At 46.3% G+C, this 137907-nt stretch overlaps 1 protein-coding gene and 1 pseudogene across 1 annotated transcript; both read right to left on the reverse strand.

The window, feature by feature from the left end:
• Positions 1–40698: 40698 nt before the first annotated feature.
• Positions 40699–115847, reverse strand: FAM163A (family with sequence similarity 163 member A). Its single transcript, XM_004762012.3, has 5 exons — positions 115623–115847; positions 48615–48705; positions 45476–45497; positions 44400–44514; positions 40699–43850 (listed from the first exon to the last, which is right to left on the reverse strand). Exons 4-5 carry the CDS (start codon positions 44490–44492, stop codon positions 43443–43445), a joined length of 501 nt encoding a protein of 166 aa, XP_004762069.2. The 5' UTR covers positions 44493–44514; positions 45476–45497; positions 48615–48705; positions 115623–115847; the 3' UTR covers positions 40699–43442.
• Positions 115848–128481: 12634 nt separating this feature from the next.
• On the reverse strand, positions 128482–129072 carry LOC123392330 (annotated as a pseudogene).
• Between the last annotated feature and the right edge of the window lie 8835 nt (positions 129073–137907).

A 137907-nucleotide genomic window follows, 5' to 3' on the forward strand; every position in this document is an offset into this window, starting at 1 on the left:
CTTGAAGAAGTTTCATGGATCACAGAACTTCCAATGGTCACTGGTATACAACTCTTCATGTTTTTAGCACAGTCACTTCCAACACATTCCAGATTTCCATGGTCACAAAACTGCTGTGAGACCTTTCAAAAAACACTTCCTTTACTACGTTTGAAGCCTTTGAGACAGAGGTAGACAGGTTGCATTGACCATAGGACACGCTCTGCCATTCCATGTTATGGAAGTCTAAGGTCCTTTGCCTGCACTTTACTTAAAGTAGCCAACCTGCGCCGAGTCGGTCCTTGTTCTATCTTCTTTCCTCTACTGGGAATGCTCTGCCACATATGGGTGTCCCTCTGAAGTCATGTCACTGAACGCAGAACTTCTAAGCTCCCTGGTATGAATGCTCAAGATTAAGTCCCTGGAAGCGACTCACAATGGTTTTAAACGAGGCACCTCCAGCAGATTCAATGTTTCCACCGACTAAAACAGTTGCGAGTCTTTCCTAAACCTCACTTCCCATGCCACTTTGAAGCCTTTCGACAGAGGTAGAAGAGTTTGGATGACCTGTGTTCATGCTCTGCCTTTCCAAGTTTGGAAATCCAAGGGCCTTGGCCTGCAATTACCCCAAAGTATCCAACTTTTCGTGAGTCCGTCCCTATTCTAACGTCTTGCTTGAACTGGGAACACTGCCATGAATGGTGTCCACCTGAAGAAGTTTCATGGGACACAGCAATTCCAATGGTCACCGGTATGCCACTCTTCATGTTTTCAGCACAGGAACTTCCAACACCTCCCAGATTTCCACGGTCGCAATACTGCTGTCAGACTTTTCAAAACAGACTTCTCTTACCACCTTTGAATCCTTTGTGACAGTGGTAGGGAGGTTGCATTGACAACAGGTCACGTACTGCCATTCCATATTATGGAAGTCTAAGTCCCATGGCCTGCACTTTACTCAAAGTATCTTACCTACGCAAAATCCGTCCTTGTTCTATCTTCTTTCCTCTTTGGGGAACATACTGCCTCGAATGGGTGTCCCTCTGAAGTCGTTTCATGAACTTAGAACTTCTAATATCCCTGGAATGGATGTTCTAGATAGGGCCCTGGAAGCGACTCAACATGGTTTCCACCCAGGCACCTCCAGCAGATTCGATGTTTTCACCGAGTAAAATAGTCGCGAGTCTTTCCTAAACCACACTTCCCATACCACTTTGAAGCTTTTTCAACAGAGGCAGAACAAATGGGATGACCTGTTGTGTTCTGCCATTCCATGTTCTGTAGGCCTGAGGGCCTTGACCTGCACTTACCCCAGAGTAACCAACTTGTCCTCAGTCTGTCCCTGTTCTAAATTCTTTCCTGAACTGGGAACTCTGCCATGAATGGGTGTCCACCTAAAGAAGTTTCCTGGAACACAGAACTTCCAATGGTCACTGGTATGCCACTCTTCATGTTTTCAGCACGGTAAGTTCCAACACCTTCCAGATTTCCTCAGTCGCAATACTGCTGTGAGTCTTTTCAAAACAGACTTCCCTTATCACGTTTGAAGCCTTTGTGACAGAGGTAGACAGGTTGCATTGACCACAGGTGTGCTCTGCCATTCCACGTTATGGAAGTCTAAGGCCCATGGCCTGCACTAAACCAAAGTATCCAACCTGCCCATAATCCGTCCTTGTTCTATCTCCTTTCCTCTTCTGGGAACGCACTGCCACGAATGGGTGTCCCTCTGAAGTCCTTTCACTGAACGCAGAACTTCTAAGCTCCCTGTTATGGATGTTCGAGATTAGGGCCCTGGAGGTGACTCACCATGGTTTCAATCCAGGAACCTCCAGAAGATTCCATGTTTCCACCAACTAAAACAGTTGCAATCTTTCCTAAGCCACACTTCCCATACCACTCTGAAGCCTTTCGACAGAGGTAGAAGAGTTTGGATGACCTGTGGTCTTGCTCTGCCTTTCCATGTCTTGGAGGCCCAAGGGCCTTGGCCTCCACTTACCCTAAAGCATCCAACTTGTCCTGAGTCCATCCCTGTTCAAACTTCTTTACTGAACTGGGAACAGTGCCATGAAAGGTTGTCCACCTAAAGAAGTTTCATGAAACACAGCACTTCCAATAGTCACCTATACGTGACTCTTCATGTTTTCAGCACAGTAATTTCCAACACCTTCCAGATTTTCACAGTCGCAATACTGCTGAGACCTTTCTAAATAAACTGCTCTTCTAAAAAAATAAAAATAAAAAAATAAATAAACTGCTCTTCTACCTTTGAATCCTTTGTGACAATGGTAGAGAGGTTGCATTGACCACAGGTCGCGCTCTGCCATTCCATATTATGAAAGTGTAAGGCCCATGGCCTGCACTTTACTCAAAGTATCCAACCTGTTCAGAGTCCGTCCTTGTTCTATCTTCGTTCCTCTTCTGGGAATGCACTGCCTCGAATGGGTGTCCCTCTGGATTCGTTTCACTGAATGCAGAACTTCTAAGCTCCCTGGTATGGATGTTCAAGATTGGAGCCCAGGAAGCGACTCACCATGGTTTCAACCCAGGCCCCTCCTGCAAATTTGAGGTTTCCGATGACTGAAACAGTCGCGAGTCTTTCCTAAACAACACTTCCAGTACCTATTTCAAGCTTTTTCTACAGAGGTAGAACAATTGGGATTACCTGTTGTGCTCTGCCATTCCATGATTTGGAGGTCCAAAGGTCTTAGCCTGCACTTAGCCCAGAGTATCCAACTTGTCCTGAATCCATCCCTGTTCTAACTTTTTTCCTGAACTGGGAACACTGCCATGAATGGGTGTCCTCCTGAAGAGGTTTCCATGAACACAGAACTTCCAATGGTCACTGGTATGCCACTCTTCATGTTTTCAGCACAATAACATCCAACACCTTCCAGATTTCGACGATCGCAATACTGCTGAAGTCAAAACCAGACTTCTCTTACCACCTTTGAAGACTTTGTGACAGAGGTAGGCAGTTGCATTGACCACAGGTCGTGCTCTACCATTCCATGTTATGAAAGTCTAAGGCCCATTGCCTGCACTTTACTCAAATTATCCCAACTGCTCACAGTCCGTCCTTGTTTTATCTTATTTCCTCTAATGGGAACACACAGTCACGAATGGGTGTCCCTCTGAAGTCGTTTCACTGAACACAGAACTTCTAAGCTCCCCGGTATGGATGATCGAGATTATGGCCCTGGAAGCGACTCACTCACTCATCATTCAACCCAGGCACCTACAGCAGATTCCATGTTTCCACCGACTAAATCAGTTGCAAGTCTTTCCTAAACCACACTTCCCATACCACTTTGAAGCTTTTTCGACAGAGGGAGAACAATTGGGATGACCTATTGTGCTCTGCCATTTCATGTTTAGGAGGCCCAATGGTCTTGGCCTGCGCTTATTCCAACGTATCCAACTTGTCCTGAGTCTGTCCCTGTTTTAACATCTTTCCTGGTTGGCAACACTGCCATGAATGGGTGTCCACCTAAAGAAGTTTCCTGGAACACAGAACTTCCAATGGTCACCGGCATGCCACTCTGTATGTTTTCTGCATAGTAACTTCCAACACCTTCCAGATTTCCTCAGTCACAATACTGCTGTGAGACGTTTCAAAACAGACTTTCCTTACCACGTTTGAAGCCTTTGTGACAGAGGTACACAGGTTGCATTGACCACAGGTCGTGCTATGTCATTCCATGTTATGGAAGTCTAAGGCCTATGGCCTGCACTTTACTCCAAGTATCCAACCTGCTCAGAGTCTGTACTTGTTCTATCTTCTTTCCTCTACTGGAACGCACTGCCACGAATGGGTGTCCCTCTGAAATTGTTTCACTGAACGCAGAACTTCTAAGCTCCCTGTTATGGATGTTCGAGATTAGGGCCCTGGCAGTGACTCACCATGGTTTCAACCCAGGCACCTCCAGAAGATTCGATGTTTCCACCAACTAAAACAGTTGCAATCTTTCCTAAACCACACTTCCCATACCACTCTGAAGCCTTTCGACAGAGGTAGAAGAGTTTGGATGACATGTGGTCATGCTCTGCCATTCCATGTCTTGGAGGCCCAAGGGCCTTGGCCTGCACTTACCCAAAGTATCCAACTTATCCTGAGTCCATCCATGTTCTAAGTTCTTTACTGAACTGGGAACAGCACCATAAAAGGTTGTCCACCTGAAGAAGTTTCATGGAACACAGCACTTCCAATGGTCACTGGTATGCAACTCTTCATGTTTTCAGCACAGTAACTTCCAACATCTTCCAGATTTCCAGGGTAGCAATACTGCTGTGAGACCTTTCAAAACAGACTTCTCTTACCACCTTTGAATCCTTTGTGACAGTGGTAGAGAGGTTGCATTGACCACAGGTCGTGCTCTGCCATTCCATGTTATAGAACTCTAAAGCCCATGGCCTGCACTTTACTCAAAGTATCCAACCTGTGCCAAGTCACTCCTTGTTCTATCTTCTTTCCTGTACTGGAATGCACTGCCACGAATGGGTGTCCCTCTGAAGTCGTTTCACTGAACACAGAACTTCTAAGCTCCCTGGTATGGATGTTTGAGATTAGGGCCCTGGAAGCGACTCACCATGGTTTCAACCCAGGCTCCTACAGCAGATTCCATGTTTCCACTAACTAAAACAGTTGTGAGTGTTTCCTAAACCACACTTCCCATACCACTTTGAAGCCTTTTCGACAGAGGTAGAAGAGTTTGGATGACCTGTGGTAATGCTCTGCAATTCCATGTTTTGGAGGCCCAAAGGCCTTGGCCTGCACTTACCCCAGAGTATCTAACTTGTCCTGAGTCCGTCCCTGTTCTAACTTCTTTACTGAACTGGAAACAGTGCCTTGAAATGGTGTCCACCTGAAGAAGTTTCATGGACACAGAACTTCCAATGGTCACCGGTATGCAACTATTCATGTTTTCAGCACAGTAACTTCCAACACCTTCCATATTTCCACGGTCGCAATACTGCTATGAGACGATTCAAAACAGACTTCTCTTACCACGTTTGAAGCCTTTGTGACAGAGGTAGACAGATTACATTGACCACAAGTCGTGCTCTGCCATTTCATGTTACGTAAGTCTAAGGCCCATTGCCTGCACTTTACTCAAAGTATCCAACCTGCCCTCTGTACATCCTTGTTCTATCTACTTTCCTCTACTGGGAACGCACTGCCACGAATGGGTGTCCCTCTGAAGTCGTTTCAGTGAACACAGAACTTCTAAGCTCCCTGGTATGGATGTTCGAGATTAGGGCCCATTGTTTCAAAACCCAGGCACCTCCAGCAGATTTGATGTTTCCACCAACTGAAACAGTTGCGAGTCTTTCATAAACAACAATTCCCATACCACTTTGAAGAGCTTTCAGACAGAGTTAGAACAATTGGGATGACCTGTTGTGCTCTGCCATTCCATGTTTTGGAGGCCCAAACTTGGCCTGATCATTTCAGTAAGTGCATCATGCGGAGCGACTGATCCTATAGGCCTCTTAAAAGCACTTTGTGCCCCATGTCCACCGGTTTTGGGCCTCAGGGTCTCCCCAGGTCTTGGAGCTCTGCCCCAACCTACTAAATGGTGTCAGCAGAGCCCACCCTCTGAAAATCTTTCTGAGAAGCTGCCTTACATGGGCAACATTTATCACCTTTGATACTGGTTGCCTGATGAACTCTGAATGCCCACCTGGCCGCCAGTCCAGAATCCTTCAGCTTGCCCTTCAGGAAAATATGTGTATTTGTGTAGGTTAGGACTTGGAATTAAGCAGCTCCCATGAACACCCCAAGAGCACATTCCTGTGACACACTCTCTCCCATCACTTGCCCTTTTTGAGGCATCATATTTAGCCTGACCTGAATTACCTGCACGTGCCCATAGGTGCCTGGTTTGCTGGCCTCTGGCAGCTCCACATGGGGGCACTGCTGCTCCGCCACCACCTCAGCCTCAGCCCCAGCCCCTCCACTTTCCCTAGGGTCAAAATTAGGAATGGTCTCTGTCTGTCACAAGCAGTGAACTCCAAAACGAGGAACGCACTGCCACGAACTCCAAAAACGAGGAAGTCATCCTATCTCAAGCAGGGTAATTTGCTTTAAGGTAAGTCCTTATAGAGGTGTGGACAACCAGCTTTGATTTGGCTCTAAGCTCCCTTTTCATCCTTGGATTTGTTTAACTGGGAAAAGATGCCAGTTTACTGAGATGACCCTATAGAATGGAGAAGTTTTTAAAGATTTTAATAATTTATTTGAGAGAGAGAGAAGGAACAGGGAGGGAGGGGCAGAGAGAGAGGGAGAAGCAGAGCTGAGCGGGGAGCCTAACGTGGGGCTCCATCCCAGGACCCCAGGATCATGACCTGAGCTGGAAGCAGATGCTTAACCAACTGAGCCACCCAGGCGCCCCTAGAATGGAGAAATTGTTTGCCTCTCTTTTTGGCTACCCATAATAAAACTTGGGCATGTTTTCAAACCCTCCCACCCTCTTCACATCAGAGGAAGGTAGGATGATCTTCCAAGATGCTCTTGCTGAAGGTGGTAAGACTCTTGAAGAAGCCCCTAATAATCCACTGAGAGCCCCTGCAACCTTAGCCATGCCAACAGCCGACTCTAGATGGAGCCCTTAAGACACCATAGAAACAAGCTTAAGCATTACAGACTCTATATTTAAAGGGCTAAAGGGGGGAATCCCAAATAAAAGAAGCAAAATAAAGTTCAGGAGATAAAACAAAAGCCTAATGAAGAGCTTTCAAAATGTTTGGAAATTGCTTTTAAGGTCTATATAAAATACATAGACATGGACCCAGGGGCCCCCAGGATTTAAAAATGATTAAAAAATGACCTTTATTTGTCAAAGTGCTCAAGATAGTCAAAAGAAATTGCAAAAAGTAGAGGAAGCTCTAGACATGTCTGTGTCTCATTTGGTTGAAAGAGCCTTTAAATTTTTCAAGGCAAAAACCAAGTTCAAGAAAGAAAAGGACAGAAGGTGAAACAGGTTGTTTTGGCCAAGGGCTACTCTGGACCCAGGACCACCTCGCTCTCTGCCACAGGGAAGAGTTCCATCTAAGGTCAGCTGTATGGACTCCAAGCCCCAAACCTTAGGGGACATGCCACAGTGGCACGCCACCAAATTGCCTACTGCAAGCAGGAAGGACATTGGAGAAAAGAATACCCCAGCCTAAACAAAGCCCCAGAAAAAGGCAAGCAGCTCGCCATTCACTAGATGCCAGCGATCACTGGAAGTAATCAGTTGTAAGGAGACCCATGAGCTCCCTTAGACCTTATAGACCCAGCCAAGATTTCCCCTATGGACTCCACATGACCAGTGGGAATCAAACTCCTGGACTTTTTTTTTTTTTTTTTTTTTTGCGGGGCGGGGGCGTTGGTGGAAGCAGAGGGAGAGAGAGAATCTTACACAGTCTCCACACCCAGCACAGAGCCCCATGCAGGGCTTGATCTCATAACCCTGAGATCACAGTCTAAGCCAAAATCACAAGTCAGATGCTTAACTGACTGAGCCACCCAGGTGCCCCAAACTCCTGGACTTTTTGTTTGATTCTGGGGCTAGCTATTTGGTACTCAACACTTCATTTTCCAAATTGTCTAGAGAGTGTTAGTGACTGGACTTTGGGGAAAAACCTTGAAAAAGTCATTTCTCCAATGCTTAGACTGTCAAATGGGAAAAATACATCTGAAACACAGGGTTTTTGTATTTGCCTCAAAGTCTTGTTCCACTGCTGGGGCAAGGTTTACTGACCGTATTAAATGTTAGAGTCACCCTTGCACCCAGACAAATGGTCATCAAAGCTTTTACCTGATCAGGCTTACTCCCTCCAAGCAGTACTGTTGCAACAGACTAGAGACTGGCCAAGATCCCAGTAGAGATTCTGTGAGATGTGTGGGCAGATGGGAGGATGCGATGGGCAAAAATGGTAGTCCTTACACATATTAAAGTCTGTTCCGAGTCAAAGGTTTTAGACTTAAAATAGTACCCTCTGAAGAAGCTTGCTAAGACAAGATATTGTCTTATTCACTGTGTTCCTTGAATGTGACCTCATATGCCCTTGCTTTGCTCCATTAAACACCCCAGCTTCGCCAGTGCAAAAGCCAGGCATATAAGAATACTGTTTTATCCAAGATTTAAGGGCAATTAATCAGATTGTAGAAGACATCCATCTGGGGGTGCCCAATCCTTACACCCTGCTCACAACTCTGTCCAGAGATTTTGGTTTGTTCACAGTTTTGGACCTTAAAAATGCCTTTTTTTTTTTTTTTTTGCAATTCTATAAGCCCTGATCCCCAAGATTTGTTCACTTTTGAATGGGAATACCCCAGTACCAGAGTCAAGGAACAATATTGCTGGACTGTTCTTCCTCCAGGGCTTCAAGAATTCTCCCACTATCTTTGGCAAAAGCCTGGCCAAGAATTTGAGAGACCTTCATTTTGAAGAAGGAGCTTTTCTCCAAGATGTAGACAACATTCTGATAGCCACTAAGACTAAAGAAACTTCAGATCAAAACACAATCTTAACTCTAAACTTCTTAGCCAAGCAAGGCTAGAGGGTCTCAAAAAAAAAAAAAAAAAAAGGAAGGAAGAAAGAGAAAAGGAAAGGAAAAAAGAAGAAAGAAAGAAAGAAAGAGAAAAGAAAAAAAAATTCCCAACCATTCATCAAATAGTTGGGTTTTCAACTGTCACTGGGGCAAAGGAGTCTACTCTCTGTTAGGAGGAAGTATGAGTGTGGATAGCAGGCCCACCACTAGAAGACAGTTACATGGATTCTTGGACATCTGCCATATCTGGATCTCCAGCTAATAACCAAACCCTTTGATGAGGCTCTCAAAGGAGGAGATAGTGAGTCCCTCAACTGGACTGGTGAATGCCATAACACTTCCCAAGTGATCAAAGAAAAGTTAATCACAGCTCTTGCTCTGGGTCTTCTAAATATTAAAAAACCATTTGGTTTGTTTCTTCATGAGAGACAAGGAATTCATCTTGGAGGTTTTAACCCAGAATCTGGGCCACAACAGGCGACCAGTTGTCTCCTTTTCAAAACAACAGAAATACAGTGACTAAGGGATGGCCCATCTACTTGAGAGCTATGCTTGTCACCCATGATCTACTGCCAGAAAAAAGAGAAGTTCACACTGGGGCAGTCTCCCACAGTGTGCACACCCCACTATGTGCTTCCCCTCTGGGAACAGAAAAGGGGTTATTGGCTCACATCAAGAAGACTGGGCAAATATCAGGCCATCCTCCTAGACAACTCAAATGTTACATTAAAGGCAGTTTCAACTCCAAGTCATGGCACACTTCTTCCAACCAGTACAGAAGAACCCATACATGACCATATACAAATAACTGAACAAGGTTATTTCAGCTGCCCTCACCTGATGGGTTGCTATTAGAACAGCCAGACCTCAAGGTGGTCATTGATGAAAGCAGTTTCATATATCAAGGTCACCGTAGAGCTGGATATGCTGTAATGACTCACCAAGAGGTCCTAGAAGCAGATGACCTTCCACCATATACTGTTAGGGTCCGTGATCAAAGCAACAAGACTGATAGAAAGTGAAGGTCAAGCAAAGCTTTATTTTGTGCCAAGCATAAAGAATCAAACTGACCGGTCAGGGCTGTCTCTTACGAAAAGGGGACGACGATGATCCCGACAAGGTCACTCCCAAGAAGGCCACTCCAGACGAGGCTGCTCTGCAGATGAGGCCGCTCCCCAGTCGGAGCCGCTCCCAAGAAGAGGCCACTCTGGACAAGGCCACTCCCAGGATGAGGCCGCTGCTCGATGAGGTTGCTCCCCAGACAGGGCCGCTCCCAAGAAGAGGCCACTCTGGACGAGGTCGCTTCCCGGGTGAGGCCGCTCCCAACAATGAAGAGGCAACAATGACAGCAATGATGACAAGGAGGACAACCCCGATGACACAGACTCTGCTCCCCATGACGCCACTCTGACAAGGCTGCTACCCAGAAGAGACCACCGCTGCAGACAAGGCCGCTCGTGGTTCGGGGTGGCGAGGCGTTTTGCAGCGAGGCTGCTGGTGGCTAGGGGCTGTTGGCATCTCAGGGCCACTGGCGTCTTGGGACCACTGGCATCTTGGGGCTGCAGGCGTCAGGACTGCTGACAGCTGGACCACTGGTGTCTCAGGACCGCCGCAGGTGGGACCTCTGAAGGCGGTACCACAGGTGGCTGGAGGCTGCAGGCTGTGGCTCGGGGCCACCAGAGGCAGGACCGCCGGTGGCGGGACCACTGGCGGCGGTTATAACTCTTAAAAGAGCTGTTACAGCTCCTCCACTCCACCGACTCTTCTGCTCCTGCGACTCTTCCGCTCCTGCCAACTCTTTCACTCCCGCCAACTCTTCCACTCCTGTGGACTCTTCCTTCTGCTCCCGCCGCAGCTCTCCTGCTCCCCTGACAGCCTCGCACACCAACCTTTATGGGGTTGGTTGAGCCCCGCCCCTCCACAGGTGGCCAATCGGATCTCAATTCACCCTAGTGGATATATGCCTGCCTCACCGATTGGACATCTCCACCTGGCCTGCCCCGCCCCTACATCCGGGGTCCACAAGCAAGTTCCTCTGGGAGGGGCAGGCCCTTACAATATTTAAGCACAGAAAGCAAAATGTAACAAGGACTTTTCATCAAGATAAGATGAAAAGAGTGACTCTTTTTACTGACTCCAACCAAATACACTTTTTCACTGGCACATGCTCCTAGGACCATCTGGAAAGAAAGAGGACTATTAACTACAGTGGTAAAGGAGATTACACATGCCAAAGAAATCCTAGACTTGTCAGAAGCTGTTATGGAACCAAAAGAAGTGGTCATTGTCCACTGTCCCAGTCATCATTTTGTTTGGCTGCCCAAGGAAACAATCGAATGGATCAAGCCACACAAAGTTGCCTAAATCATCAATGATGGTTTTAATTCTGCATACAAACTTGACAAAATGTTGCCCCAAATACTTCTCTGATGATTTAGAAAGAGCTAATGAATGGGAATTTTGTTGGGAGTCCTGATTGTTCTCAAGATGTTAATTACAAATATATCCCCAAAGAGGTGGATTATAATAATCAGGGAAAATTCCTCATCCCTTAGCATCTTACAGAAGATGTCAAAAGTCACATTTAGGGGCACCTGGGTGGCCCTGTCGGTTAAGTGTTGGTTAAGTGTCAGCTCAGGCCATAATCCCAGGGTCCTGGGATCAAGTCCTACATTGGGCTCCCTGCTTCAGCAGGGAGTCTCCTTCTCCCTCTCCCTTTCCACCTCCCCCCGACTCATGCTCTCTCATTCTCAAATAAATCAAGTCTTAAAAAAAAAAAAAAGCTACATTTTCCAGAACACCCATTACAGGAGAGATGCTACTCTCCAGTGAATTCAAAAATTCATCATAAGACCAAACACACACAGGACTATTCAAAAGGTAATTTAAAAATAGATGATATGTGCTAAAAACAACCCAAAGGTGGGACCACCCATAAAAGAGGTCTGATCTAAAGGCACTGGACCAGGAGAAGATTGGCAGATTGACTTCACTATGATGCCAAGAGCAACTGGAAACTTCAGGTATGTATTAGTGTTTCTAGACCGCTCTACTGGCTGGGGAGAAACCTTTCCTTGCTTATCTCAAAAAGCTTCTGAGGTTGTTAAAGCCCCCTGAGAGGAAATAGTTCCCAACTTTGAGCTACCCGTGTCTATTCAAAGTGACAACAAGAGGAGTTTTGACAGCAAAATAATCCAAAAATATCAGGTGCCTTGAATATTCATTGGAAACTACAGGCATCTTGGCGACCACAGCCTATGAAAGACAGGAAAAAGTGAATCATACCCTTAAAAATACATTGGCTAAAATTTGCGAGGAAATGAATTTAACTTGAACTAAGATTTTGCTAATTGTCTTGCTCTAACTAAGGATGGCCCCTAGAAGCAGGCTCCAATTGAGCCCCTACCAAATGCTGTATGAGAAGTCCTTCCTATACTGTGAGCATGGTATGAGCTTACCAGAGGGAACTCATATTAAGTGACTGAACACCATATGTAGTCTTTGAAAGCTACTCAAACTACTATACATGACTTTGCTTCTAACAGGTTATTATATCCTACGATGTTCCTCTCTACCACTTGTTTCCTGGAAATTGGGTCCCATTAAAATCCTAAACAAATGAGCACCTAGATTAACTCCATCCCCACGAGGTGGGACCATATGAGGTCTTATTGGTAATTAACTCTTCTGTTAAGTTAAAAGGTGTCAAGCCATGGATCCATCACTCTTAAGTTGAGATGGTTCCCTGGGAATCATCAGACCCACCATGCCCCACCTGTCAGAATGCCACCAGGAATGGAAACCATGACATAGAAGAACATAACAGCCCAGATCATCCCAATCTTGGCTTGTTTCATACCCAGACACTGATTTCTCCAAATGGACCACTGAGGCTTTGCTAGACCTCCAAGTGCTGTTTAGAAGACAGACCCCAATGGACCAAAAATATAAGTATATGAATAATATTCATGCTATCATTCTCATTGCTTTGATTTAATTACATTGGGTGCTCATATTTAAGTACAAACATATAGCTCTTTTTCTTCATCATATTTCCCTGATGATTCTGACTCCCTAAGCCTGGGAAGATAATTCCGTGATTAAGATTTCCCAGATCTGAGCTAATTCGGGAAATCTCTCTAGATGTTGATTGTCACTCAAAACCTTATTTGGAACATCATCATAGTGAACTCTTGCTAATCCCAGTGACCACATTTTCAATTGTTCCCAACTTTACCATGATGTATGACCAAAAAAGCCTATGCTAGATGCTGAGGAATAATGTAAAAGCAAAAAGAGTTAGAATCATAAAAATTAATTTCCTGATGGGCAAAAGAAACTCACTTGTTTTCTAAGATTTGGGTTACCTATACTGTGCATTTCATTACTTGGGTATGTAATAATCAAACATGCTTTCTGATGTTGCTCCAAAACAAAGAAAGAAAGAATAATTTGGTCATGCAGAATGCACATGTTAAGGTAAGTACCAGAAAGTATTTCCAACAAAGTACAAAGGTGTTTCATTCCTCAAGCCCATTTCCAGCAGGAAGTAGTCCGGGCAATTGTCATTCCGATCCCTCAAACCTTACGCGTGATCAAATGATGGGGGGCCTGAAACTGACATGCCTAGTTAATAAATGCTTAATTCTTTTATCTAGGAAAACTCAGGTCAATCAATTAGATTTATGAGGTTGTTTTGTAGAAGTTGACTGACCACCAATAAGCAAAGACTAGAGGAAACCAGGAAGAATTCTTGCAGTTGCACAGAAGGAATCAAGAATGCACAAACCTTACTTATTTGACCTTCCCTTGCTTTACAGCCTTGTCATCTTTTTGGCTGACATGACTTGATACTAGAAAAGTGGGATCCAAAGTGTCTGACCTCTGTCACTGGAACCACAGCATATTCAAGGGCTTACAAGAATGTACTGCACTCTATTATCCCCTCAGTGGCTTTGGGTCATGGTGGTGGTTCCTCTTGGTTCCAAATCTGCGTTAGTTGAACTTTAAGCCTTTCTTTGGGGGTCCTCTGCTGCTGGCTTCTGTTCTCACTCATTTCTGAGAGGGGAATTCTACCTGTATTCACTTTGAGTGGAAAATTCGAGTTTCAGATGGTTGGTGAGTGCTCAGTAATTCTACTAAGGGGGCTTGTGATAATCATCCCCCTTATGGAACTCCTACAGGATTTATGCTTAAGGAATATGGCTCTTCTTGCTGTAAAATTTGCCCCATCACTCCTGTTATTTAAATCACTCACATTACCTGGGATGATTTAAAACTTCACTGGCCAAAATGAACCACTTCTGATATCCCTAAAGTAATTTACTTATATGCACCACTGGAAAGGATTACACACCAAACAAAATGAGTAGGAAGCTTACTTTAATTGGCATCTGGAGGCCTCAAGAAGAAACACTGAGATTTTGTTTCTCTTCAGGCAGTTAACTCTAAACTTTTTGACCTAATTCATAGCTCTGAGAGGTTCTCAAAATTAGAAAAGTCAGCCAATGCCTCCCCTATCTCCTTCTTCAGAGTATACAGTTTGGCTCCCCATCTGTTTATCTGTTCCTCTTCAGCTCCTATGCATTTCTTGGGTCAAGATTTTCTTGAAGCCCCTCAGTCACACAGCTCCTTTTCCCCAAAGTTGGAAATATTTTAAAATATGGGACCCCCAAATACCAAATTTCAAGACAATCTAGACACCCTAATATCTGTCCCTGTTCTTTCTCTGAAAGACCCTAAACCAGAACCCCTCTTGCATTCTATTCCCAAGACTATTTGGTCAAAAAATTCCACCCAATTTAGTCATATTTATTATGTACTGCTCATTAAAATCCAGATTGTTTAAAGAAAGCTTCTGCCCAATATCAAAAGATACCCCTTAAGTTCTGAGGCAATCCAAGGAATTGAACCTAAAATTAAAGATTATTCACACACAAAAAATTAATTGTCCTTTGCATATGTGCTTTTGGTTCTGTAATACAAAGCTGGTTATTTCAGAAAGAGAAAGAAAAAGGGACCAACAAAAGTGGATGCAGGACGTTGTAGAAATTTTGAAGAAAAGGAATTTTATGTTGCGTGGCCAAAGCTTGTTGAGATTGAATGTGTTTGTAGGTTTTTTAAAGTGAGCTCAATTGTGTACTAATATCAAACTAGAATTTGGTTTTCTCTCTGTTAAGACAACAAAATTATCCTATATATTGGTCTGTTCTTAATAAGAAGATGTAAACAGGGGTGCCTGGATGGCTCAGTCAGTTCAGTGTCCAACTCTTGATAGCCACTCAGGTCATGGTCTCAGGCTCATGAGATCGATCCCAGCATTGTGCTCCACATTCAGCAGAGGAGTCTGCTTGAGATTCTCTCCCTCTCCCTCTGCCCCTCCTTGCTCTCTTCTCAAATAAATAAATATATTTTTTTAAAAAAAACCCTTGCCAACAAAGTTTCTTTACCATTAATGTAATCTGCCTTGGAAACAATGACTCTGGGTTTTTGTCTTTATCATGTCTTTTATTACTTCAAAACTGAGTCTTCTCTATTCAATCTATGTAATCTTCTATATTTATATTTGAATTCTTTTTTGTCACTTTGGTTAAGTAGATAATTAGGTACTATCATAATTTTCTGCAATCCTATTTAGCCAAACATCTAAACCTTTTGATATTTCTAACAAACTTCCCCAAATCAAATTCTAAATAAAGTTTTTTAACCTGGAAAAATTAGGATTTTTTTTTCTAGAGAGTCTCTGGAACATTCCAAAGGATCTATTAAACTAATTAGGCTTATTTGATATGATAAATTACATGATATGATAAATCTGACAAGCATTGTCAAATAAGTAATACTAGGGCGCCTGGGTGGCTCAGTGGGTTAAGCCGCTGCCTTCGGCTCAGGTCATGATCTCAGGGTCCTGGGATCGGTCCCGCATCAGGCTCTCTGCAAGCAGGGAGCCTGCTTCCCTCTATCTCTCTCTCTCTCTCTGCCTGCCTCTCCGTCTACTTGTGATCTCTCTCTGTCAAATAAATAAATAAAATTTTTAAAAAATAATAAGTAATACTAAATTTTCTTTTTGTTATATTTACATGTGCATATGTTAATATAAGTGTTCCAAAAAATGTATGACATTCCTAAAATTCTGACACAAGTTCAATAGAAATCTGTTTTCTGTGTAACAGGATGCCCAATGCACTTACCCCCTGCTTCCTTTGGCCTATAGCTGATAAACAGGGATATACTTCAAATTTTCAAGAGCTTAATCAAATCTATAGAGGATAATCAAACTTTGGGAGAACGTCCTTTCCACAGCATGTTCCTGAGACAAAGACATTGACCATTATAGTGTTCAACCTAGAGACCTGGTTTATTGAAAAGACATCTCCCAAAAGACTCCCTTCAGCATCGCTGGAAGCGACCATACCAGGTATTGCTAACTAATCTGCACTGCTAAATCAGAAGGCATTGACTCATGGATTCATTTCTCATTTTAAGAGGGCTCCAACATCCAACTGATCTATTAAACCAACCAAAGAACTCAAACTGACTATATCCCAGGGAAAAGAAGCAGACAAATCTGCTTTCCCAAGAGTCAGAACCTGGTCAGTACAATAATTTTTACACAATTACCAAAACCTTAGTGGAAACTACAAAACTCCCTGAGAACTTTGGACTCTTGTTCTTCTGTGTAGGAATTCTCATGGATTTTTGCTGTTTTATACTCTGTAGGATTTCTTCACTGGCGGTAACCAAATCTCCAAGGTTTCTGTTTACCTACTCTTGTTCCCTCCCTGCCTTTACATATATCAACACTACTAATTTTTTTGATCCTAATAGTTGTCCTCTCTCATCTGCTTCCACACATGGAAGGAAAATGTGATTGTTCAAGTGTCTCAATCCCTAGCTTTATCGGGGATCTGTATAACTGTTGAATCTGCAATCATTACCCAGTTATTGCACACACACACACACACACACACACACACACACACACAAAAGTTTTGCAAAGAATAATGACCTAATAGTTCTGCCAGTCTCTAACTTCTCAAATGTTCTCAAACTTTACGGTAACTTTGGATAAAAAGCTTTGTGCTCTAGCCTACTGAGCCCAAGTTTTCAGCCCCAAACTCCCATTCCTTGCTTTCTCCCAAAAAAAGCACTACCCTACACACTATCCACTTTTTTTCCCTCTAAAAAGACCAGTAAGCTCTTGGAAGGTGGGTTTTCAGGCTTACTTGTACCTGAAATACAAACGCATGGACTCATCTTTCCTGATAAGAATTTGCCATTTGTGAAACTTTCTTATCCAACCCTCTTCCCTTGGCCAGCCCTCCCCAAGCCTGTCAACTTAATGAAATTTGTGGAGAACTCCTAAGACTGATCCCGACCTTGAACTCACCTCCTCTTCATTGCCTGTCATGGAATCTATAAATATTGTCAACATGTCTGGCTTGCTCTGTGCATAGAGCATATATTTTTGTGGACATGGTCACCAGTTTTGGGTCTATGAATGTCCTGCCATTTGGAGAGGCCTTGGTGGTGCGTGTTTTGGGGGGCACTTCACATCTCCTTTTACTGTTCTCAAAATGGCCTCCTGAATGTCACTCAAAAAGAAAAAGAGCCTCATCCATGGTGAATGATTACCTTTCTGAATATGAAGACAATAACTGTGACCACAGCCAAGGCTGTGATCTTCTTGCCAGATATTTCAGAGATCAAATATCTTTGAGTCCCAGGTTTGTGGCTTGGGGTAGGCACATCAGACTTGGAAATTATGATGAGAAGTCTTACCAGAACTGTTAACAGAGTAGCTGCACCACTCCCAGAGCCATGGGAACCCAGAAAAGACCTTTAGGTTCCCTAGTATGGGTAGCCCTTTACAATGAGATGGCTTTAGATCACTTACTTGCAGCCCTCAGAGGAGTCTGTGCCACACGTAATACCTTTTGCTGTACTTGGGTAAAAACCTCACAGCAAGTAGTATTAGAAACCACTCTGTTGCTCAAACTAGCCACATCCTTAAAAGGGCATTTGAGCTTCACCCCAGGAGGCTTAATTTTTTGTTTGTTTGTTTTTTGCACCACCCCCAGTGCTCCATGCAATCCGTGCACTCTCTAATACCCACCACTGGTTCCCCCAAGCTCCCACCCACCACCCATTCAAACCCCTCAGATTGTTTTTCAGAGTCCACAGTCTCTCATGGTTCACCTCCCCTTCCAATTTCCCTCAACTCCCTTCTCCTCTCTAACACCCCTTGTCCTCTATGCTACTTGTTATGTTCCACAAATAAGTGAAACCATATGATAATTGACTCTCTCTGCTTGACTGATTTCACTCAGCATAATCTCTTCCAGTCCAGTCCATGTTACTACAAAAGTTGGATATTCATCCTTTCTGATGGAGGCATAATACTCCATAGTGTATATGGACCACATCTTCCTTATCCATTCATCCGTTGAAGGGCATCTTGGTTCTTTCCACAGTTTGGTGACTGTGGCCATTGCTGCTATAAACATTGGGGTACAGATGGCCATTCTTTTCACTACATCTGTATCTTTGGGGTAAATACCCAGTAGTTGCAATGGCAGGGTCATAGGGAAGCTCTATTTTTAATTTCTTGAGTAATCGCCACACTGTTTTCCAAAGTGACTGCACCAACTTGCATTCCCACCAACAGTGTAAGAGGGTTCCCCATACTCCACATCCTCTCCAACACATGTTGTTTCCTGTATTGCTAATTTTGGCCATTCTAACTGGTGTAAGGTGTTATCTCAATGTGGTTTGAATTTTAATCTCCCTGTTGGCTAGTGATGATGAACGTTTTTTCATGTGTCTGATAGCAGGAGGCTTAATTTTAAGTTTGTTTTTTATATTTTTAGCTGGATTACTTTAATTTGTGCCATATATGCTATTTTCAAATTGCTTATACAGCACATTGCCTATTGCTATACTACTACTCAAAATGTCAATGGTAATTGCTCAAAGACTCAAAACCATTAATCAAATCTACCATTTGACTAACAGAAATAAGAACCTGATTGACGGCTAGACCTTATTTCCTCAAACTTCCTTGTTACTCAAATGTGGCCATAAGACTCTCACCTAGGACCTACTTGGATATAATAAATATCAACCAGCTACAAAATGTACCCCCTCCTGAGAGATAAGATGGACAAGGAGCAGGCTGCCAACCACTCCAGCAATGAAATGGAACTCCACCACCATGGACTTGATCACAGATGCTTTTCTGCCCAAAAGATCTTGATCAAAAGGGGAAAATGTGAGAAAAAATTCCAGCGTGAAGTAAGCATTGTTAAGAGACTCATTCAAAAGAGTCTAGGGGTGCCTGAGTGACTCAGTGGGTTAAAGCCTCTGCTTTCAGCTCAGGTCATGATCCCAGGGTCCTGGGATTGAGTCCCACATAGGGCTCTCTGCTTGGCAGGGAGCCTGCTTCCCTTCCCCTCTCTCTGCCTCTGCCTACTTGTGATCTCTCTCTGTCAAATAAATAATAAAAAAATCTTTTATATATATATATATTTTTTAATTTTTTATTTTTTATAAATATGTATTTTTATCCCCGGGGTACAGGTCTATGAATCAGCACTCACCAAAGCAATGTGTCTGTTGGCCATCTGGATGTCTTCTTTGCAAAAATGTCTGTTCATGTCCTCTGCCCATTTCTTGATTGGATTATTTGTTTTTTGGGTGTTGAGTTTGCTAAGTTCTTTATAGATTCTGGACACTAGTCCTTTATCTGATATGTCGTTTGCAAATATCTTCTCCCATTCTGTCAGTTGTCTTTTGATTTTGTTAACTGTTTCCTTTGATGTGCAAAAGCTTTTGATCTTGATGAAATCCCAATAGTTCATTTTTGCCCTTGCTTCGCTTGCCTTTGGCGTTGTTCCTAGGAAGATGTTGCTGCAGCTGAGGTCGAAGAGGTTGCTGCCTGTGTTCTCCTCAAGGATTTTGAAGGATTCCTTTCTCACATTGAGGTCCTTCATCCATTTTGAGTCTATTTTTGTGTGTGGTGTAAGGAAATGGTCCAATTTCATTTTTCTGCATGTGGCTGTCCAATTTTCCCAGCACCATTTATTGAAGAGGCTGTCTTTTTTCCATTGGACATTCTTTCCTGCTTTGTTGAAGATTAGTTGACTGTAGAGTTGAGGGTCTATTTCTGGGCTCTCTATTCTGTTCCATTGATCTATGTGTCTGTTTTTGTGCCAGTACCATGCTGTCTTGATGATGACAGCTTTGTAATAGAGCTTGAAGTCTGGAATTGTGATGCCACCAACGTTGGCTTTCTTTTTCAATATCCCTTTGGCTATTTGAGGTCTTTTCTGGTTCCATATAAATTTTAGAATTATTTGTTCCATTTCTTTGAAAAAGATAGATGGTACTTTGATAGGAATTGCATTAAATGTGTAGATTGCTTTAGGTAGCAGAGACATTTTCACAATATTTATTCTTCCAATCCAGGAGCATGGAACATTTTTCCATTTCTTTGTGTCTTCCTCAATTTCTTTCATGAGTACTTTGTAGTTTTCTGAGTATAGATTCTGTGCCTCTTTGGTTAGGTTTATTCCTAGGTATCTTGTGGTTTTGGGTGCAATTGTAAATGGAATTGACTCCTTAATTTCTCTTTCTTCTGTCTTGCTGTTGGTGTAGAGAAATGCAACTGATTTCTGTGCATTGATTTTATATCCTGACACTTTACTGAATTCCTGTATAAGTTCTAGCAGTTTTGGAGTGGAGTCTTTTGGGTTTTCCACATGAAGTATCATATCATCTGCGAAGAGTGATAATTTGACTTCTTCTTTGCCAATTTGGATGCCTTTAATTTCCTTTTGTTGTCTGATTGCTGAGGCTAGGACTTCTAGTACTATGTTGAATAGCAGTGGTGATAATGGACATCCCTTCCGTGTTCCTGACCTTAGCGGAAAAGCTTTCAGTTTTTCTCCATTGAGAATGATATTTGCAGTGGGTTTTTCATAGATGGCTTTGATAATATTGAGGTATGTGCCCTCTATCCCTACACTTTGAGGAGTTTTGATCAGGAAGGGATGCTGTACTTTGTCAAATGCTTTTTCAGCATCTATTGAGAGTATCATATGGTTCTTGTTCTTTCTTTTATTGATGTGTTGTATCACATTGACTGATTTGCGGATGTTGAACCAACCTTGCAGCCCTGGAATAAATCCCACTTGGTCGTGGTGAATAATCCTTTTAATGTACTGTTGAATCCTATTGGCTAGTATTTTGGTGAGTATTTTCACATCTGTGTTCATCAAGGATATTGGTCTATAGCTCTCTTTTTTGATGGGATCCTTGTCTGGTTTTGGGACCAAGGTGATGCTGGCCTCATAAAATGAGTTTGGAAGTTTTCCTTCCATTTCTATTTTTTGGAACAGTTTCAGGAGAATAGGAATTAGTTCTTCTTTAAATGTTTGGTAGAATTCCCCCGGGAAGCCGTCTGGCCCTGGGCTTTTGTTTGTTTGGAGATTTTTAATGACTGTTTCAATCTCCTTACTGGTTATGGGTCTGTTCAGGCTTTCTACTTCTTCCTGGTTCAGTTGTGGTAGTTTATATGTTTCTAGGAATGCATCCATTTCTTCCAGATTGTCAAATTTGTTGGCATAGAGTTGCTCATAGTATGTTCTTATAATAGTTTGTATTTCTTTGGTGTTAGTTGTGATCTCTCCTCTTTCATTCATGATTTTATTTATTTGGGTCCTTTCTCTTTTCTTTTTGATAAGTCTGGCCAGGGGTTTATCAATTTTATTAATTCTTTCAAAGAACCAGCTCCTACTTTCGTTGATTTGCTCTATTGTCTTTTTGGTTTCTATTTCATTGATTTCTGCTCTGATATTTATGATTTCTCTTCTCCTGCTTGGCTTAGGGTTTCTTTCTTGTTCTTTCTCCAGCTCCTTTAGGTGTAGGGTTAGGTTGTGTACCTGAGACCTTTCTTGTTTCTTGAGAAAGGCTTGTACTGCTATATATTTTCCTCTCAGGACTGCCTTTGTTGTGTCCCACAGATTTTGAACCATTGTATTTTCATTGTCATTTGTTTCCATGATTTTTTTCAATTCTTCTTTAATTTCCCGGTTGACCCATTCATTCTTTAGAAGGATGCTATTTAGTCTCCATGTATTTGGGTTCTTTTCAAACTTCCTTTTGTGGTTGAGCTCTAGCTTTAGAGCATTGTGGTCTGAAAATATGCAGGGAATGATCCCAATCTTTTGATACCAGTTGAGTCCTGATTTAGCACCGAGGATGTGATCTATTCTGGAGAATGTTCCATGTGCACTAGAGAAGAATGTGTATTCTGTTGCTTTGGGATGAAATGTTCTGAATATATCTGTGATGTCCATCTGGCCCAGTGTGTCGTTTAAGGCCTTTATTTCCTTGCTGGTCTTTCGCTTGGATGATCTGTCCATTTCAGTGAGGGGAGTGTTAAAGTCCCCTACTATTATTGTATTATTGTTGATGTGTTTCTTTGATTTTGTTATTAATTGGTTTATATAGTTGGCTGCTCCCACGTTGGGGGCATAGATATTTAAAATTGTTAGATCTTCTTGTTGGACAGACCCTTTGAGTATGATATAGTGTCCTTCCTCATCTCTTATTATAGTTTTTGACTTAAAATCTAATTGATCTGATAAAAGGATTGCCACTCCTGCTTTCTTCTGATGTCCATTAGCATGGTAAATTCTTTTCCACCCCCTCACTTTAAATCTGGAGATGTCTTCAGGCTTAAAATGAGTTTCTTGGAGGCAACATATAGATGGGTTTTGTTTTTTTATCCATTCTGATACCCTGTGTCTTTTGACAGGGGCATTTAGCCCATTCACATTCAGGGTAACTATTGAGAGATATGAATTTAGTGCCATTGTATTGCCTGTAAGGTGACTGTTACTGTATATGGTCTCTGTTCCTTTCTGATCTACCACTTGTAGGCTCTCTCTTTGCTTAGAGGACCCCTTTCAAGATTTCCTGTAGAGCTGGTTTGGTGTTTGCAAATTCTTTCAGTTTTTGTTTGTCCTGGAAGCTTTTAATCTCTCCTTCTATTTTCAATGATAGCCTACCTGGATATAGTATTCTTGGCTGCATGTTTTTCTCGTTTAGTGCTCTGAAAATATCATGCCAGCTCTTTCTGGCATGCCAGGTCTCTGTGGATAAGTCAGCTGCCAATCTAATATTTTTACCATTGTATGTTACAGACTTCTTTTCCCGGGCTGCTTTCAGGATTTTCTCTTTGTCACTGAGACTTGCAAATTTTACTATTAGGTGACGGGGTATGGGCCTATTCTTATTGATTTTGAGGGGCATTCTCTGAACCTCCTGAATTTTGATGCTTGTTCCCTTTGCCATATTGGGGAAATTCTCCCCAATAATTCTCTCCAGTATACCTTCTGCTCCCCTCTCGCTTTCTTCTTCTTCTGGAATCCCAATTATTCTAATGTTGTTTCATCTTATGGTGTCACTTATCTCTCGAATTCTCCCCTCGTGGTCCAGTAGCTGTTTGTCCCTCTTTTGCTCAGCTTCTTTATTCTCTGTCATTTGGTCTTCTATATCACTAATTCTTTCTTCTGCCTCATTTATCCTAGCAGTGAGAGCCTCCATTTTTTATTGCACCTCATTAATAGCTTTTTTTATTTCTACTTGGTTAGATTTTAGTTCTTTTATTTCTCCAGAAAGGGCTTTTATATCTCCAGAGAGGTTTTCTCTAATATATTCCATGCCTTTTTCGAGCCCGGCTAGAACCTTGAGAATTGTCATTCTGAACTCTAGGTCTTATATATTACCAATGTCCATTTTGATTAGGTCCCTAGCCTTCGGTACTGCCTCTTGTTCTTTTTTTTGTGGTGAATTTTTCCGCCTTGTCCAGATAAGAGTATATGAAGGAGCAAGTAAAATACTAAAAGGGTGGCAACAACCCCAGGGCAATATGCTTTAACCAAATCAGAAGAGATCCCAAATCGTGAGGGGGCAAAAGGGGATAAAAAGAGGTTCAAAAGGAAAGAAAAAAAAAGAGAGAGAAAAAAAATAAAAGAATTAAAAAAAAGAAAATGAATAAAAAAAATATAAAAAGGAAAATATATATATATTAGATAAACTAGTTAAAAAACGTTAAAAAAGAAAAGGGTAAAAGTTAAAAAAAATTAGCAGAAGAAGAGAAAACAATGAAAAAGAAAAAAATTAAATTAACTGCAGGACTAAAAAAATCACAGGGAAAAAAAAAAGAAAATCACAGGGATAAAGCCATGAATTCTGTGCTTTTCTTTCTCCTCCTCTGGAATTCTGCTGCTCTCCTTGGTATTGAAACCGCACTCCTTGGTAGGTGAACTTTGTCTTGGTTGGATTTCTTGTTGATCTTCTGGGGGAGGGGTCTGGTGTAGTGATTCTCAAGTGTCTTTGCCCCAGGCGGAATTGCACCGCTCTTACCAGGGGCCGGGCTGAGTAATCCACTCGGTTTTGCTTTCAGGAGCTTTTGTTCCCTGAGCGCTTTCCGTAGAGTTCCAGAGGACGGGAATACTAATGGCGGCCTCCTGGTCTCCGGCTTGGAGGAGCTGAGAATCCGGGGCCCCACTCCTCAGTGCGCCCTCAGAGAACAGCGCCCAGTTACTCCCATCTGCCTGACCTCCGGCCACGCTCTGAGCTCACCCAGCCTGCGACTGGTTCAAGGTAACCCCGAGCTGTGAGCTTACTGTTGGCTCTGTCTCTGTAGCCGTTTTTCCTGTTCCAATACCCGCAAGCTCTGTGACACTCAGACACCCCCGATCCTTCTGTGACCCTGCGGGACCTGAGGCCATGCTGACCCCGCGTGGGCTTCGCCCCGGTTTAGCCTCTGGAGCGATGTCCCTCAGCTGAACAGACTTTTAAAAGTCCTGATTTTGTGCTCCGTTGCTCTGCCGCTTGCTGGGAGCCGGCCCCTCCCCCCGGGGTCTATCTTCCCGTTGCTTTGGATTCACTTCTCCGCCAGTCCTACCTTTCAGAAAGTGGTTGTTTTTATGTTTCCAGAAAAGCTGTTCTTCTTCTCTTCGATCTGCTGATGGATTTGCAGGTGTTTGCAATCTTTAGATAAGCTATCTAGCTGATCTCCTGCTAGCTGATGTAGTCTCAGCCTGCTACTTCTCCGCCATCTTGACTCCTCCCTCGAGAAGTATATATATTTTAATTCCACAAAATTTGCCAGAAACTGAAGAAAAGGTTTAAAACAACTTTTAGTACTTATACCTAGAAAGGTTAAATGCAGGTATATGTGTAATGAAATGGAGATCTTATTCTCCAGAATTCCAGGGACTAGAGAAGGCAGACTGGCTTGACCTGGCTGCTTACCAAGAAATCAATACTTGAGATCAATAATAAAAAAATCTTTAAAAAAAAAATTTTTTTTTAATGCAACTAGGACCACTTCCTGGAATGTGCCCTTCGACTTCATTGAATTAGAGATAATGTAACATCTGCTAACTAAATAACTAATCCTGTATCTGTCAGTTTAACTGCATCTGCACAGATCATAATTCTTTCAAAACAAATTATGTAACTTTGTGGCTTCTGCCTTTATAAACCTGCATTCCTGGGCCCACACTTTCATAATTCACATATTGGTCAACTCTGTGTCTCCCAAGATTGCAATCCCTAAGGCCCTAAAGCAACAAGCTTGTGGTCTTCTTGGTCCACAGCCTCCAGTGTGGAGAGAGACCACCCCTCCAAAATCTTTCCAAGGCTTCTTAAATTGGCCATTTTCAGTTCCCATTTGGACTGACTGCCTGATAAAATCCCAAGCTTGTCCAGCAATCAATGCTCCAATATTGCTTAAGAGATGGTACCCCGGCAGTCCCACCCAGCACTGCTCTGGCAAGGCAGGCCAGATTTCTTCAGCTCTACCTTCAGAGGGAATATGTGTATTTGTGTAGGTTAAAGCTTAGAATTAGGAGGCCAGGTAGCTCCCTCCTCTGACCAGCCTCAGCTGATGTTGTCTTTTCTCAGGACCCTGGTACCCTACCTAACCTGTCCTCCCACCACCCCTCAGCTCAGGCATGCACAGTCCAAACCATGGTAACAAGGCTTGGACTGCAAGAAGTTCTTCAGGACCAATGAGTTTGGGCAGGTCCTCCATCACCAGAATGGCCTCAGGGTACGGAGACCCCACGCCAGGAAAATATTTCTGAGTCTCCGCTTGAAACTGGGGATTGCCGATCCCTAGTTGGACTGGCTGCCTGAAGGTGTCCCAGGCTTCTCCAGCAATGGAGGCTTTCCGATGTCTCTTATTGAAGGGTATCCTAACCATCCCGTGTGGTCCACCTGGCTAGACCTTTCCAGTTTCCCCCAACTCTTCCCTCTGGGAGAATATGCGAATTTGTGCAGGTTAGTGCTCAGAATTAGCCAGATGCCTTGTGCCACCAACAGCCCATGCCCGGGACCTGGCTTCTTTAGCCCCTTGCACGTCCTTCTCTACACCCTTGCAGGTCCCGGACTATGTGGACCAATCTGCACGGCTTGTACATGCGCAGTGCGCCCTGTGTCTTCTAAGTGTGGCTGGGGCCGCCAGAGCTACCCACATAGTCTGCGTGGACGGATCCTGCTCCCGAAAACCTTTATGAGGGGGTGACTTTAAGCTGGTGATAGTCCACATGAGGACTGGCTGCCTGGGGAGCCTTTGGCTTTTGTAGCCATGGAGGCTCCCAAGTGTCTCTTATTGGAGGATACTCTGGCCCGTCTGCCAGGCTGGATGCTAAGCAGGCAGTGCGTTTCCTCCAACTCTGTCTTCAGGGTGACTAGGGGCATTTGTATAACACTTGAGATACTTGTACCCCAAAGAGCCTGCTCCTGTTGACTAGGCCTCTCTCTACACCTGCCCTGTTTCTGGTATCACAGCTACCCTGGCCTGCGCGGTTTGCGCATGTGCAATCCACACCTTGTCAGCCACCCCCCCCCCCGCCCCCACAGTGGTTTGCAGGAGCGCTCCAGCCCCTGGAGCTATGGGAGGACCTGACCCCCTGAACGGCCTCTGGGTGAAGGAAGCCCGGGCTGGCAAAATACTTTTGCGGGGGCCAGTTTAACTGGTGATAGTCCCCATGTGGACTTTCTGCCTGAGGGTGTCCGAGGTTCTCCAGCAATCAAGGCTCCCAGGGATCTCTTTTTGGAGGGTATCAAAGCAGTCTGATTTGCTCCAGCTCTGCCTTCTGGGGGAATATGGACATTTGCGTCCATTAGGGCTTGCATTAGGTGGATGCCTTGTACTGGGGTAACCCACTACCCTGCCCCAGCCTCTCCAGACACTTGATCAGTTCCAGGTCCCTCATGACCCTTACCTGCTGGCTTCCCCATGTGCAGAAGTCAGGCCGTTAGCTGCTGGGGGGTGGGGGAGGGTGTGGTCCTCCAGGTCCATGAGCTGAACCACCTGCATAGCCTCCTGGGGGTTTTCCAGAAGTCCAGACTCCCAGAGGTGACCTGTTGGCTTACTCCATCCTGTGCCTTGGGTCACATGCTGGCAATGGCCTCAAGTATGCACTTTCCTCCTCCAGCTCAGCCTTCAGGGCGATTATGTGCACTTGTGTGTGATTAGACTTGAAATGAGGCCAATGCCAGGCACTCCTAACCTGCTCCTGTGACTCCCACTCCCTACAGCCACCTTTTCCCAAGTTCCTGGGCCAAAACGGCTCCTTCGACTGACCCTCACTGCTTGTGCATGAGTGTCTATACTCTGCAGCCGGCCTATGGCTGCTGGAGTATATCAGGACTTTGGGGTTCAGGCTGGTCCCCAACACCTGCATAGCTTCCAGGATACAGAGTGCCCCCTCCCCCGAAAATCTTTCTGAGGTATCAGTGTTAAACTATCATCAGTCCCAGTGGGGAAAAAAACTGCTTTTCCCCTTTGCTTTTTTCCCCTGCTTCTGTTCTTACTAGGACCTGCACCCCATCCTGCACATGCTTCCAGCCACATCTTCCTTGTGTGGAACAAAGAGTTAATAATGTCTCTGAGGTCTTCCAGCACAGTGGTTTCTAAACCATGGGCACTAGACATCTTGACGCCAAGACCCCTGGCTTCAAAGAATGAGTGACTTATGATAGACACCTGGATCTTGTCCTCATCCCAGCCACTTCCTGGATGCCTGAGAGGACACGTACACCAGACTGGAAACACAGATAACACTCAGGGTGCTTTCCTTACCGAGTCTCCTGGGACCACCCCCCACAGCCAGCCCCAGGTCCTTGGACCCAGCCCACTGGCGTCATTTTGACCATCCCACACTTCCCATGCTGGTTATGTAGTTGAGTTTTCTATAGCTCTGTACTTAGGGAAATAGGCTCATTTGTGTAGGTAAGCCTTGGAACTAGCCAGATACCAGGTACCACCCCCACCCCCAGAGCCTTTTTTTGTGAACTAACCTCGTCCAACATTGCCCTGTGCCAGGTTCCGGGCTAGCCTGAGCTATGAAGCCTGCTTATGCACCATATGCACCAATAAGCTGCCTTGGGCTGACCCAGCCCTCCAAACCCATACAGCGCAGGCCAGACGCCCTGCGTAGCCTTCTGCAACTCGGGATCCCACCTCCTGAAAACTGCTCTGAGGCAGCAGCTGCAAAGAGGGACAATCAGCCCCCTCGAGAACAGAACCCCTGATGGGCCTGTGCCACAGTCAAGGCTCTCGGGTGTGTCTTATTGAAGGCGACCCTGGCCAGACCTCCCATCCAGCCCTGGCGAGGCAGTCCAGATTCTTTCTCTCTGCCTTCTGGGGGAATAATCACATTGGGGGTGGGAGTGGGGAGGCACTTGGGTGGCTCAGTCGGTTAAGCATCTGCCTTCAGCTCACGTCATGATCCTGGGTTCTGGGATCGAACCCCAAAACCGGCTCAGCAGGAAATCCGCTTTGCCCTCTCCTTCTGCCCCTCTCTCTCCCTTAGCTCGTGCACGTGCATGAGTGTAATCTCTCCCTCTTCTCTCAAATAAATATAAATAAATAAATCTTTAAAAAATACAGATGCACATTTGTGTAGGTCAAGGCTTGGAATTCAACAATACAAAGCCCCAGGTGCTCACTCCTGTGAGCTCACCTCCCCAGGCACTTGCCGGGCTCCGGGTCTCTAGCTCCCTGAGCTGCGTGGTTCACACAGGAACAGTGTGTATCATCAGCTGCCTCTGAGCAGTTGGCAGAGGGGGGCCAGGCCTGTGGAAGTTGGGCGTATCCCCGACTATTTGCACTGAGTCATCAGCTGAAATGGGCAACAACAGAGAGTTCCCAGTGGACCTGTTGGGGTCCTGGGCCTTGTGGTACAAGAAGGCTCCCAGATGTCTCTTATTGGAGTACACCACCACCAGTTTGCCCAGTTTAGCCCTATCTGTAAACCAGCCAGTATCCTCTCATCTTCAATCCATAAAAACATGTTAGTCAATGCCTTTCTTTCCAGTATTACCTGCAGTGTCTATTTGTTTTGATGTCTTTAAAAATCCATAGTTCAGTCCAGTACTGGGAAAAGACTTCCCACTCCTTCTTATGGAGGCTCATCAACTAAACTTACCCTTAGCCAAGGAGCACTTTCCTGAGCTGAAGAGCGCATTGTGCACTTGAGGAGTGGCGGCCTGCAAAAGGGCAGTGTTGGCAAGAGGATGGAATGCTTGCCACGGCTGGTCCGTACTACGTGAGCCCTCCCTTTCCAAGCCCTCTCCCTGCCCCAAACTCCGTCCCAGTGTTATCAGCACAAAACTCCTGGCAGCTGTCCCTGTTGGTCAGATTAGAAGCAATTTAAATTTATTTCCCATCCCTGTCACGAAAGAAAGAAGCATCTCTCATCCTGACTTCCAAACACAGGTGCCTTTTGCCTTTTTTCTAGTTAAAAAAAAAATGGGTTTTGCCAATATTCATGTCAAATTTCTTGGTATTCCTTCTTTTTCCTTAGGCAACCCTGACTGCTTTTGCATCTGTTTCTTTTCTTTTGTTTTCTTTTCTTTTCTTTCCTTTTTTTTTTTAATTTTTTTATTTTTTATAAACATATATTTTTATCCCCAGGGGTACAGGTCTGTGAATCACCAGGTTTACACACTTCACAGCACTCACCAAATCACATGCCCTCCCCAATGTCCAAAATCCCAACCCCTTCTCCCAAACCCCCTCCCCCCGGCAACCCTCAGTTTGTTTTGTGAGATTAAGAGTCACTTATGGTTTGTCTCCCTCCCAATCGCATCTTGTTTCATTTATTCTTCTTCTACCCACTTAAGCCTCCATGTTGCATCACCACTTCCTCATATCAGGAAGATCATATGATAGTTGTCTTTCTCTGCTTGACTTATTTCGCTAAGCATGATACGCTCTAGTTCCATCCATGTTGTTGCAAATGGCAAGATTTCATTTCTTTTGATGGCTGCATAGTATTCCATTGTGTATATATACCACATCTTCTTGATCCATTCATCTGTTGATGGACATCTAGGTTCTTTCTTTTCTTTCCTTTTTTGAGATTTTTCTGGTGGTTTATTTTGTAGCATTATGTTTACAATGCAAATTTATAATTTACAATAATTACAATGTTTAAAGCATTATAGGTACTTAAATGTTTGCCTGAACATGAACTATAACTATTATTTAAATACTCTAATAGACTATTAACTATTAGTTAAAATGACCTATATAATAAACACTTGCACACACACACATATGCATACATATACTTTTGGCTACTGCGCTCACTTACCATGACCATAGGCAGGCACTATTAAGAAAACCAATAAATTGTATTTCTTTCTTATGGATGTTGAAGAAAATGCCTTATTCCCATGGGTTGTCTTGTTTTACTGAGAAGGAATCTTTTTCGTCTTTCTCAGTCAACTGATTTTTGATTGGTTCCAAAAAGACCCAGTTTATACAAGTGGCATGTGTCCTTAAGGATGGGACAAGAAACCGCCCTCCTTTAGCAATAAGTCTAAGAGCCAAAGAATCTTGCAAGGGTCAGGTGACACCCGTGACACCCGTGGCCATCAGTGGAGTGACATAGTGCAGTCACCAGGCCTGGAATCTGCTATGCCCTCCTTCACTATTTCCTGTGTGCCTGTTCTTATTCACGAGGCTTTCTTGAATCAGAGAGAGAGGGAGGTTGCAAGTCAGGCCTGAATTACTCCCAGTCTGGGGTGTGCTGGCTGAGCATATGTTAACCCTAAGTGTGAATAACATTCAGCTGTGTGTCTGGAGTGGAAGAAGCCAGAGTGTCTTCAGAATTCCTGCCTTAGAATATTGTCCAACCACAACTAACGAGCCGAATAGCCCTCCACACCCCTCACCTACCCTTCTCCTGGCTTCCCGGCTGCCCTGTCCACACCCAACAAACACTGGATCTGTTGACAGACATCTTTTGTAAAATAGTTCTCTACCAAATCTGAATTTAGTTTTGAAAATCTCAAAGATTCAGTCCTGCAGTTTAGAAAAACAGGAACCCTCAGGAATTCGTCTTAAAAGGCAAGCTTTCATTGAAATGGGCTCCCAAGAATGCGGCAAAACAGAGCCTGAAGGCAAAGAACACAAGATGTGTTAATAGTCGTTCCATAGACCAGTGGAACAGAGAGCCCAGATATGGATCCTCAACTCTATGGTCAAATAATCTTCGACGAAACAGGAAAAAATATACAGTGGAAAAAAGACAGTCTCTTCAATAAATGGTGCTGGGAAAACTGGACAGCTATATGTAGAAGAATGAAACTCGACCATTCTCTTACACTGTACACAAAGATAAACTCAAAATGGATAAAAGACCTCAACGTGAGACAGGAATCCATCAGAATCCTAGAGGAGAACATAGGCAGTAATCTCTTCGATATCAGCCACAGCAACTTCTTTCAAGATATGTCTCCAAAGGCAAAGGAAACAAAAGTGAAAATAAATGTTTGGGACTTCATCAAAATCAAAAGCTTCTGCACAGCAAAGGAAACAATCAAAAAAACAAAGAGGCAACCCACGGAATGGGAGAAGATATTTGCAAATGACAGTACAGACAAAAGGTTGATATCCAGGATCTATAATGAACTCCTCAAACTCAACACACACGAAACAGGCAAACATATCAAAAAATGGGCAGAAGATATGAACAGACACTTCTCTAATCAAGACATACAAATAGCTATCAGACACATGAAAAAATGCTCATCATCATTAGCCCTCAGGGAGATTCAAATTAAAACCACATTGAGATGTCACCTTACACCAGTTAGAATGGCCAAAATTAACAAAACAGGAGACAACATGTGTTGGAGAGGATGTGGAGAAAGGGGAACCCTCTTACACTGTTGGTGGGAATGCAAGTTGGTGCAGCCTCTTTGGAGAACAGTGTGGAGATTCCTCAAGAAATTAAAAATAGAGCTTCCCTATGACCCTGCAGTTGCATTCCTGGGTATTTACCCCAAGGATACAGATGTAGTGAAAAGAAGGGTCATCTGTACCCCAATGTTTATAGCAGCAATGGCCACGGTCGCCAAACTGTGGAAAGAACCAAGATGCCCTTCAACGGATGAATGGATAAGGAAGATGTGGTCCATATACACTATGGAGTATTATGCCTCCATCAGAAAGGATGAATACCCATCTTTTGTAGCAACATGGACTGGACTGGAAGAGATTATGCTGAGTGAAATCAGTCAAGCAGAGAGAGTCAATTATCATATGGTTTCACTTATTTGTGGAGCATAACAAATATCACGGAGGACAAGGGGTGTTAGAGAGGAGAAGGGACTTGGGGTAAATTGGAAGGGGAGGTGAATAATGAGAGACTCTGGACTCTGAAAAACAATCTGAGGGGTTTGAAGTGGCGGGGGGGTGGGAGGTTGGGGTACCAGGTGGTGGGTATTATAGAGGGCACGGATTGCATGGAGCACTCGGTGTGATGAAAAAATAATGAATACTGTTTTTCTGAAAATAAATAAATTGAAAAAAAAAATAGTCATTCCCAGCCTCGCAGGTTTGTGGGGAGGTGACTTTTTCAATACATAAACTCACCACTGGAGGGTGTTATATACTTCTCCAAATACACTGGAACAGACTGAGGCTCCCATACTGTGAAAACTGACCGGGGAGGATGGGTGGGGCTGTGAATTATTTACCTATTGTATGTAATAAAGAGGCTGTCAATCGCAAGTTGCAGTCTGAGTCATAGATTGGTTGATACAGAAGCTGACAAAGATTCTTGACCAAACTTTAGTCATGCTCCGCAACCTTCCTATAGGTCCATCTGTGCACTTTCTTGTAAAATACAGCTTGAGTACAAACCCTGCTAAGTCAGTTTAACCTGAACCCTACCTGCCCCCCAATATCTCATCTGGCTCCTCACCCTCCAGCGTCCCCCACAGCTGGTCTCCAGCAAGAATCCTGTCAGGTGGGTTTAATCAGAAGCTTCCCTCACCCCCGATGTGTCCCTGCCCGTGCTGTATCCAGAGTCAAGCCTGACCATCCTGACCCCCAGAAAATCCCACAGCAGGGGTCCCTATGCCTAGCACGAGGGTCCTGAACAAGGTCTGCCTTACCATCCTTAACAAGTATCACTGAACATTTTATTCTCTAACAATGTAGCTTCATCAAGCTACTAGAAAAAGGATATTAGCTACTGAGTGACCCTAGGCTACTCTGTGAAAAAGAAACAGAGTGGGCAGATCCCCTTTAGCAGAGGCGCAGGGCACTCCATACTGAGAAATCCACCCTCCCCGTGGGATCTGTAGGGACTGCAGAGGCCCCCTACTCACAAACACTTAAAAATGAGACACTTAGGTGGACTTTTTCTGACCTGTAACCTGACACTTTCTAGGATCCCTGATTTTCTAGCATCAATGCAAATCACTATTTGAGGGGAGACATCTATTCAGCAATGTCTGTTATTACCAAGTTACCCGAGGTGGCATTGTTAAGATCTCACGTTAACATCCCTCTGTCACTCCAAACATGTAACAATAATAGATAAAATATTTCAAGGGAACTTTAAAAACAGAGCCAGACTCAAAAACAAAGACGCATCTTTGGGGCACCTGGGTGGCTCAGTCGTTGGTGAAGCATCCAACTCCTGGTTTCGGCTCAGGTCATGATCTCAGGGTCACGAGGTCAGGATCTGTGCTCAGCAGAGAGTCTGCTTGAGATTCTCTCCCTCTCCCCCTCTGCTCCCCCCAACCCCCTGCTCCTGGGTGCAGGTGCACACCCACTCTCAAATAAACACATCTTTAAAAAAAAAAAAAAAAAGCATCTTTGAGGATCAAAAACAGAATAAAAACAAAGTGGCAAAGCCACAAGGACGTTGCATCCCATCAGGCAGGGGCTGCTGGACGCTGGGAACAAGGCTGCCCCCTGGAAGGCAGAGGGAGTTTAGTTACATAAGCAAGAGGGCTTGTTGGCAACTCCTGCCACTGGTGGTGTTACCTGCAAATACTCAGTAATTATGTTGCTTCCAGCAGCTTTAAAAAAAAAAAAAATCTGGTTTGAAATCCCCCCGTAAGTATGCTATAAGCCAGTTTCATAATTTCTTATACGTGATGTAGTATGTCTTTGGCTGAACAAGGTGATTACGAACCTGAGCTACTGTCCTTCTGCTTATAGACAGTAATTTTGTTACATAATGTGGGGTGATAATTACACACCAGACACATTACTAGGCAGTGTGAACACATGTCATATTTTTCTAGTTACTAAATCCCCCTGTTGGCTCTGTTGGCAGGGATAATTGGGTGCCACTTTGTCAATTTTCCATTCTATTTCTTCAATCAGATTTTCGCCATATTGCTTCCTGACAGAGCCAGAAATTTCTCAGAAAGCAAGAAAAACAGAAGTGTCGATGAATTCATGAATCTACCATGCTGTCAAAACCATTACCAGTGGTTTTCAAATGTCCCTTTGTACATGGTACTGAATATTATTTAATCATGGAAGTTAACATTTATATTGCACTTCTTTTCTTCAGACTGGATTCTTTATTATATCTGATTCATAGATGCACTTATACATAATTTTGGAGTTATTTCCTTCCCGTGAAATTTTGACATCCAATTTTTAATGAATCCTTACAGGTTGTGAAGAATTTCTAATGGGACTCTTTTCTTTAAAAATGCATGGCCTAAATGGAAATAAATATCTAAAAATTAAATGTGGTTTTAAACAATAGTATCCCAAATAATCATGGGAAGATTAGAATGAGGATATCTAATCACTTAATGCTTTGTTTTATTTACTTTTTTCAGCTTTATTGAGATATAATTGACAAATAAAATTATATATAATTTAGGTATATGAGGTGATATTTTGATGTATGTATATTGTGAAATGATTACCACAATCAAGCTAATTAACACATTCATCTCCTTCCCTGGTTACCTTCTTTTTGTGGTGAGGACACTGAAGATCTTAGCAAATTCCAAGTATGCAATACATTGTTATTGCCATACATTAAATCCCAGAACTTACTCATCTTATAACTGAAAGTGTGTGCCCTTTGATCTATGTTTCCTCATTATTGTTTATATTTTAATTAAGTGGTGTTTGTCTCATCTTATTTTAAAAAAAAATCCCTCTTAAGACCCATATCAACTGTCAATTTGTTTCCCTATTGTGTTCAAGTACACAATTTTTTTTGTACATTGAATTAGCAACTTTCAGTGTCACAACTTATTGTAACATTTTACTCTTGTGATACTAATTTGTTAGCTTAAATGATTAATTGATATGATTGATAGGATTAAATGATAGCTTTTCAAATCTGTCACATTATAGATGTGCTATAGATCCTGAACTGGATTGAGGCATGTACACCATCCAGAGGGTCTCAACCACAGCACCATCTCAAGGCTCTGTCCTTGGGGAACAGCCTCTGAGAGCTGGGAAGGCAAGTGGAACCCACATCCCAAGGAAGGGGAGAGGATGAGGAGCCTCTGAGTGTCAGGGTCCAGCTCATAGTCTCTCAATAACCTCCCAACACTTGAATAACCAATAGGTTCTTTACACTTTAGCTTTAAGTTTCTTTGCATAAAGCCTGTCAGTCAAGAAGCTGTAAAGAAAAGAGAGCATGAAATACTAAAATAAAATGGTCCAAGTGGTCATATAGTCAAACCCCCTCCTTTTACAGGTTTGGGAAACTGAGGGACGCCATGGCCATCTAAAGCCATGTGTTTGTCACTGCAAAACTGAGACCAAACCCGAGATCCTGGCCCCTAGGCTACTGTTATTTCTGCTGTGGAGACACCTAGCAAGTGAACTAGAGAAGCACAATATTTAAAAGAACCTACTGCTATATCAAAAACATAGACGGGGCGGGGAGTGGGTAGGGAGGGGGGAAGAGGGGGTAGGAGGAGGGTAAAAATGTAGAGCTTTGCATCCAAACTTAAATTGCCATCAACTTTAAAAAGGTAAAACTTTGGGGTGCCTGAGTGGCGCTCAGTGGGTTAAGTCTCGGCCTTTGGCTCAGGTGATGATCTCAGGGTCTTGGGATTGAGCCCCGCATCAGGCTCTCTGCCCAACAGGGAGTCTGCTTCCCCCTCTCTCCCTCTGTGCCTCTCTGCCTACTTGTGATCTCTCTCTGTGTGTGTCAAATAAATAAATAAATAAATGATCTTAAAAAAAAAAAAGGTAAAACTTTGAGCTATAAGATAATGAATTCATGGGTACCTGTGTGGCTCAGTTGGTTAAGGGACTGTCTTCCGCTCAGGTTGTGATCCTGGAGAACCAGGATTGAGTCCTGCTCCCAGTTCCATGAGGAGTCTCTTCCTCCCTCTGACCTTCTCCCCTCCCATGCTCTCTCTCACTCTTTCTCTCTCAAATAATAAATAAATAAAATCTTAAATAAAAAAAAAGATAGCCAAGTCATGGGGATCCAATGAACAGTGTGGTAACAATACTGTAGAAAGTAGAGCTTTACGAAGACACAGGATTCCAAGTCTGTGCCCACAGATGGTCTGTAATCTAAGGAAGGAGGCAGAGTACACCCACAAGACAGAGTGCATGAGCAAATACGGTGACCTGGGGACGGAGAGGAAGGCTCAACAAACATGTGCAGCATGAAGAGCGTCGTGGAAGGCTTCCCAGAGGTGGTAATAGCCGGCTCCTTGCTTTCTTTTCTCTTTGTTCAAGTTGGACCTCAGGGGCAGAACGTGAAGTCAACATATTCCGCACATCGTAGCCGATTATCACTTACCACGGTTCTATGCCAGGCTCCTTCCATGCTTTGTATGCTTTTTGCTTGCTTCTCCCCATCCCATTCCCTTCCTTCCATAGATGCCATTCTAACATTCAGTATGACCCATTTTTTGGGCATGAGTAGATCTCAAAAGGCTCATCACTATACAGCAACGACAAATTTATACCTATATGTGGTGATGGGTGTTAACCAAACTTATTGGGGTGACCATTCTGCAATAAATACAGATATCAAATTGGTATGTTGTATACCTAAAACTAATACAATGCTCTAGGTCACTTATATCTCAACTTTTAAAAAGTTAAATAAATACATACATATGTAAGAGAAACTACTGCTGGGGCACCTGGGTGGCTCAGTGGGTTAAAGCCTCTGCCTTCGGCTCGGGTCATGGTCCCAGGGTCCTGGAATCGAGCCCCACATCCGGCTTTCTGCTCAGCAGGGAGCCTGCTTCTCCCTCTCTCTCTCTGCCTGCCTCTCTGCCTACTTGTGATCTCAGTCTGCCAAACAAATAAATAAATAAATAAATAAATAAATAATCTTAAAAAAAAAAAAAAGAGAGAGAGAGAGAGAAACTACTGTTGAACTATCCTGCGATATGAAAGATTGCTGTTTGCCCCAACTGATGGGTTTACCAGCACTCTGGACTTTTTTCAGAGCTCCCACACACACCCCCAGATTTGTCATGTTTACTGTCTTAAGCCCTGAGACCATGGGACCAGCAGCCCAGCTGGAAGGAGGGGTGGAGGGGGAGCCCCTGTTTGGTCAGTTCATCTACCCAACTGACTCACAGTTCCTGTCCCCCTCCCTCGCTACCTGGGTCTGTTGCTTCCCACCTCCCCAGAGCCAAACCAGCCCTCCAGGCAGCAGCCAATCTGGGCATTACCAAGAGTGTGGGCAGCAGGTGGGGCAGAGCTTCCAGGCTGGGAGGGAGGGCCCAGGAGCAGAGCCTGGTGTGGAGCTAGAGAAGAGGGGTTGCTCCCGGCAGTCTCTGGGAGGTAGGTTGGGAACAGTGTCTAGACATGGGTCCCAGTTTGAACGCATGTGTGCTTGTTTCCCATGCTCCCACTCAAGGGACAGAGCTACTGTTGGTCCTGCTGCCCCAGGAGGAGACAGTCTGCACTGTGCCAAGTCCTGGGAAATAGCCATGGCTTCCTGGGCTTGCGACCTTGCCCAGCCAGCTCAGGGAGTTCTGAGCAGCCATGGTGCTTCTGGTTCAAACCCAAGGCCTTTGAGAGGCACCAGGGTGGGTGGACGCCACTCTACCCGGTCGGTCTAGGACTCTTGAAAAACACGCATCGGAGAAAAGCCAAGCCTTGAGCGGCGGATGGGTGACTTTAGATTCCCGCCTTCTCCCAGCTGGGCGTGGGAGCAGGAGGAATGGTGGGGTGGTTTTGCAAGAGTTTGGGAAGCTTCTCACTGGAAGAACCAGTGAGTGACCAGCTAATTTGGTCAGGGTCTGTCCTGGTGGCTGAGCAAATCCCAAAAGAGACCGAGCCTAGCGAGGAGGTGACAGGGAAACCGGAAACCTCAGATGTTACGGAAGGAGCGTGGCTTTGAATGGTCTGAGCTCCACGCTCCGGATCGGCTCGGAGAGCTGTCCGATGTCGCCCCTACCCGCCCCTGCCGCAGGCAGCCCAGGACCCGGCTCTCATGCCCGTTACCCGCTCCGTTGCAAACTGGCCACGGAATCCTTTCCTCCAGGGGCTCAGGCGACAACCTTACTACATGTCTGCCATAGTCATGGGCTTCGTGTAAATAAAACCTGCTGTTCCCTCTTCTCCAATATTGTCACCTAAGCCCACTTCAAGGACATGTACAAAGGGAACAAAGGGGTATTCCCTACACTCAAATTTTTCTAGTTCACTTATATTTATGGTATGGTTCTATTTCTTTCTCTCCCCTTCTGAATACACCTGGGGTTTTTTGTTTTGTTTTGTTTTGTTTTGTTTTGTTGTTTGGGGGTTTTTCGGGGGTATTTTTGTTTTTTTGTTTTTTTTAGTTTTTTTAATGTTAAGAATGGTCTCATGATAGGGAGAAATGCATCCTGCTTCCTTTAGCAGACTTTGGTCACTACAGACCATGTGCGGAGCATAGCGCTGAGTTCAGTGGTGAATTCAGCGCCCTCTGTGAACATTCTGTCTACTGAGGAGATAAAGGGCAGGATCAGCCCTCCAACTTAGAATGCCATGGGGAGGTAGAGATAGGCTGTTTGGGTTATCCAGAAAAAGGGAGAGATCACTGCAAGTGTGGTCAGAGGAGTAAAATGTTAAATCGTGGAAAGGCTTAAAGGACAGAGGAGATTTGCACAGGTGGAGATGGGTGCATGGGGTACGGGTTGTAAGTGAAAAGTCATTTCGGGTTGGATGAAAATTCCTGGTGTTTTTGTGTTTGTTTTCCATTTTTTTTTTTTTTTTTTTTTTTTTTTGGTTGGGGGAGGCAGGGATCCTCCTTTATTTGTGGAGAAAGAGAGAGCACTCATGCAAGGGTCAGCAGAGCGAGACAGAGAAAAGAAAAAAGGAATCCCAAGCTGACTTCCTGCTGAGCATGGGCCTGTTGAGGGGCTCGATCTCATGACCCTGAGATCAGGACCTCAGCCAAAATCAAGAGTTCCACGCTTAACAGACTGGGCCACCCAGGTGCCCCTGCCTGAATGCTTTTCCGATACCTGATGCACACACATTCCCTTGACTCCCCGGGTGTTCAGAAACCCCATGTGCCTTCAAACCGCTGTTTGGTTGAGTCCCTGGGGGGAGTCTGGTGACGGTTAGCGGGCACCTGGTTTGCTCTCCTTTCCTGCCCCCTTTCCCTCCCCTCTCAGTGGCCAATGGTCCACCTGCTGTGGCAGTGTGAGAACTAGGAAGGGGACAGGTGACTGCTCAGTGGAGCAGGCCCCGTGCAGCAAGGTCTACTGCCGAGAAGTTTGCCGGGATGGCCCTCGTGCCCGGTTTCTGTCTGGGGACCTGTGAGTGGTCTCCCTGAGGCCTCTGCCGTCCACCCAGTGGACCTGAGCTCAGGACCTGAGCATGCAGGTGGCCGGGGAGGAAGGAGGCCAGGCCTCCAAGCTCCCACTGTCGCTGCCGGGCTCCACTCACCTAGCCTTGCCCCTCCCGGCTGGTTCATGCTCTCCACTGCGCAAATCCTCTTCCTTTTCTTCTTAAAATATGCTGCCTGCCCAGGCCTCCCGCCACCTTTCCCGCAGAGTTACATTCCAACACACTCATCTGTGGAGTTCCCTTGAAGTCAGGTTTTGCTTAGGAGAGTCCATTGTGGGAAAAGGGGAAGGGACGACCCCTCTACAGCCCACCTTCCTACTGGTTTGCTAAGACCCAGCTTCTGGCAGGACAGGCAGGGGGCCCTCCTCCAAAGCTTGGTTTTCATTCCATGGTAAAACACAGCTGTTAAAAATAATTCAAACATGAGTGGTCACAGAGGTTCTATTTGGGGTAAAAACATTATCATGGTGGTGATAATTTATGTAATTAATGTAATTAGTGCCACTGGGTCGTGCACCTCAAAATGGTGAAAATTGTAAATGTTATGTTATGTATATATTTTATCACAACAAAAAAATTGCAAAAAATAAAATATATATATATATATATACACGATATGAACCACGGCCAGTTAACCTTGTTTTCCCTCTGATCTTCCAACCATTGACCTGAGGGAGAGAAAATTGCTCCACACTTGTAGTGGAGAAGGCCCTTTGCCTGTCAGGAGGTGGGGGGAGTCCCCTGGGGGCAAGGAGCAGGGCTGAAGCTTGGGCAGCTCCCCAGTGAGGCTCCCTGGGCCCCTTCCCCTCAGGGGCAACGGCAACTACACTTCACAGCCCTTCCCCAACAAATAACACATCCTCCCTGGGCGTGAGCTCTAATGGAGGCAACGTGGTGGATGCTCTGTTGATGAAGAAGTAGGAGTGGAGAAGAAGCTGGTAGATTTTGGTGTTGAAAATGGACATTTGGGGAAATAAAAAGGAGCATTCACTCTTAAATCCATGCCTGGCTGCCCCCTCCTTGGGTGAATAACAGAGGATTCTGTGGGATTTCTATTTCAAATTCCTCATTTATTTGGACATTCACTTGGTTGTGACTCCAAGTTATCAAAGATGCAGGATGGGAAATTTGTAGCGGGAGCAGTGACATGGAGGCAGAGACAAGATGGCGGAGAGGATAGGGTCTTCATAGCCTCTCCTTCTCTTCCTGTTAGGGTACGATCTGAAAAGTGTCCAGATAGTGTCCCATAGCACAGACACCACAACAAGAGTGTGCAGCACAGTTGAATGCATAAATTCCTCTTCCATGGGTAAGGCCCTCCCCACAACAGGGGGGCGGACAGGCAATCTGGAGATCATGCCCCATGCGCTGTGGGGGTGTGTAGGGGAGAGCTGTGGCCCATCATCTCTCCAGTGCCCTAAACCCAGATTTCACATGTAGGGTGACAAGATCTTGGTTGGGAAAGCTACGGGAGGAGAGGGGACTCTATAAGATGCTTTTCCCTCAGGGACCCCATAGATCAAAACCAGAAGCAGGTGAGAGCTGACTGGACTGTCTTAATTTCTCCAAAGGGAGGAGGAACAACAATACTATGGTTTCGTGAGGAGCAATGGCCCTTGCTGTGGTTGACTGGCTGTGGAATTCCCGGTCAGCAAGGCACAAGGGCTGGTCATCAGGAGGCCACAATGCCTGTCAGACCCAGCAACTCATATCAAGTAGGGAGTGGGCTTGGCCCAATAAGGACTGGTGATGAGACGGCATGTGTTCAAGTTGCTGTTCTACACTGGTCCGTCTGGACTGGGAGACAGACCTCATGACCTCCTGCCTAGAACTGCCTCCTGGTATAAGGACGTGTAACCGTCTGAGATCACCCAGGGGGAGAATCAGACAAACGTGTTTGCTTTTCACTGAACAATTAAAATCGTTTTGCCTGCTGACCCCATATTTCAAGGTGCTGGCTTAGTCCTCAGTCCACGTCCCTGAGCACTGGATCAGGCGGTTGGCAGGTGCATCCGGCTCCTTCCAGGACTCAGGCAAGGAGGAGCCGCATGGTTGGCAGAACTCTTCAGGGAGTCCTGGCTGTTTCTTAGGGTCCATCTGAACAGGTCTCCTTTTCCTGGAGAAAACTGGCTCTCAGAGAAGATAAATGACTGTTCCTAGAGCCAATGAATGACCTCAGTGTGACCAGACCCCAGGTCCGCTGATCCTCACCCAGTGGGCCCTAATGACAGCTGAGATGCAAAGTGACAGGTTCCAGACAGAGGAAACAAGAGGTGTGGTGAAGGCTCCCCCTCCTCCCCCTCTCCCAGGTGCGCCCAGCTTCTCTCAATAGCTCCTTCCCTGCCCCACCCTCTGCAGCAGGCCCTGATTCAGAAGCGCCCTGAGAAGGGGGAGCAGGACCCCTAAGTTTAGAGGCAACTGGAAAACTCATCAGGTATTTTCCCTCAGGCCACAGAGGAGTTCTAAGTGGGAACTAAGGGCCAGGCTCGAGCAATTAACAGGCCCTCACTGGAGCCTGGAGGGTTGGGGGAGTCCAGCGGAGGGAGGGCAGTGAACATAGAATCTGGGGTGGGGGGGTGCTGTCCCCAGGGCAATGAAGTCATCCAGCCCTATGACAATGTGGTTGGGTGCCCAAGTAGAGCGCTGGGCCTCCGAAGGGGGTTGGGGGCTTCACAGCTGCAGCACTGTCCCTGGGAGACTGCAGGCCCTCCCCATACCCGTCAGCTGCTTGCTAGGGGACTAGCCACGTCAGTCACCTTTCCCTCACGCTGTCTGAGGTCAGATTTCCCTTTCTAGTCCATGCATCAGAGCCCTTCCACTCTGGGGCTCCCAGAGGCTGCACAGCCCCCCACCCCCTGTGATGTGTGAGGGCGGTGACAGGTGTGTGCCCACCTGAGAACACACACACCCTCACAGCACTGCTCCCCCACCGCTCAGGGTGGCCGACCCGGGCCCCAGAGACATTCAGCAAGAAGGTCTCACTCGCCCAGCTGTTCAAACTCAGTAACAAAACTTCAACAAGGTTCTCCAGCAGTGGCAGCTGGTTCCGGAGGCAGAGAAGGAGGACTGGGGAGGGGTGGGGCGGGGAGACAAGGTTAGGCTTCCCTTTTTTCATGCATTCCCCACAAAGAACCTTATACCATGGCCTTCCAAGTCCACTCAGGGTGTCCCACGAGGAAGGGGAACATAGCAGGTTCCAGAATCAATGTCCACATTGGAACAGTGGCAGGGACCGCAGTCCCCATGATCACCAAATACAATACTGTCTTGGGACCTGGGTCTCGGTGTCATTTCAGCAAGCAGGTCCCGAAGAGGTCCCCTGAACACCTTCCACCCCCTTCTCAGATGCTGACGTGCCCTACTTCTCACACCTCTCCTCACCCCGGGTCCCTTTTTTCTTCCATCCCTCAAGGAGTCTTGGGGTGGAGGCAGCCTTCACTTAGCTTTCCCTGCTGCTCGTCCTCTCACAGTCCAAAGCTGGGGGGTAGCAAGGGAAGCAAGAGGGGTTGCAGTGGGGCTGGTGCTGGTGGAGGAAGGTTCAGGCACAGAAAGAGGCCCGGCTGCCCACTCGTCCTGCCAGCCCCCACCTACGGGCCATGGGGCCAGGCCCTGCCCTGTTCTCAATGCACTGGGCAGCTCTCATTCCACTGTGGGGCAAGAAAAGCCAAAACAAACAAACAAACAACACGGAGATGTCCTTGTGGGCTGTTGGAGGGGACCCCCGCTGCTCCCTGGTGTTCCTGCCGGGACAGCAGTGTAGGTAGGTACGTGGAGGGGTCAGGGGTGAAGGGGGTTACACGTCTGTACTAATAGCCCTTGGATTGGTGAAGGCCTCATGCCCAGAGCCTGGCCACGTCACCGGGTAACTCTGGGGCACTGCCAACTTGAGGGGCAGGGGTCCCCCTTCCTTGTAGTACGTAGGAGCGAAGGAGAGCCTCTCCCCTCCGCCCCCATTGGGCACCATATCAGCCGTCCGTATGTAAAAGGGGGAGCTGTACGGGGAGCAGGCGGTGCAGTGGCCGGCCGCCCCCCCACACGGCTGGCCGCAGGGCTCGCTGGTGAGAGGCGCCAGGCCGCCTCGGCCATTGGGGGCTTGGGAGCTGCAGGCATTACAGCTGGGGCCTCTGGGGTGTGGAGGCAGGTCGCGCTCCTCCTCCTCCTCGTCTGCATCTCCGGCTCTGCTCTTCTTGCAGCAGTAGTACTGAGGGGACAGTGGGGAGGGACGCTTGAGGGCCGAGGCTCCCCTTGTGGGGCACAAAGGCACCCATACCCCTGTCCACCAAGGACACAGCACAGAGCGCTTTTTGATGACTAAAACTCAGCACCAGACACCCACGTCCCACCAGCACATACTTCCAGCCTTGCTAAACCAATACCTTCCCTTTTCCTTCCCCCTACCTAACCCTAACCCTGACCCTGCAGGATGAGGTCGAGAGAGGCAGGACCTCCATGTCTACTGAGAACAGGGGTGGGGCCATAGATCCCCCAGAGGGGTGCCCTTTCCACCACTCCCGAAATCTCAGCTATGCCAGAGGCACGACACAGTGACCAGCTGTCTTCCCAGCACAGCCTCTTTGGAGAACCCCTAAAGTGGACAGAGTGTGAGAGACACACGGCTCCGGTCTGGCTACCCTCGATTCCCAGCCCAGCCCCCACGCTTCCTGGCTTTGAGGTTTGTCACCCTGGAAGTGGGTCCAGTTTCTGCCCCTAGAATGGGGACATGGTTTGCCAGTGGCCTCCGGGGACTGACCTGGAGCCTGCAGTAGCACAAGACGGCAATGATGCAGAGGAGGATGACTGTAGCTAGGATTCCGCCAGTGATCACAACTGTTCCCGCTGTCATCCGCCCGACGCCCCATCAAACTCTGCAAAGACGTGTGAGCACAGGGAGGTGAGGAGCCGCCACACTGCGCGCAGGGGAGGGGAAGGGCGGGGAGGCCTCCTGGGACTTCCTGCATAGGTGGAGGCAGGGAGGACCTGAGGGCAGCGGGACGAGAAGGGCCGCGGGCACTGAGACACCCGGGGCTTCCTGAAGGCAGAGAGAGGCTGCAGCCTGGGCCAGGCTAACCTGGGGGGTGGGGGTGGGGGAGTCACAGCTGAGGTGGGAGTTGGGGCGGTCACAGCTGAGCAAGGGAAGAGCAGAAGCAGAGCACTAACGGAGAGCAAAATTCCGTTCTTGGCCTCTGCTCAGTTTCAAAGCTTGCCGTGCCTCTCTCTAATTCTCCTTCTCGCATCCTGCTCGGCCTGGCCTCATCTCATGGCTCCATCCAAGGCACGAAGATGACAGCTTCCTTTCCTGGGGGCTTAGTCTGTGGCACTGCCCTAAGCTCTCCCCGCTCCTCTCAGGTAACCCTCAAAATACCTTTCGGGACAGTTCGTTATTAGCCCTGTGTCACACATGATGAACTGCGGCTTCGACTGGTTTGGCTGAGGTTCTGCCCAGCTTGGCTCACCCCGAGGCCATGCTCTCAATCGCACAAAAAGCAGTGGCCCCCCGAGCCCCGGACTCAGGTGGAGGGGACAGGGGCTGAATCTCCCAAGTTCCACCTGGTTCTGTCCTGACTCCAACCCACACTCCTTTTGGGGGCATCTCTGTCCTCTTTCCAACTCCTGTGCAAGACAAGGGCAAGGTGAACCCAGAGGGAGTGGGCAACAGGCAGCATTCTGGCCCCTGGACCGTGGCAGCGAGGCTAGAGAATGGTCCTGCTAATGGGGGTGAAGCTCCACCTCCCCCCAGGCACGTGGGGACAAGGCTGGTGGTGCCCCTGCAGCGGGAGGGCGGGAGGAGCCTTGGCATCTCGAGGAAGAATGACCATGATCACTTACGTTCAGTGACGGGAACAGAGACCTGCAAGACAATAACAGGAACAGAGCTATTGGGAGAAGACTGTTGCCCCTGAAAAAGGCCCCAAGAGTTAGACTAGTCCGCAAGCCCCCCTCCCTACCACCCACACTCTGCCCTGGTCACTGGGAGCGTCACAGACAAGCCCGCAGCTCCCAAGTCAGCCTCCCCTGTGCCTCCCACTGCAGCCTGAAGGACATTTCACTCAGGGGTCCCCCTGGGATGTCCAACTCTGGTACTCTGGTACCTGATATGACAGCCTAAGTCATCACCCTCTTTCGAGGTGGGCACCCCCGCCCCCCTCACCCCCCGTTCGTGCTTCCGCCAGAGGAGGCTGCTTGTTACTTGGAGGCCAAGCAGGGCTATTAGGCGAGCAACAGTCCACGCCAGAAGCCGTAGGCCCTATTGTGTCTGCCTGGAGGAGGGGTGCCTTGTTCTTCACTCAGATACCTTCTGTGGCTCGCCATCCTCATGCACCCCGCCACGCTTTGCCTGCCCCGCGTGCCGGCATGCTCACCCCCTGCGGTCCCCCTCCATGAATCCTCTCTCCACCAAGCAGGCCCAGTTCTTAGGAGGCTCCAGGCCTAGGGTTGACAAGGCACTTTAACGTACCTTGTGGTACGGCCTAAGACACACAGAGCAGGGGCTGTGGGGGCACCGAGCAGGGAGCGACTAACTACTTGGGAAAGGCTCCTGGAAGCAGTTTCGCTCAAGCTGGGTGCTAGAAGCTGAGTGGGAACTTGACCCGTAGGTAGACAAGGGGAGAGGGCAGGCTCAACAGCCCAGGTGCCTGAGAGACCATGGGGGCCTCCAGGAGCTGTAAGGACTCTGTAAAGGCCGGGTAGGGTAGGCATCAAGTGGGAGAGGCTGAGAGCCAGGCAAGGATTGGCATCCCACTCTCTCGGAGGCCACAGCCGTTCCTGAGGGGCCGCTGGTAGCAGAGTGCATGAGCCTGCTTTGTCCACCTGTTTAGATCCTGCCCACCCTCCAGCGCTCTGAGAGACCCCCTGGAACCCCCATCGTAGTGCTCTCTCTCTCTTTCCCTGGATTCCCACTTCAAAACCTTTCCATGGGCCACTTTCCAAACCCTCTCTTGGTAGGATACTTGTTTGCTTTCATGTGGGAACATCTTGACTCCTCTGGTACATGAGAAGTCCTTTGGGATCAGGAGCTGTGTCCGATCGGGCTCCTGCCCCTGCAGTGTTATACATGGCAACGTGCTTGATGAACCAGTGTCTGCTAATCCTCTGCCAAGTATAGGCCTTCCTTCCCCGGCCTGACAGTGATGACCCTGACCGACCACCGGGGGGGCAGCAAGTTGCATGGCTCAGCTCCCATCCGGTCTCGCAGACTGGAGCGTCCCCTGTTCAAGTCCAATTTGACTGACTTTGCCAGATGCATGATGGTTCTTGCTTCCGGGATTTGCTAGGCATTTGTGGGAGAATGTATGTGCCCTTATGACAACATGTCTGCCCTTGACCCTGCTTGCCCGGACACTCACCACGTAGGGCCCTTTGAGCCAAGAGAGGCCTGTGGAGTAACCTGAAGCGGAAGGCAGCAGTGACTCACTCTACTTGCAAGTCTTGGCCTTGCCCCCTGAGATATTAGCCTGTTTTAGGATACAGGGAGTGAGGAAGCTATATAAGAACACAGCCCTCCCTCCTTCTGACCTCCACGCCTGGCCTCCCCTCTTTGGGTACCATGCAGCGGTTCCACAGAAGTGGCTGGAAAGTGGGGGTGCATGGCAGAGGCACACATCTGAAGGCCCATCGGAGGCCCAGCTGTGCCATTTAGTGGCTGCCCCATCTTGGAGGCTGACCTCCTTTCTCACTTGCGAAAGAAAGCTTAACAAAAAAACTCAGCTTACCAGTGTGCTTGTGAGGAAAAAGTGGGAGTCACGTATGCAAGAGCCCCTTGGGTACTATAAGAGAATCCTTCAAACCAGTCATTTGCGGGGGGAAAAGGACTGCCCAGACATTTTAGATGTCGGCTTCAATGTGGCCTTATAGTCAGGAACCCAGAAGTCACTTGTGAAGGACACGTGGGGAACAGGCCGGGACCCAGCCTCTTGTCCTGCAGACCCTGTGGTCACAGTACAATCTAGCATTTAAATCCCCATCTCCAAGGGCTCCTGTCTTTGCAGGTGGGTTCATTTTCTTGCAACTAATGCAAATGAATCTAAACGGCACTCTCCAGTCTAAACACTGCTTCCATTTCCATCTCTTCCTGGGAGGGGCAGGCTCTAAGACAGCCCCAAATGAGCCCTGCCTCTTGTAGTCATGCCTAGTGTGCTCCCCTGCTCTCGAGGGGCATCTGACACTTGCTTCTAACCTACAGATCACAGCAAAGGCGATGGGATGTCACCTCTGTGAATAGACTGTATGCCATTTTGGCCACCTTCTTGCTGCCAACTCCTTCCCTTGCTGGTTTGCACGCAGCAAGTTGCCATGTTGGGAGGCCCCTGTGGCCAGGGACGGGGGTGGCCTCTGGCCCTCCGCCCAGTGACCTAAATCAAGCTGGACCATCACAAGTGAGAGCAGAAGTGGGTCCTTCCCCAGGTGAGCTTCAAGATGAAACTGAAGCCCCAAGACACCTTGAAGGCAGCCTGATGACAGGCCCGGAGATGGTGACCCAGCTGGCCATGCCTGGAGCCCTGACCCACAGATGCTGTGAGCTGGTCCGTGTGTGTTGTGTCAAGTTGCTAGGTTTGTGGGAGTCTGTCATGCTGCAAAAGATAACAGATGTACCTCGGAACCCCATAAAACCCCCACATGCAGGAGAGAAAGTTGGACCTTTAAGTGATTCCCCTCAAGTCATACAATAGCAAGTCAGGACCCAAGGGTCAGTGTTGTGTAGTTTTCATCCTACCCAGCTGCCTTTTACTGAGCTTCCCAAGGCCGGAAGCAAGACTTTCCCTCCCAGGGCCCAGCAGATGGGTTCTGTGGTAGCCAAGTCAGGGAGCAAGGGCAGCCAAAGAGGACAAACCCATTGCCAACTAAAGATTCCCGGGACCTGCCCTGAGACCAAGGTTTTCTGGACCTCACTCCCCACCAACATCCCTCCCCACCCAGGGCCCAGTCACCTTCTCCTGGGGGTGAGGCTCAGCCTGCTCCTCACACTTACGCAAAACAGCGGGGCAGTGACGGCTCGGTCATGCAGGCTGCACCCGAGCAGACAGAGGTTGGGGGTGCGTCATGGCCATGGGCATCAGTTCCTGCCAGAGAAGAGAGAGGAAGATCTGTGAGAGCTGGAGAGGGAGGGCAAGAGCACAGACAGACTCGGAGACTGAGTGGACGTCCCCCAAAGGGACTTGTCTGTTGGCTTCCATGGCTGCCTCAGTCTCTGAGACCCCCCAGCCTAGGAACCTGAAGACAGGCTTGTAAGGCCACATACCATTCTGTCCTTGATTCCTTCCTTCAGTGCCATTGTGCGGAACCCACGGCCCAACACAGTAGCAGGACGCTGGGCACGAGCCTCTGCCTATTCTGGGAAGCGAGGCTTAAGGTGGGGAAGGGGGTCTAGCTACTTCTGTCACACTCTCCTGGAGAATTCTGGCCTGTCCCCTGGCAAATGTGTCCTTGTTGCCTACGTGGCTGATTCTTTTCTCTATGGCCGCACATACCTCTCTCCCATTCCCTCCCCATCCTTCCCTGGGCCTGTCCATACTCATAGTGCCCACAGCCCCACACTCCTGTCTCTCACTCCTAAATCCCAACCTGCCTCAGGACAGCATGCCTACAGGACAGTCGGGTCACACGCTCACGCTGGTGTGCCAATGGAGGAGGGGTGGCGAAGTCCTACCAGGACATTTACGAATCCAGTGCAAGCTAATCATTCCCTGAGGTCCCTTAAAATGAAAATTCTTTAAATATCCACTCGACATGATTTCCAGGAGAGTCTGGGCCTTAGACTGGGAACAGAAGAGTGGGAAGGAGGACACTCTCCAGTGAGGCTTCCCTCGGCTCATTGCCCTGAGAGGGTAAGGCCCCGCTGGGGGTCTTGTACTGGGAAGGGAACCCAACTGATAACTGGATCCCCACAGCCACCCTCTACAGGGATGGGCTGACCAGCGCAGGGCTCTCTGTGGCAGCTGCAAGCTGGAGGTCAAGGGCACACTAATGTCTCAAGTCCTGGATCTCATCTAGTTCAGCAGGCCTCAGGAGCAGAACTCTGGGAAAAGCTGAGAAGGCCCACGTTCACCCACAGATTTGGCCCAGGCCCACCCTCACGTCTCCTCTAGATCAAGGCCTTCCTGCCTATGATCGACCCGGGATGTTGTGGGCGCTCAGGCTTTCTTTTTCTCAAAGATGTTCTTATTCTCATTAAAATGGCAGTCACGGGTAGCTGGATATCCAAGGAGATGTTTCCTATCTAGGTTTTTTGTTTTTTGTTTTTTTAAGATTTTATTTATTTATTTGACAGACAGAGATTACAAGTAGGCAGAGAGGCAGGTGGTGGGGGGGCAGTCTCGGGAAGAAGGCTCCCCACTGAACAGCGAGCCCCACGCAGGGCTCAATCCCAGGACCCTGAGATCATAACCCAAGCTGAAGGCAGAGGCTTAACATACTGAGCCACCCAGGCGCTCCTCCTATCTAAGTTTTGACTGAGATGTCAACTGATAGAAACAAGAGGACGCCCCATGAGTTTGGGACAGGTCCCTCTTCCCTAGCCCCATGCAGGGGAACACACATGGAAATGTCAATAGTCTATTTCAGGATCCAGGAGCCTTTCTCCCACTTTGAAAAATACAGATGGGTCAAAAATTTGTGAAGATATGGTGTGGAAGGTTTCCTTGGCAAGTTGCTGCTGAACCATTAATCCCTTACCTGAGCCCCCAAGGGCGGCAGGCCTGGGGCTGGCGCGCCTGGGCTGGCGCCGGGCTGGCTCTCCTGAGTCCTGTCCAGGAGCGCCCCCCGGAGGCTTGACAAGAACTGCGACTGGACATCCAGGTGCCCTGGGGCTGAGCAAGAGGCTGCAAGAGATGCCTGGGACAGGGCTGATGTGTCTGCCTGGGGTAAGGGAGCTGCAGGAGAGAGGGGCCCAGCAGGCAACCTCCAAAGAGCTCACATACACAAAAAATATACAAAAGCAAGAGCCCTTTTGAAGCTTCCCCTGCTTTATAACCGGTAAGAATTCCCCATTTCGATGTGGCAGCTCGTGAAACAGACCCTCTTGGGGGTGGTGGGAGGAAGGGAAGAGGTGGGGAAGTACAGACAGCAGAGGGACACGGCACACCACCCCTGCTGCTTTCAACCCGAAGCAGATCCAAACTGGCCCAAATGAGAACACGCTGTCAGTGATCCAACGATTCCAACTTCTACTTTGAGATTGTAGCTGTAGCTGAGTGGTACGACAGGCTATCGTCTAAGAGTGGGTGACAAGAAATGGGACTGGCCCATGTTTTCATCCAGAGGCAGGAGAAAATTTCTTCCATGGAATACATTCTTTTTTTTTTTTTTTTTAAAGATTTTATTTATTTATTTAACAGAGAGAGAGATCACAAGTAGGCGGAAAGGCAGGCAGAGATAGAGAGTGGACAGGAAGAAGTCTCCCTGCTGAGCAGAGAGCCCAATGCAGGGCTCGATCCCAGGGCCCTGGGATCATGACCTGAGCTGAAGGCAGAGGCTTCAACCCACTGAGTCATCCAGGTGCCCCCACGGAATTCATTCTAAAGTAAAGGGATGCTCAAAGAAAAAAAAAAAAAAAAAAGAAGGAAGGAAAGAAAGAAAGATGTTTCTTAAGCACAAAATCATACATTATACTTATTTAACCTACCAGCTACTGAGAGAAAAATGATCCATGGAAATGGAAGGACTCTGAGATCTGGCCCAGTATCTATTTCCTAGATGAAGAAACCAAATCAGAGAGGACATGTGACTGGCTTCACCACACACAGCAAGATAGAGACGGAGCAGCAGGGCCACAGGGAGTGGACCTCCTGGCCCCAGGCCAGGCTGGCCATGAGGCTGCAGTCTCTCCCGCACTTACTTCACCAGGAGCTAAGGTGGTTGAAGTAGGGTCTTCCAAATTATCTTGACAGTAACAATCACCTGAGTCAGGTGTCAAAAAACAGACTCCAGACCCACCAAGAGAAGGGGCCCCATCTCCAGAGAAGGGGCCCAGGAATCTGTGTTTTTAACGGGCTTGCGTCTCCCCATCTGGCCCCTTTTAAAGATGATGTAGGAATGAAAGTCTTTGGGAGGATTTCAGGCTGCAGGCAGCAGGGGGTTGTGTGGGGGGGTAGGTGACCTTGCAGAGCCTGGGGCATCATCTGCTGCAGCCCAGAAAACTGGCTCTGGACTGTGTCCGTGAGGATACCAGGCCAGAAAGGAAGAGGAAAGGAGGAGTACAGGAGAGCTACAGGAACGTGGCAACTCCGGGGAGGGGGTGGGGCCCCCTAAAAGGTCAGTGATGGGGAATCTTTTTTTTTTTAATTTTTAATTTTTTATTTTTTAAAAACATATATTTTTATCCCCAGGGGTACAGGTCTGTGAATCACCAGGTTTACACACTTCACAGCACTCACCAAAGCACATACCCTCCCCAAGTGATGGGGAATTTTTTTTTTAATTTTTTATTTTTATAAACATATATTTTTATCCCCAGGGGTACAGGTCTGTGAATCACCAGGTTTACACACTTCACAGCACTCACCAAAGCACATACCCTCCCCAATGTCCATAATCCTACCCCCTTCTCCCAAACCCCCTCCCCCCAGCAACCCTCAGTTTGTTTGGTGAGATTAAGAGTCACTTATGGTTTGTCTCCCTCCCAGTGATGGGGAATTTTAAAGGCCATTCTTCCAGGAGAGGCTTGGGGGAGGGGAGGGGGGGCTGCAGAGAGAAAGGCCACCCAGAGAAGATGTACTGGGAAGTGAGGGTCCCACTCCCCCCACCCCCCAAGGCCAGGGATCTGTGACTTCAGCTCACTGAGGCAGAGTCACCTGCTCGCTGCTTGAGCGATGTGGGCAGACAAGGCAGCCACAGCTGGCCACAGAATGTGTAATTAACGACCGGCTGCCCCTTGTTCCCCCGCTCAGGCCCCCTGAGGAGCACAAGTTAATTGAGTGAGGCCTAAGCACCTCTGATCTCAATTTCTTCTGAGGCAATTAAAGCTTCTGCAATCATTTATTAACTCGTGAAACTGACACAGCAGGTTAGCAGCCAGGGAGACAGGGGCCAGGTTTTCTTGTCTGTTACCAGTCTTCCTAGACTGCAGTCCTCAGGCCAGGTCCGCAGAGGGGAGGAGGGGAAGGGGTTCCTATGCCTTTGTGCTTGTGGCCCTGACCAAGCCCATATCCCCGGAAGGAGGGAAGGAGGGCGTGAAAAAGGGCAGCCACATGGGTTCCTTTGTCCCCGGCGGGTGACGACAGCAGCAGAGAAGAGGTCTTTTCAGGACATACAAGGAATCCTTGCAAATCGTCAAGAGAAAGAAGGGAGACTTGACGTCCTAAGGGGCAATGAGGCTACCAAGAAAGTGAAGAGATGCCCACATTCACGGCTAATCTGAGGAATGCGGACGGTGGGCTCTTACTTTACTCTGGTAGGACTGGCAAAAATCAGAAAATGGGCTTGTCAACGTGGGGGGCTTGGGGGGTAGGAAAAGAATAAATGAAACAAGATGGGATTGGGAGGGAGACAAACCATAAAAGACTCTTAATCTCACAAAACAAACTGAGGGTTGCGGGGGTGGGGGGGTGGGGGGCTGGAGGGAGAGGGTGGCTGTGTTATGGACATTGGGGAGGGTATGTGCTATGGTGAGTGCTGTGAAGTGTGTAAACCTGGTGATTCACAGACTTGTACCCCTGGGGCTAATAATACATTATATGTTTATAAAAAATTTTTTTTTTAATTTAAAAAAAAAAAGAAAAAGAAAATGGGCTTGTGCCCAGGGCTGGAGTGGCCGTAGGAATTTAGGGGCAGGGCTGGTAAGGGTGTAGCCAGAGCAGCCCCTGGAGGGAGAGACCCGTGTCCCTTAGCCATGGTAAGTCTGCACAAGAAGCAATTCTGCTCCTGAGTCTATTGTCCCCAAACCTTATCAACGCAATATAAGGGGTCACGGGTGAAAGATGCACATTGCTATGTTGTTTATGGTGCAGGGAATTGGAAGTGAGCTCAAGGGATCATCATGGGGGACTGGGGGAGTCATGTCAGGCTGATGCCACCTCGCAGGGTAATACAGCTGTTGAAAGCACTGGGCCAGACAGACCAGAGAAACAGTGGTAAATCTTAGCATGGCACTTAGTGAAAAAACAAACAACCAAAAGCTAAAATAAACAGAGTGAGCTAATACTGTCTCCATAAATTTAAAATGCAAGTGTACAGATCAACAATTCCCATTTTCAAGAACACAACCAAAAAAATGGGTCACACTCAATGTTAGAATGGCTGTCTGTGAAAGGAAGGGAACGGGATGGAGAGAAGCAAAGCAAAAAGCATACAAAGCATGAAAGGAGCCTGGCATAGACCCATGATAATCCGCTACGATGTGTGGAATATGTTAACTTCACCTTTTGCCCCTGAGGTCCAACTTGAACAAAGAGAAAAGAAAGCAAGGGGCTGTTACTACCTCTAGGAAGCCTTCCACAATGCACTTAATGCTGCACATGTTTGTTGAGCCTTCCTCTCCGTCCCCAGGTCACTGTATTTGCTCATGCACTCTGTCCTGTGGGCATACTCTGCCTCCTTCCTTAGATTACAGACCATCTGCGGGCACAGACTTGGAATCCTGTATCTTCGTAAAGCTCTACTTTAGTTGCCTGGAGTTCTGTGCGTTCTAGACACAGGAATGACCAGCTCTGATGGGGGAAGTCTCTGTATGCAGTGTGCCAGCCCAACACACAGCCTTGCCTTCTGGGCTCATCTGCTGTGTACAGTGGGAAGAGCACTAAGAAAGGAGTACCAAAATTTGGCAGTTCTATCTTCTACACTCCCCTGGATGACTTTGGACAATTAAGAGATTCATCTGCAAATGACACACCTTTCCTTACATGGTAAAGATGACGGGAAGGGGAATGTTATTTTGTTATTTTTAATTATATTGTCTTCTAGGGAGAGTGGGTGTGGTTCCAAGGACTCGGGCTCCCTGCGGTCCTCTGTCCCACCAACAGAAGAGATAGCCTTTCATTCTCACTTGGCCCATCATGAGTTGACCATGCCAGGGTTTGGGAGTAGATCTGGTCAGAGCTGGACCACTCGACACAACAGAATGAGCAGAGTTATTCAGGTGCATGGTAGCAGGTGGATAGAGAGGGTGGGATAAGGAAGAAAGGGGATCCAGAGGAAGGAACTGGCTGAGGTTGGTGGGGCTCAGTTGAGTTTTTTGGCCCATTAAAAATCCTAGCAGTTAGTGAGTGCAAACAGCTTTTAAGATCTGGGGGGTCTCTATGGTTTTTGTGTTGTCCTCTCAGACTGCCGGTAACATGGAATGATCTTTTTCTCATTTGTGGCAATCAGATGAAGGGGCTGAGATCAGAACGGGGTGCACATTGGTGGACACAGGTGACACAATAAGGACTAATTCAGCAGATGGGGATTTGAGCAGTTCTTATCTAGATCCTTAGAACACATGACCCCAGATTCTGTAAGAGTTATGCCTTGGGGAACTCTTGTGAAAATAGCTTGTCATTCCTCTTCCATTCTGGTCCTGACCTGCCTCTCAGATACAATGCATCCCTAAGATCCCTGATCATGGCCTTGACTAGCATTTCCACTGAGACCTTTGTGTCTCAACATGATACTCATGGGAAACCTATGCCATTCCCCTCACTTATTCTTTGCCTACTAGTCATTTAGCACAGAGCCTGGCTTTGAGCCCCACCTTGGGAACACAAATGTGATGGGACTGAGCACCCTCAAGAAGCTTACAGAGGGTAGGTGAGTAGTAAATAATAGAGAACATGGTCTCTGGACCCTCGGATGGAAGTCCTGGGGCCATTCTGCAGTCCTTATCAGAGCCTGTAAACTCCCTGGAGCAGGCTGAGCTTCTTGTTCAGAGCTTGGGGTTAGCAGTAAATGTTTGCCACAGATATCTAGAAAAGATGGGGGTCCTGCTTGTCTCAGCCCAGGGCCAACCCAATGGTGTCACCTGCATCTTTGATGGCTCTCGCAGAGGTGAGGCTGAGCCTACCTCTTCCCTGTCTGGGGAGGCCCAAAGATGGACCCCTCTGCATAGTCCCTCAGTTAAAACTGCGCTGGTCCCGAAGAGCAGTGGGCACAGACGGGGTCCCACCTGTCCCAGCTCACAGCCTTCTCTGAGCTCACCTCTGGCAAACCCCAAATGCGCTCATAGTCTGTAGACACAATGAGCTTAATTTAATTACGTGTCATTTTTGGTGGGCGGAGGCTATTTTGTACAGGGGATCCTTGTCTCTGCAGCTCTTAGACTCAGGGTCCCTGATCGTGGATCTGCCCTCTCTGCTTCAGAGAGACCAGAGCAGAGGTCAATACACTTGTTAAGGCTGTGATTCACCCCGCACTTGGCTTTGTTTCCCTTGCTGCCTTTCCAAACAATGTCCATTATCGCTTACAGAACTTTCCTGTGTTTCATCTTGTCTAATCTCCAGGCATGGCCATTTTTTATTTCTTTTCCAGAAAACATGAAGTTCGGGAAAGCCATCCACACAGCTAATTCGGGGTGAGGGGGAATGCCCTGTCTGCATTGTTCTCCCACGAATGGTGGTTCCTGTGGGAACACACATAGTGGCCCATCCCTGTGCCCCTCCAGCTCCTCTCCCTCCCCAACCCCCACATTCAATGCTCTTTCCCAGCCTGACCATTTGCAGGAGGGAAGGCAGCACCATGGCCTGTGTTGTGGGAAGGGACTGGCTTTTCCTTTCCATGAGGTTCATTGTTCTGCACCATGGGCTTGGATTTCTCTCCAACTGTATTTGATGTCTACTGTTGTTTGGAAGGTGTTCCGAGATCCCCAGGCAGCAGGCCTCCAGCCTGATGATGGCTAAGCAGGGTTGTTAGGAAAGGGAGACACATCATTGGGGTTTGGGTCTCCTCTCTAGCAAGGTGTCAGCAGGCTAGAAGAGAGCCCAATAAGAACACAGACCATAAAGAAGAAATCAAACTCTCACTATTTGCAGATGATATGATATTTCATGTGGAAAACCCAAAAGACTCCACTCCAAAACTCTAGAACTCATATAGGAATTCAGTGAAGTGTCAGGATATAAAATCAATGCTAAGAAATCCGTTGCATTTCTATACACCAAAAGCAAGACAGAAGAAAGAGAAATTAAGGAGTCAATCCCATTTACAACTGCTCCCCAAACCATAAGATACCTAGGATTATACCTAACCAAGGAGGCAAAGAATCTGTACTCAGAAAACTATAAAGTAGTCAAGAAAGAAACTGAGGAAGACACAAAGAATTGGAAAATGTTCCCTGCTCATAAATTGGAAGAACAAATATTGTGAAAATGTCTATGCTACCTAAAGCAATCTACACATTTAAAGCAATCCCTACCAAAATACCATCAAGCTTTTTCAAAGAAATGGAACAAATAATCCTAAAATTTATATGGAACCAGAAAAGACCCCAAATAGCCAGAGGAATGTTGAAAAAGAAAGCCAAAGTTGATGGCATCACAATTCCAGACTTGAAGCTCTATTACAAAGCTGTCATCATCAAGACAGTATGGTACTGGCACAAAAATAGACACATAGATCAATGGAACAGAATAGAGAGCCCAAAAATAGACCTTCAACTCTATGGTCAACTCATCTTCGACAAAGCAGGAAAGAACATCCAGTGGAAAAAAGACAGTCTCTTCAGCAAATGGTGTTTGGAAGATTCGACAGCCACCTGCAGAAAAATGAAACTGGACCATTTCCTTATATGACACACAAATATAGACTCAAAATGGATGAAAGACTTCAATGTGAGACAGGAATCCATCAAAATCCTGGAGGAGAACACAGGCAGCAACCTCTTTGACCTCAGCCACAGCAACTTCTTTCTAGAAACATCGCCAAAGGCAAGAGAAGCAAGGGCAAAAATGAACTATTGGGACTTCATCAAGATCAAAAGCTTTTGCACAGCAAAGGAAACAGTCAACAAAACCAAAGGACAACTGACAGAATGGGAGAAGATATTTGCAAAAGACATATCAGATAAAGGGCTAGTATCCAAAATCTCTAAAGAACATATCAAACTCAACACCCAAAGAACAAATTATCCAATCAAGAAATGGGCAGAAGGCATGAACAGACATTTCTGCAAAGAAGACATCCAAACAGCCAACAGACACATGAAGAAGTGTTCCACATCACTTGGCATCAGGGAAATCCAAATGAAAACCACAAAAAGATACCACCTCACACCAGTCAGAATGGCTAAAATTAACAAGTCAGGAAATGACAGATGTTGGCAAGGATGTGGAGAAAGGGGAACCCTCCTACAGTGTTGGTGGGAATGTAAGCTGGTACAGCCACTCTGGAAAACAGTATGGAGGTTCCTTAAGAAGTTAAAAACAGAGCTACCCTATGACCCAGTAATCACACTACTGGGTATTTACCCTAAAGATACAAATGTAGTGATCCGAAGGGGCACGTTCACCCCAATGTTTATAGCAGCAATGTCCACAATAGCCAAACTATGGAAAGAACCTAGATGTCCATCAACAGATGAATGGATAAAGAAGATGTGGTGTATATATACAATGGAATACTATGCAGCCATCAAAAGAAATGAAATCTTGCCATTTACAATGATGTGGATGGAACTAGAGGGTATTATGCTGAGCTAAATAAGTCAGTCAGAGAAAGACAAATATTATATTATCTTCCTGATATGAGGAATTTGAGAGGCAGGGCAGGAGGTCGTGGGAGGTAGGGAGGGAAAGAAATGAAACAAGATGGGATCGGGAGGGAGACAAACCATAAGAGACTCATAATCTCATGAAACAAACTGACAGTTGCTGGGGGCTGGGGAAGTAGGGATAGGGTGGCTGGATGATGGACACTGGGGAGGGTATGTGCTATGGAGAGTGCTGTGAAATGTGTAAGTCTGATGATTCACAGACCTGTACCCTTGGGGCAAATAATACATCGTATGTTAATAAAAATAATTTTAAAAATAAAATAAAATAAGGTGGGGAAAAAAAAAAAGAACACAGGCCATGCTAGGGAAGGGGAGCTCGGTTTTGAGGCCAGGTGGTGTTAGGAGGGCATAGCATTGGGAGAGAGCTAGCCTGTACAGGGCTAGTCCAGACCGAGATGTCAAAGCAGGGGAAGAGGAATTAGAAGACTTGCTCAAGGCTTCCCAAGGGGGTCAGGAGTTGAAGTAGGGATAAGATTATACCAAAGGAAATTTAGACCAAGTCCAAGATAATTCTCACAGGACATAAGCAAGTGTAACAGATGGGAAAACTGGCTGTGGGCTCACGTCTCACAGGGAGGCTTAGAAGCATTACAAAGCAGGTCGCTCTCCTCCCCTCCTGTCCAGAGGACTGGGCCTCTTTCTACACCAGTCGAGTCTGATGGGGCCAGACTGAGGGCAGGAGGACGGTGGGACTGGAACAAGGCAGCTTCTGGGTTTAGGGACCTTAAAAAAGGCAGCAGAATGTGTTCAGAATATTTCATCATTTCAGAAAAAACATTCTAAAATGGGCAAGAGAGGCCCAAGGAGGAGCATTCTAAAACGGGCAAAACATTCTAAAACGGGCATGAGAGCCCAGGCCTTTGCTGGGGTGCTGGGTTGTGACATTCTATGGGAACCACGGGAGCCAAAACCAAGGGCTTCAGCAAGGGCTCCAGGCAGAACCCTGCCCAGCCCAGACACAGCAGGATTGGGGAGAGGCCCGGCAGAATCTGCACAGAAGGCATGCGAGTGGATCAGAACAAAACCATCCCCTCAGCCACACAGACTGGAGCTCTGCCTCCCAACTGCCCGGACTTAGTGAGCAAAAATGGGGAGTTCACGTCCAGACGCATCTCAAGTCCACGGCACACCACAATATATATGGTTCCTGCTCCACGTTCGGGGTCTAGTACTTCTCAACCAATGTTTTGGGTGTCTTTGTGAAGGACCAAGCTAAACTCCTTTAGAAATGGCCCTGCTAAAAAAAAAAAAAAAGAAAAAAGAAATGGACCTACTTAACAATTAGGGTCGATACTGCAGAGAAACAAAAACTAAGGGAACAGCAGCTGTATCTCAATGGTATTTCTGTCTGATTGACATACTCAGACTTCTCTGGTACTGGTGGTCCTGTGATGGTTCTTTCAGCTGAATCTTTATCCCTCTGCATCTCGTAGATGGGGTTGGGGAGGCTTTTGTAGATTCTATGCAGCAGCTCCTAACTCTTCCCCCAGAAATAGAGGTGAAGGACAGGAGCCCCATTTCATCCCCAGGAACCGAAGGGCTGAGGCAGGGGTGGGGTGGGGTGGGGACCGCACGTGGCCGCCTGACCTATCAGGGGAGCCTCCAGAACAGAACAACCCAGATCAGCCAGAAAACAGGTTAGGAAGAGCACATTTAGGGTGCCTGGGTGGCTCAGTGGGTTAAGCCTCTGCCTTTGGCTCAGCTCATGATCTCAGGGTCTTGGGATTGAGTCCCGCATCAGGCTCTTTGCTTGGCAGGGAGCCTGCTTCCTCCTCTCTCTCTGCCTGCCTCTCTGCATACTTGTGATCTCTGTCTGTCAAATAAATAAATAAAATCTTTAAAAAAAAAAAGAGTACATTTACTCTTCTTTTGCATATCAGGAAAACATGTGAAGGTAGAATGTTCATAGGCTCTCTCCTCCTCTGCTTTCTGCTAAATTGTGTCTACAAGCTCATCTCCTGGAGTGGGCAGATTTGGGGTAAAAGAGAGGCTGGGAGATCCCATGCTGTTTGAATTTATGTGACGTAAAAAGGTCAGAGTGCTGACCTGAATACACTTGGACAATGAGAGAAGAGGAGGAGAAAATCTAAGAGCCAGCATGAGAGGCATTTGAAACGCATTCTGGAAGGACAGAGAAAAGAGGAGGTTCAAGACAGTTGCCATGTGCCTGAGTTACTGGGAAAGGTGGAGACAGGGAGAGATGATATTTGAAAGTTTTTGAAATATTACGAATATAGTTTCTCCCATTGGGATCTTCCCAAAACATGCAATCAAGATTTAAATTGCTTTCCAAATGTGGTGGGATTTTTTGCATAGAGGATTGGAATTTCCTGGGATAAGACTCCTTGAAGGGACTGAGACTATGGAGTAGCTTCTTTTCTTTTACAGGTGATTCATAAAGGAAGACGACTTGACTAAAGAAAAATAATCAGGAGCAACTTAGTTCAATCCGTGCCACCTTGAGGAAAGTCAAAAAGCATTTACGAACTTCCAAAATTTTAAGTTTGTGCATGTATATGTGTGTGTGCGTGCACGTGTGTGTGTGTGTGTGTGTGTGTGTGTGTGTGTATGCGTGTGTGCATGTGCTTGCTTCTGGAGTGGCTGTATGGAGATTTCCTTAGTATCAGAGAACTCTGTGACTTCTGAGAATTTAAGGATGACGTATAAAAAGACTATAAAAGAGGAATGGGATGGCTGGATAGATAGATTAGAAGACAACAGCTCTAGGGACGCCTGGGTGGCTCAGTTGGTTAAGCAGCTGTCTTCGGCTCAGGTCATGATCCCAGGGTCCTGGAATCGAGTCCCACATCGGGCTCCTTGCTCAGCAGGGAGCCTGCTTCTCCTTCTGCTTCTGCCTGCCTCTCTGTCTGCCTGTACTCTCTCTCTCCCTCTGTCTCTGACAAATAAATAAAATCTTTAAAAAAAAAAAGACTTTAAAAAAGAAGACAGCAGCTCTAAAAATAAAAATAAAAATAGAAAGGAAGAAAGAAAGGGAGAAGGGAGGGAAGGAGGGAGAAGTGAGACTCCTGTCTTGGGACCTACAAGTAGAGGAATGAAGAATCATTAAATTTAAATCATCTATGCATGGTCAAGACAAGATGTCATTTCCACAAACAAAAATTAGCCAGGCAGAGGGAAGAAAGTAAAAAGACATAAAGAAGTCAGGGATTTGGTAGAAACATGAATGATAAACAGCACCTTAAAACGTTCCCAGGAGGAACCCCTCTGGGAGGAGCCGACTGTCCCCAATGACATGTGGCCAAGGCAACAGCACACATCTGGGTCTCTGACTTTTTTTAACCCCCAAAGGGGATGTTTTAAAAAGCCCTCCTTCTATGTGCATGATCACTTCTTAATTTCACACATTTTCGTACTTGTTATTTTGTGCTTTTTAAAATCAATTTCTTAGAGGGGCACCTGGGTGGCTCAGTAGGTTGAGCCTCTGCCTTCAGCTTGGGTCATGATCTCAGGGTCCGGGGATTGAGTCCCACATCAGACTCTCTGCTCCATGGGGAGCCTGCTTCTCTCTCTCTTTCTCTGCCTGTCTCTCTGCCTACTTGTGATCTCTGTCAAATAAGTAAATAAAATCTTCAAAAAAAATCAATTTCTTTGAAAATTTACCAATTAGGCATACTAACACTTATGGTGTCATAAGTACTATAAATATTTGTCCTACAATGGACTCCTTTTCTACGCAAGCATTTAAAGTTTTTAGGGAGCTAAATCTATTATTACTTTTTCTTTCTTACCTTGTCTAGGAAGTTTTCTTGCACACAAGTTTATGTCAGGATTTCTCATTTTTAAAATATAATTCTTCATCCAGTGTGAAGGATGAAGGTTTCAGTTTCAGTACTTTTTTTTTTTTAGACAGAGAATCAATTCTGCCAGTTGAGCCCAATTTTCTTAGAACTAAATATTTTTTAAAAGATTTTTAAAATTTATTTAACAGACAGAGATCACAAGTAGGCAGAGAGAGAGAGAGAGAGGGAAGCAGGCTCCCTGCTGAGCAGAGAGCCCAATGTGGGGCTCGATTCCAGGACTCTGGGATCATGACCTGAACTGAAGGCAGAGGCTTTAACCCACTGAGCCACCCAGGCACTCCTTTCTTAGAACTAAATTATCATCTTTATGTACATATTACATACATACTAATTTCAGATTTATTTATATACAGATCTATGTGTGAATCTGCTATTCAGTTCTACTGACCTATTTACCTACAATTATTAATAAGTCCTACTGTCTTTATTATGTTGCCTCATAATAAATTTTAATACCTGGTAAGACTATCTTTTAGCCTTTTATTGAAAGGCAACATACAGAAAGTGGACAAGTCATAAAAAAGCATCATTGAACACACCAAGTAACTTGGACCCTTGGTCTCCCCTGGAACTCTGGCTTACGGGTCTGCTTGACCCCAGCAGAGCTCTGCTAGAGGGCATATGAATACAGACTTTCCCAAGGCTACTAGCTCCTTTGCTGCTGGCTCTTGGGCTATAGCTTCTCACATGATGGTTCAGGGCATCAGAACAGGAAGTCAAGGTAGGGACTATGTCATGGCAGGACTATCATGAGAAAAGAAATGGGGGTACTGTTCTAGGCCTTTTCCACCAGTGGGCACAGAATCAAGTCATCTATAAATGAACAAAAGTGAAAAACTCCCAAAGTCTATACCCTCACTGTTTCTTATCAACAGCAGGAAGAGCTGGTCCATTCTCCTTTCAAGCTCTGCTATCCAGGCCAGTGAGATGGGGAGGATCTGGGACACAGTCCTCTTGAGAGGGCGAGGGGCCGTGGGCAAGTGCCAAGCCTGCTGCCTTTTTCTCCCTTACAGAGAGCTGCCAGGGGAGGACACCTGGCCCCAAATCAGAGCCACTCTGGGTAATACTGTAAAACTCCATGACTTAAGAGAGGGATTGTTTTGTAGATAGAGGAATATTGTAGACAGGGGAATTTTTCTGGGTGATTCCGTGTTTCAGAAAATATTTTTCTTTCTTAATTTGAGTTTAGACTTAACTGTCTCTGAGAATGATGTGACCTTGGAAGCTATGTGGTATGAGTGTGTATGTGCATGCACACGTCTGAACCAGCACAAACCCTCTGGAGAACTGTGGTAGGCATCTCTGCACATGGCATTGCCTGAGAGAGAGACAGAGAGAACCAGACATGGAGTGCCAAAACCCACCTCTGACTGCTTTGCCTGATGGAATTCAACACCAACAGGCTCAGACTCTGTGAAATAAACTGCTGACCCACTGTGTCCTTGCGTTGCCATGGAGGGACAGAGAGATGGACCCTAAGGAACACACACGCCCTGTGAGTCAAGGACCGAAGAATGGTCCCCTCTGAGAAAGAGAGACAGAGGAGGAAGAAGGAAGAAATAACTTGCTTTTTCTCCCTTTAGATTACAATATTGGACTGGCCAGACTAAATATCCATTGAAATTTCCTCCTCCCTGCAGAAACCTCCCCTCTAATTACTACCAAATGTCCATCAAATCTGTTACACATTCAAGACCTGGGGTGGGGTGGTCAGAGGGATGAGCCAGGAATGGTGAGGGTGCATTTGTTCTCCCCCTGCACTGCTGCACGCAGGCTAATGTAGCAGAGGAGCATGGCATGAGACGGCCAGTGAGCCCAGAGTCCCAGGGGGGAGAGACACCAATGTGGAACAGCTGAGAAGGGCAGGGAGAGGAAGAGAAGGAGTGTACCATGAGGAGGTGCTGATGCTCGTGGCTGCCTTGTGACTGGATATAGCCAACTTCTGTATTTATTAAATTTTCTGGAGGAGGTGGATGGAGAGGGGAGAGGGAGAAAAACAACATTTGGGTAACAGATAAAAGAAGATGAACTGAAAGTTGCCTGTCTATAACTGTCATTTGTTCAAACAGGTTTACCCCCAACGGTCATTTATGATAGATTTATCTCTCTTCAAAAGACAGCTTTCTCAACATCTCAAGACAGACAGCAGGGCATATGAGGTCCTTCATGCTCTGCTAGATGCTGGGACAGAAAAATCCCCAAATCTGGGACCTGGGCCTTCCATGTGATCATGTAGAGACTCAGGGTCCTCCCATGTAGTGAGTCTGCTTGTAGCCATCCAGACAGAGGAAGAGTGGGCGATCACTGCAGGAAGGGTTTGGTGGGCCAGACTGTGAAGGGGAGCACTCACTCCCACTCACATGCCATTGACAGGCCATGCCCAACCACAGAGGAGGCTGGGAGACATAAAGACACTACGCACCCAGGAGGAATGAGGAGGAGCACAGTCCCTAGATCCTGGTCCACCCTTATTTCTTGGCATTATCTCTTTGCACTTTTGCTCCAATAATAACAAAAATGTATGTCATTTCCTAGGTAAGCCACTCTCTCTCCTATCTCTCCATCCCTATACAGACTATTACACTTCCTAAACCACCCTCTCCACCCTAGTTGGCAAATTTCTATAACTCCTCTAGGAATCAGCTCAAGAACCCCCTCCTTGACTCCTCTAGGAAGAGGTAAACCCTTCTTATTCTCTACCTTATGGAAACCTCCTATGCAGCACTGGCATAATTTATAATTCATAATTTATCATTGTTTTTAATCATCAAAAAATCTGCCTCCTTTGCAAAATTGCCAGCCCAGGTTCAAGCAGGAATGATCTTTTTATCTCTGTATCTGCTTCACAGAGTGCCTGAAACAAAAAAGACTCAGTAAAACAGTCACTGAATGAATGAATGAATGAATGAATCATATACATGGAGATATTCCCCTTCAATTTCTTTTTTTCTTCAGGTTAAACCTTCTCATTTCCTTCTGCTTTTCCCCAGGTGGCATAACTGCCAGGTTTTCCACCATCCTTGTCTCCATCTTCAGAATGAGCTCCAATATATCTCCACCCATCAGATGTGGAGGCAAGGATCTGAACAGGGTGCTCTGGGTTGAACTGATTGGTGCTGATTCACTGAACTGACTTTGCCCCTTTGCTTGATAAATCCACAGCAGGTAGAGGACCAGGTCTCAGCTATGGCCATAGACCCTTTTTTCTTCTTGGAATCCTTTCCCCCAGCCACACACCTCTACTATTTCACCCAGGAATCATCCACTCTAATAGAATATTTTAAAGACCTTAGAGGAGGGATGTTAAGTTTAGATTAGTAAGGTATTGCTGGGTTATGTGAGACTCTGAAAATTATGCCCAATGCTTCTCTGTCCTTAGATGGGCACGGTCACTTTGCAGCAGATTTTCTTTCCTAGTGGGAGAATCACTTGAGTAGCCTTTTTTTTTTTGCCACAGAAATATACATGACTGGTGTGGTAGGTGGAGCACAACATCTTTCCCATCCTCCTACTTGCCTGTCTTAGGCCAAAGCCAGAATGCTAAATGTGACATTTTCCAGACTCCCTTGTATCTAGGGTTCTGGACATGATGTAAGTGTAGCCAATCAGATGTACTTGCATGAGATTTGGGAAGTGGAAGTAAAGCATAAACTGCTTTTCTGCTGGCTGATGGCAAGTGAGGTTATTAGACATGGAATTTTCTGGATTATCAGAGTCTCAGTGTCTCTCAAAAGGCAGGGCGAGTGGCATCTATTTTTGCAGTGGTGGATCCAGCAGGATCTGTGTGGCTCAGAAGCCAACAGTTGTGGTGGCAGCTTCCTGATCTCTGGAATGCAGCTAAGGCCATGAGCAGCTATGGCCAGCAGCCACGGTCTCAGCTTTATGAACACTCCACTTCCTGACATGATCCTATCATCCCAGGACTCATCTGAAGGGACTCAGCCTAGATCTTGCCCTTTGGATCTCCCAATGATTTGTAAGCACCTAATCCCCTGTATTAAATACACCCCCTCGAAACAGCTGAAATAAAATCAACAAAAATAAAGACAACTAGAAAAAGGAAAAATTTTTTTTCAATATGTAGAGTGACTTCTGTTTTTTGCAACCTGACCAAATGAATAGGCATCCACTGACCTCCAGGAAAGGTAACCCAAGCCTTTTGTAGTTTGATGAAAAGTGTATCACTTTTCTTGAGGCCAGAGCTGAAAATTTAGGGTATGAATTTGCAAAAGGATACCAAGATTCTTCTTAGAGGACAAAAACCAAGACTTTATCTCCTTCTGCCCAAGATGTGAAGTTACAGAATCCTGTGGAGTGGCCCTCACCAAGGTCTGCTGGAAGTAAAGAACTACAGGAGTGGAGGCAGAGGGTTGGGGGGCAGGGAGTATCTGTGAAGGATTCAGGCTTAACACAAAGGCGTAACAGTTGTGGAGAGATGACATGTCACCTGGCTTGGGCCAGAAGCTTCTCCTTCTCTAGTTGCCTTAGCATATAGTAAGGGAATTTGGGGGACAATGATTTATGGGAACCAAGGTATTTACCTTGAGACCATGTCCTATTCACCACATCTGCAGGGAGGACTTAGCCACAGCAGTGGACATACACGTCCACGGACAACATAGAGCTAACATTCAATAGTCTGTCATGTAGTATCAATTAGTGCAAGACGACTCAGCAGGATTTCTAGTTTCCTCCTTGGTTTTGTATCTAAAAACAGGAGTAGCCTCCTCTGGGTTAACTAAGACCCTTAAGGGTTGGGGAAAGAAGGTAAGAGAGGTCTCGAGAGGAAGATATGGAGCTTTCAGCCAACAAGAACATTTGAAGGTTGAGTAATTAATTAGAGAATAAAGAGTTAGGAACTCACTTGTACCCCAAACTGGCGAGGTGAAAATTTAGTGAAAAATTAGTTACAAAGAAGAAAAACCTAACTACATTCAAAATTCAAACTTACATATGAAAGAACTCAGAATAAAAATAGATGAAAAGGTAAATAATAAATTGGGAAATTAGCTACAAAAAATATGAGAGCATAGTTTGATGATAAAGGAATATATTAAGACCAAATAGGTAAATGGGCAAAGTACAGAAATGGATGGTTATACAGGATGAAGTAAATTAAAAAGCATATGTAGAAATATACAATCTTACTAATAGTCAAAGAAGTACAAATTTAGACATACTTCTTCCTTCTACCAAATTAGGGGAAATTATAATATCTGGTGCTGATTAGACTGGGGTTTAATACTCTATATCACTGGATGAAAATTTTGTAGAACTCTGTGGGAAAATACGTGGCAATATTTAATTTAGGAATATACATAACAAAGGCTTCAAGTTTTAAACAGCTGAGCAAAAGTCTGTATTTATCTTTCCTATCTCCCAACATCTCATTGAAAAAGAGACATATGAAAACATAACCTTAACAGCAGCACTAGGAAACCAGGATGGTGTACCTCCAATTAGGAATTTCTGGATGAGTTGAAGCTGAGGGGAGCAGATTGATGGTGAACCCCAACAACCTATGACCCCCTAACAGAGGGCAAAGAGGACATCCAAACCAAGTGGTTTTCCTACCAGAGTTCTGGCAAATCCCTCTATCAGATGCATTGTACCTTGGGAAAGAAGATGGCCTTAGGCATCAAACTTAGGCCTTCAGACAAACTAACTGAGCCAACCCCTCCCCCTACTGCCTGAGTTAATGACGTGGGCATTTGCCTGTGGGATAAAGCTCAAGTTTAAGGCTCTCTGAAGGAGGAATTTCACTACAGGAATTCCCCAGAACAGACACTAAAGTTACATAAACAAAGCTGTACCCTAATGATCAGGATGGATGGACAGTCCCCAAACCCAAAAGTCAATTAAATTATTGTTCATCTTCCTAGTAATCAGGAAATATATGTTGAAACAATAATGAAGTAGCACTATTTGCCCATCTGATTGGCTAAAATGTGAAAGACCAGTGTTGTTGAAGGCGGGGGTTACGGGTCTTTGCATGCACTTGTTGGTGGGTATAAACCAGCAGAGCCAATCTGAGGGCAATTTGATAATATGTGCCCAAATTTGAAAGGTACAAACAGTTTGCCCCAGCCAATTCTACTTCTAAAGAGTCCATCCCATAGCTATACACATGTGCACAGAATACGGGTACAAGAACATTCCTTGTAGTATTATTTGTAACTGCAAAAACTTGATAAAGAGCCATCGGTAGAGCAAAAGTTAAATGAATTAAAGTTCTCCCATGGAGTTGAGGTAGAGTAAGATTCTATTTGCATTAAAAGTTGGTGTATGAGGGCACCTGGGTGGCTCAGTCAGTTAAGTATCTGCCTTCCACTCAGGTCATGATCCCAGCGTCCTGGGACCAAGCCCCAAGTCAGGCTCCCTGCTCAGTGGAGAGTCTGATTCTCCCTCTGCCCCTCTCCCTGCTCATGTTCTCTCTCTCCCTCTTGCCCACTCTCTCTCTCAAATAAATAAATAAAATATTTTTTAAACGTTGGCATATGAGATTAACACCTAAAAGTGTTCATATTGTTTGACCCAACATTCCAGTTTCCGGAAATATATCCAGAAGGAAATGATCCAAAATAAGGAAAAAGCTAGAAACAGAGAAAAAAGTTAACTTGTAGTATTATTTATAATTGAGGGGAAAAAATGGAAATGCTAAATATCTAGTGACAAGGAAGTTATTTGCTTATGGATAACACTCAATGAAACATTGTATAGTTACCAAGTTATAATTACGAACATGTTATACTAACATGGGGAAACATTTAAGAGGACAAATTTGGTCATAAACTCATGTAAAATATGATCACAATCAGGCAAAACATAGAATATAAATGAATAAAAGAATGCACTATATGGTATTGGGCTGGGGAGGAAGTGATGTGCAAAGATTGTAGATAATTTTTCCCTTTATTTTCATCACTTTCTGTAATGCTGTTTTATAATAAAGTCTTATAAATTCTTTGCTGTTCTACAAATCCTCCTTAGATTATTTTTTTAAAGATTTTATTTATTTATATTACAGAGAGAGATCACAAGTAGGCAGAGAGGCAGGCAGAGAGAGAGAGAGAAAGGAGGAAGCAGACTCCCTGCTGAGCAGAGAGCCCGATGCGGGACTCGATCCCAAGACCCTGAGATCATGACCTGAGCCGAAGGCAGCGGCTTAACCCACTGAGCCACCCAGGCGCCCAATTTTTTTAAAGATTTATTTATTTGAGAGAGAAAGTTCGAGCACAGTGAAAGGGGGAGAAGGGGAGAAGCAGACTCCCTGCTGAGCAAGGATTCCCAATGTGGGACTTGACCCTGGGATCATGACTGGAGCTGAAGGCAAATGCTTAACTAACTGAGCCACCCAGGTGTCTCTAAATAAATTTTTACTTGTTTTTCAGTAATTCTAGTCACTCTGATGACCCTCTCCCATGCCCTGTTCCTACCATCTCTCATGTGCTTGCTTCTGTTGGAAGTTACAGGATGATGTCTGTGGTTACATGTTTCCATGCAGAGTCTGTGGTAAGAAGCCCAGGCCTTGGAGCTAAAAGGCCCAGGTTCAGTTCCTGGTCAGTGGAACTTTAGATAAGTCACACGGCCTTGCTGAATTCCCACTTTCCATTTCCTTATGGCAGTACTTTTCCTACCTACGATGTTGCACCATTGTGTAAATGTCCCCCTTTGGCATTTCTTTGTTACCCTGAGTAATATCTTCATGTAATATCTGTCTGAATTCCTTTCCAGACATAAACTCCTTTGATGCAGGGACCTGTCTTATCTATCTTAAAACTCCCACAGCATCTAGCAAAGGGCTCTGTACATCATGGGTACTCGTATTTGTTAAATCAAAGTCTCACCATATAGGCATTGTAAACCATATAAGCCCTTCACAAAAGCAAGAGAATGTTTTTTTTTTAATTAAATTTTTTGCAAAATATGCTTTTTATTACAAAGTATTCAATTTTTTCTCTTTTTTAAAAAAGATTTTATTTATTTATTTGATAGGCAGAGATCACAAGTAGGCAGAGAGGCAGGCAGAGAGAGAAAGGTAGAAGCAGGCTCCCTGCTGAGCAGAGAGGCTGATGTGGGCCTTGATCCCAGGACCCTGGGACCATGACCTGAGCCAAAGGCAGAGGCTTTAACCCACTGAGCCACCCAGGTGCCCCTCAATTTTTTTTAACTTAAAATTTTTCTCACCCATTTCTCCTACCTACTCCCCATCACCCATCTCTGGCAACTACTAATGTGTTTTCCATATCTACACTTTTGTTTTAGAAGGTTCATTTGTTTGTTAAGATTTCGCATATTTGACAGATCATACAGTATTTGCCTTTCTCTGTCTTATTTCACTTAGCATCATACCCTCAAGGTCCATGTTGTTGCAAATGACCAGATTTCACTTTTTTATATTTTTATATATTTATGTATCTAAATAGTATTTCCTTAAATATGTACATCACAATTTCTTCACGCATTCATCCTTCAATGGACAATTAGGTTGTTTCCATATCTTGGCTATTGTAAATATGCTGCAGTGAACATGGGAGTGCCAATATCTTTTCAAGTAAGTGTTTTCATTTTCATCAGATAAACACCCAAAAGTAAATTGCTGGATCATATGGTATTTCTTTTCTTTTAAGATTTTATTTTGTTTGTTTGACAGAAATCACAAGTAGGCAGAGAGGCAGACAGAGAGAAAGGGGGAAGCAGACTCCCTACTGAGCAGAGAGCCTGACGTGGGGCTTGATCCTAGGACTCTGAGATCATGACTTGAGCTGAAGGCAGAGGCTCAACCCACTGAGCCACCCAGGTGCCCCCTTTAATCTCTCTTGTGTTAATTTTTGTGTATAATATAACATGGTGGTCCTGTTTCATTCTTTTGTATACAGCTCTCCAGTTTTCCCAAAACAATTTATTGAAGAGATTCTTTTGCCCCTATTGTGTATCTTGACTCTTTTGTCATATATTAATTGATTATATATGTGGGTTTATTTCTGGACTCTCTATTCTGTTCCGTGGATCTATGTGTCCAGGCTTATTCTAATGTCATACTGTTAAAATTTCTATAGTTTTGTAATATAGTTTGAAATCAGAAGCATAATGCCTCCAGTTTTGTCTTCTTTCTCAAGGTTGCTTCAACTATGCAAGGTCTTCTGTTCCATACAAATTTTAGGATCATTTGTTCTATTCCTATGAAAAATCCCATTGATATTTTGATAGGGGTTGCACTGAATCTGTATATTGTTTTGGGTAGTATGAATATTTTAACAATACTAACTCTTCCAATTCATGACCATGGAGTATCTTTCCGTTTGTTTGTGTCCTCTTCAATTTCTTTCATTCATGTCTGGTGGTTTCAAATATTCAGGTCTTCCACCTCCTTGGTTAAACTTGTTCCTAAGTATTTTATTCTCTTAAATGCTATTGTAAATGAGATTGTCTTCTTAAGTTCTCTTTGTGATAGCTCACTACTAGCATATTGATTTTTCTGTATTGATTTTGTATCCTGAAAATTTACTGAATTTATTTATTAGTTCTAACAGTTTTTTGATGAGTTCTTTATGGTTCATGTATATATAATACCATGTCATCTGCAAATGGTGATGGTTTTACTTCTTCCTTCCCAATTTGTATGACTTTTATTTCTTTTTCTTGCCTAATTGCTCTGGCTAGAACTTCCAATATGATGTTGAATCAAAGTGGCAAAAGTAGACATCCTTGTCTTGTTCCTGATCTTCGAAAAAAAGCCTTCAGCTTTTCACATGAGTATGATGTTACATGTGTGCTTTTCATATATGGTCCTTATTATGTTGAAGTAGTTACCTCTATTCCTGCATTATTGATGGTTTTATCACAAATGGATGCTGAATTTTGTCTAATGCCTCTTCTGCACTTACTGAGATGATCCTATGACTTTTATTTTCTTTTTTTAATAGATGTATCAAATTGACTGGTATGCAGAAAATTGTTGAAAATCTTTGCATCACTGGAATAAATTCCACTTGATTATGGCATATGATCTTTTAATTGTTTTTGTTGAATTTGCATTGCTAATATTTTGTTGGGAACTTTTACAACTGTGTTCACCAGGGATATCAGCCTATAATCTTTTTTTCATGGCATCCTTGTCTGGTTTTGTTATCAGGATAATCTGTCCCATAAAATGAGTTGGAAAAAGCTCTCTCCTCTTCTTTTTTTGCAAGTTTGAAAGAAATTGGTCTTAAGTCTTCTTTGAATGTTTGATAAAATTTACTGGAAAAGTTTCTGGCCCTAGACATTTATTTTTTGGGGGAAATTTTGATTACTGACTCAATCTCCTCATAATAAGCAGTCTGTTCAGATTTTCAATTCCATCATGATTCAGTCTTAGCAGATTGTAGGTGTCTAGGAATTTATCCATTTCTTGTTGGCTGTCCAATTTGTTAGTATATAAATGCATGATGAGCCTTCTAATTTTTAGTTTAGTTTAGTTTATAGACTCTTGGAATTTTGCAAATAAAGCATAAGCAGCTTTTTTTTTTAAGGTTTTAATTATGTTATCACTAACAAAGTGGTTACAGTAATGTACGTAATATATGTAGGGCTTTGAATATCTCCTGTCATTGGAGAATACGGAGAATGGACCATTCCTAGAGAGGGGCCAGTGAGACTTACAAACAATTAGGTGAGCAATGGTTGGAGAAATCAGTCTTGTTGAGTCTGCCTAAAGATGTTGGATAAAGAATGGGAGGAGAGGCTATGATAACTTCTAATATCTGAAGACCTGTCACTTGAAAGAAGGGTTTGTTTTATTCTATATTTCTGTTCCTTAAAACTGTGTGACTCCATGCTTCCTTCTTCATGATAGTCCTTTTCCACCACTGCCTCCACCTCTCTCAAGTTCCACTTCCTCTATAAAACCTTCCCAAGGCAGGGCCTGTTGTCCCCTCCTTCAAGCTGCCAGCGCCTATCACACTGTGTTCTTTTTTAAAAATATTATCTCTTTGGGGTGCCCGGGTGGCTCAGTGGGTTAAGCCTCTGCCTGCGGCTCAGGTCATGATCTCAGGGTCCTTGGATTGAGTCCTGCATCGGGCTCTCTGCCTGCCTCTCTGCCTACTTGTGATCACTCTTCTCCCTCTGTCATATAAATGAAAAAAATCTTTAAAAATATATATATCTTTGTGTCTCATCCACTGGAGTCTGAGTGCCTGAGGGCAGGAGCTAGAACACAATTTTGCATTTCAGCACCTAATACAGAATAGACATTCCATGAATATTTACATGAATAAATTACAAGAATAAATGAGTTAAGGGTCATGTTTCAAATGGTTTGTCTCTTTCCTACCTATCTCTCCTTCTTTCCATCTTTTCTGTATGCTGCTGTATTTACCTTTTGAAATCATTCTTTGGGCATGTCCCTTCCCTCTAAAACACCCTGGGGTTCACCATCACCCACCACATAAAACACAGTCTCATCAGCTCAGCCCTCCAGAATGTGGTCCCAGTCCTACCGTTCCATCATTACTCCCTACCTTCCAAAATATGAGTCTTTATCTCAAGCCAGACTGGTCTATTTGTGGACCCTGGCAGTCAGATGCGCCAGGTTCAAGTCCAGTGTGCGCCATTTATTGGTGTGCAATCTTGGGCAGGGCTCTTAACCATATCTGAGTCTGAAAAATGGGCATGGTGACATGACTTTATTATTAAATGACTTTACCTTTCTCCCTGGATGGTTCTGTGGACCAACTAAAATAGTGTGACAATACTTTGAAATTTAAATCACCTTGCAAATATATTGAGTTTTTAGTCACTGACAGTCTCATCCAGGATGCTCTTTGTCATTCTCTTTTAAGGAACACCTCCAGGCAAACTTATTCCTAGTTGGATGATAAGATTCAGGACCTAACAATGTGTTAAAATGAAAAAGAAAGAGAAAGATGAAAGAGGATTGTAGAAGAGAAGAGAGAACCTGATCTCCTCTCCTGGGAACACACTGGAAGATTCTCAGATGAAGTAACCAAAAATTTTCATGCAGTTAAAGAAAAATTGATGTCATGACCAACCAGAGCCATCTTTGGGCTTACTACAGAAGGGGGTCTGGGACCGTCACGTCCACAAGGAGACCATGTCGTCTGCGTTGGCATGGGCCTGGAGGCTGGTGGCTGATGTGTGCTAACTGAGGAGGCTGTCTTAAGGGACAGGGGAGGATAGCAAGGGCTGTGCCCTGCACTCAGGGCCCAGTGAGGGGCAGTTCCTTGTTCCAGATGTGTATAAGCACCAGATAAGTGAAGTGAGCTAGAGGGTCAAGCCTTGCTTGAGAACAGTCACAAAGCCAGAAAGCACTTGTTTGCAGAATTGAACCTTTTACTTTTGGAGATGTTGCTCCTTCCAAAAGCTCCAATTCCACAATTATATATTCTTATGCAGCGTCATACCTGAAACATAGCATGCGTCAATTATTTTGAATCTTGCAAGATCCTTGGGGTGTAGGTTTTATTCTTCCCTCTCCAGGGATGGTGAAACTGAGGCTCAGCAATTAACATTACGTGTCCAGGGGTGGCTGGGTGACTCAGTGGGTTAAGCCGCTGCCTTCGGCTCAGGTTGTGATCTCAGGGTCCTGGGATGGAGTCCTGCATGGGCTCTCTGCTCAGCAGGGAGCCTGCTTCCCCCTCTCTCTCCGCCTGCCTCTCTGCCTATTTGTGATCTCTGTCAAATAAATAAATAAAATCTCTAAAAAATAAATAAAATTACTTGTCCAAACCCATACAACCTGTCAGAGGCAGGGCTGGCATCTCTCCCCAAGTGCACAGGCACCAAAGCCCACACGCCCTACATAGATTTTATGTGGGCTCAGCCCACTGGAGTTCGGTAAGGATCCTCCCAGGCTTTGGCATGTACCAGAAGGCCATAGGGCCAGTGGATGAGCAGGTCTGGGCCAGAGTAGGTTTTCCTTATGAGGCTTATGTCAAGGAAGCCCCCCTGGGAGAAGGGAAATGGGCTCTGAAAGGTTAACCAGTGCAGTCTGGCAGTCACCGTCTTCTTTAAAAACCAGAGGACTATCACTTGGATAGTCCAAATATAGGAACAGGTGAGTGGGCCGTGGGAAAGGAGGAGGATTATTCACTTTCAAAATGGCTCCCTTCTTGTTTCCCTTGACTGAAGAAGAATCCCTTTTCACCTTGACTGGTCGGAGGCTAGAGGAGCAACGAAACAGGGGCAGAAGGGTTTGAGCCTGAAGGTCAAACCTGCTGCTCTTCACACACTGAGAGGAGTGGTCAGGTGGCGGTTGGCAAAATTACCTTTTCGGAGAAAACCCTGAGGAAACATGATCGCTTCTATCTGTGTAGCATTTTACAACTTACAAAGCCAACCTATTACGTCATCGTCCCCAGAATCTCTGAGCTGGAGGACACACTGGCCCTGCTCATCGGGAAGTTCGGTTTCCATGCAGACTCCAGACCCCGCCCAGACCAAAAAGTCAAAATATTTGCAGGTGGGAAGCCCCAGGGTTAAATGCCCCCCACAAGGCTCCCCAGGGGTCACTGGATTTGGGCACCACAGCTCTCAGCTAGGCCAACGGCCACCGCCTCCCATGGTCTGTGGATGCGGCCCCGCCTTGGGCTCCTTGTAGGGTTACCATCCTCAATCCTTCCCCACCGGGTCCCTTCTTCACTCTACCACCAGACTCAGGTCCCTGAAACACACCTGATCGGGTCCCTCCCTGACTCCTTCCCGCTGCCTGCCGCCTGGTACTCCAGGGTAGCTGTGGAGGGGCATGTCTAGACCCTGCTGTCAACCTCCAGCCCCCTCCTCGTGCAAAGCTGCTCTGTGGAGGGGTTCCCAATTTCACCCCAGGCCTGTAGCAGGTGCTGTGTATCCTCTATTAGCACCACTCTCGGTGTTGTGCGGTTTTCAATTACAGACCCACGTAACCACACAAGAGTGAAGGGGAGGGGGCCTTCGGGGCAGGGTATGTGTCTTGCTCATTTCCCTATCCTCCTGCTTGGTCAGGGACCAGCATAAGGTACGGGCTCTATAAATACCAACGGAATGAGTGAACAAGTGAACGCGCGCACCAGCAGGTGCTGTGAGCTGTCATTGCTTGCTTTAGATCAAGCAGGTCACAAGAACATCTGTGTTTAGGGTGAGCTCTCCTTGCTCAAAGGGCTAACAGCACAGCCAAACAGTTTACTGTATTTACTGTAAATTAAGAGGAGCCTGGGGTGAAAGTTTAGGAACTAGAAGACAGCTTTGGGCTTGATATCACTGGTTCCATGGGCCACTTACGTTTTTAAAATTATCTCATTTAAAATCCTATTCATAATACTGCTTTGGTAAGTCAAAAGATGTCAGGGTTCACCTAATGGGCTTATTCTAATCCACGATCCCACATCCCTTGGGCTTGGGGAGGCCTTGCTCCCCTTTCCTAACAGCAAGCCTGATGGGGGCGGGATGCAGACAGGGCCTGTCCCAGCCAGCTCGTCCCACCACGGGACCCTTCAGAGAGGGCCCTGAAACTCACACTAATGCGTAAGGACAAGGACAGAGATGCTGAGCCCAGAAATGCCAGGAACCTAATATGTCACAGATCACACTGGAAAGGCTCCACATAGGGGGTCTGAAGACTGCATTTAAATCTTGGTTCTCCTTGTGACCTTGGGAATGTTATTCAATGTCTGAACTCATATATTTTCCTTTGTAAACAGGGATAATACTTGTATCTTCCTTACTGGGCTGTCTTGAGGATTGAATAACCCAGTTATGTCAAGGAGCTTAGCAGGCAGTGGGGCGCTACACGCAGGTGGCTGGTGAGATGCGGCCCGGAGATCGCGCGTTGCTGCCCAGCCAAAGGCTTTGGTGGGGCAGCAGAAGAGCCCAGCCCTGCAGCTGAGCCCACATTCTAGCTCAGGCTCATGCTCAAGTCTGCACTTCTCTCTGCCGATGACCCCTGGGGCCTGCGGCTGACCACAGTGGTGGGCCCTGTAGGGTCCTTCCTCTTTCGGGCTAATCAGAACACAGACCCTTCAACCAACTTGTACCTGGCTCTGGATCCACCCTGGGGGAAACTGGGACCCCACTGCTGTCTGTCACTACCACCCTCCTGAGGGGAAGAATCTAAGAAGGACCTAGCTAAAGGAGAGGGGGGGGAGTGGGCAGGGGTGAGCCCATTTCAGGGTTAAGTTCCTGGTGGTTCTGGGAGCCTTCTGTTACATGACCATTTCGACTAAAACAACATGACATCTTTGTTTTTACTGCAACAAAGCAGTCCATGTTTTAAAAATGTGTCCTGAGGAGTCCGTTTTTGGCAACGCAGGGTGGCGGGGGGGCGGGGATACCCAGAAGCATACATTAGCGAAGTGTATGTGCCTTTAACCTTCCCAGAAGGCAATCTGGCAACATGTACCGCTTGTAAAAATCAAGGGTCCAACAACTCTACCTCACTTTTTTACCCCCAAAGAACTAATTATGGTTCTATGCAAACATCAAGTCAGTAATGTCCGCTGCAGCCGTGTATCTGGGGGACAGTCCAGAAGCGATCAGAATGCTGAACAGCAGGAGAAAGTAACATACATTAGGGAACATAGAGAATACCATAAAAAAAATTCACATAAATACTCCTCCGCCAGCAGGCTACAAACCACTGTTACTGAAGGACACCCTTTAAATATGTTTTTGTAAAGAAAAACAAATGTGTGCACCTACAGTCTGGGGAGGGAGGAAAGTCTGGAATAATCTATAGTAAAATGTTAATAGTTTTTGTTTGCTTTAAGGAATGGGATTGGAGTTACTTCCCCATGTGCTTTTCAGTGTTTTCCGAGTTTTTAACCTTGAGCTCATACACACTTTAGACACCACGAAGCAATCACTGTTATGGGGAAAAACAAAAACAAACCTGGAGTCTGGGTTGGGGTATGTAAGGCATAGAGTCCCACGAGAGGCTTCGAATTCCCCAGCGCGTTCCACACGGCAGGCTGCGGAATGAAGAACCAGGGGATGCCTTTTTGAGCCCTGGCTGGATATTCTTTCATTTTACCCCAGGAAAACCTCTGCTTTGGAAGACGTGGGTATGGAGGAGAGAATGCGCTGCAGACTTGCACTCGGAGTTTAGAAATGCCTGTATTTCTAGCCTGTGCAGTGACCTTTCTCGTCGACCGCAATTTATGGTTTCTTAATTGGTTTTCTTGAAACAAGCAGCAGTAAGTTATATCCCTGGCAAGGGAAGAACAAATCCCATCAGAGGCCAGGAGGGTGAGGGCTGGGGGGGAGGGGGCAGCGGGGGAGGGGCTGGGGGGAGGGAATGTGGACAGTGGGGAGTGGAGGGGGGTGGTGGGAGAGGTTGGACCTGTTCTCTTCCCAACCTCCCTGACACACTGAATTACGGTGCCTTTAATTGATCTGGTGCATCACAGTGAGGAGATGGTGGAGAGACTGGGTTCTAAGTGAATAATCTCTTGATGTTCTATATTTATTTGTCCTCCCGCAGTGACATCCATGGCCAATTTCTACGGATGGACAGCTTTTTTTTCCACATTTGGGACCACCTGCCTGGTAGCCAGGCAACAGAAGAGCCCAGCTTACCTCAGAAAATTGAAAGGACAGGAATGGGGAGGATTCAAATCACTTGGTAAGTCAGTAAATAAAATCATCACAAGGCAGGAGCCGGAAAAGAATGGCCTAGAGCCCCAGCACTGGGCTTTTATGCACCCGTGATGGGTCTCAATTCTGGGTTATCTTCCACATGCAAGTAATGAGATGCCGGATCTTTTTTCTTTCTCTGGCACAAAACAGGAATTTGGCAAATGTTAGTCAATTTTTTCTAATTTTGTGTTTCGTATACGCAAGGTTTTTTGCCTTCCCCAGGTGATAAGCCCCTCAAAGGATGACACCAGGTGGTATTTTCTCTGCATCTGGGGATCCAGGGATTTGGGGCAATGCCGAACACAGAATAGGAAGGGAATTCTAGGGCACCTGGGTGGCTCAGTGGGTTAAGCCGCTGCCTTCAGCTCAGGTCATGATCTCAGGGTCCTGGGATCGAGTCCCGCATCGGGCTCTCTGCTCAGCAGGGAGCCTGCTTCCCCCTCTCTCTCTCTCTGCCTCTCCAACTACTTGTGATTTCTCTCTGTCAAATAAATAAATAAAATCTTTAAAAAAAAAAAAAAAAGGAAGGGAATTCTAGAAGGTTACACCAGAGGGACATCTTTGATGTGCCGGCACTGAGTTAACTGCAAATTTAGTTCACCCTCACAACAAATTCTATAATGCAGAATCGTCTTCATTCTCAGATAAGACAAGGGTTTCTGAAAGATTGAAATAACTTGCTTGTGTCACCGCCCTAGGAAGCAACACAGCTAGGTCATAAAAAAGCAGGGTGGATTTCCTGGCCCAACACAGGACAGGGACACATGTAGCTATGGCCAGGTCATTCTTGGAAAACACAGAAAGTTCTGGAAGGCCCAGGGTTCTGGTGGGTCAAGGGCTGCTTGTCTTTAAAGAGAACCAACCCTGAACTGCCCTTCTAGCAACCCTGCAGCCTGGTCAGTGCAGACCAGAGACAGCCTCTAGCTCTGACGCAGATGGGCCAGAGGACACAGGAAGCTCACTGCCCGTTTCTCCGTAGGGACTTCGATTCCAACCAACTATGTCTTCAAGAATGAAGATGACCAGTGTTCGAGCAAACTCTGGAGCCAGAAGGTATAATCAGGGAAATGGTCCTTACAGCCACCTAGCCTAGCCCAGCAGGAAGTATGTTTTTTTACATGCTCAATTACAGAGGGGATAAAATGGAAACTAAAAACATGCTAAGCATGACCATCTCACATAGTGGCCAAGACTTAGGATCAGATTCCAGATTTGCTACTTAATATCTGCAGGACATCAGATAAATCTCGAAACCTTTCCCTGCCCTGCTTTTCTCAATATAAAATTGAATTATCTTTTCCTATATCTTCTACTATTTCTGTGGAATGTTTGGGGATAGAAAAGATAGACAGAAGGAGGCGTGGACTGCCATCCTGTCACCACCTCTAAAGAGCCCGGTGGTCTCAGACAAGTTCCTAAACTTCTCTCGAGAACAGTTTGTTTCCCTGCAAAAGAAGGTATAGACTCGGGACAGTTCAGGATGGCTCGGTGCGAGCGTTCTTTACTCTCCAACTATGCGGTGGGCTTAGAACTGCCTGTTCTAGAAAGGGGAGGAGACAGGCCTCACTGTGTCCCTGCTGACCGACCTCCTGGACCCCTTCACTCACCCAACCCCACTCCAGCCTCTGACCCCGCTGCCCACATGTTGGACCCTCCTTCTCCCCTCCATGCTTGCTAATTCAATGAGTCCGGGTCTGTCCAATTAAGCCCACTGCTGCCCTCGCCAGATCTTCTAACAGCCCTAATTGGAAAATCAGCCCCAGCCTCTGCCCATCAAAGCTGATTACATCTGCGAGCAGAGGGGCCTGGTCCCTGTCCGGGATGCTCTCCCCACCCAGGTCCATGAGCTCATCCCGCCCGGTTCCCTGGGGCTGTCTGCAGCGGCAGGAGTCAACCCAGCCCCGAGAGGCGCCTCCTCCACTTGGAGGGAGCAGCTGGCCTCCCCTGCTTCGGTCTGCAGCAGAAACAAATGTGTGCTCACCCCAGCGACCTGGAAACCACACACTCTCAGAGCAAAAAGTCATTTTCACTGAGCCGCATTCACTTTGCCCCTCCACAGTCCCAGGGGAATCTCCAGACCGGGGCGGGGAGGATTTCCTCCAAGAAAGGGTACACTTGCCTCAGGGAGCCATCCTGAGGGAACCACAGTCCAGCCTCCGGAGTTCCCAGAGGTCTGCTCAATGGAATCCCTTCCTCAGGAGGGTCAGAACTGGCAAACAACCAGCAAGGAAAACATTCTTTTACGGAAAAACATTTTTGGAAGGCGCCTGGGTGGCTCAGTGGGTTAAGCCTCTACCTTCGGCTCAGGTCATGATCTCAGTTCCTCGGATTGAGCCCCGCATTGGGCTCTCTGCTCAGCAGGGAGCCTGCTTCCCCCACCAACCCCACTCTCTGCCTGCCTCTCTGCCTGCTTATGATCTCTCTGTCAAATAAATAAATAAAATCTTTAAAAAATAAAAATAAAAACATTTTTTGAAATAAAATTCACACAACATTCAAAATTTACCCATTGTGAAGTGTGCGGTTCAGCAGTGTATGAGAATACCCACGGTGTTGTGCAGCCATCACTGTTGACCCCAGAACATTTTCATCGTCCCCAAAAGAAAGCCTAGACCCATTCAGGGGTCACTGCCCATCCTCCCTTCCCCCCGGGGCCCTGGAAAACCACTAATCTACTTCTATCTCCATTATATCACTGGGTTTAAGACTCACCAGGCATACCTGCTTTCCCTGCTTTCCATCTGGGCATTTTGTCATGACTGGCTACCAAGGGACTTTGCAATCTTTTGCTTTTGGCTCTGTCTATACATCACTTCTTCAAGCTAAATGATTACATTGAAGTCGTCTTGATCATCCTCATTGGTAAACAACATTTCTTGTACTTTTATAAGTATGTGCAGGTTTTGTTTTGTTTTGTTTTAAGATTTTGGTTTTTTATTTGGAGAGAGAGAACACAAGCAGGCAGAGAGGCAGTCCAAGAGGGAGGGAGAATCAGGGTCCCTGCTAAGCAAGGAGCCCAATCCGGGGCTCGATCCCAGGACCCTGGGATCATCACCTGAGCCGAAGGCAGATGCTTAACTGACTGAGCCAAGCAGGCGCCCCATCATAAGTATGTTTTATGTTCAAAATTTTCCATTACACACTAGGGAGCTGAGGTCAGAATCCTTAATGTGCTTGCAAGGGGCACCATCAAATACTGAATAATTTACCCATAACATCAGCACGTATGTGCATAGCCCTGGACCCTTTGGGTGCATCATCTATAGGGTTCTCCTCTGAACATGTGTGTCAAGGCTTGTATCATAATATCCACATGAACCTGCATGCCCCCCGCCTTGCCATGTGCTTCGCTCCAGGGATGGAGCCAAGACCAGACTTTGAGTTATGGGCAGACACTCTTCAGGGCAGGCACTCTGCGAAGAAAACAACCATACTTCTTCCGTAAAGAAACAGTAATTCTCGTAACAGTAAACACACACACACACACACACACACACACGCACGGTCTCTATAGTTTATACAGTATTTTTACATCATCTAATACAAAGCTCAAAGGGACCCTGTGACATAGGATGGGATGGCATTACTATTCTATTTAATCCATAAATAAACGGAGACTCAGTTTACTGAAGTGATTTTCCCAAGATCCCACAGTCATTTGGAAAGTCAGCCATGGCCCCTTAACAGCACTTTACCATTCTCGTGGATTCTCAGAGTTAAAACCCCATCTGTCGAGATGGAGGTCTTGGGACCTCCACTTGAAAACAACATAAATCTGTTTGTTTATAGTAGAATGGCAAAAACCAATGGGTGCAGATAAGCAGAAAATGTGAATGCATATTAGTATTCAGCTTTTAGTCTCAAATGCACCAAATGCAAGACCATGTTTCCTGGAACATCTCAGTCTCTTCATTTAGCTGAAACATCATCTTGTCATTGCCTGGGCTCTGTCTCTGAGACCCACTAACCAAGTCCCACGGGGCTTTTAAGGCATGTGGGAGGAAGCAACTCTCTGTCTTAGCTAAGAGCCACTCGCAGTCCCCAATCTCATTAGTTCTCATTAAAGTACCAGGGGATCAGGAACACTGATGGGCTGGGGAGGCACTTGGGCTCTTCAGGGGCTGCTTTACTACAAAGGAAAGGTGTGACCCTGACTCTGACCACTCCAGCCTATCTATCTATCTATCCATCCATCCATCCATCCTCTCTCCTTCTCCCGCCCCCCCATCCCTCCTTCACTCTATCCCTAGGCTACCTCCCTCTTCAAAATGTTTAAATCCAACACCTTCTTTCTACTCCGGCCACCAATACACAGGTTCAGAGCCTTGTGACCCCTTACAGACTATTGCCAGTATAAAATATTTTCAATGTTTATTTTGATATAACTTTTACTCCTTTTCTAATAAGATAAACATTAGTAAAAATTTTTTTAAATAAGGAAAATAAAAACCACCTAGATTTCTAATAACTAGGATAATCACTATTAATATTTTAGATCATTTTTCAATATGGGAGTATCTATTGACAGCATTTAGTTTTGAAAGCTTCCTTCTAAAATACAACTATGGGGGTGCCTAGGTGGCTCGAGTGGTTAAGCCTCTGCCTTTGGCTCAGGTCATGATCTCAGGGTCCTGGGATCAAGCCCCACATCGGGCTCTCTGCTCAACAGGGAGCCTGCTTCCTCACCCCCCTCTCTCTATCTGACTCTCTGTCTACTTGTGACCTCTCTCTCTATGTCAAATAAATAAATAAAATACTTTTTAAAAAATAAAATAAAACATGGGGGCTTAAGTGGGTAGAAGAAGAATCAATGAAACAAGATGGAATTGGGAGGGAGACAAACCATAAGTGACTCTTAATCTCACAAAACAAACTGAGGGTTGCTGGGGGGAGGGGGGTTGGGAGAAGGGGGTGGGATTATGGACATTGGGGAGGGTATGTGCTTTGGTGAGTGCTGTGAAATGTGTAAACCTGGTGATTCACAGACCTGTACCCCTGGGGATAAAAATATATGTTTATAAAAAAATAAAAAATTTAAAAATAAATAAATAAATAAATAAAATAAAATACAACTATGTTGCTCTCCTGCCTAAATCTTGCAAGGGCTCTTCCCACCTCTGGTAAACATCTGCTGCCCTCCTGGGTCATTTTATGTCTCCTTTTGAACCTTATTCCCAAGACAGGGGGACTCTAGTTCAGAACCTGAGACAGACATCAAGCGTGCGCCTGGCTGGCTGGTCTGTTATGGCTCCCAGGGTTTGAAAGGACAGTGTTGCTAGGTGGGGTTGGCAGCACCTGGCCCCGAGTACCTTACACACACACACACACACACACACACACACGCAGCCTTATACACACAGGTTAACTGCGTACACCTGCAGTTGAGATCGCAGCTTGTGTGTCTGGTACACAGATCCGTGTATCTTCCCCTACGTATGTCTACAAGCCTTTGCGCAAGCGATTTCCCCTGCCTAGAATGCTGTTATCCTTCCTACCACTGGTCAGAAAACCCAGATCATATTTTTTTTTTTTTTTTTTTTTTTTTTCAGATCCCATGGTCAGAAAAATCTCTTCCTCCCCTTTGCTCCTGGGCAATGGGATACTCCACTCCATTTTCATGTCCTAACCACTGTCTTTTCTGCGCATGTGGTCTCGCCCTCTGGAATTCCCTGGGGCCTAATATCATCCTCGTCTTCTCTTTTATTCCATAAATGCTGTTCACAGCAGAGGTAGAGGGTTGGTTAGACCGAAGCCTATCATGAAAGTCTGAGGTCTTGGGACCATCCACCTTCACCTGACCTGTCCTAGGCACTCACGCTTTTCTAGAACCCAGGCCAGTAGTACATGAGGAAGCTTCTCTGGCTGACTCGTGATCTTATCTGGGCCGACTGGGATTCTACACTCGGAGTTCCCGGTGGGAGATGGTGTATGGTCAAGACTACCAAGATGAGAAAATGATTCTTTGTATCTTACCTCAACCCAAAATGAATTTTAGGTGATTCAGAAATACAGATCATTCAGTAGGGTAGGAATTAAATAAATAAAATAAGTAGATAAAGACAGCAAGGAGGGTCTCTTAGCAACAGGCGCCCAGCTATAAGCTGGTATTCAGAATGGCGGGATGTGGGCAGCAAATCCAACTCTGGGCTTCTTAGCCACCAAAGGAAAAAGGGAAATAGGGTCAGTTACAACAAATCCCAGTTTAAGAGGAGCTCAGTTTTCCTTCCACTAAGCCTTGAGAGGAATCCTCTTAAAGGGAGAGGCTGAGATCTACAGGAGAAAGTTGTCACTACATCATCACATATATTTTAAAAAGCAGCTTCTTGAATCTCCCAGGGCAGTCTGAGAGCCTAAGACCCAAGACCTATCTTTGAAAGAAAGTGTGCCCAGAGGTGGTGGTGTTCAAGTCTTCAGGCCTCCCGGACGAGCCCGACCTGGGGCTCGGCATGTTGAGAACAGGGGTTCTGACGGCTGCTGCCCAGAGTCAGGGAGGACTGAGCCACCTCAGATCTTTGGGGCACGGATGGGAGTGGGGGACAGCGTGTGGAGGCTGATCTCATGGCGCTTCTGGCCTCTCTTCTGCCTCACCCAGAGCACTCTGCTTCTCTGTTTTCTATCTTAGAGTTTGGGGTCAGCTGTTTGACAAAAGGGTTTTGCATCAAAAAACCCGAAGTTTAAGAACCTGTCATGGGTAATATTTCTCCTCACTGAGATGCTGATGGGCTTTTGCCAGCAGAATTTAAATTCATGGTTAAATTTTGGAGCAAAAACTTGGAGATTACCCAGAAGAATGAAAAGCAGGTAGCCACACAAATACATGTGCACACATGTTCTCAGGATCACTATTCCCAGTAGCCAAAATGTGAAGGCAGCCCAAAAGTTAATCAATGGAGGGATAAAAAATTATGGTATATACATAGAATGGAATACTATTCGGCCATAAAAAGAAATAACATTCTGATACGGGCTACAAGAGAGATGAACCTCAAAAACATTACATGAAATGAAAAAAAGCCGGACACTGAAGTTCACATACTTCAAGACTCTATTTATATGAAATTTCACGAATAGGCAAATCCATAGACACAGGAAGCCGATTGGGGAGAAACTACTTAACAGGTCTGGGGGTTTTGCTTTTGTTTTAAGATTTCATTTATTTCTTTGAGAAACAGAGAATGAGCAGTAGAGAGGGGCAGAGGAAGAGAACGAGAGAGAAGCCGAATCCCTACTGAGCAGGGAGCCTGATGCGGGGCTCGATTCCCGAACCTGGAGATCATGACCTGAGCTAAAGGCAGACACTTAACTGACTGAGCCACCCAGGTGTCCCTGGGTCTTTACTCTGGAGTGATGGATACTGAACAGAAGTGATTGCACAACACTGTGAATGTACGAAATGCCACTGAATTTCACACTTTGAAGTGGTTATTTTATGTTATGTAAATTTCACTTCAATTAATAAAACAGAAACCCTTGGAGGTTAGACCACCAATGGTGGCCACAAAAGGCCATTTTGCCAAGCGGCAACTGAGGGAGCAGAGGGTAGAGTTGACATCCTCAGGACCACGGAAACCTTCGTGGGGGCCCGCATGCACATACTCCCTCCCAGAGTAGAACTGAGGGGCACGCGGCCAGAAGAGAACGTTTGGGCCAGGTCGGTTCTCTTTCCTGGGATTCCTGCCTGGGTTTACACTGCCTTTATCTCTTCAGCCCACAGTTAGTGCTCCTAACACATGGACTGGTTGACTAGACCACAAGTCAAGTGTCAGCGTCTGTATTCTGAACTCATGACTCACAGAATGACATACATTACTATTTCCCTAACGCCACCCCCAACCCCCGGCCCCCATCAAGTCATTCAGCCTCATCCGCCTCTGAATTTATAGCAAACAATTACAAGAATTACAGGTGTAATTACAATTACACCTTTCCTGTCCAGGATGCCATGGAGTATCTACTGTGGGTAGAATTAAGATTAACCTCCAGAGGGTCACTTCACAAAGTCAGGTGTATCGTTTTCCTGTTCTTTTCTGCTGGATTAAGGTCCAGCGTCAGCCATTTTCCTGAGAGCCCTCAAACCATTCCCCGGGGGACAAGCCCTCCCCCAGAAAATGACACGCTCTTTTATATTTGAATTCATTCATGCACTGAATTAGTACTTACTGAATACTGAGCGTGTCTCCGGTGCCGGGCGCTGGGCCAGGGGAGCAGTGGGCTGCAGTGTGGACAGGAGAGACAGCGCGCCCCTACACGGGGAAACAGAGGCACCAGCACAATTACAAGTGTGCTGGGGGCTCTCGAGGGGAGTGCAGGGGGCTGCGGGAACGCACAGGTCCAGGGGTTCAGGGATCTCCCTGAACTTGACAGTCATTAAGGAGAAGGGCTCCTCCAGGACCTGGGAGTGGAAACAGGCTGTCCTGGCGATGACTTCTGCCCAGACTGAGAGCAGGTCGGACCATCTAACCTCACTTGGGGGGAGTGCACACTGGTGGGGAAGAATCAGTGTTGCTTCACCTACGGGCCACAGCAAAGTACTTTCTCCAGGCTTTTCCACTCTGGCTACTTCTCTGCTCCACCTGGCCCTTCCTTGCCCCTCCCTTACCACTCCTCCTCCAAATCCCTCTTTCTTTATGTCACTGGGTATCATTCTAAGCTTTTAGGGGGTGTACAGATGCCTTTGAGAATCTGATGTAAGACATGGGTGCTCTCCTTGAAGACAAAAGCCCATGAAGAATTCTGCCTACAAGTTCAGGGAATTCATGGAGCCCCGAAGGCCCACCGCTGAACCCCTCTATGAGTCCATGGGTTCCAGAGGCCTAGGAGGCCTGGCAACCAGCAGTGCCCCCAGCGGGCAGCCCTTGCCCCACAACATGCTTGTCCCCCAGGGCCACTGCTTTTCCAGGTGGGCTGCCCCGTTCTCCGTCCATGCTGGCTCTTTGACACGAGCTCTGCCTGACTCTCTCCCTAACTCCCCCAGATCTCTGTCTGCACCCCTTTATTCTTTCTCCAGATGCCCATCACCCCTCCCTTCACCATCTTTCTGCCACTGAGGCACCCCTCCGGAGGGGAGCGGCCCTCCGGGCCCTCCTTCCCCAGGCCACGTCAGCACCTCTCTTGGCCCCTAATGGGGCAGCTCAGAAAGCTGCTAGGAAATGCCTCTGGGCAGGATTCTCGTTGAGCAGAAGCTCCTGACAGGCGGCTTAATTCCTTCCCATGGGGTCACAGTCAAGTTCAGCAGAGCCGCCCAGGGATGAGGAAGCAGCTGATGCTGGGCAATGCCTTGAGGAAGGAGCCCAGAGCATGGAGAGAGATGACAAGACAGAATTCTTTGAAGTTACCTTAAAATATGCTTCATTGCGTCTCCCCTCACTGCGGTCCCTACAGAAACATATGGATGGAGACAGCCCCTCTCCGTTCATGGCCCCTTTCCTTTAGAAAAGGTTCTTCTCACTCTCTTTTATTGCATTTTCATGTGGCACCACACCTAAGAATCTTGGTGCTTTCTCAGAATGGAAACTTCCAGAAGGTAGAAAAATCTGTTTCAGGACCCTACAGGTGAAGAGGGAAATGCTTCACGAATAGCGTTTACACCTGTGGGGCTAAGGCTTTAATGAAAACACTGACCTGGTGAAGGAGTTCAGGCTGAGCCACCCCAAAATATGCCACTCTGGTATGTGGATTATTTTGAGCCGAAGGCATTGGAAATCAGCAAGCACACAGAGGGGCTTTCCCTGAACTCCTCTTACCTGCGACAAGACAGACCATCCAACAAGAACTCAACGATCATAAATCCTCTCCCAGGGTCCGTTTGTCTTTCATCAAAATCATTTACTCTCCCCCTAGTTCCCCATTCCCCTTCCTCCTCCTTATTAAGACCGTATATAAGCTCTTAAATCTCACTGCCTTTTGGAGTATTCACTCTTTTTCCCTGTGATGTGCCCTTGCACATAATATTAAAAATTAATAAATCTGTATGCCTTTTCTCTTGTTAATCTGCTGGTTGTCAATTTTCTTCACGGACCCAGTTACTGAACCAAGGACTATAGAAGGAGTCTTTCCAGTGCTCAACGTCACTCATCATCAGGGAAACACCAATCAAATCCACGATGAGATACCACGTCATGCCTGTCAGAATGGCTAAAATTAACCAGTCAGCAGGAAACAACAGATGTTGGCAAGGATCCATAGAAAGGGGATCCCTCTTACACTGCTAGTGGGAATGCAAACTGGTGCGGCCACTCTGGGAAACAGTATGGAGGTTCCTCAAAAAGTTAAAAATAGGGCTGACTTACGATCCAGCAATCACACTACTGGGTATTTACTTGAAGGATACAAAAATACGGATTGGAAGTGGTACATACATCCCGATGTTTGTAGCAGCATTATCAATAGCCAAACTATGGAAAGAGCCCAAATGTCCATCAACTGGTAAGTGGAAAAAGAAGATGTCATATACATACAATAGAATACTACTCGGCCACCAAAAAGAACGAAATCTTACCGTTTGCAATGACATGGATGGAGCTAGAAGTGTATTCTGCTCAGTGAAATAAGTCAGTCAGAGAAAGACAGATACCCTATGATTTCACTTATATGGAATTTAGGAAACAAAACAGATGAACACATGGGAAGGGGAAAAAAAGAGAAAGCAAGAGGGAAGCAAATCCTAAGAGACCCCCCTTTTTTTACAAGATTTTATTTATTTATTTGAGAGAGAGAGTGGGAGAGAGAGCACGAGAGGGGGTAGAGTCAGAGGGAGAAGCAGAGCCCCTACTGAGTAGGGAGTCGGATGCGGGACTCGATCCTAGGACTCCAGGATGATGACCTGAGCCGAAGGCCGTCACTTAACCAACTGAGCCACCCAGGAGCCCCCACAAGAGACTCTTAATGATAGAGGAAAAACTGAGGGTTGTTGGAGGGAGATGGGCGGGAAATGGGATAAATGAGAGGTGAGCATTGAGGAGGGCACGGTTTTGATGAGCACTGGGTGTTGTATGTAAGCGATGAACTGCTAAATTCTACACCTGAGACCAAAATTACACTATATGTTAACTAACTAGAATTTGAATAACAATTTGGGGAGATAAATAAAGACCTAACAAATGAACAAAAAAAGGAGAGTCTTTCCTCCCCTGCACTGGCAAAGTATGCGCTGCCCAGAAGGCACCTTACTGCGGGATCTTAAAGGTCTTAAGTTTGCTAATAAACTGGGACTGTTCACAGCAGGACACTGGGTTTTTGGTGTTTGGAGGAAACCGTTAGTTGCTTATAACATCTCCCCTTCCTTATTAACAAGAGAGCCTCAATTCTGTTTTTGTTTCTTCAATTAAAAAAAAAAAATGTAGATTTACTTGCAGTTACCGTGTAAAGAAATACTAGAGATCACATATACCCTTTACCCAATTTCCCCCAATGGTAACATCTGGCCAAACTATGAGCACCATCACACCAGGAAACTGAAATAAACACAATCCAGTGACCAGCAAAGTTCACCAGTTTTATAAGAATCCGTGCTTGTTTGGCTGTGTATATTTCCTTCTCTATAATGTGATCACGGGTATAGATACATGTGACCACCACCAAAGACACAGAACAGTTCCGTGACTAGGCCCCCCGGAGCGACCCTTTGACAGCCCCCATCACCTCCCTCTCTCCCCATGCTCCAACTCCTGGTGACCATGGACCTCTTACCCATTTCTGTATCCATTTCTTACCAATCCTTTCGAGGATGTTATAGAAACAGAATCATACGCGATGTAACCTTTTGAGAGAACCTCAGTGTTCAGCTGGACATTCTGCCATCCCAGAATAAACACTTCATTTCCCAGGTTCCCTCTAATTTCGTGTGGCTATGTGACCACATTCTGACCAGCCAGACTTAAGCGCAAGTTTTATTTGGGTCTCATGGGAAGGTTGCTTAAAGCTTAGAGCCCATTCGGCTGGAAGAGTCCACCTTTCGGCTCTTCTGTTCCTCCTGGTCTGTACTGGGACGTGTGATATTGTGATTTTTGACACAAAATGTAAATTTGGTCTTTATCCAATTCCTGGCACAGAGCTCCTAAACCTTTGGGATATCATAAAGCTTGAAAGCAATAAAAGTGTCTTTTGTTATGTTCATAAGGTAACTTCTGCAAAGTCCCTAGGTAACCAAAGGATGGGGGCTGGCTGCCAAGAGAACTAACCCTGGGATTAGAGGTTGGGAACTTTCAGTCCAGCTTCCTGGGAGAGGGGTCCCAAGGGCTTTCAGACTGAGGAGCCTGTGGAGGTTGGGGAGAGTGGTGGGTTCAAAGGGGCCATGGAAGCTCTGTGCCCTTCCCCCCACACCTTGCCTATGTATCTCTTCATCTGGCTGGTGGTTCGTATCCTTTAATATCCTTTGTAATAAACCAGTCGTCTAGTGAGTAAAATTATTTTCTGAATTTGGTGAGCTGCTCTAGCAAATTGACTAAACCCAAGGAGAAGGCTGACAGAGCCTCCAATCTACACAAACACTGGTGATAACAGGGACTTGCAACTGGCACCTGAAGTTGTGGGGAGGGCTGACTTGTAGGACTAAGCCCTTAGCCTGTGGTGTCTGAGGCTATCTGTAGAAAGATGTGATAGCTGGAGCACTAGCAGCCATCCTGAATCATGAGGAAACTTGATGACCAGAGGGTCATGTTCCAGGAGCGAAACAGAAAGCTAGGAAGCTGGGTGTTCTCAGTGACCCCACAGAGCTGCTACGGCAGCTCTGCACTGCCCATGAGAAATAGATTCCTATCTTGGGATGAGAAATAGATTCCTATCTCGTTTAAGCCACTTTTTCAGTCATTACCTCCAGCTGAAACCAATCCTAAGTAAACATGTGTATTTAAGTGGTGTGTTTTAGGACAGCAGTTTTCCAACTTCAGTGTACATCAGCATCTCCCCACACAGATTGCTGGGCCTGGCCAGAGTTTCCAAACCAGCAGGTCTAGAATGAGGCCTGAGAGTATGCAGTCCCAGATGACGCTGCAGCTGCTGGTCCAGGGATCGCACCTTAAGAACCTTGAGCATGAACAGTGGACTGGAAGCGTAAAGGCTGCAAATAGGGCAGGAGAGAGGGGAACAAAAGGCTTCTGCCAAGTGAAGATTGGGTAAAGGAACTCAGAGGAGGGGCATAGGGGAACCTCAGCGACAGTGACAGGACTTCCAGCCTCACAGAGGCAAGCCACAGAAGGGGCCACAGGTAGGAGGGAACCGAGAATGGCAGTCATGGGACCAGAAAGAGAAACTCCAGAGAAGCTGCCATTCAGGGGGTTAGTGCTGGAGTTCGGCCTTATTTGGCAAAGCGGAAAAGCTAACTAAGTGCAGGAGAGGTCGGCATAGAGACCTGGGGCCCGCTGCCTCCAAGAGGGATGTTCTGGAGCAGCCCTGTAGATGGTGTGGGCAGAGGGCAGGGTCTCAATGAAACTCGCTTTCAGAGGCCAGGAAGGTGGGGAGGTGCCAGCAGATGAGTCAGAAGGCGAGGATGAGGCTGGAAGGCCGGCTGGTGCAGAGCCGGGAGCCTGAAGAGAATGTCTGAAAGCAGAGGCTGCGATCAGTCTCCAGGAGGCATGGAGGCCAAGGAGACTCCCGAAGACCTGGGATTCAGTGAGGCACAGGCAGCTGCATGGAGACGGGTCTAGTGAGGAAAGGGGGAGAGAGCCAGCATGAGAGCTTGTGGGGTCACGAGGACAGGGGGAGCTTCATAAGAGGTGACATCCTGCACAGGTGTAGACAGAAGGAAAGAACGGGAAGGGGGGGCAGACGAAAGATACTAGGAAAATGGGGGTCTCGATTGGCGCAGCATCCTGAGTGAGGAAGAAGAGGATGGACGCACGGGCCAGAGGGACCCTTCAGAGACAGGACTAGACAATGAGAGAACAGAGCCTCTGGAAAGGAGAGATGACCGTGACAGCGTTCTCACAAACGCAGCACAGCAAGGCCCGGAGAGCAGGAAGAGAAGGCTGCTGGACTCTGAGCATCCAAGGGGCAGGCAGGGAGGGAGGGACCCCAGTGTCACACGAGGCTTGGGTGCAGAGGTGACGGGAGGCAAACCCAGGACACGCACCTGGGCAGGAACCTCTACCTACTGGGCCTGGAGCTGTGGGACCACCAGGGGACCATGTGTAGATGGCGCCCTGTGGTCCTGCACCAGCACCCAGCAGGCCCTGCCAGCAGCAGCTGGAATCAGCTTCCGGTAATCAGCCATGGGAGTACATGTGGGATGACTGAGAGCACAGGAGGGTGGGTGTCTGCGGCCTGAGACAGTGCTGCCTGCTTGGTGCCTTGTGCGTTGCTTTGTTTCTCCTTGCTTTTAGATCAAATATATTCTGTTGATTCAAAAAATAATTATAAAACATCTACAGTATGGGGAGCTAAATGCATTGGGGGAGCGGGGCTGGGGGCGTTAGGGGATGAGCTCAGAGCAGGATCACCAATGCCTAGGGCAAGGCTTCCAGGCAGAGTGAGGTTTCGTTCAGACCTGCCCACAATGAGTTACCCAAGAGTAGGCTGTGGCGGGAGTGAGTGTATCCAGGCAGAGGGAACAGCATGTGCGAAGGCCTGGAAACGAGAAAGAGCATGGTGTCTGAGCACGTGAAAGAACTTCAGGGTGGCCAGGGCATGGGGGGAGAGAGGCCGGGGGTGGGGGGACAAACTGGAGGGACAAGTAGAGTCAAGTCCCCAGCAACTCAGTAAGGCACCGCTGGAGTGAGGACTACCTCTGTGGGCAGAGGGAAGAAGTTCTGGGTTTTCCTGGAGCAGGGCTGGGTGACAGGACCTTTGGGAAGGAACGAGGGATGGGCGACTGAACACATACAATCATATTTACTTCCTATTGTGGACAAACAGACGTCAGTTAGGAAGCTGGGAACGGGGGACAGGATGGTCTGGTGGAGAAACTACCTGGGTCAAAGCAAGAAGGCCTGAGCCCGGGCCTCAGGAGAGAAATCTGGGCCTTCCTGCCCCTGGCCACCCTGCGTGTGGCTCTACGCCGATGCCCCCCAACGGCCTGCAAGTCTCTTTGTGTGTTTGTTTTCACCTGGCCCGGGGGCGGTGGTATTTTGCTCACAAACATTGACCGTGGTCCATACTGCTCTTATTTCTGCAATAACCTGCTAAATTCCTGGGGAGTGGACAGGGTGGCCCTAGCCAAGTGTAAGATTTTTTTCTAATTTTTTTTAAGATTTTATTTATTCATTTGACAGACAGAGATCACAAGTAGGCAGAGAGGCAGGCAGAGAGACAGGAGGATGCAGGATCCCTGCTGAGCAGAGAGCCCTACGTGGGGCTAAATCCCAGGACCCTAGGAATCACGACCTGAGCCGAAGGCAGAGGCTTTAACCCACTGAGCCACCCAGGCGCCCCCCCTTTTTTTCCTAATTTTTAAGATGAAAAACTTTTTATTACAGAAAACTGAAGACCTATACAAAAGTAGAGAGAGTGGTATAATGCGCCCCAGCCTTTTTCATCCAAACCTCTGATTGTTATTTTGAAGCATATCTTAGATACCATGCATTGAATTTCATAACCATTGTGGTATGCCTTTTTTTTAGTAGCTCTCTTTACTATAATACACTGTCATCAGCATGCCTAAACAAGTTAGCAATAGTCGCATCACTTGATTAAGAAAAATCTGGCGTCCATACACATAGACCCTTGGACCACACCAAAGTCAAAGCCAAAGCTGGGTGTTCTCACAGGCACGCAGCCATCAGCACCAGCCGGCACATCACCGTGGGCCTCGCAGCATGTCAGATTCTGTGGGGGCCTACCCTAGTACACCCAGGTGGGACCAGAGCCCCCCACATCCTGATGCCAGGACCCAGGAGACAACATAGAATCCTGGGCAAACACACATCTGATCCACTGTGTGGTCGCAGGCAAGTCACTCTCCATGGGTGCCTAGCTGCAAAATAAGGGGATAAAAAAACCTGAGGAACCAGCCCAAGGGTCTGTGGGCAGATGAATTACTAAAGAACACACAGTTGGGGCGCCTGGGTGGCTCAGTGGGTTAAGTCTCTGCCTTCAGCTCAGGTCATGATCCCAGGGTCCTGGGATCAAGTCCCGCATCAGGCTCTCTGCTCAGCGGGGAGCCTGCTTCCATTCCCCTCTCTCTGCCTGCCTCTCTGCCTACTTGTGATCTCTGTCAAGTAAATAAATAAAATCTTTTTAAAAAATTAAATAAAATAAAGAACACGTGGTGTGTGTACCCACACAGACACACACGCGTGCGCGCACGTGCAGACACACACACACACACACACACACACACAGGAATATTACACAGCCTTAAAATGGAAAATCCTTCACACACCCCAACATGGCTGAACCTCATGCACATTACACGAAGCAGATAAGCCAGTTGCAGAAGGGCAGACACTGCATGGTTGCATTCATGTAAGGATCTAAAGTCGTCAGAAATCACAGCAAGTAGAAAGCTGGTTGCCAAGGGCTGGGGGAAGGCAGGAGGCAACTTAGTGTTCGGTGGGTATAGAATTTTAGTGCCGCTGGGTGAGGAAGGTCTAGAGATCTGTGGCTCGCCCACGTGAACATACTGAACCCTGCTGAACTGTGCAGTCAACTATGGTTAGCAGAGTGAAGGTTATGGTACGTCTTTCACCACAAGTAAAAACACAAAAAACTTCTGGCGTCCATCCTAACTGTAGGAATTGGAGGGACGTGCTAATTCTGAGACCTCACTCTGCTCTGTGCTGGAAGGCACCTCAGAACTCCATAGGCTCCTTCAGAGAGTGGGGTGGGAGGGAAGCCGTGTTTGGGACCTCCTCTACTTTTCTCACACACACACACACACACACACGGCACCCCGGAAACAAGAGGGGGCACCCAGCGGCTGCAGGCAGGGGCCGGGGAGCTGGGCAGGCTCAGTAAGGTACTTGTTAGGGGCAAGGAGTGGGGGTTGGCCAAGTCAGAGAAACAAAGGGAAGCAAAAGCCTTTATCCAAGGCTGGGCTGTCCTCGGGAACATTCTGGAAGGAAAGGAGAAAGCCCAGTTGGCCGGGGGCAGCCATGCGGGGGGATCCGAAGTGACAGATACAAATGTGTAGTACACTGGGCAGACATGGGGAAGATTAGCAGTGCGTGGATGCTGACAGCGGGCAAGACGAGGTGAGGGGGCAGGGAGCTGGCAATACCGAGTCCCCAAATCTCTTCCCAGGCACCCAGGTCTGCAGAATGCTTTTAGGGCACATTATCATAAAGCTATTTTTCAGATTCTCGCAAGCCTGGCCCAAGGGAATCCAGGCAGCAGGAGACAGGACTGGAGGTCCAGCTGCGTGTCTCCTACGTCTCCCGGGAAGGCTCCCCCGGAATCAGTGCAGCCAGAGAGCAGAGACCAGATTCTCCGCACTGGACAATAACATCATCTCGGTGCCCGCCACAATGTCTGGGGGAAGAGGACCGGGAGAGGGACGGCACAAAGGACTCACGTGCAAGCTTGTGAAAAAGGAATAAAGGTGTCTCGAATGTGAGGGGCACCAGTGATGCTCACGGGGCTACTCAGATTATTTGGGAGAGTTGGGTCCATCCATCGCAACTGGAGGCCTAAGAGCCAGGTGGCTCATGAAAGTCAGGGTCTAGGTTCCTGCTGGGCAATGTCACCGTGAGGAGGTGTTGGGTGGGGGCCAGCCTCATCTGGGGGTTTGGGTCTCTTCACGCAGCAGCTCTGAACCTTTCTGCAGTCACCTTCCATGCCTGTCACACTCTCCACGTGTGACTTTCTAGGCATGAGTGGGGCACCACATCCCTATGTCTACCATTCCAGAGAGCAAATCCGCGGACAGAAGTGAGAATAATAGGATTAAAGCTCTAAGTCTTAAGCCAGCTCTGGTGTTTAAAATAAGCAAAAAAATGACTCCCCGTGTGTATTTCCTTGATCAGTGTTATTAACTACCTGCACCCATTCCTCCCTAGAGATGTCCACACCCGCTAGTGGTTTGGGAGCCCAGGGGGCTTCCCCACTCACTGAGCTGCTCTCCTAACCCACTCCAAGCACATCTAAACGACCCCCATCCCCCACTAATGCTCTAACCTTAGGAAATTCTCGTGGGCATGAATTCCACAGGCTTTCACTTGGGCTCACCCAGACTGTCACACAGCATGGCCTTGGTCTCACACCGCGGGTCCCGGGCCCACAACTTCACCCTGAGCTTGGTACAGATGCAGAAACTCGGGCCTGATGAATCAGAATCCACACTGAACAGGTTTTATCAAGATCCCCCGCTGGCTGTTGTGCACGGTCAAGTCTGAGGGCGACCGCACTGAGACATCGCACCCTACCTCCCCCGCCACCTGTTAGAAAAGTGGAGGAGCATCCACTCCGAGGCCCGGGCTGATCAAAACAGCTTCCACCAGCTGCAGCCGTCCCTATGCTGGTGGGGCGGGGGAGACACACAAGAGAAGTTGCTACAGTGAACAAAGTGCACCTAAATTTGGAGATACTGAGGGATGCCTGGATAGCTCGGTAGGTTAAGCAACTGCTTTCAGCTCAGGTCACGATCCTGCGGGTCCTGGGATCGAGTTCGCATCAGGATTCTTGCTCAGCAAGGAGCCTGCTTCTCCCCTGCCTGCCACTCCCCCTATTTGTGCTCTCTCTCTCTCGCTCTCTCTGACAAATAAAATCTTTTTAAAAATAAAATAATAAAAAAATAAATCTGGGGACACTGAGATGAATTCTAAGAAGGCACTCCATCAGTCCTGAGATCCTGGAACCCTGGGTTTATTAATAGGCAGACACTGGCAGAATGATGACCGGAGCTAACACTGGCTGCCCCCTTACTATAAGACAGGCCCTGTTTTAAAATCAAGATGTTTTACATGTGATTTCTATAATTTCACATAGCAACCTTTTGAGACTAGGTTATCATTATACCCATTTTACAGGTAAGGCCACTAAGGCACAGACAGGTCAAGTGATTTGCTTCACAGCTGGCATGGACGACTGCCAGGTGAGAACACCTCAGGAGGGAGCTGGGGGAACACTGTCCCCACCCCAGGCGTTCCCTCTGAAGCAGGGACACGCTCACAGTGATCACCTGTCTTCATTTGCCCACGACTGGGAGGGTTTCCTGGATGTGAGAACTTCAGCGCTAAAACAGAGGGCGTCTTAGGCAAGTTGGTTATCCTAGGGTACCCAAGGCCAAGACCTTATTTCCCACAGAAGAACGACACAAGAGAAATAAAAGGAAAGGAAAGGAAATGTAGTGAGAAGCCTTGAAATTATATAGAATTCCAGCACTGGAGCTCTGAATCAGAGTCTGGGCAAGCTGTTTCTATGCGGGGAGCCCCACAGCCTGTCCGCTGGACTCCAGACAGGGCACAGTCTGCAGCTATGGCCTGGTCTCCCTGCTCCTCCGATGGCTGTCCTCTGCCTTGCTGACTTCCCCGTCCCTCCTGCCCAGCTGCCAGGACATGAAACAGAGCCTGTTGCTGCAGAGTGGGACAGCGTCAGTGTCCCGAGGAAAGAAAAGCAGATAAAAATACTGCCTTGTGTCTCCCTTGTCAAGGTCACCCTATGCCCACATGGGCGTCTCTCCATCAGCTCTATTTTCTGCTGTACTGCCAGCCAGTTCTGTGAATCTTGTTTCTTTTGAGCCCCTGGGAAAGTTGTTTGATTGGTTCAGATTTCATTTAGCCTGAGAGCCATTTATGATTTCCATTATAAAATACAAAGAGCACACTCAGCCTGTGTGTGTGTGTGTGTGTGTGTGTGTGTGTGTGTGTGAGATCTTTCAGAAATAATTTTTCAAAGTGGTTCCCCAACCCAAACTGGATGCGGCTGGTGAGGAAGCCCCAGAGGCAAAGTCAGAGGGAGGCTCAGAGAGAAGAATGCAGACTCCTCCACACACCTGCCTGAGGCCTCTGGGAGGTCTGGGAGAGCACCTTTTCTCAGGTAAGGGAAGGCAGCTGTCTCATGCCCTTTGCAGAGATCCATGCATTGGGATTTCCCTGCCTTTTGGGGGTGGTGGTGATGGTGAGAGTTGGGAGAGGGGCTGTTCTGGTCTCAATTTCCACATCTGTAAAATGGGACTTGCCCCAGCCTACCACCAAACATCTCTGGGGCGGAGAGGCAGGTCTCTAAATGCTCCCTCTACCCTTCCTAAGAAGTCAGCTCCTGTAGGTCTTTGCTGATTAACCTTATTAGTCTTGGACTGGAGAACTGCAGGGTCTTAGAGCAGAAGGAGAAGAGAAAAAGGCAGAATCCATCCCAATAGCCTCATTTCTCAGAAGAAACTAGCCAGCCCTGTGTCCAGCAGCCCCTTCGCTCCCAGAAGTCCATGAGTCAGTGGCATTGCTCTGGGATCCTACGAGCACTGTGTATTCTCTTTTCAAGGAAACTGAGCTCCCGGCCTGAACCATTTCTCTTCTCAGCCCCCACAGCAGTGTGGACACCACGGCCTTCACTCCTGCTGCTGGCTGCCAAAGGCAGAGGCGGCACAAGGAATAGGTGAGCTTTTTCTCTGCACAGCAAGGAAGATGAGTAAGGAGATCAGAGGTGAACCTCTGCTTTCCTCCTCCATCTCTCCTTGCTGAGCCAATAACCAAGCCCTGAGCAGCCCACGTGGAGAAAAACAGCTCTTCATGTGAGTTCAGGGAAGGCCATCCGTTTGCTACAACCTTGAAAAAAATAAAAATAAAAATAAAGCATTTCTCTCACCAGTGGCCCAGGAAAGCTAGCTGTTTGGGCCTCCTTTGCAGGCACAGGCAAAGTGCTAGGTCACGGGAGGACCTTGGTAACCAATTTGCAAACATCTAGCTCTCTTCTCCGGAACCGTGACAGCACGGCCTGGCCCACATACCCAGCGTGATCCCAGTTCTCCCCAGCACTCGATAAACGACTCTCCGGAGGTTTACTCCCATTACAGCCATTCCTCATAACTCTTGGGGAAGCAACAGAATATGAGCGAATCCTGGCCACATTCATTTGTAGAACTATCTACGCCATAGATTTGTAATGTGATTATGTCTCTCTGCCTTTCACAAATCATTCTCTCTTTTGTTCATCCATCCATCCACCCATCCACCCATCCATCCAACAGGAGAATGTGGCATCTACTCCACACTGAGTAACGTCTAAGCCAAAGTCAATGGGACATTTTCCAAGCTTTAAAATTCCCTGCCTTTACAGTCTCTGTCAAGCAGGGAGGTGTAGGCCGGGGTGGTGTTCATCAAAAAAAAGAAAAAGGTTGGGGTGGGAGGGGCTATGTTAAAACCTAAGCTGTTGGGGCACCTGGGTGGCTCAGTGGGTTAAGCCGCTGCCTTCGGCTCGCGTCATGATCTCAGGGTCCTGGGATCAAGTCTCGCATCGGGCTCTCTGCTCAGCGGGGAGCCTGCTTCCTTCTCTCTCTCTCTCTGCCTGCCTCTCAGTGTACTTGTAATTTCTCTCTGTCAAATAAATAAATAAAATCTTTAAAAAAAAAAAAAAAACCTAAGCTGTTGTTAACTAGTTATTTATTCCTTCTGAGCCTGTTTCAACAGTTCCAAACAGGGACTGTGGGAAGAATTGTCCTGATGTATATAGTAAATATATATAGTTACAGACTCTGGGCTTGGCACAGAAAAGGTACTTAGTAACTGTTAGGTTAAAGAGAGTGACCCAATATTATGCTGAGCGAAATAAGTCAATCAGAGAAAGACATTATCATACGATCTCCCTGATATGAGGAAGTTGAGAGGCAACAGGGTGGGGGGTTTGGGGGGTAGGAAAGGAATAAATGAAACAAGATGGGATTGGGAGGGAGACAAACCATAAGAGACTCTTAATCTCACAAAACAAACTGAGGGTTGCTGGGGGTAGTGGGAAGGGAGAGGGTGGTGGGGTTATGGACATTGGGGAGGGTATGTGATATGGTGAGTGCTGCAAAGTGTGTAAACCTGGCGATTCACAGACCTGTACCCCTGGGGCTAATAGTACATTATACCTTCCTCCACACTCTATTGTCCTAACACCTCACCAACCCCAGTCAATATCCCTTCATGTTTATTTTGCTTCCCAGGACAGTGTGCTTTTGGTTTTAATCCACTGGTGAGCCAGGCCTGTCTTTATTCAGACTGATGGGCTGCACCATTCTGAGACTATGATCTGTATTGAAGTCAGCCAGGAAGCTTCTGGAGCTTGGGGAGGATGGATTCATAAAGTCTTGTTAATAAATAAACACACAGACATCAAGGCCACCGGCTGGGCTGTCGGCTGGCTGTCGTCGTAACAAGACTTTATGCCTTCCTAGCTCCTGTCATCTTCGGGACTGAAAGCACTTAATGAATTCTTCTTGCTTGTATCCTCCAGGAGAAGGATACCAAGTGTCTCCGAAGAGCAGTCAGGGTCACCAACTCGAGGTCAGGGACTCTTGGGAACGCTGCTGAAACCAGACCCCTAGAGCAGCTTTGTACATCTTTTGAGTCTCATCATAAAAGTCCTAATTGCGTATTAGAAGATTTTTAAAAATGGGTAAGTCAAATTCCCCTGCGACTCCGTCCACTGGGAGATAAGCGCTGGTGATACTATGTCATCCCACCTCCCCCCCAACGCATGTACACACACGCACGCATGTACACACGTACACTCACACCATTTTATAATTTAGCAATAGATTGCGAATATCTTCTCATGTAAAACGTTTCCACATCATTTTATGTGGCTGCTGGTTTGCTGGAGAAATCCCTCCTTATTTGAAACAGTGAAGTTGATAGGAATTGCTTTCACCGTGAGAACCATTGAGCATTTTCTCTGCTTTCGGATTTTGCCCAGAGGTGGAGTGGGATGAGGACACCCAGGAGCCCTTGTAGGGAACCTCCAGGGACACACAAGAGGAGGGGAACACACAGAGGCCTTCAGCACTTCTAGGCTTTGCAAGGACCGTCTGGCAGCAAGACAGGAGCAGGTGCCCTGTAGGGGACGACAGCAGAGACCCCACACCTCCCTCCACCCCTGTGTTCACCTTACAATCAGTTGCCCTTTGAGACCCAAAGGTTGCATTTGCTGCCATGGTCTGGCCCTTGCCTGCCCCTCCAGCCTCCTTCCCTACCTGTCTCTGCCCTGCCATGCCGTGTGGATGCTCTGGGTCTCTGCTAGATTGTGCTAGGCCCAGCGTGCCCCTTCTCCTCCCCCTTCTCACCTGATAAACTGATTTTTTTTTTAATCAATTGGTTTAGGTGTCACTTCCTCCAGTTTTCCCTGACCCTCCCCATCTCCCAGGCCGGATTAGCTCCCTCTTCACAGGACATCTTGAGTCTGAGTGCATTATGTCCATGTCCCTACTAGACTTGGAGTTGCCTGGGTCAGTGTCTTACACGTTGGGCAGACAGTGGGTACCTAATAAATGTTACTGAAAAAGGTAAAGGTGGTCCCAGTACCCAAAGCCTTGGGTATGACCAGTACTGGCAACCCTTAGGTATGACCTTGGGCATGACCAAACCCTTGGGTATGACCAATACCCGTACTGCCAACCCTTGGCTATGATCATAACATTTGAGATATCATGAATGGGGGTGGGGGGCAGACCTCAAATCCATCTGTATCTCTCTCCCTCTCCACTGCCAAGCTCCAGGCTACCCTCAGCCTCCTGCCTGGCCCATTCAGTCCTTTCCCAACTGTCTGCCACTCAGCAGACAGACGACCTCCCTCACACATCAGTCCGTATCTCTTTCCTTCTTATAACAGCACAAATATTTGGATTACTACTACAACAGCACCATTTACAAGGCCCTGATAACCCAGTCCCTACCCACTTCTCCAGTCTTGGCTTATACCACTTCTCCCTTTGGTCTCTAGGCCCCGGCCAACAAGCCTTCTTTCTGTTCTTCAAATAGCCAAGGCCCTTTGTGGGATCTTCTTGGGATCTTCTCTTGCCAGGAACGTTTAATCCATCATTCCTCATGGGACTGGCTCCTTCTCGTCCCACAAGCTTCTGCTTTACGGCTACTTCCCCCAGGAGGCCTGGCTTCAGAACTGCACCTAAAATAAGTCTCCTTTCATTCTCTAGGAGGGCACATGCTCATATTTTTTCCCAGAGCTTCTTTATACTTAGTAATTGCATTTTTATTTTTGTGATCAGTTGTTTGAGAATACTTTCTATTCTCTCTGTGGGGGAGGGGGTATTATGTCCCCCATGGGGACATTTGGCAAGGTCTGCACATGCATTGTCACCACTGGGGGAGGGCGCTGCTCACCAGCATCTAGTGTGTAGAAGCCATGGACCGCCGAAGCCCCAACCAGACATGGAACAGCCGCCCACGGCAAAGGACTGTCCACAGGGATCCGACTGACAGGCCCTGCTCAAGACTGCAGGTCCCCCGAAGCCTGGGAGGGACCCCGCCTCCCTCATCCACCATTTTATCTCCAGCACCCAGCTCAGTGCCTGACACACAATGAACCCCCACATAGAGCTGCATGGAAAAACAGGTGGTGAAGGAGAGTCATGAGAACGCCTGGTGGGGCACACGGGGACCAGTCGGAAGTGATGCCACCACAGCCCGGGGGCCGGCAAGAGGCAGTCCCTGCCGTGCCGGGCATGATCCCCTCAGTGCTGGACTGTGGGGGGAGTCTGGGTGTCCTAAGGGAGAGGCTGGAGCAGCCCCAGGTGGGGGGGATTCAAGGAACCCCAGGAAGCGGCCATTCGCAATATGACAAGAAAGCATATAAACACTATGGCACCCTGCACCGCCCTCCCAAGTCACACCGCCTTAACGTCAGCCCTGGACGGAGGGATGGGTGTCCAGAAGGCCAGGGACCACTGGGCAGTGGCTTATGAGGTGAAGAGAGGAAAGGGGCAAGAAGGAACTGGTACTAGGGTCTCTGAAGACCCAGAATCTCTGTGCCTTTTACACTTACACTCACCGAGTGAGGGAAGGGGTGATGTGGAGGGGGTCTGAGCGGACGCACGGAGGGCACGGAGAGAAAGCAGAAGTGGGGGGGGGCAGCATTGATGTGTTTCTTCTTCCTGTTGTTCGTCTCCTAAACCACTAAAATCCTGTTTCCAAGAAACTGCAGCTTTTTCTCCGCAATTACTGTGGGGAAATACCTTGATTTAGAGTCTAAAGAATCCAGAAGATGGAGTTAGCCTGTGTCCGCCAGTGAGGACGCATTTGGGGAGATGATCTGGTTGAGAAAAGCTCCGAAATCCCAGTAAGAATTCTCTCCCAGAGCAGATCGGCATGTTCTTGGAGCAAGGCTTTGTTCATAGAGACAGAAAGGGAACAAAAGGCTACAAGAAGACTTCTTGCAGCACCCGCTATGACCTTTCGATTAACAAGGTATCAAGAATCCAGTAACAATAACAACACCCAGGAGCCTGTATCACCCGGGGCTCAGAGATGCCAACGGCAGGTTCCTGGGCTTCTCACTGGTTCCAACACCTTCTCAGTCCAAGGGGAGCTTCTGCCCAGCAGCGGAGCTAAACAGCTCTGTTCGCAGAGTCTGGAGGCTTGAGAGGATGCTGGCTTTTAGCACCCACATACTCCTGAGATACTCTGATCACCTGTAGGACTTGTGGATTTCATGCCACTGCCTCGATTCTGACATCCTCAAAAACCTTAGCTCCCTCCTCCAAATTCTCCCCCAAACAGCTGTCAACACCATCACCACTATTCTGTTGTCTGGGCTCAAAAACTTGAAGTCATGGATGCTAACACATCCATTCCCCTTAGGGATTGTTCCAAACCTTCCCCCTTCTTCTCATGGCCCCCACCGACTCCCATTCTTTTCACATAACCTTGTCTACATCATGGGGGGTACTGACGCCACCAAGGGCGAACCTTGGTCTTCCAGTCCCCATCCCTAACCTAACCCAAAGTCTTATCCAGGGTTATGCCAATGCTCGTCCTCGTCCTCTGTGCCTAAAAGCTGAAAACTTCCTCCCTCCTGGTCAGTCCATCCCCCTACCTGGGGTCCAGATCCTACCTCCCCTCTCTCCTTCCAGTCCAGGCTCCATTGAATATTCTCTCTGCCTCTACCTACCTCACTTCCCCTCTTGGAGGTATCACCTTGGCCCACAGACATGATCGAGTTTCTTCCACTCTGAACAACAACCCATTGTTTCTCCTCACACACCCCTCTCACTGTTATCCCAGCTGCCTCTTCTCTTTCCCAGCAAAGCTAGGAATAAAAGTCTACACTTGGTGCCTTCATACCCTCACAATAATCATCCAGATACTGGTGCATTTCTCTGCCCTTCACAGCAAAATTTCTCACATGTTTGTGTATACTTCCATTTCTATTTTCTCAGAACTTATTCATTGTGAATTCACTGAAATCTGGCTTCCAACTCCCACCCACTACTCAGAAATCACTTCTGACAAAAGTCTTCAATGACCTCCGTGTTGCCCCTCGCAAAGAGTCTACCACTGACTACCCACACCTCCTTGAAGCCTCAATCCCTTAACTCTTCTCCTCACCACCACTCATGCAACCCTGACTATTGCCTCATAGACTATCTCCTCTAGACCACTCCCCTCATAAACATGAGTCTTTCCCCAGGCCCCATCCTTGCTCCCCCATGCCTGTCCATGGTCAACTCCCAGAGCTATGTCACTAGGCTGAACTCTCCTGGGTTTCCAGCTTGCGCCACCAAATGGCTCCTAGACAACTACATCCTTAGCTCTCCCATTGTTAATTCGAATGGTCTCGAACAGATCTCATTATTTTATCTGCTCTTTGCCCACTTTTCCTCCAGCATTCCTCCTCCTAGTAAATGGTACCGCCATCCACCCAGTCCCCAAGCCCAGTAACCTGTGAGTCATTCAGTCTCCTCCCTCCAGCTCTCCCCTCAAATCCACTCAGCTACTAAATCTTATCCACTTCATCCCTTAAATGTTTCAAGGGTATATCCCTTCCCCATCCTTCTATTACCATTATCTCCATTTGCCTCATTAACTTTTTCCCCTTTGCTAAAACACTGACCCACTCAGTACACTCACATCAACAAAGGCAACTGAATTCTGCATCTATCTCCACCTAAATAAGGTTGCGAACTCACCATTCTCAAGTCTTCACCTCCTCTCCAAGTCTCTCCCCTGTTGTACTCCCTGCCTCTCAGAATGGCACCATGGCTCCCCAGGCCTCCTCCCCCCATTCAAAAATCTGAAGGTCATTTTGGATTCCTTACTCTCTCTTTCCATCCCTCTCAACTCTTGACCAGGCAGGGGCAATACACCTGTCTGTACCCAACCACCCACCCTTACTAAGCCAGACAAGGTCAGTATTGCTTACTGTTCTCAGTGTACTAGTCTGGCTTTTCTACTTAGACTATGAGATCTTTGAGGGCATGGACCAGGTCTGGTATTTTTTCAGATTCCTCCAATGTGCCCAGCATAGCACTGGGTACAGAGTTTGCCCAACAGAGAAGAGAGTCGGCGATGAATCCCGTCTGCCAAGAGAAGCCTGCTGTTGAAATATCAGCCCCCCAAGATGAATGGCGCTATTGGCCTGACTCCTTTGCCGCAGCAAGAGGACATGCCTGGGATCAGCGAGACCTCAGCAAAGAGGCTGGAAATGATTCTCTGAGACATCTGGGAGAGAGACTTCACCAAGGACAACATCACGGACTGTCGAGTCATCATGTGGACTCAGCCAATTTCTGAGGTTTTGAACCTGAGGGTCCCCATCTGTAGGCTATAGTGGTACTCCAGTGGTACTCAGTGACCCAAAGGCTTGGAATTACATCCCACCTGTTTTATGGTGGCCACCTCCCCTTGGAAATAAGCAACAATTCAGTCTTTTCAGGAGTCTAGTCTGTTTTCCAGAATTAGACTCTAGAGTGTTTCATTTCCTTTGAGGTCCATGATATTTTATTATTCTTTACCACATCCCTCTCCCCATCACTGCCTCTCCTTCACTCACTGAGGACTCTAGCAATTGTTTCCCTTTCATCTGAGGTTCTACCATCATCCTAGAAAGTTCTAATATACACAGATAGCCTCTCTTAACACCCCAGCCTCTATTTCCACGACTTCCACAATGCCAGTGGCTTTTAGTTTCATTTCACTCATCCACTAGCATGACCCCACCTTGGACCCATGTCACTGAAACTGCCGTTAGGTCAACCCTCACCTAGACCATGACCACTGCCTCCTGACCAATGAGTGTGCTGCTGTCCAGAATTCTACAGTGGCTTTACATCTACAAGTTCAAATCCAGGTCCTTAGGCCAGGACGCAGAACAGCAGCCTGCTGTCGGGTCTCACCTCATTCCTGCAACCTGGCATTTCCTGTTCTGACTTCGGACAAAATCCATTTTCCATTCCCCCAACCCCCACCGTCTCCTGACCCCCACTGGGCCTAACTGGGCCTCGAAGGCCCAGAAGACTTCCCTTCATGTCTGCAAGGATGTTCCCTCCTTGTCTCTTTCCCTTCTGGCCCACACAGATGTTAACCTTCACATTCTAGCTCAAACACCACCTCCTCTGGGAAGCCTTTCCTGCCTAGTCTGGGCACATCTAAGGGCTCTTTTTTCTGTGCTCTCCAACACGTGATGCTGTCTTTACAACTTTTGTCTGGTCAAATGACTATCACAAGGGCAGGAACCATTCCTATTCACTCTGTATCTCGGCCCCGGGTACAGGCCTGTTTCAAAGTTGCTTTCACTGGATGTTATAAAAGACATGAAGAAGTGACTTCAGTAGATGCCCTGTCCTCTGTAGATGAATGAGGTCAGAGGAGATTGGGCTCTTGAATTAATTGAACCTCTTCACTCTTCACCCTGGCCCAGTGCCCTGCCCATATGCTTGACTCCCCTAATAGAATCTGCCCTGGCTAAGCACCACGTACAAATAAATCCTTCAGCATGAAGTAGCAAAAAAGCTTCTGACTGCTTAGAGAAGAAAGAGACTGTGCTTCACAGATAGGAAGGGAGACAGGCGGCATATGGAGAGAGGTCTATCTGATTTTTAGGTACTAAATACCCAGGAGTATTGATGACTATTTCATACTACAATCAAGTCTGTGTTCAGCCCTGTACTAGCCGCTGATGGTAAGAAGAAAAGTTCAAACAGCAGCATACGTCTGCTGATCACCTTCTACGAGCCAGTCACCAGCCTGTGGAGTCGGCATCCTGGTGATCATTCCCATTTCACAGGTAAGAAAACAGGCTCGATGTCACATGGCTGATAAATGCTCCAACGGTATCACCTCTCGCTAGTTTCTTCACCCTGTCCCTTCACTGTCCTCATCACCCTCATTTGAAAATAAACTTCTTCCTCCGTCCTGCCTCCCCACTAACCCCCCTCCTGCTCTGCATCAGACAGCAACGTTGTCACCTCCAACACCTCATACAAACTCACACCTGTCCACATCCTACCCTCCTTCAGTCCAGTTGTCCAAAAGAATGACCCCTCTCCATCCTGAGGCCTATCCTTCCACCCTCACGTTTGAGGCTGTCTGTCCATGTTCTTAGAAACCTCACATTAGGGCGCCTGGGTGGCTCAGTGGGCTAAGCCTCTGCCTTCGGCTCAGGTCATGGTCCCAGGGTCCTGGGATCGAGCCCCGCATCGGGCTCTCTGCTCAGCAGGGGGCCTGCTTCCTCCTCTCTCTCTCTCTCTCTCTGCCTGCCTCTCTGCCAACTTATGATCTCTGTCTGTCAAATAAATAAATAAATAAAATCTTAAAGAAAAAAAAAAGAAAGAAACCTCACATTATGACTTATCCTTCCTTGAACCTATTACATTTCCATTCGAATGGATCTTTCCCATTGACACGTAGAGGTGCTCAACTCTCTCCCATTCAAACAGAACAAAACCAGCCTGTCTCTTCAACGATCAGGGACAAACCTCTGGAAAGACTCACTTATGGGTTCTGGGTCCACTTGGTCCTCCAACAACTACAGTCTGGCTCTAGCCCATCAAATCCCATTGCTCTTGATTAAATCACCTGTGACCTCTGTTTCTGAAGCCGATGGAAGTTTACTGGTCCCCATTGTCATTGTCAGGGACTTCCCCGCAGCCCCTATGCTTCCTCTTCTCCTTATTCGGGAAACACTCTGCCCTTGGCTGTCATGACATTTCCCCCTCCTGGCTTTCCTTCTGTCTCTCTAGATCATCCTTCTCTGCTTACCTTCTAGGCTCATCCTAACTCAAAGTCAACGCCAGGCCTTCCCTTCCACACCCATCCTTCCTCCCTCCGCAGCCTCCTCGACGCCATGGTTTCCTTTACCCCTGGGTGTTGATGACTTACGGGAGCACATCTCCTGCCCAGACCTCTCCTTCTCCAAATTCCTGTCCCTATAGCCCCCTGGCTTCTCGACCTCTGCACTCTGATGGTTCAAAGGGTCCTCACGTACAACACAGTGGGATTGAACTTGGGATGTTTGACGGTTCCCGTCGCAGGAATCTACACCTCCATCCACCGCTACAAAGCTGGTCCCTAGGGCTCATCCCCAATATCTCCCTCTCACTTCGTACATTCAAACCATCACGTTCTGTCCATCTGACCTTCTAAACCGCTCCAATCTATGTGCTTCTTCCTACCCCACAATAAATGTCCCAGCATGAAAAACCGTCTCCCGATAGGTCTCCCTGAATCTTCCCGTGGCCACCTCGAATCTACTCCCCACGCTCTACAGTCACAGTGATCTTAGGCATAGTGATCCTTCTGAAATGGGACATCTGGCTGTGTCACCCTCCTGCTTAAGTACTTCTGTGACTACCTGTCACTCTAGAATCAACATCAGAGTCCCTCCTGTGGCTGCTAAGACTCCCTCCTGCCTCTCCTGCTCAGCTCACGTGCTTCTCCCTCTCCTTCTCTGCACCCTAGTCCACTGGCCTTGGGCATCTCCAAATACCATGCCTGCTCTAGCCACGACCCTCTCCCATTCCTGGAATATCCTTTCTCAGTTCCCAAACTCCCTGCAGCAACTCTGCTCCTACTCAGTCTCCAGGTCCCGGCTGAACCATTGTTTTCTGAGGGTGATTTCCCAGGTCCTCCCCGAGGGGGCCGGACCTCCTGTCAAACACTCTTATCATGTCCTGGGCCTCTACTTTTATAAGTGTCATTTTACATTTACTCGTGACAGATTTGTTTCCCCAAATGACTTCAAGTTCCATGAAGGCTGGGGCTTTGACTGCTCTGGTTTTCCCCCCTCCACCTTGTATCCCCCGTGACATTCAATAAATACTTGCTTGACATCATGAAGACATGACCCAGCTTCTGGCCTCATTACTCTTCTGAAATTGCCCTTGCTAAAGTCATCAACAACCTTCAAACTGCCAGAACTGTACGACTGTGGATCCCTGGTGTTCTACCAGCTGGACCATGGGTTTCCAGCACTAAAATAGAACCTTGGCAGTCTTTCCCCAATTCATAGGGAAAAAAAAAAAAAATGAACTGACAGACTATCCTCAATTTAAATCTTTTGTTTCATAAAGTTTTCTTTCTCAACACTTGGTGTCTGCTAGTCTATGTCTGTGGGCAAATGTAGCAGGAGATGCTCTCTGATATAGCTCAAAATTTTATATTCAGCCCTTTCAAAATTTTATGGTATTCTCCAGAAAGCACAACGATTCCCATGGGTTTCACAACATGAACAAGTGTTTGAGACCCACTGGCCAAATCCAAAGAAACATTTTTAGCCCTCTGTGCTCTCGATCTGTATCTGTTTATCAGGTTGTATAACTCTTGTATCTGTTCTGTTTCTCAGGCTGCTTATTCATTTTAGCAACCAGCATTTACTGAGCACATACTATGTTTTCCCACCGTCCTTCATTGCTATTCTTACTGTGGCATTTATCAGCTTCTGTGATCTCTCCCACGTACTGCAAACTCCTGGAGGCTGCAGGGACATGCTTTCTCTTTTGTCTCTCTCTCCCACTCTCTCTGTCTCTCTCTCTCTCCCCCCAGCTAGGCCAGCACATGGCTCAGGCACAAGCATCATCTTTGTTGCACGTAGGAATAAATGAACGAGTGAATCCAGGGGTGAATGAACAGCTGAACAAAATGGTGGGGTACAGCTTGAATCCCCATTCGTGAGGCTCAGCTGTTTCTCCACGGGGAAGCTCATTGTCATGCAGCGGTCACATACAACAGAAATGTCAATTTTACACAGGTAAGCTACCATCTGCTGTTACTGTAACAAGTAAAATGAATCTGATGTAAACTTAATATAGTTTTATAGTCTTGAGCTTGTGGAAGTCACTTCTATTATTTATCCATCACCAAGCCCTGTTGATTTTACCACCTAAATAAATAAATAAATATCACAGTGATTGCCTATCTTCTGGAGATATAATCGGTTTTACTCTAAGTATCTGAAAATACTATGTATTTTGTCTGCAGCAGAATTTGAGTAAATATTGGCATTACTGATATTAATGTATCTTTAAACGCCCCACAGCCTATCAAAACCCATTCTCTTGGCTTCTTCTGCCCCTTCTCCTGAGGTTGTCTATCAAAATTTAATTAACCTTCAAGGCCCAGCTCAAAAATCACCTCCTTCAGAAAGACTTCAGTAGTCTTCTGGAATTACAGGGCCAGCCCCAGGTTCACTTGAGCTCTACTGCATGTGACTGTAAGTCATTTGTGGCTCTACTTAGCCCTTCTTTCTTTAGTCTGCAGGGTACAGCTGCTGATGTAAATGGTCCTCTCCCACACTGCTCTGTGGGCAGCTCGAGCCCAGGGACCACGACTTGCTCATCTTTCTGTCTTCCCAGTGCCTTGAACAATACTCATATTCCGAACTGAAATATGTTAGACTACCATTTTGCTATGCTACACAAACACCATTTTTGTGTGTCATAAGGTGACTTTTTTCCCTAAATAGTTGGGGCATCTGGCTTTTGCCCCAACCCCCCGGCTGTGGCAAGGTTCTAGCAGCCCTCCCTGAGAGCCCCATCCAGCTTCCTGCTCTCACCCCCATGAGCCATAGCAGAACATAGAAGAAACAGCTGTCCTTGCTCTAGAATTCATTTGGGGAAAAATTCAAGCTGTTACCTTTTGAAGTGGAATGGGAGTCAGAGGTGAGCCCTAGCCAGTGAGCTGTGTGGGAGGAGAAATGTTTGCAGTGAGCCAGGCCCGTGGCTCTCAGACTTGTTTTGTCAAACAGCAGGCAGGCTCCCAGCACAGACCTGGGCCGCGGGGGCCACCCTGCCCACCTTCTTCCGGAGGTCCCTTGGGGTGGGACAGACACAGGGCCTTCCGAGCATCTCGATGCCACTAACATCTGGAGCAAAGCAGAGACAACCCCTCCTTTTCCCCCTCTTCCATCCCCACAGGAGATCACGCTCACGGTCCACAGGGCCCAGCCCTAACGCACACGCCACAGAGACAGGAGCAGGAAAGATGGAAATTCAACATAAGAAAACTGACTGCTTTGTCCCTGAACTGTGCCTTGTACAAACCTCTCCAGACTGCAAACATTCCAGCTCACCCATCTACGTGTGTAACGTTCAGCCACATGCTGTTAGAACCCAAAGTGAGTCTCCGAGCACCTGTGATGCTCCTGTGCCCCTGCTTCAGGTCACCGTGCCGAGAAGGAAAGTCATCGGGGGAAGAGCAGAAAGGTGCTGCTTGATGGCAGAGAGCCTGGGCTCCCCCACATACGTGATCACGATATTAAATGAGATGATGTAGGCAGAGTGCTTAGCAGAATAGCTGGAACTTAGCTCTTAAGGAAGGCTTCCCCCCTAACTGTGCTGGAAAGCCTGCCCTCATGCCCTTCATGCACCTAGAAGCTTCCAGAATGGGTGAGGATCATCAGAAGGGAAATCCTGGGGAAAGGGAGTGCTGAGCTGGCCGTCTGTGCTGATGGGAGTTTCCCAAGGGGGCGTTCCAGAACACACTGATGGATGCCTCCACAGCTGTGTCAATAACCCTCCTTCCTCCTCCCGGACAATCTGGCCCTAGACACCAGAGCAATTTTCAAAACTTTTCTTTCAAGCGTATCTCTCCTCCTCTCCTTTCAGAAGCCCAATTGTAACACCAGAAATAGACCTACTGACCTTGCTGATGGGCAGCCACATGCTGCCCAGGGGCTAGCAGCGTCTCCTGGATAAGGGAATTCTCTGCCTCCTCTCTCATAACATAGTCATTAGCGTGTTAGAAACCTTCTATGCATATTTTCCACCTAGCCATATATCTTAGAAATCATTCCCTGTCAATTATGAAGAAACTTCCTAAGTCCTTTTTTTTTCTTTTTTTAAATAATAGGACAGTATTCAACTACCCGGAGGTACCATGAGATTTAAAAAAAAAAAAGTCCCTCTCAGACGAGCACGTAAATTGTTCTTTCAAATGATGCTATACTGTGCGTCTGTCTTTGTGACTGGAGCCAATACAAGGGCAAGCTCAATTCCTAAAAATGGAGCCACTGGGTCTGACGATGGGCACTTCTAATTTTGGGAGATGTTTCTAAAACACTCTCCAAAGAAGTTGTACCCATTTTCTCTTCCAACAGTAACACAGGAAAGGGACTGTTTCTCCAGGATTTCATCAGCAGTTTATAAACCTTTTGGATGCTCATTGAAAGTAAATTGCAGTTTACACTTTATCTATTAAAGAATCAATCTTCTGTGTACAGTTAAACCCCTGAGTCCTCGAGGGAATGAAGAGCACGTAGTTTTTGTTGTTTTGTTGTTTTTTTGTTTTTTGTTTTGTTTTGTTTTGTTTTACCAGGCCAGCACTTTCCCTAAAGCCCAACAGGATCCCAGCATCTCTTGGTGTATGTTCACCACGGCTCCAGATTTTCAGCTTCCACACCCGACTCTGTACTTAACAGGAGACCAGCATCATGGAAGGAAAAGGGCCTTCGGAACTGGGAGACCCGGCTTCACGCAGCAGCTCTGCCACTGACTGGCTTGATGCTCTTAGCAAATAATTTAACTTCTCCCCAACTCAGTCTCCTCTGCATGAAATACAGAGATAATCATATTGATTTTTCAAAGCCTTGTGTCTGGCACAGAGAAGGGACTTAATAAGTAGCAGCAGTTTTCATTAGTGTTAATGATCATCAGGCTGGATTCGAGACCTCAGGGCACTTTTCACAATTGACAAGACCTGGAATGGCCCAGCCAGGGCCGTTCTGTTAAGAAGCCACCCAGACGACTCCCAAGTTCTGCTCCGATCCATCCCAGCCTCCTTCCAGAGTTGCCGGGAGAGGCCACTACAATCCCACCCCGGGCCTCTGGGTGAGGGTGGGCGTTTCCTGGGCCCCGGTGGCTCTGTTGTTGCCAGAGCTTGTCTGCACGCAGCCCCACAAATCTCTGGGCCAAGAGGAGCTCATTTCCAATTATAGACCCATCTGCTGGAGACAAAACAGAGATCCTTGAGCAAAGAAGGAGGGACTTGCTCCCATCAGCCCTGGAGCCCATTCAGCTTTTCCTCAGCAATTTTTGATAAGGGCACTAAAGGCAAATTTCTAGTTCTGGCAAGAATGCCAAGGATGCCCACCACTGGGGTTTCTGTGTGTGTGTGACACAGACATCCTGCCCCCAGCAGCCTTTTCAGAGGCTTTTCTCATTCACACTTGGTCTTCTCTCATTTTATCCCCCAGGTGGCAGAAATTCTAGCCATGATCCTCACGAGGGGAGAACTTTGAGGAGGGGGCTGCGATCCCCCACCACTGGTCCACCCTGGGTGTCCACTCCACCACCCCCCACCTCCATCTCTACATGCTGGTTTAGATCCTCGCGGGCACTGCAGCTGGAACCACTGGAGAGAGGTCTGAGAAATTACCGTCGCTCTCCGAGAATATACCTCTACTCTTTCTTCCCCTTCATCGGCCTCTGTCAGTTTAAAGGAAAGGGGCGGGAGCTGCATACAGTCCCGAGTACTTCAGGAATACAGAAAGGAATCTGCCTCCCCCGCCCCCACCTCGCCCCCAGGAAGACTCCAGATCCCAGCGAATCTCAGGCAAAGTGCTCTTGCCAGACCTGAAGTCTCCCCCCGCCCCCCGCTCCCTTCCCGTTTGTCTCTCACGCGGTATAAAACGTGGGTCCGGCTCCGCCACTGGAGGACCCGACACAGGACACAGAGATACGACTGCGTAGACGTCAACCCCTGCCAGTTACGCTGGCCCCCCAGCCTTGCGGGTGAGAACCCCCAGCTCCATCCCGGTCCTCCGGCCAGGCCACGAGTGTGGCCCCGGGCTGAATGAGGGTCCGGGGGTGGGCAGACTGGAAAGAACCGGAGAAAGTGCCTCCGCTGACTGCGGGGGGAGAGCGGCTGCCTGACCCCACCCTCCACTCTCCGCCTCAAACTTGCTAGAAAGAGCAAACTTTCAGGGCCCCACAATTCCACCCGGAAAAAAGGGATGCCCAAGTGTGACAGAAAAGCACGGTTGGTGTATGTAACCCAGGGACAGATCTCCACTCCTGCGCTCCCCGGTCGCCTTAGGCAGCGCAGAGACCGGAGGAAGCCACCCCGGCAGGAGGTCTCCCGGGCGCCGCTCCGGGCACTCTCCCCGGGCCACCCAGCCAGACGGGTGATGGGGACGCGAGCACTGCCTTCAGCTCTTGCCCTGCTTCTATTTGGGCCAAACCCTCCTCCCGGCCGCTGAGCGAAGCTTCGATGTGGCCCGGCGCCCCCAGCGAAGCCCTCGGCGCACCGCCCGGGGGAGAGCGGTGCGCGACGCCGCCTCCGGCCTCGGGAGCGAGCGGACCCCGGCCCGGGTGAGAGTCCGGTTTCTCCGTCCCTCAGGCAGACTTCAGCCCCGGTTGCCTTGGAAATGGCGACCCTGAGCCGCAAATGCACCTCCGCCCTCCTTCCGTGGTCAAACTTCAGCAAAATCTCCAGCAAACCGCACCCAGGTTGCAAGGCCGGCGCAGAGGCGCCCGCGCGCTCCGAGGCACCCGGACGCACCGACCGACGGCGGTGGCGCTGCCCGCCCGCCCGGCTCCCACCCGCCGCGGTGCTCAGCCCCGGCCCCGCTCACTCACGCGCGCCGGACGGTCCCGCCGAGTGTGCAGCGTAGCGAGCCGGGGCCGCCGCATGCTCCCGGGAGGTCGTGGGCGCCCGGGCGCAGCAGCCGCGTCCGAGTGCGCACCGGCCGGGGGAAGGCGCTCGCGGAGCGGGAGCGGACGGCAGCGGCGCAGGCGGGGACAGGAGCCCCGCAAGTCCGGCCCGGAGGCGGAGACAGCGCGCCCAGCGACCTGGCCACGAGGCGGGAGACGTCCACCCCCACCCCCTAGAAGCACGCGGCTGCAGATGTGGAGCCGGAGAGCCGAGCGCCGAACCAGACCCGGCACTGCCCGGTCACGGTCAAGATAGGGGCGTGCGGGGAAGGCGGCCCCGGGGCTCGCTGCCGCCGGTACTAAGGCGCCATCGGAAGTACGCCCGGCCTGGCACTTCCCCGCGCCAAGCCCGGCACCCCGCGGGATCCTCGGCCCGCCCCCCTCCGCTCCCTCCCTCCTTTTCTTCCTTCCGGGAACCTCGGCTCCAAGAGCGCCCTAACCCGTTACCACGGCGCTTCGCTCCGGCGGCCGCTCCTGGGTTCGGCTGGCACCGGGTCTGCGCGCGTCCTTCCGAGCGCCCGGGCCTGGGGCTGCCGGCGCGAGGCTCCTCTGCCTTCCCCGGCGCTCCGAGCACTGGCCCCGCACGGAGCCGGGAACCTCATCGCCCCTCCAGGTGGCGGGGGCTGGGGGCAGGTACCGAGCAACCTGATTGGCGCTGGCCGGAGTCCTGGGAGAATCCCCCACCCGAGAGGCCGCTTGCACCAAGGCGAAGGGAAGGGACAAAACGGCGCAGGCTGGTGCCTTCCAACGAGTCCCTTAGCTCCGCTGTCTTTTTGCCCAAGAAATGTGAGCTCAGGAGTCGGCGCCCTAATGATGAAGTCCCAGAACCTAAGTCAGGTTCGGTGGGGTGAGGAGGTTCGGAGCCCAACGACTAAAAAAGAATTCTTAAGACATCTTTGGTGCAAAATGGTGGTTTATTAAAGCACGGGGACAGGACCCGTGGGCAGGAAGAGCTGCTGCTGCCCCGGGTTGTGAGGGGTGGTTGGTTATATACACAGGAGTTGGGTAGGTGAGGACAAAGGGGTGTTCAGAAGGGCTATTGGGGCAAAGAATACTATCAGGATACTGAAGGCTTAGTTGCTATCAAGTAAAGACAATTGGAAGTCTGGTGGAATGTTACATTCTTACTATCAAGCATCCTTGTTAATGAGATTTAGGTTTAGAAGAAATTTAACTTTATTTACTTTTCCTTCTACCTCCGCCTCCTTCCGTTTTTCATGGAGGGGAGGGTGACATTAGGGCTATTGATAAGGTAACTTCGTTGTTGTAAATATCAAGGACATTTGCAAACCAAGGGAGACTCCTACCTTGCAGAACTGTGATCTCTGCAAGTTAACTATTTATCGTTTTATGGCAGTCGGGGTGCCTGAGGAATGCTACACATATGGAGGGGAGCGGATGAAGGGGGAATGCAAGGCGCCAGCTCTTGCTTTGTCCTCAGCCAGCCTCCTGCTCCCTCATCACTAAGAACTTCGCGAGCCACCACTCAAGTCTAGCAGGGAAAGTCCTGCAAGAATGATAGTTTTAAGGACCACGGAGTGTCGCTGTCCCCTGGACTTTGCCTGGAGAGCCTCCCGAAAGGCTCCTCTGTTTCCCCATTTCTGGCCAGCACTGGTCCCTGGAAGTCCAGTCACACCTGGATGTCCCCGCGGTGGAGGGACACCGCGTCCTTGTAGCGGGGCAGGGAGGGAGTAAATGCAAATTAGAATTATGATGGCGAGATCTAGCAGGAAGAGGCATGAAAGGAGACGCAATGTCGTCCTCTTCCCCCAACACGAGGAGAAATGTTAACAGTGCTCTAGATTTCTTCTCTGAAATCACCATCCTGTAATGTTTTCAAGCTCTACAAGTTGCTTATGTGCTGTACCCCCCCCCCCCAAACCGTAAATTCTGACATCAGTCTGCTTGGAGAACATGGCGGGGCGAAATGGAAGGAAACGGTCACTTTTTCGCATCTCCAAAGCATCTCATTATGGAACCTTTGCCTGTTCCTATGTGTTCATCCCCCCCTTCCCCCCTTCCCCCGACCCTACTCATCAGGCTTGGACTAAAGATAGGGGAAGAGGGAGGGAAGGAGGGAGAGGGTCACCAACGTTAATGCTCAAGGTGGGGGGGGGGTACTGTTCTTATCAAATATGTTTTCCTCTTCATACTCTGGACAGTCTGGAGAATTCAGAGCAAACATGAGCATTTTATCAGTTTCTGGAGAGAAGGAAAAACACTGGTCCCTCAGTCCAGGTCCACCTTGTAAAGGAGAGGAGTAAGAAATTTAGCAACCTTTATTATTCAACTTGGAGCAATCTTTATTATTCCTGAAGCACTCTAAAAAAATATGCGTCTATCCAAGGGCAAGCTACACACCCAGTGGGTCCAGCAGGCTTCCTGTTGTTTCCAACACTCCATGTTTTTCCTCTTTCTCTTTACAGGTTTCAAGTTTGATCTCGGATCATCATGCGCTGCCTTTTCTCACACAGTCAAACCTCACACCTACATACTTTCCTTGTCTCAATTCTTCTCAAAGGCAAAGCTGCAATATAAAGAGATGTGTTATTTTCTTAGGTACAATTACACAGAGAGAGGAAGAAGCTGGGTGCAGCCTGAGCCACCATCATAAATCAAACCTGTGTACTCAGCCAGGTCACTGACATCACCCCTACCACTGGCCCCATTCCTCTTCCTAAACCCTTCCCTTCCCCCTAAAGCAACAGCCTTCCTGACTTCACGGTAGTTACCTCATGTATGTCTACCCAAACACGGTTGTGTTTGCTTATTTTTGTACTTTATGTAAATGATATGAGTGTGAATTATTTTTTTTAAGATTTTATTTATTTGACAGAGAGATCACAAGGAGGCAGAGAGGTAGGCAGAGGTGGGGGGGAAGCAGGATCATGGCTGAGCAGAGAGCCCAATGTGGGGTTTGATCACAGGACCCTGAAATCATGACCTGAGCTGAAGGCAGAGGTTTTAACCCACTGAGCCACCCAGGCACCCCTAGAGCATAAATTCTTTGTGTATCTGGCCTCTTCTTTCATTTGGTTATGTTTGTGAGGTCATCCATTTTTGTTATATATTGTTCTCGTTGGAGCTATCACAAATAACACTGCTAACCGCATTCTTGTACGCATCTCCTGGTGTGCAGAAGCAAACTTCTCTTTAAAGTATACACCTTGCAGTGGAATTGCTGGGCCACAGTCTATGCCCATATTTAACTTCATTAGATAAAGCCAAGTTGTTTACCAAAGTGGTCATAAAATTCACACTTCCACTAAATATGTATTTTGCAGTCACTCTACATATTTGCCCAGATATCTTGTTAGAGTTCTTAATTTTTGTCAATCTGGTGGCTATGTAATGATATCAAACCTGTGATCTTCATTTCACATCCCTAATTACCAATAAGATGGTGTGCATTTTTATGTACTTAGAGCCTATTTGAATTTTCTGTTTTGTGAAGTGCCTGTATAAATCTTTACCCATTTTTCTACTGAGTCATCAGATTTTTTTTCTTTTTGATCCATAAAGGTTCTTTGTATATTCTAGCTATATAGAATGTCACTTTGTCACTTATAGATTGCAAGTATCTTCTCCCCTTCATTAATCTTCATCTTTTGATCAGGAATAATTTTTTAAAGGGGGATTTTCATTGTGAGATCACTGTAAATTCAGAAGTAATTTTAAGAAATTATGCAAGGGTCCTCGGTACCCTCGCCCAGTTCCCCGCATTGCTATGGTCTTGCAAAACTATATCACACGCAGGAGATTGACATTTCCAGAGTCAGAACATTTCTATCAGCACAAGAATCCCTCAGGTTTCCTTTTAATAGCCACACCTACTTCCCACTCCCCACCCCTAATCCCTAGAAACCACTGGTCTGTTTACCATTTCTAAAACTGTGATTTCAAGAATAGTAAGTAAATGAAATAATATGGTATGTACGCTTTTTTTTCTCCCCCACTCAGCATAATTCTTCGGGGGTTGATCCAGGTTTATTAATTGGAAGGTAGGAAGGTACCAAGACTTGTTTAACCATTCATTCACTCACTGAAAGACATCTGGGTTTGTTTGGTTTTTTTCCAGTTTTGAGCAGTTATAAATCAATCCACTATAAATATTTGTGTGTAGGTTTTGGTATGAACGTAAGTTTTCATGTCTCTGGGGTGAATGTCCAGAAGTGCAGTTGCTGTACTGTGTGGTAGTTGCACATTCCCTTTATAAAAGAGATGGCCAGCCTGTTTTCCAGAGTGCCTTTTTGGACTCACACTGGCAATATATGAGGTACCCAGTTTTTCCACATCCTTGCATTTGGTGTTGTCACTGTTTTTAAAAATTTAATCCATCTTCATAAATGTATAGTGATAATTTCACTCTGGTTGTAATTTCCATTCCCCTAATGACAAATAATGTTGAACATCTTTTCATGTACTTATTTGGCATCTGTATTTCCAAATAAGTGCTCTCTTTGGGGAAATGTCTGTTTATGCCTTTTGGACATTTTCTTTTACTTTTTTTTTTTAAGATTTTGTTTATTCATTTGACAGACAGAGATCACAAGTGGGCAGAGAGGCAGGCAGAGAGAGAGGAGGAAGCAGACTCCCTGCAGATCAGAGAGCCCGATGTGGGGCTCGATCCCAGGACCCTGAGATCATGACCTGAGCTGAAGGCAGAGGCTTAACGCACTGAGCCACCTTTTGGACATTTTTAATTAGATTGTTTGTTCTTTTACTCCTGAGTTTTGATAATTCTTTACATATTTTAGATACTCGTTATTGGATTTTGTTCTTGTTTTATTTTGTTTTTTTTGTTTTTATTTAGAGCGAAAGTGTGACGAGCAGGAGGAGGGACAGAGGGATAGGGAGAATCCTAAGCAGGTCCACACTCAGCCCAGAGCCTGAGGCCAGGCTCCAGGAGGCGCTCGATTTCACAACCCTGAGATCATAACCTGAACCAAAATCAAGTGTCTGATGCTTAACGAACTGAGCCACCTAGGCGCCTGGAGATCCTTTTTTTTTTTAAGATTTTATTTATTTCTTTGATAGAGAGATCACAAGTAGGCAGAGAGGCAGGCACAGAGAGGGGGGAAATCAGGCTCCCTACTGAGCAGAGAGCCCGATGCAGGACTCGATCCCAGGACCCTGGGATCATGATCTGAGTTGAAGGCAGAGGCTTAACCTACTGAGCCACCCAGGCACCCCGATCCTAGTCTTTTTGCAGATACATGGTTTGTAAATATTTTCTCCCATTCTGTAGATTGTCTTTTATCCTCTTTACATAGATTTTGCAGAGGACTTTGTAAATTTTGATAAGGTCCAGTTTTTCAGTTTTTCTTACTATGGGTCATGGAATTTCTGTCAAGTCTAAGAACTCTCTGCTTAGCCCTACATCCCAAAGATTTTCTCCCATTTTTTTTCTCTTCCAAGTTTTACCTTTAAGTCTGTGACCTGAGTTAATTTTTATATAAGATGTGAGATTTTGGTTGAGATTTTTTTCTTGCCTCAGTATGTCCAATTGCTTTAACACCATTTGTTTAAAAACTCTGTCTTCCATTGACTTGCCTTTACACCTTTGTCAAGAACTTGTTAGCATACTTGTGTGAGTCTGTTTCTGGATTCTCTTTTCTGTTCTGCTGATCTATTTCCTCCACTCAATACCAGGTTGAAACTGAGCAGACTGATTTGGCCCATGTTATTCTTCCTATTCACAATTGTTTTAGGTCAGGATGACGGGGTGACTCAGTCATTAAGCATCTGCCTTCGGCTCAGGTCATGATCTCAGGGTCCTGGGAATAAGCCCCTCATCGGGCTCTCTGCTCAGCAGGGAGCCTGCTTCTTCCTCTCCCTCTGCCCACTACTCTCCCTGCTTGTGCTCTGTCAAATAAATAAATAAAAATATTTAAAAATAAATAAAAAATTTAAAATATTGTTTTAGGCCTTCTAGTTCCTCTGCCTTTCCACTTATACTTTAGAATAATCTTCTCTATATCTACAAGAGCCTTGCCAGCATTTTGATATTATGGAGAAATATTGAGCCTTTCATCATTAAATATAAATTAGCTGTAGATATCACATTCACAATTTTTCCTTCTAACTGTAGGTATCAAGTTGAGAAAATTTTCTTCTATTCCTTTTTTTTTTTTTTTTTTTTTTTTTTTTTTTTTTTTTTTTCCTTCATTTTTTTTTTTTTTATTTTTTATAAACATATATTTTTATCCCCAGGGGTACAGGTCTGTGAATCACCAGGTCTACACACTTCACAGCACTCACCAAATCACATACCCTCCCCAATGTCCATAATCCCACCCCCTTCTCCCAAACCCCCTCCCCCCAGCAACCCTCAGTTTGTTTTGTGAGATTAAGAGTCACTTATGGTTTGTCTCCCTCCCAATCCCATCTTGTTTCATTTATTCTCCTACCCACTTAAGCCTCCATGTTGCATCACCACTTCCTCATATCAGGGAGATCATATGATAGTTGTCTTTCTCTGCTTGACTTATTTCGCTAAGCATGATACGCTCTAGTTCCATCCATGTTGTTGCAAATGGCAAGATTTCATTTCTTTTGATGGCTGCATAGTATTCCATTGTGTATATATACCACATCTTCTTGATCCATTCATCTGTTGATGGACATCTAGGTTCTTTCCATAGTTTGGCTATTGTGGACATTGCTGCTATAAAAATTCGGGTGCATGTGTCCCTTTGGATCACTACATTTGTATCTTTAGGGTAAATACCCAATAGTGCAATTGCTGGGTCATAGGGCAGTGCTATTTTCAACATTTTGAGGAACCTCCATGCTGTTTTCCAGAGTGGCTGCACCAGCTTGCATTCCCACCAACAGTGTAGGAGGGTTCCCCTTTCTCCGCATCCTCGCCAGCATCTGTCATTTCCTGACTTGTTGATTTTAGCCATTCTGACTGGTGTGAGGTGATATCTCATTGTGGTTTTGATTTGTATTTCCCTGATGCCGAGTGATATGGAGCACTTTTTCATGTGTCTGTTGGCCATCTGGATGTCTTCTTTGCAGAAATGTCTGTTCATGTCTTCTGCCCATTTCTTGATTGGATTATTTGTTCTTTGGGTGTTGAGTTTGCTAAGTTCTTTATAGATTCTGGACACTAGTCCCATTATCTGATATGTCGTTTGCAAATATCTTCTCCCATTCTGTCAGTTGTCTTTTGATTTTGTTAACTGTTTCCTTTGCTGTGCAAAAGCTTTTGATCTTGATGAAATCCCAATAGTTCATTTTTGCCCTTGCTTCCCTTGCCTTTTGCGTTGTTCCTAGGAAGATGTTGCTGCGGCAGAGAGGTCGAAGAGGTTGCTGCCCGTGTTCTCCTCAAGGATTTTGATGGATTCCTTTCGTACATTGAGGTCCTTCATCCATTTTGAGTCTATTTTTGTGTGTGGTGTAAGGAAATGGTCCAATTTCATTTTTCTGCATGTGGCTGTCCAATTTTCCCAGCACCATTTATTGAAAAGGCTGTCTTTTTTCCATTGGACATTCTTTCCTGCTTTGTCGAAGATTAGTTGACCATAGATTTGAGGGTCTATTTCTGGGCTCTCTATTCTGTTCCATTGATCTATGTGTCTGTTTTTGTGCCAGTACCATGCTGTCTTGATGATGACAGCTTTGTAATAGAGCTTGAAGTCCGGAATTGTGATGCCACCAACGTTGGCTTTCTTTTTCAATATCCCTTTGGCTATTCGAGGTCTTTTCTGGTTCCATATGAATTTTAGAATTATTTGTTCCATTTCTTTGAAAAAGATGGATGGTACTTTGATAGGAATTGCATTAAATGTGTAGATTGCTTTAGGTAGCATAGACATTTTCACAATATTTATTCTTCCAATCCAGGAGCATGGAACATTTTTCCATTTCTTTGTGTCTTCCTCAATTTCTTTCATGAGTACTTTATAGTTTTCTGAGTATAGATTCTGTGTCCCTTTGGTTAGGTTTATTCCTAGGTATCTTATGGTTTTGGATGCAATTGTAAATGGGATTGACTCCTTAATATCTCTTTCTTCTGTCTTGCTGTTGGTGTAGAGAAATGCAACTGATTTCTGTGCATTGATTTTATATCCTGACACTTTACTGAATTCCTGTATAAGTTCTAGCAGTTTTGGAGTGGAGTCTTTTGGGTTTTCCACATATAGTATCATATCATCTGCGAAGAGTGATAATTTGACTTCTTCTTTGCCGATTTGGATGCCTTTAATTTCCTTTTGTTGTCTGATTGCTGAGGCTAGGACCTCTAGTACGATGTTGAATAGCAGTGGTGATAATGGACATCCCTGCCGTGTTCCTGACCTTAGCGGAAAAGCTTTCAGTTTTTCTCCATTGAGAATGATATTTGCGGTGGGTTTTTCATAGATGGCTTTGATGATATTGAGGTATGTGCCCTCTATCCCTACACTTTGAAGAGTTTTGATCAGGAAGGGATGTTGTACTTTGTCAAATGCTTTTTCAGCATCTATTGAGAGTATCATATGGTTCTTGTTCTTACTTTTATTGATGTGTTGTATCACATTGACTGATTTGCGGATGTTGAACCAACCTTGCAGCCCTGGAATAAATCCCACTTGGTCGTGGTGAATAATCTTTTTAATGTACTGTTGAATCCTATTGGCTAGTATTTTGTTGAGTATTTTTGCATCTGTGTTCATCAAGGATATCGGTCTATAGCTCTCTTTTTTGGTGGGATCCTTGTCTGGTTTTGGGATCAAGGTGATGCTGGCCTCATAAAATGAGTTTGGAAGTTTTCCTTCCATTTCTATTTTTTGGAACAGTTTCAGGAGAATAGGAATTAGTTCTTCTTTAAATGTTTGGTAGAATTCCCCCCGGAAGCCGTCTGGCCCTGGGCTTTTGTTTGTTTGGAGATTTTTAATGACTGTTTCAATCTCCCTACTGGTTATGGGTCTGTTCAGGCTTTCTATTTCTTCCTGGTTCAGTTGTGGTAGTTTATATGTTTCTAGGAATGCATCCATTTCTTCCAGATTGTCAAATTTATTGCCGTAGAGTTGCTCATAGTATGTTCTTATAATAGTTTGTATTTCTTGGTGTTAGTTGTGATCTCTCCTCTTTCATTCATGATTTTATTTATTTGGGTCCTTTCTCTTTTCTTTTTGATAAGTCGGGCCAGGGGTTTTATCAATTTTATTAATTCTTTCAAAGAACCAGCTCCTAGTTTCGTTGATTTGTTCTATTTGTTTTTTTTGGTTTCTATTTCATTGATTTCTGCTCTGATCTTTATGATTTCTCTTCTCCTGCTGGGCTTAGGGTTTCTTTCTTGTTCTTTCTCCAGCTCCTTTAGGTGTAGGGTTAGGTTGTGTACCTGAGACCTTTCTTGTTTCTTGAGAAAGGCTTGTACCGCTATATATTTTCCTCTCAGGACTGCCTTTGTTGTGTCCCACAGATTTTGAACCGTTGTGTTTTCATTATCATTTGTTTCCATGATTTTTTTCAATTCTTCTTCTTTAATTTCCCGGTTGACCCATTCATTCTTTAGAAGGATACTGTTTAGTCTCCATGTATTTGGGTTCTTTCCAAACTTCCTTTTGTGGTTGAGTTCTAGCTTTAGAGCATTGTGGTCTGAAAATATGCAGGGAATGATCCCAATCTTTTGATACCGGTTGAGTCCTGATTTAGGACCGAGGATGTGATCTATTCTGGAGAATGTTCCATGTGCACTAGAGAAGAATGTGTATTCTGTTGCTTTGGGATGAAATATTCTGAATATATCTGTGATGTCCATCTGGTCCAGTGTGTCATTTAAGGCCTTTATATCCTTGCTGATCTTTTGCTTGGATGACCTGTCCATTTCAGTGAGGGGAGTGTTAAAGTCCCCTACTATCATTGTATTATTGTTGATGTGTTTCTTTGATTTTGTTATTAATTGGTTTATATAGTTGGCTGCTCCCACATTGGGGGCATAGATATTTAAAATTGTTAAATCTTCTTGTTGGACAGACCCTTTGAGTATGATATAGTGTCCTTCCTCATCTCTTATTATAGTCTTTGGCTTAAAATCTAATTGATCTGATATAAGGATTGCCACTCCTGCTTTCTTCTGATGTCCATTAGCATGGTAAATTCTTTTCCACCCCCTCACTTTAAATCTGGAGGTGTCTTCGGGGCTTAAAATGTGTTTCTTGGAGGCAACATATAGATGGGTTTTTGTTTTTTTTATCCATTCTGATACCCTGTGTCTTTTGACAGGGGCATTTAGCCCATTCACATTCAGGGTAACTATTGAGAGATATGAATTTAGTGCCATTGTATTGCCTGTAAGGTGACTGTTACTGTATATGGTCTCTGTTCCTTTCTGATCTACCACTTGTAGGCTCTCTCTTTGCTTAGAGGACCCCTTTCAAGATTTCCTGTAGAGCTGGTTTGGTATTTGCAAATTCTTTCAGTTGTTGTTTGTCCTGGAAGCTTTTAATCTCTCCTTCTATTTTCAATGATAGCCTAGCTGGATATAGTATTCTTGGCTGCATGTTTTTTCTCGTTTAGTGCTCTGAAAATATCATGCCAGCTCTTTCTGGCCTGCCAGGTCTCTGTGGATAAGTCAGCTGCCAATCTAATATTTTTACCATTGTATGTTACAGACTTCTTTTCCCGGGCTGCTTTCAGGATTTTCTCTCTGTCATTGAGACTTGTAAATTTTACTATTAGGTGACGGGGTTGTGGGCCTATTCTTATTGATTTTGAGGGGCATTCTCTGAACCTCCTGAATTTTGATGCTCGTTCCCTTTGCCATATTGGGGAAATTCTCCCCAATAATTCTCTCCAGTATACCTTCTGCTCCCCTCTCACTTTCTTCTTCTTCTGGAATCCCAATTAATCTAATGTTGTTTCGTCTTATGGTGTCACTTATCTCTCGAATTCTCCCCTCATGGTCCAGTAGCTGTTTGTCCCTCTTTTGCTCAGCTTCTTTATTCTCTGTCATTTGGTCTTCTATATCACTAATTCTTTCTTCTGCCTCATTTATCCTAGCAGTGAGAGCCTCCATTTTTGATTGCACCTCATTAATAGCTTTTTTGATTTCACCTTGGTTAGATTTTAGTTCTTTTATTTCTCCAGAAAGGGCTTTTATATCTCTCGAGAGGGTTTCTCTAATATCTTCCATGCCTTTTTCGAGCCCGGCTAGAACCTTGAGAATTGTCATTCTGAACTCTAGATCTGACATATTACCGATGTCTGTATTGATTAGGTCCCTAGCCTTCGGTACTGCCTCTTGTTCTTTTTTTGTGTTGAATTTTTACGTCTTGTCATTTTGTCCAGATAAGAGTAAATGAAGGGGCAAGTAAAATACTAAAAAGGGTGGCAACAACCCCAGGAAAATATGCTTTAAAACCAAATTAGAAGAGATCCAAAATCGTGAGTGGGGAGAAAGGGGATAAAAAGTGGTTCAAAAAGGAAGAGAAAAAAAAAAAAAAAAAAAAAAAAAAAAAAAGAAAAGAAAAGAAAAGAATTTTAAAAAAAAGAAAACACCTAAGAAAAATGTAAAAAAAAATATATATATATATATTAGATAAACTAGTAAAAAATCGTTAAAAAAGAAAAAGGTAACAGTTAAAAAAAAAATTTTACCCGAAGGCGAGAAAAAAAAAAAAATGAAAAAGAAAAAATTAAATTAACTGCAACACTAAAAAAATTCACAGGAAAAAAGCCACGAGTTCCGTGCTTGGCTTTCTCCTCCTCTGGAATTCTGCTGCTGTCCTTGGTATTGAAAACCGCACTCCTTGGTAGGTGAACTTGGTCTCGGCTGGATTTCTTGTTGATCTTCTGGGGGAGGGGCCTGTTGTAGTGATTCTCAAGTGTCTTTGCCCCAGGCGGAATTACACCGCCCTTATCCGGGGCCGGGGTGAGTAATCCGCTCGGGTTTGCTTTCAGGAGCTTTTGTTCCCTGAGCGCTTTCCGTAGAGTTCCAGAGGACGGGAATACAAATGGCGGCCTCCTGGTCTCCGGCCCGGAGGAGCCGAGAGCCCAGGGCCGCACTCCTCAGTGCGCCCTCAGAGAACAGCGCCCAGTTACTCCCGTCTGCCTGACCTCCGGCCGCGCTCCGAGCTCACCGAGCCTGCGACCGGTTCAAGGTAAACCCGAGCTGCGAGCTGACTGTCAGCTCTGTCTCTGTAGCCGGCTTTCCCGTTCCAATACCCGCAAGCTCTGCGACACTCAGACACCCCCGATCCTTCTGTGACCCTGCGGGACCTGAGGCCACGCTGACCCCGCGTGGGCTTCGCCCCGGTTTAGCCTCTGGAGCGATGTCCCTCAGCGGAACAGACTTTTAAAAGTCCTGATTTTGTGCGCGGTTGCTCCGCCGCTTGCCGGGAGCCGGCCCCTCCCCCCGGGGTCTATCTTCCCGTCGCTTTGGATTCACTTCTCCGCCGGTCCTACCTTTCAGAAAGTGGTTGATTTTCTGTTTCCAGAATTGCTGTTCTTCTTCTCTTCGATCTGCCGATGGATTTTCAGGTGTTTGCAATCTTTAGATAAGCTATCTAGCTGATCTCCGGCTAGCTGAAGTAGTCTCAGCTTGCTACTTCTCCGCCATCTTGACTCCTCCTCTCTATTCCTTTTTTTTTTTTTAAAAGATTTATTTATTTATTTATTTGACAGAGATCACAAGTAGGCAGAGAGGCAGGCAGAGAGAGAGAGGAGGAAGCAGGCTCCCTGCTGAGCAGAGAGCCTGATGCGGGACTCGATCCCAGGACCCTCAGATCATGACCTGAGCCGAAGGCAGTGGCCTAACCCACCGAGCCACCCAGGCGCCCTTCCTAGTTTTTTTTAAATTTGCATTTTTTCTGTGCAAATTTACTCCCGGGCCATAAGTTTTTGTTTCTTCAGTTTCTTCTGGGATATCTTTTTCTTCTGTGCAACCTCCTCTTCTGGTTTGGGAACAATCTGCTCTTTTTCAGTAAGGATCATCTCAATGTGGCAGGGAGAGCTCATGTATGGGTTAATGCAACCATGAGCCCTGTAAGTCCTACGCCACATCTTGGGGGCTTTGTTCACCTGAATGTGCTCAATGGCCAGAGAATCGACATCTAAACCCTTAAGTTCAGCATTACTCTCTGCGTTTTTAAGCATGTGCAATAAAAATTCAGCACTATTCTTGGGCCACCGACCTTGTGTCCAGCCCCACTGTTTGGCCTGGGCACACCTACCAACTCCACCATTGTAGCGACGGAAGGGCACACACTGCTTCTGCAAGTGATGTCTTTCAGATACTTGGTGGCTTTTCAGATATGCATACCCTTAATGGCCTGGGCAGTTTCACGTGTGTTCTTAAAGTGAACACGGAGATTTGAACCTCTTGACTTGCATGATTTCGTAGGGTTTTTCGGGTTAAGCAAATAGCGAACCATTTTCAGAGGTCACCCCAGGCCGCTGAGAGGAAGAGCTTCTATTCCTATTTTTGTGAAAATGTTTGTGATAAATGGGTGTGGAATTTTGTTGAGTGCTTTTACATTAGGTTATAGAAGCATGTGATTTTTCTATTTTAGCCTGTTAATATGGTGGATGTGTCCATTGCTTTTTGAAAATTAAACCAGCCTTGCTTCCCTGGAATAAAACCTTCTTGGTCATGGTATATAATTCTTTTTATGTATTGCTAAATTCTATTTGCTAACATTTTGTTGAGCATTTCTTGCATCTGTATTCACAAGAGATATTGGTCAGTGGTTTTCTTTATTTGTACTATCTTTGTCTGGTTTTGGTATCAGAGTAATACTAGGTTCATTAAATATATTGGAAAGTGTTCCCTCCTTTACTATTTTCTGGAAGAGATTAGGTAGATTTGATGTTAAGGCTCATTTAAATGTTTGGTAGACTTGTCTGGTGAATCTTTCTGGGCCTGGGCCTTTTAGAAAACTTGAAATTATAAGTTTGATTTTCTTAACAGTTATAGGGTGATTCAAATTGTCTATTTCAGACTGGGTGAGAGGTGGTACTTTGTATTTTGTAAAGAACTAACATTTCCTCTAAGTTGTCACATTTAGGTGTGTAGACGGGCTTATTGTATTCCCTTTTTCTTCCTTTGACATCTGCAGTGTCATGTTCCTGGAACATTGGTCCACCCTCCTTTTTGTCTTTTTGCCAGTCTTGCCAAAGGTTCATTAATTTTATCAATATTTTCAAAGAAACAGTGTATTTTCAATTTTATTGACTTCTTCTTGTCTTAATTATATCCTTTCTTCTTGTTTTAGGTTTATTTTACTCCTTTTCCCTTAGATTCTTGAGGTGGAAGCTTAGATTATTGATTAAAGACTTTCTTTTCGGGGCATGGGGCTGGCTCTTGTGACTCTTGAGATCCCAGGGTCATGAGTTGAAGCCCCACTATAAAAAAATTTAAAAAGAGCTTACTTTAAAAAATTAAAAAAGAAATTAAAGTCTCCAACATTTGCTGTTAAATTGTCTATTTTTTCCCTTCGATTCCATCAGTTTTTGCTTCATGTATTTTTGAGCTATAATGACATTTTCACATATGAACATGTAAGCAAAACTTCAGAATTTTCACCACTAAGTATGATGAGCCCCTGAGATGACCATGGTGTAAAGAAACCCAGGATGAGTGGCAAAAGAGCATCACTTTGGCCACACCCTACACGTTGGAAGTGAGTTACCAAATCTAGCCCACATTCAAGTACAAGTACTCCTCCACCCCCATTCACGCTACCCTCCAGTAGAAGTCCTTTAGACTCCCAACCCGAGGCAGGAGGTTGTTTCCTAGCATCCATAACTTGGGTGAAACATAAGCTCCAGTATTTGATTACCAAATGCCCCCCAGTGGCCCCAAATGTAAGGCTCATCAGTGTGAATTTCTATCTTCTCTTGAGGCTTAGAGCTAGTAATTCCTTATGACCTTGTTGGCTCTTTGATGCTTTTAAGATGATTTTAAACATTGTCTCAAAACTCTTAGTTTTCTAAAAGGTTTTTTTAAAGATTTTATTCATTTATTTGACAGAGAGAGATCACAAGTAGGCAGAGAGGCAGGCAGAGAGAGGGGGAAGCAGGCTCCCTGCTGAGCAGAGAGCTGAGCAGAGAGCCTGGCTTGATCCCAGGACCCTGAGATCATGACCTGAGCTGAAGGCAGAGGCTTAACCCACTGAGCCACCCAGGTGCCCCTAAAAGTTTTGATAAACAGCTTACTCTGCCCTTGTCAGAAGTTGAAGTTCTTCAGCTGCATATGTGAATGTGTTGTTTTAATCTGGAAGGACTTCTATTGGGTGAAAATACTGACTTTTTGGTAAACATCAATAAGACTATATCAAAGAAAAAATTATCCACGGCAATCAGGAATTACTGAGCTCCTCTTGTCTGCCCCTGTAGCCTGGCTGATGCGTGAGATTCCCTAACCTCTTTACAGCTACTTTCAAGACTGCCATGGTCAGCCTCTTCCCTTAGGAGGATACAAATATGACTCACTAAAACAATGTGCTGAAGAACACTATAAACATAGCCAAGTACTTTCTCATCATTGAATTAAAATAACGGGTTACAGCAAAGTGGGAATTAAGAAAGTGTCTGTGGCTATATGGGGACAGAGTACCAATGCCCATACCCTAAATGTTCCACCAAACCCAGAGAGCTGTGGGGCATCTGTATTTACATAGAAAGCAAAGTTGACATCCAATTTCCATGTCAACATGGGCCTCCAGAAGACATTTAAGGGTGAATCAGTTCTTAACTAGAAATTCACAAAAGAGCTATAAGATAATTCAGTAAATGAACAGATAGCAATTTCATATTCATATTTATATCCTCTCTCTATAACTGGTTCCTGCAACTTCTGTAAAATATTAAACTATAGGAGGGCCATTTAAAGAAATGGAATTAGTTGGCCTTTGGTCTATTTTTAGTCAGCTAAAACATAGGCAAGATACTAGCTTATTTATCTTTTCCAACACAATTATACATTTAGCAATTAATTCACATTAGTCCATTTCGCACATGAGATAGAGTATATAAGTGACTTACTCAAGTTATACAAAAGATCCCAATAGACCTAGGAGCTCATCATTGACACTAAGTCTCTCTTTGCCATCAAAAATGTAATATTGGGGGGCACCTGGGTGGCTCAGTGGGTTAAAGCCTCTGCCTTCAGCTCAAGTCATGATCTCAGGGTCCTGGGATCGAGACCCACATCGGGCTCTCTGCTCAGCAGGGAGCCTGCTTCCCTCACCCACCCCCCCACCTGCCTCTCTGCCTACTTGTGGTCTCTGTCTGTCAAATTAAAAAAAAAAAAATGTAATATTGGTCTTCGTCCTGATCTTAGTGGAACTTAGAGCTTTTCCCATTGAGTATGATGTTAGTTTTGAGCTTGTCCTATATGGCCTTTCTTATGTTGAGGTACATTTCTTCTATAACTAATTTGTTAAGAGTTTCTATCATGAGAGGATGCTGATTTTGCCAAGTGATTTCTATTAAAATGATCACATGATTTTTGTCTCATTTTGTTAACATGATATTTGTATTTATTGCCTTGTGTCTGTTGAACCATCCTTACATCCAAAAGACCAATCCAACTTAATCATGGTGTATGGTGCCTTTAATGTGCTGTTGAATTCTGCTTCTAGTATTTTGTTGATGATTTCTTCAAAGAAATCAGGGATATTGGCGTGTAGTTTTCTTTTTTTTTGTAATGTCCTTATCTGGCTTTGGTATCAGAATAATGCTGATCTCAGGAAGAAGACAAGGACGCCCATTCTCCCCCCCTTCTATTCAGCACAGTCCTAGAAGTCCCAGCCAGAGCAATTAGACTACAGAAGGAGATAAAGGCATCCAAATTGGAAAGGAAGAAGTAAAACTGTTTCCATTTACAGATGACATGATATTATACAGAAAAATCTAAAGACTCCATCAGAAAATTGATGGAACTAATAAATTTAGTAAAGTAGCAAGATAAAAAATGAACATGCAAAAATCAGTTGCATTTCTATATACCAACAACAAACCATTAGAAAGAGAAGTCAAGAAAACAGTCCCAGGTACAATAGCATCAAAAACAAACATACAAAAAAGTACTTAGAATTAAATTTAAGAAGGAGGCAAAAGATCTGTATGATGAAATCTACAAGACACTGAAGAAAGAAATTGAAGAAATTACAAACAAATGGAAAGGTATACCATGTTTACTGATTGGAAGAATTAATATTGTTAAAATGTCTACACTACCCAAAGTGATCTACAGATTCAATGCAATCTCTATAAAAATTCCAATGGCATTTTCTACAGGAATAGAAAAAAATATTAAATTCCAAAATTCATATGGAACCACAAAAAAACCCAAACAGCTAAAGCAATCTGGAAAAAGAACAAGCCTGGAAGTATCACACAAACTGTAATAACTAAAACAGTATGGTATTGACATAAAAAAAGACCTAGACCAGAATAACAAATTTTAGAGCCCAGAGATAAACCCATGCATATATAATCTTTGAAAGGACTCCAAGAACATGCAATAGGGGAAAGAACAGTCTCTTTAATAAATGGTGTTGGGAAAACTGTAAATCCACATGCAAAAGTGTAACACTGAACCCCGATCTTACAAAACTAACCAGAAATGATTAAAAACTAAAAGGTAAAGCTTGAAATGGTGAAACTTCTAGAAAAAAACAGGGGGAAAGCTTCCTAACACTGGTCTTGGCAATAATTTATTGGATATGTCACCAAAAGCACAAACAACAAAAGCAAAATAAAAGTGGAACTAAATGAAATTAAAGTTTCTGCACTGCCAGGGAAACCAAGATCAAAATGAAAAGGCAGCTTACGGAACGGCAGAATATATTTACAACCTTGTATTTGATATGGGGTTAATATCCAAAATACCTAAGGAACTTACAGAACTCAATAGCAAAAAACAAACAAAACAAAACAAAATTCCATTAAAAATGGGCAAAAGACTTGAATAAACACTTTTCCAAAGAAGACATAGAAATGGATAACAGGTACATGAAAAGGTGCTCAGCATCACCTGTCATCAGGGAAATGGAAACAAAACCACATTGAGGTATCATCTCATACCTATTAGGATGGTTTTTATCAAAAATATAGGAAATAACAAGTGTTGGTGAAAATGTGGAGCAAAGGGAACACTTGTGCGCTATTGGTGGGAATGTAAATTGGTGCAGCTGCTCTGGAAAACAGAATGAAGGTTCTGCAAAAAATTAAGGATAGAACTACCATACAATGACCAATCCCACTTCTGAGTATGTATCCAAAGGAAAGAAAATCATTATGTCACAAGTTTCTGCAGTGCCGTGTTTACAGCAGTCTTACTCACAATATCCAAGATATGGAGACAACCTAAGTGTCTGTCAACAGGTGAGTGGATAAAGGAGATGTAATGTATGTCGTATATTTAATGTATGAATACTATTCAGCCATGAGAAAGGAAATCCCGCCATTTGTTTAAAAAAAAAAAAAATGGATGGGCCTTGAGAACACTATGTTAAGTGAAATAAGCCAGACAAAGAAAGACAAATACTGCATGATACCACTTACAGTGAAATCTAAAAAAGCTGAACTCAGAGAGTAGAATGGTGGTTGCGAGCAGCTGAGGAGCAGGAGAGAAGGGGAGATGCTGGTCAACGTGTACAAGTCTTTAGTTATAAGAATAAGTTTGGAGGAATCCAAAAAACAGCACGGTCACTCTGATGAATAATGCTGTATTGGATACTTGAAATTTGCTAAGAAAGTAGACCTTTGGGACGCCTGGGTGGCTCAGTTGGTTAAGCAGCTGCCTTCGGCTCAGGTTCCTGGGATCGAGTCCTGCATCGGGCTCCTTGCTCAGCAGGGAGCCTGCTTCTCCCTCTGCCTCTGCCTGACATTCTGTCTGCCTGTGCTTGCTCTCTCCCTCTCTCTCTCTCTGATAAATAAAAAAAAAGAAGACCTTCAATATTCTCACTTCACGTGTGTGTGCGTGCGCGCGCGTGCACACACACACACACACACACACACACACAGGTAACTCTGTGAGATGAGGGCTATATTTATTAACCTGATTGTGGCAATCATTTCACAAGACATATTAAACCATCACCTTGTACATATAAAAATACATGAGTGTGGATTTGTCATTTATACCTCAGTGCATCTGGAAAGAAAAACACATAAAGGACAGCAACTTCACAACAACAAAAAAAGGATGTGCCCCCCTAGAGACTTTATATAGCATATCTGTAAGTAGGTAGAAGGGCACAAGGGAAGAGATGGTGTTCTAACAACAGGCAAACCATGTGAAGACACAGGGAATCGTGATGGCTGTTCTAGACACTGCCGTGGGGACAGTGCTCAGTCTTGCCGTAGCCGCCCACGTCCAGAGCATTGTTTGTTTGGCCCAAGGTGGGCAACACTCGTCAATGTTTTCTTTTTATACCAGAAGGTAGAGTTTAAAATCGACCATATAAATTCACTGCCGTCTCCTGCTTCTTATCTGGTAGAGGCGGCTGCCCTTGTTCCTCCAGAAGGTTGGCACTGCTCTCCCACTGCTATCACCGCCGTCCAGGAAAGAACCCTCAGTCCCTGGACTTGGGTCAGAACTGCTCTCCAAGGCTCTCACATCCCAGGTGATCTGCTCATTGTCATCTGGACATTTACAGCTACTTCCATCCTTCCTTCGCTACTTCCCATCCAAGATTTTCATGGCATATTACCTCCCAAGAGGTAACCTCCCCTCTCTTAACAGGCCATTCTGTCTGCCTGTGTTTCAAGCCTCCCACGCTACATCGATTTGTCCACTGACTCTACACACAATATTGGGAAGAGTTTTGCTAAACTTAATGAAGCACAACTAACCATTTCAAAAAATGAGTGTGTTGGATTTGTATCACGAAAACGAACCGTAGGTACTAAAAAGAACCATACGACTTGTTTTGCAAATTCATTGTAATGCCAAATTCCATAAAAAAATACATCAAAATTTCTTTTTTTTTTACATTTTTTATTTTTTATAAACATATAATATACTTTTATCCCTTGAGGTACAGGTCTGTGAATCGCCAGGTTTACACACTTCACAGCACTCACGATAGCACATACCCTCCCCAATGTCCATAACCCCACCCTCCTTCTCCCAATTCCTCTCCCCCCAGCAACCCTTAGTTTGTTTTGTGAGATTAAGAGTCACTTATGGTTTTGTCTCCCTCCCAATCCCATCTTGTTTCAAAATTTCTAATTAAATAACAAAGACATTAAAATTCCAAATTCAATACCCAATTCGGCAAACAAACTTCTTCATAAACTTGGAGCTTTCCTCAAAGAGGCGGCATTTACTGAAATAATTAACTGTGGGGACAACACAGGGTTAAACACAGAATCTATCCATTTGTTTTCCCTACCAACAATGATTTGAGTTTTATTTTCAATCTGTTTTTTTCATAGAATTTTCAAGAGTTGCTGAAAGCAAATCCTTTTTTTACACTGCTTTACACTAAAGGCGTGCGCACACACACACACACGCACACACACACTGGTTTCAGATCCGGTGTAATAACTTGCAGAGCTGGGCGCTTATTATTTTCTGCCTGATGACCACAAAAGTGTTCATTTCAGCTTGAGAAACAAACACCTTCCCCTCCCCTCTAGATTCTTCTTGGGATACTGGTTTCTACTTTCTATCAAACGCAAAGAGAATGTTGCCAGGGGGCTTTACCTCCCCAGAAACTTGCTGCCTGGCCCCTAAGGCAAGAGTCCAAATACTGCTCGGATCCACCAAAGCCACATCAGAGGCCAAAGGTGAAGGCTGGCTGTGTAGCCCATCTGTCACCTGGTGACCCCCAGGACCCTTTGGAATGACTTCTACCACTTCAGTGGGTGTGGATATGCTATCCTCCTCCAGCATGTGTTTCCCAGAAAGAGGCAATCTCTTTTCACAGGAATGCAAAGGTTTTGGAGGCTTAGCCTTGTCTCCTATTGTGCTATTTGCAAAGGGCTTTTCCAATGCTTGCACATGGGGGAATCAATGCCCTCCTCCAACCCTTGCCCCATAGGGAATGAAAGGAGACTGGGCTGTGGGGACGGGGAGTGAGGGCTCTTTGCAGCACCCAACTTGTCTCTCATCTTAGCTACTGACCTCAAACACTGAGCTCCTCCCAGTCAGGGCTGACGGGAGGCCAGGCCCCAAAGGTGGGAGGCTGATGTTCAAATCGGCTAATGGAGCTTGACAGCAGCCGGATTAAAAGCCCAAATGCAGCATCCTGAAAGCAGTGCAGGACAGCGTCTGCATCCTCTCCCCACCCATTTCCCCTGCTCTTGGCTCTTTTACTTTTCTTCTTTTTTTTTTTTTAATGTTTTAGAGAGCTGAACCATAAGATAAATCTTTGCAGAGAAACAGAGGCTTAAGAAAAACATCACGCTGATGAAAGGGCTTCAGTGAGTGGAAAAAGAGGACGGACATAGACTTTGTGGTGAGATTTCTAGGGGCCGGGAGCTAAGCTTGTCTTGCAGAACCGATTCCTTAGAGGAAGCAGGGAGATCAGAGAGCGAAGGATGTCATGACCGACGTGGCGATGCTGTGCTGCTAGGGAGGCCCATTTGTAAAACCAGGCTGGCTTGGAAAGCGACTTCTGACTTTGTCAGCGTAGGTGACAACTGTGACGAGCAAGAAAGAGCCTCCGCAGACTGGCTCAGTCTCACCAGTGTTCTCAGCACACAACCTGTGCTTTAGCACCGAGTTGTTGCCTCCCCCGGCTGCTGCAAATCTAAGATCCCTGTGGGTCAATGCATTGAAACTATGTCGATACAAGGCGACGGCTGAGTGCGGTCCCAAATACGTGGTGTTCCACAACGAATGTACACCGCACGATCTCAGGAAAGGAGACTGTTCTAGAGCGCGCACCGGGGACGGCATGAAGAAGCAACAGTTCCAAGAGGAGTGGCTTCAGGATGCTGCCTTTCAGCTGATGGGTGGAGAAACAGAAGGGTCTGGTCTGACGCTGTCACCTTGAAGATGAGAAGGAATGTTCTTCTCCTCCCAGAACAAAAGCTACTCAGCTGGGTACAAAATAGATGCATTTATTGAAAATCTGGGATTTGCTGGTTCTTTAACAGGACTGACCTTTGGCATGTGGGCCCGCGTTTAGGAACCAGTTTGGATCTAGTGCTTGGAACAGGAGCTGGTGCCTTGAGGGACAGGATCCCAGTGACTCTGGGAGGAGCCCTTTCAGCCCTCTTTCCCCTCTGCTAGTGTAGTTTGTGTTGATTGTAAGCTACCCAG

This window comes from Mustela putorius, unplaced genomic scaffold, assembly GCF_011764305.1.
Source record: "Mustela putorius furo isolate JIRA1106 unplaced genomic scaffold, ASM1176430v1.1 tig00000496_pilon_pilon_pilon, whole genome shotgun sequence".
Classification (NCBI taxonomy): Eukaryota; Metazoa; Chordata; class Mammalia; order Carnivora; family Mustelidae; genus Mustela; species Mustela putorius.

Coding starts and splice junctions, on each gene's coding strand:
- FAM163A (XM_004762012.3), bottom strand. CDS start 44,492: ATGACAGCGGGAACAGTTGTGATCACTGGCGGAATCCTAGCTACAGTC. Junction 43,851..44,399: donor TGTGCTACTGCAGGCTCCAG/GTCAGTCCCCGG, acceptor CTGTCCCCTCAG/TACTACTGCTGCAAGAAGAG.